At 33.9% G+C, this 144,179-nt stretch overlaps 5 protein-coding genes and 1 long non-coding RNA gene across 21 annotated transcripts; 1 reads left to right on the top strand and 5 right to left on the bottom strand.

The window, feature by feature from the left end:
- Positions 1 to 23,827: 23,827 nt before the first annotated feature.
- Positions 23,828 to 27,942, top strand: LOC111919791 (uncharacterized mitochondrial protein AtMg00810). Of its 4 annotated transcripts, XM_042897634.2 has the most exons (3): positions 23,828 to 24,337; positions 24,628 to 24,922; positions 25,120 to 25,410. In XM_042897634.2, exons 1-3 carry the CDS (start codon positions 23,921 to 23,923, stop codon positions 25,146 to 25,148), a joined length of 741 nt encoding a protein of 246 aa, XP_042753568.1. In that variant the 5' UTR covers positions 23,828 to 23,920; the 3' UTR covers positions 25,149 to 25,410. The 4 variants fall into 4 exon arrangements, with proteins under 4 accessions (XP_042753568.1, XP_042753567.1, XP_042753566.1 ...); XM_042897633.2 differs by having other exon boundaries at positions 24,628 to 27,942; XM_042897632.2 differs by having other exon boundaries at positions 23,828 to 24,568; positions 24,628 to 27,942.
- Positions 27,943 to 28,300: 358 nt separating this feature from the next.
- Positions 28,301 to 30,096, bottom strand: LOC111919742 (7-deoxyloganetic acid glucosyltransferase). 2 transcript variants are annotated; one of them, XM_023915327.3, is made up of 3 exons: positions 29,782 to 30,006; positions 29,512 to 29,671; positions 28,301 to 29,398 (listed from the first exon to the last, which is right to left on the bottom strand). In XM_023915327.3, exons 1-3 carry the CDS (start codon positions 29,857 to 29,859, stop codon positions 28,476 to 28,478), a joined length of 1,161 nt encoding a protein of 386 aa, XP_023771095.1. In that variant the 5' UTR covers positions 29,860 to 30,006; the 3' UTR covers positions 28,301 to 28,475. The 2 variants fall into 2 exon arrangements, with proteins under 2 accessions (XP_023771095.1, XP_023771094.1); XM_023915326.3 differs by having other exon boundaries at positions 29,512 to 30,096.
- A 25,358-nt stretch (positions 30,097 to 55,454) lies between these two features.
- LOC111919634 (uncharacterized) lies at positions 55,455 to 65,094 on the bottom strand. 11 transcript variants are annotated; one of them, XR_008225860.1, is made up of 18 exons: positions 64,899 to 65,094; positions 64,699 to 64,768; positions 64,524 to 64,573; positions 64,024 to 64,108; positions 63,842 to 63,943; positions 63,665 to 63,763; positions 63,520 to 63,567; positions 63,088 to 63,168; positions 62,956 to 63,025; positions 62,807 to 62,875; positions 61,318 to 61,395; positions 61,079 to 61,125; positions 60,067 to 60,112; positions 59,394 to 59,408; positions 59,125 to 59,218; positions 57,598 to 59,051; positions 55,745 to 56,979; positions 55,455 to 55,658 (listed from the first exon to the last, which is right to left on the bottom strand). It is a non-coding gene; the product is annotated as an uncharacterized LOC111919634 (long non-coding RNA). The 11 variants fall into 11 exon arrangements; XR_008225854.1 differs by lacking the exon at positions 59,394 to 59,408 and having other exon boundaries at positions 57,598 to 58,907; positions 58,999 to 59,051; XR_008225853.1 differs by lacking the exon at positions 59,394 to 59,408 and having other exon boundaries at positions 57,598 to 57,713; positions 58,999 to 59,051.
- Positions 65,095 to 80,527: 15,433 nt separating this feature from the next.
- On the bottom strand, positions 80,528 to 82,306 carry LOC111919741 (7-deoxyloganetic acid glucosyltransferase). 2 transcript variants are annotated; one of them, XM_023915325.3, is made up of 2 exons: positions 81,652 to 82,306; positions 80,528 to 81,567 (listed from the first exon to the last, which is right to left on the bottom strand). In XM_023915325.3, exons 1-2 carry the CDS (start codon positions 82,187 to 82,189, stop codon positions 80,633 to 80,635), a joined length of 1,473 nt encoding a protein of 490 aa, XP_023771093.1. In that variant the 5' UTR covers positions 82,190 to 82,306; the 3' UTR covers positions 80,528 to 80,632. The 2 variants fall into 2 exon arrangements, with proteins under 2 accessions (XP_023771093.1, XP_023771092.1); XM_023915324.3 differs by having other exon boundaries at positions 80,528 to 81,570; positions 81,652 to 82,302.
- A 9,007-nt stretch (positions 82,307 to 91,313) lies between these two features.
- LOC111919740 (7-deoxyloganetic acid glucosyltransferase) lies at positions 91,314 to 93,289 on the bottom strand. The gene is made up of 2 exons (XM_023915323.3): positions 92,670 to 93,289; positions 91,314 to 92,457 (listed from the first exon to the last, which is right to left on the bottom strand). The coding sequence occupies exons 1-2, from the start codon at positions 93,196 to 93,198 to the stop codon at positions 91,511 to 91,513; spliced, it is 1,476 nt and encodes a 491-aa protein (XP_023771091.1). The 5' UTR covers positions 93,199 to 93,289; the 3' UTR covers positions 91,314 to 91,510.
- Positions 93,290 to 103,038: 9,749 nt separating this feature from the next.
- LOC111919739 (7-deoxyloganetic acid glucosyltransferase) lies at positions 103,039 to 111,998 on the bottom strand. Its single transcript, XM_023915322.3, has 2 exons — positions 110,990 to 111,998; positions 103,039 to 104,086 (listed from the first exon to the last, which is right to left on the bottom strand). Exons 1-2 carry the CDS (start codon positions 111,525 to 111,527, stop codon positions 103,131 to 103,133), a joined length of 1,494 nt encoding a protein of 497 aa, XP_023771090.1. The 5' UTR covers positions 111,528 to 111,998; the 3' UTR covers positions 103,039 to 103,130.
- Positions 111,999 to 144,179: the final 32,181 nt, after the last annotated feature.

Genomic DNA, 144,179 nt, shown 5'->3' with positions numbered 1-144,179 from the left:
AACAAAAGGAATGATTCTAAAAAATAACAAGGGATAACCATTCCGAGGGTGATTAAGCTATTAAGAACATAACAAAATCATCACACACTCTTCCCCGTTAAGAGTCTAAAGCAACCTAATTATCTACACTGCGAGTCTTAACATTGTCCTCTGTATTCAGTTCTCTCACACCAAGATCTGATACCAACTTGTAACATTGTGATTTCTCACCAAAAAGTTTTTATATTTTTAAAACGTCATATAACGACATAATGCAACAGAAGTCTTATTATTTTTTTTTTGAAAATCACCAATGTTACTTTATTACGAACAAAAACCTTCATCAAAATTAGAGTTCATAAAACCAACCTAAAACAAATTCTCAAAAACCGAATGTAATTAAAACTCAGTGACATGTCCAAATAATATCATCACAAAAGAGTAATGCATAACTACCCAAAAGATAAATGTTCCCAATCTCACAAGGCCATCAAATCAAGCTACATATACCAATGCAATGCTAAAGGAACTAACAAAGAAACAAGTGTTAGCATATGCTAAGTGAGTCAATCATAAGTATAGTGTTATGGAACGTACATATACAAAATGGATCAAACGAAACATCATACAAACACACATTCAAACATTCACATAGCATGACATAAGATACATCATGTAAACATGTATTTAAACAATCACATGGCATGGAATCAGATAAATCATAAAAACATGCATTCAAACACTCACATAGCATGGCATCAAATACATCATAAAAACATCATAATAATGAACAAATATCATTCTTCTTTAAAGTCTTTACATTTATTTACACTTCATTATTCATCTTTGTAACTAGTTATTACTTTATTCATCGTTATAATATTATAGGATAATATTATTCCACATTTTCATCATTAATAATTACTCTCCTCTAATCACCTTTGTAATTATTATCATAATAATTCCGATTTATGGGTTTATATATTCATCAGTAACCCCAAGGTAACTATCACTTTCACTACTAACGTGACCTGCACAACCTAATGCACTAAGTGAGGCACGACTCTCACCCGTAACATTACCTTCGATTTGTTGCGTTCGATACTCCGACGTTACATATATACGTACACAGGTTGTCATTAAGGATTGGTACAAGCGGTGCCATTTCCATAATATTACACCTCCTAAATCCTACGTGATGTTTATGTCGACATTCCAACACTCGTCAACACCACTCCAGTGTTGGTAACCATGGATCCGTTGGATCTATATGCCCAAGAATCATTATGGAGTGATATTGCTAATAATATATGATCATATAGGGTCACACCTTTATCAAGTTGGCACATTTTGTATATTTATTATTAATATGGTTATTAATAAATAATATCAATTATTGTATTTTAATTAGGGAATAATTATTGATTTATGAAAATAATAGTTATAAGAGAGTATAACTGGTTATTATTTCATATGGTATGGAATAATAATCATGCACAATATTTTGGACTAGTTGATTCTTTTGTCTTTTACCTAAAGATAAAAGTTTATATTTTATAAACTTGAAGTTTATAAAAAAATAAAGAATCCTCCTCTTTTCAAGAGGTATGACCAAAAATATTATAATATGGGGTTTGCTTTTCAACCTCCATGCTTTGTCTCCCATGCTTCTAAAGGCTAGAGCTTTAGAGTATTTTAATAAAAAGGCCTTGCTTTGCATGGACTATATAAGAGATGCACGAGGCTTGCATCTTTGCTAAGTGAATCACTTCTTCTTACTTTCTTATTCTCTCTAAAACCGTGGGTTTTTCTTCTCTCTTCCCCCCTCTCTTTTGAAGTTACTTTGGTGGTTTAGAATCCCTTTTGTGTTGTATCCTTTAGTGCTTATTTGAGTTAAGCACTTAAAGGATTTAGTCACTCATGAATACAAGAAGGAACTAGCATTCCAAATGCCTTAATCTTGATAGTGGATACTTGTAAAGACATAATATTCTTTGATTTTTGCTATCTTCATCAACACCCCAAAACCAAGTGGGTTCAAAGGCTTCAAAGGTTATCTCTAAAACACCCCATGGTTGTTTTTTTTATTTCATTCTAACCTCTATAAAGGAATCCATGATGATTTGGTTTTGTTATGAACTAAAAATAAACTTGTTATTTTTAAAGTATTCCGTTGCCGGTTTTTGTGAAGAACAAACTTTTATTTCGTATCAAAACCCAATAGGACCATGCCCCGAGTGGTTGTCTAGAAAACCACCCGCCATCTCTTTGGCTTAATATTTTATCCTATAGTCATGCTCCACCCTATTTGGCCACTCTCCATCCAGATAGGGTACACACGTATGTTTAGGTTGCTACCTTTAACCCCGCTAAATATATTCCCTTTTTATTAATATATTAATAATTCCTCACTCAAGGAAATACATTTTAAACCTCACTAAGAAATCATGTTCATTACGATTATATTTAAAGTCATATTACTTACCAAGTTACTTATGTAAACATGCAAACTAGTAAATACAAGTAAAACATCTTACATCAACATACAAATTCACACACATACCATCAAATCGTTATTATGGTTTATCACATCACCACCATGATTTGTCTTAAACATAAGATACAAATATTTTCAATAAATTATAACATGCATACATAACATATAAACAACACAAAACTCTCTTTCAATCATGGACCTAACACACATCTCACATCAAAAATAGGGGTACATGCAACCTATAAAACCTAGGTTCATTCCAATCCCTCTAAGATACGGAATTTTCTAACAAAATAAATAAATTTAAACAAAATTAACTAACATTTGTCATAAAAAAGTAGGATGTTACAAGTTGGTAGAAGAGCATTGGTTAGAGGGATTCGGGCATACTCTCGAGTGTGTCTGAACTCAAACTGATGGTTTGGTAGATTTTCATAAAATAAATGTTTTATTAAAGGGTTTCCTAATAAAAGAAAAGGGTGGTGTGTGCAATCATTTGAGCTCAAGTAAGTGATCCCATAATACCCATACATGTTGGTTATATTATATTTTATGAGAATTGCAAGCTAGATTAGGGCTAGGGATCTGCTTAGGATTTTATGCTAGGAGAGATGCCTTTATATGCCTGATTGGTTGAGCTTTTGAGTTATATTCTAGTATGAATTTCAGATGATTGTATGAATTGGCCTGATATGTGAAGCCTTGTAGCATAAGAGGAATTGAATGATGTTTTAGATTCGAAATCTTTCTTGGTAGGAAGTGAGCTTGAGATGTCCTCTATTTGGATGTGGCTTGGAGTGTTATTGCATGAATGTTGCTTTCTTCGTGCTCTGTGGAACTCATGATGATGTGAGTTAACTATTAAATGAATATGTTAAGTCACATGTTGCATGCATTAAATAATCCCAGAGTGACGTATTTGACCCTACTGTGCAACTCTCATTTGAGTCTAACCATTGTATGGATATGTCTTTTACATGAAGGACTATCTAAGCTTTGTTGCATGTGATTGTATTCATGGAGTAGTTAAATGACATTATTGGCAAGGTGAGGTCGGGAACCTAGGATGTGCTGTAGTAGGTTGGTTGCACTGATTAGCGGGTATCTAGAGTATCAGTTTGAGAAGGTGACTTGGAGGAGTCAGGATGATTCTTGAGGAAAGTATGGATTGGTGTGTAAGGTAGTATTGGGTTTGTACTACTGAAAGCACAAGATCCATACTCAACTCGAAGAGAGTCATGGAGAATCTAGGACGCCGGTGAGATGAGGATTATTTATGTATGTTTTGATCATGTGTATGATTACTTTTCATAATGGTGACGAGAAAGCATGGAGAAGGTTCAGGCTCATGTATAGGTTTTGGTGATGAGCCAAATATTGGGGGAATATATGAGTCCTTCACGTCATCCGTTGATATAGTTGTATATCAGCTCCCTAGGGGTGGTGGGAGGACTACCAGGGTTCTGAGTTCACATTGGATTGAGGAGATAGAAGGTGCCTTCCGTACTAGTCCTTATACCATAGGTGCCAAGGTTCGGTTTGCCACGGATCTCTTGCATTATGCGGAAAGAAGTTGTTGGGAATTGATTAACAAATCTATTATGCTTGTTGATTTGGAGACTATGTCTTAGGAAGAGTTTGTGACTTGGTTTAGGGCGGAGGTTGCACCAGCTATGATAGTGCAGCCGTTGGCTAGGGAGTTTATGAGCGTGTCACAATGTAAGACCCTGAATGATGTGATTGATGGAGCCCGTGAGCGGGAGATTGATTTGGAGCACCTCTGGTTACGGAAGGCATAGTAGGTTTAGACAGCAGTGGGCCAGGCAAAGTGGCCCAGGACTCAAGATTCGCATTTGGGAGGCCTACAGGGTCGGTACCTTGTGCCAAGTATGGGAGGAACCATGTGGGAGGCTTTCAGGAGACAGGGAGGGGATGTTTCAGTTGTGGACATAAGGGTAATTTCAGCAGGGATTACCCTTGAGAATCAGTTATGATATGTTTTCACAGCAATCAAGTGGGCCATAAGAAGGCTGGCTGTCCGGGATTGATAAGGGGAGCAGTGAGGGAACCTACTCCAGCTACTATGAGGAGTATTGATGGAATAGAGGGCATGTTGTAGTTTCTTGTGGTGAGGAGTCGAGCATTACAGTCCCAGGGCGAGTAGATCCGAGTTCCAACAGTTGACATTGTACGTTTGTTTTGTAATCACTTCCTTCATGCTCTTATGAAATGTGTTTATGATTATATGTTGTGTGTGAGACGCTATGTGTGGTCTATCTAAGTCTCCACCGAGAAATTGAGTTTTGTTTAAGATGATCTTGAGAATCTTCATATGCCATTTTGCTTATCGTGGGTCGTGTTTAGAAGAGGCTTGAGTATTCCGCTTAGGAGATCAGCAGCCGGTCAGATCTATAGTGGTATCAACGAGAATTAAAGGAATCCGCAAGGTAGGCATGTCAGGTTTGAATGTAGGACTGTTCATGGTTTCAAGGTAGTAACGATTTGGTTCGGTCATGAGTGTAAGATCGATAGCTTTCAAGTTCACACCTTCAAAGCAAGGTCAGTTGCATGTTGCATGAGAATTGCTCAAAGATCAAGTAAGTGGATGAGCGGGTTTGGTACTTGTTCGATATTAATATGTTGTTCCTCATCAACCTATCAATCGACAAGGACTTGTTCGATATCTGGTTTTGGAGTGTGTTTGATTGCTAAGGTTGGCTAGTAATGCAATGCTAGTTCTTGCAAGCTTATATTGATGAAAAGTTTGAATTGTAAGGTTGGGAGATGGATTGGAAATCCATCAATTTTTTTTGGTGGATTAGAAGAGCACAATCGAATCCAAGTGGGGACAATCGTTGGTCTAAAGATTGCACAAGAGTGGATATTCAGGTTTCATAGCGTATCAGTAGTGACACATGGTGGGTATGTGGATGGATCCAGGTTGAGGGTTGTGTTAGAACCTCTATGCATGTTCTTGTCTGATGAAGGATTTAGGATTTGAAGCATAACCTGAATACCTGATTGGGTTATAGTCGGATGCGGGTTCAACTCATGATGAATATGGTTGGTATAGTAGTTAGCATTAAGACCATGGGTGGGTCCATGGCAGTGTGGAAGTGTTGTAAGACTATGGGGTAGATGTAGCATTCACCAGATTGATAGGCAATTGTGGAAGTGTTTTAAGTCTGTGACGGGATCGTAGCATTCACCAGTATGAGGCAGGCCATGGTTCGAGTGGTCAATTGGAATGAGGAAAGCTCAACACATGACTGGGTCGAGGCAGATAGTATTGATGGGGGACCACTCCTTGATTAGTATGAGTATTATTGGATTTGAGGCAATATGGGTGCCTTTCGATTGTATAGTGTGGGTGAGATCCAATGAGGTTAGCTTGAGAAAGGTATCGATTCGTGTTTAGTGTGAGATGACTATGGGATCATTGATTGGCACCTGTGTGATGGTTCTACTTGAGGAGCTCTTATTAGTTGGACTCTTAATCAGAGTCTATCGGATGGACCAGGTGTGATTCTGTCAGCCTCTGCGGTGGGTTGAGGATTTTATATTTCAATTCGGTAAAAGTTCGACCTAGAATCGGACGATTTTAGATAGACTGCAAGTGTAAATCTTTGGATTTCAGAATGGGAGTTATGTCCCCGGTTGATGAAAGGGGGTTGAGAATTGCGTAGGGAGTCCCCCTTGATCTTAATTGAAGGATTCAACAGTGATGAATGGTTGGTTATGTTATCTTTGGTTAAATTATGAGGGTTGTTTGAGCCATTATGGCAGGTGAGCAAGGACGCCTCTTTCTAGATAGACACTCGTTCAGGAGTTGCGTGGTGCGACTGTGTGAGGCTATCAGCCTCAACAAACATTAGGAATTTAGATATATCGGTTAGTTGGTAGGTAAGTATGAGACCAAGGAGGTCTCATTTGCATCAGAATTATAAATATAGGACGACAAGAAGAACTCGAGATGGTGTTAGCGTTGGGGAGTCATGTAGGGAGTCTCCTAGTTATCGAGTGAAGGGTTTTTGGCAGCAATGAATGGTATGGGTTTATGTTTCCTAAAGAAACAACGAGGTAATCCAGGGTTGGCAGGGTTTATGCTCAGTTTGGATTGCGAAGTGGAGTCAGATTGCTAGTGATTTAGAATGGTCTATCTGTCAGGGAGTCAGACAAGGTCTTTCGATTTTGGATTTCGGTAGAGTAGTGATGGTTATTCTTCAGTGCTTAACACTTGTGGGGTAAGGATCTATTCGTCGTCAGGATTTGAGAGCCCTACTAAGGTTTGGTTCGGTGATAATTTTAGAAGGTTGTTGTATGTATGAGTCGACTCCTCAATTTGTCTCGGGGTTGTGAGAGTATCGCCCAGTATGTCTAGCATTTATGGAAGGTAGTAAGGAGTGATTTTGAGGACGAAATCTAATTTAAGTGGGGGAGAGGTAAGACCTGTTTTCCAGGATGAATTGAATTAGGGTGTCAAGGAGTCAAAAGGTTGGATTTTGGAAGAAAAGAAGCCTCACGACGTGAAACATACAGGCTCATGACGTGATATGGGTTGCATGAAAACTTTTGTTCGGGACTGGTCTCATGACGTGAGACATAGAGGCTCACGACGTGAGAGCTGCTACAACCCAAGCTCATGATCGTTTAGGGGATCCTTTGTATTTATACACATCTAAACTCATTTTAGGGTTTCTTATCATCCCCAAACCCTCTTTCACCTCAGAAAAACCCTAGTCTTCATCAATGCTTGATCTTTAGTCATTTTGGAGCTTTTCTTGTCTTGGAAGAAGGAGAAAAGAAGAAGAAGGTGATCTTGTGTTAAGGCTTGTAAGGAATGATGATGATCATCATCATCATCTTACATTGTTTCTGGACCATTATAAGTATCAAAGATTCCTCCTTTATTGTTCTATGATGCTAGATCTTGGTTTTGTCCCACATTTCCTCTTGGTTGTGCAAGTTTGATGAATGGAAACCATAAAGTTGGCAACTTTATTTGTTATTAGGGTCTTAAGAGTGATATGGTGTTCAGATCTTGTGAATGGTTGAGTTTTGGAACCTTGCATGAAAGTTGGATGTCATTTCTTTAACTTTTGACCCAAAAAAGATCTAGACATGTATTGGAAATATATGTCTCAAAAGTATCGAATTTCCAGTGTATAATGGAGTTATAAGACCCTCTAGAAAGTTAGGGTTCAAGGTTTAATGGATTCAGGACTTAAAAGTTGGACTTTTGGCTTCAGACTGTTCTCACAACGTGAGGATCGGGTCTCATGACGTGAGGGTTGAATGACCCTATTTCTGGTTAACTTCTTGGAGCTCACGACGTGGGAGGAGGTTTCTCATGACGTGAGGTTAGCTAAAATGACTTTTTATGTTTGAGTTGTCTGAGTTGGGGCGGACTGAGTTGGAATTGGACCGAGTGAGATCTCACGACGTGACCAAGGACTGGTCACGACCTAAGGATGGATAGTTGACATTTTGGGCTTTTGGTTGGGCCTTTATGGAATTAGGCCTGTATTGGTGTTGGATTAGGTGTCTAAGCCCATAACTATAATTGGTATAAACTTGAATTGATAGTAGCCAGTTCTTTTGGGTTGCCCTCAAAGCTAGCAATTCGACATGATTATTTTGGAGAGAGAGAGAGAATGATTTATTATTTGATTGATAAATTGGAATATATAATTTGTTAATATATTATAAGAATAATATATTTATTAGAAATTATGATATTTGATAAATAATTAATCAAAAATTAATTGGAATTAATTGGATTAATCGATAGTGTAGGGGTTGTTTGACAATTTATTGATAGTTGGGGAAAATGCTTTAGAACCTCCTGTTGGATTAGGTGTCTAAGCCCATAACTATAATTAGTATGTACTTAACCCGAGAGTAGCATGGTCCATTTTGGGTTGCATTCACCAGAACAATATGACAGGATGGATATTTGAGAAAGAGGTTATTTAAGATTTATTAACATATTATAAGTATAATATATTAATTGAGGAATCAAATTATTTAATTAGTATTGATCAAGAATTAATTTAGTGATAAAAAAGAGACTAATTAAATTTACAGGTATATATATATATATATATATATATATATATATATATATATATATATATATATATATATATATAGGTTGGGCTAATAATCCATGATTGATTAGTGATGGGCTAAGCTTATGTAAGTTTCCATATAGTGTTAGTCCATTACAAGCCCAAGTGTAAGAATTAGGGTTTACATATAACCCTTGGAATTCTACACTATATATATATATATATATATATATATATATATATATATATATATATATATATATATATATATATATATATATATATATATATATATGTAACCCCTTGGACTAAAATTGGACACACTAGTGATCTTAGAGACACTATAGCCGATTTTGAGTGCCTAACCTCTCTCTCAAGTTCTCCAATTGTTGGTGGTGTTTTGTGAACCATTTGAGGCATCACACTTGAGGTGCTAAGTTCTTAGAGGCCAAACACAGCAAGCTACAACAAAAAGGTAATCTTCAAACTAGTTTTTATGATTCATATATCAAGTTGTATGCTAGTTTAGGCTTCATGCTTTGGAAAATTGTTTATTGCATGTATAACTAGAGAAAACTTAGATCCAAAGCATTAGGGTTGTATGTGCACCATAAGGATGTTATAGTGCTCAAAACCCATCACCTCCTTGAAATAGGTTGGACGAAAACTTCTAGGGAGGGCCTAGAATTTTTGTCCAAAGGCTCTTAGATGGAGGCTTATGGGCTGCTTGGTCACCAAGAAAAGGCATTAGGGTTTCCTCCCTTAAACCCTAACTTTGGCTCTAAGGTACCTCACCTATATAAGGAGCCTTGGCCTTCACAATTTTGGCACTTCTAAACCTAAGAGACTTCTGACCGAAATTCTCATCCTCCCTCTCCATAATCCTTAGTTGCTAATATTGGGTGTGAACCATTAGAGGCTCACTTGTGGTGCTAGCTACCAAAGTTTTGATGAAGAAGGATTCAAGATTTTTTTCAATAACAATTTAAAGGTTAGTTTTCTTGCCTTAGGAATTAGTTTATTCATAGGAAAGTTTTTGTATGCTAGTGTTCATAGTGTGTTGTTATGTGTGAAAGACATATCAAAATAGGATGCATGTGCCCTGATCAATGAATTGTTTTGATTGTTTTTCCGCTTAAGGCATTAGTTGTAACCTAGATTCCCCAACAATGGTATTAGAGCCTAGGGCTTTCTTTCATGTATTTGCATATTGGTGAATCGAAAAAGAAGTCTGGTTTTGGTTTAGTCGTAGATCACGACGTGAGCTCGGTCAGATCCGAAAGTCTGGGCCAAATCTGTCTAATCTGATTTCATGGATAATTATTTGCTATATTTACTTATCAAATCCGATTTTACTGAATATATAATGATAATATGAATACCTTAAAACTAGGAAATTTATATTTGACTTGATTAATTGTTTTCTAATTAATATGATTGATTTTTTAAATGGTTAAATAATTAATTTGGATATTAATGGAACTTTATAATTAATTTCAAATATTATTGGGATTATTTTAAATTTAAATTAAAAAGTTTAATTTTCGAAATTTAAAAATGTAAACTAGTATTTTTTTGAAAGTTTTAAAAATACACCATTATACTATATGTAACGTTAAAAGTCTAATATAAGTGTATGTATAAGACAAGTGAGTTGAACCGCTAGTACACCTCATTCAGAAAGCCAATCTATAAGGGGGTATAAGGAAACTGCTTTTAAATGGCGGTTGAATGAGTGTTCATACCCACCCACCACTTCCTTGATTGGTGGAGGGTCGTTAGCCGAACGGGTTTGATAGGACAAATAATTTCTCGTTAATAAATGTAATGAGTTAAAAAGTAGTTAAACATTCATTTTTTCTCAATCTTAGTTACTTTAGGCAAATGTGAATTTGTATACTAACCCATGAAATTGCACATTGCACTTTATAAGTCGTTAGTGGAGTGTGTGTGGTTAACCGACACACTAATAGGGACAAATAAAGAGTGGCAATGGGTGTCTCGAAAATTATCATTGATTAATGGAGCGCGTGTGGCTAACCGGCACATTAAAATGAGATGATAAAAGACATCGAGAGTACAAAGCTCATTTGCATGGTTATTCACATCTTATTTGTGATCCCCGGTATCTCAGTCACAAATGGAAGAACATAATTGAGATTAAACATGCCATTGAAAATTTCAATGAATCTCAAAAGATCTAGGAATTTAATTTAAAAACCAAATTTGTTTAAATTTTGTTTTTCAATGGTGAAATTGGTAAATCGTCATTTACCTACCTTTATATAATTTACAATTAGATTACGACATCCCTTTTCTAAGTTGTGAAATATTTAGTTGGATCCTAGCCTTGATATTTCATTTTGGGTGTTATATTGAGGATTATTCTTATCTAACTAAAACTATCTTTCTTTTTATAGATGTCTACTCCAACTGATGCTTATGGTTCCTCCTCCTCCAACAACAACAACTTCTCATTTTTGAACATTTATTTTAAGGTGCAATTGGATGGCACCAACTATAACGATTGGATGCACAACATTAAATGGCCTTTTGTTTTGAGGACAAGGAATATGTCCTCGAGATACCATTGGATGAGATCAACGAAGAGAAGGCCACTCCTTAAGAAATGGTCACCTACAAGAAACGATATAATGATTCCACACAAGTTGCATGCATCATGGTGGCCATAATGACTCCAAAATTGGGAAGGCACTATGAGGGTTACTGGTCGTACGAGATGAACAAGGACCTTATGGAGAAATACCATAAGCAGGCTCGTCAAGAAAAGTACGAGGTGGTAAAGTCCCCCATTGATAACATGATGAAGGAGGGAGAGCCTATTAGTAGCCACGTTCAGAGAATGCAACGATACATGGACAGGCTAATCAAGCTGAATGTGAATTTTGATCAAGAGTTGGAAATCAACATTATGTTGAACTCTTGTACTAGTTATTATGATCAGTTCATGTTGACCTATCATTTGAACAACAATGAAACCACTTTGTCTCAATTGCACAACCTCCTTCGAACAACTGAAGTAGGAATGAATTGAAAAAGTATTGCCTCCGCTCCTGCTAGTGCTCCTGTTCTGGCCATAGGGTAAGGGAAAAGGAAAAAGAGGAAAGGTCCTCCCAAACAAAACTAGAAAGGAAAGTCCTAAGCTGGGTCGTCAAGTATAAGACCCAAAGGAAAATCCAGTTATGATGCTCCCCTATCTCTGAATCCAAAGAAGCCACTTGCTTCTACTGCAATGACAAGGGGCATTGGAAATGAAGCTTCCTGAAATATTTGCAGGACATCAAGTATGGAATGGTGAAGCCAACCTCGGTAGGTATTTACACTATCTTATCTAATAACTCATCATATTCTTGTTCTTGGGTCGTTGATATAGGATGTGGATTTCACATTTGTTCTTATTTTCAGGGCCTAAAATAAGTGAGGATGTGGAGCATGGAAAGATGAAATTGATCATGGGGAATATGCGATCTTCACCTCTCAGCAAGATTGAAGTTTTTGGCTTAGTGATTAGAAGTGGGTTAAAATTAGATTTGATAAATTGTTGCTACTTGTTAGAAATGACACGAAGCATAATTTCCTTTCATGCATTGTTTAAACAATATTTTAGATATTCTTTTGATGATAAGAATGGTGCTATTTCTGCTTATAAAAATGGTGTTTTTTTATTTTGAAGCTTTACCTTGTGATGGTGTGTATGAAACTGTGATGATTGTAAAGAATTTAGGTAATAGTGTTTTTCAAATTGATTCGTCTAATGGTATAGACAAAGCATGCTTGTGGCATTTTTGTCTTGGGAACGTTAACAATAAACGCATCGCCCAACTCTAAAAGGATGGAGTGTTGGAATCATTTGACTTAAGGTCAGATGATACATGCAAGTCTTGTTTATTGGGAAAGATTACAAAATCACCTTTCCCTGGTTCTTGTGAAAGAGGTGAAGGATTGTTGGATCTCATACACACAGATGGGTGTGGACCCTTCAGATCCACCACAAGGGATGCAAATCGATTCTATGTGACTTTTACTAATGACTATAGCAGATATGGCTATATCTACTTAATCAAGCATAAGTAAAAAACCTTTGAAAAGTTCAAAGAGTTTAAATATGAAGTCGAGAATCAATTGGGCAAGAAGATAAAGATGCTTAGATCTGATAGAGGCTGTGCGTATCTTAGTATCGAGTTCCACGACTACCTCAAGGAATGTGGAATAGTTTCACAATTAACACCTCCTAGGACACCACAACTTAATGGTGTGGCTAAGAGGCATAATCGAACCTTGTTGGACATGGTTCGTTCCATGATGAGTTGAGCTTCTCTTCCAATCTCATTTTGGGGGTATGACTTAGAGACTGCCGTCCACATTCTTAATCTTGTCCCAACTAAGAAAGTTGCCAAAACACCTCACGAGATGTGGACATGGAAGGTTCCCTCATTAGCACATATCAAGGTTTGGAGTTGTGAAACTTTCTTTAGATGAGAGACTCATGACAATCTTGAACCTCGATGTGAGAGATGTATTTTCATTGACTATCCATAGATGTCCTTTGGATATTTGTTCTACAGACCTAGTGTGAACGTGGTCTTTTTAGCACGAAGGGGAGTCTTTCGAGAGAGAGAGCTCATATGCAAAGAGGACAGTAGGAGTACAATTGATCTTGAAGAGATTCAAGAATCAAACGATGAAGGAACCTCTGAAGACGCTAGGGCTCAACCTCAAGAAGAAATTCGAGTTGAACAATTTGACGAGTCATTACCTTTTAGGCGTTCTAGTAGAGTTAGAATGCTACCTGAGTTTTATGGTTTCCATATTACTACAGATGGTGATACGTTTATCACTGATAGTACATCGGTAAATTTGGATGAACCTTCTAACTACAAGAAAGCAATGACAGGCTCTGAGGCTGCCAAATGGAAAAAGACAATGGACAGCGAGATCAAGTCCATGTATGACAACCAAGTTCGGAATTTGGTAGATAATATACCAGGTCGTAAGATAGTTGTGTGCAAATGGATCTTCAAGAAGAAGACCGACATTGATGTAAAGGTACACACTTTCAAGGCTCGAATTATTGTGGAAGGCTTTACTCAAACCCCACAGGTTGACTATGATGAGACATTCTCACTGGTAGCTAAGATAAAATCTATTAGGGTAATGCTAGCCATAGCTGCATTTCATGACTATGAAATTTGGCAAATTGATGTCAAAACCGTTTTACTTAATGGGAAGTTGGCTGAGGATGTTTACATGAGTCATCCAGAGGGTTTTGGGGATGCAAAGTATCCAAATAGAATGTGTAAGCTTTAGAAATCAATCTATGGATTGAAACAAGCTTCTCGCATATGAAATCTTTGCTTTGACGAGAAGGTCAATGAGTTTGGCTTCTCTACAAGTGAAGATGCATCTTGTGTATATGGCAAACCTAGTGGGAGTATAATAACCTTCATGGTATTGTATTTTGATGACATACTTCTTATAGGAAACGACATTCCAACTTTGTAAGAGGTTAAGTCTTGGCCTGGAAAGTGTTTTTCTATGAAGGGTCTAGGAGAGGTTACTCATATTATGGGGGAAAGGAATTTGAGAGACATGAGTAAAAGGCTAATTGGACTTAGTCAAATTACATACTCGGAAAAGGTGCTAAATCATTTTAGTATGGAAAATTCCAAGAAAGGAGAACTGCCTATACAGAGTAATACCAAACTGAGTAAGACTCAGAGCCCGAGTACTGATGCAGAGATAGCAAAATTAAGTAGAGTTCAATATGCTTCTGCAGTTGGATCTATCATGTATGCTATGACATGTAATCGCCCTAATGTGGCTTTTGCTTTGAGCATGGTCAGTCGTTATCAGGGAAATCTAGGTAGAGCTCACTGGATAACAGTTAAGAATATTCTCAAGTATCTACGGAGAACTAAGGACTGGGTCCTTGTGCTTGGTGGCAGTGATACATTGAGAGTAACTGGTTATAGTAACAGCAAATTTCACAGATAAAGACAACTTCCATTCTCATTCAGGCTACGTGTTTACCCTAAATGGAGGAGCGGTAAACTGGAAAAGTTCCAAACAGGAGACGGTAGCTGATTCTACCTATGAATCAGAGTACATAGCCGCGAGCAAAGCATCAAAGGAGGCTATTTGGTTGAAAAAATTCATCGGAGACCTTGGAGTTGTTCCATCCATTAAAGAGCCAATGGATATTTTCTGTGATAATGAAGGGGCGGCTGCCTTAACAAAGGAACCAAGAGATCATGACAGATCAAGACATATCGATATAAAATATCATTTCATCAGAAATAGAGTAGAAGAAGGCCACCTAATCGTGAAGAGAGTATCATCAGAAGAGAATATTGCAAATCCTCTCACAAAGGGTCTGAGTAGGGTCAAGCATGATCAACATGCTAAGAGCATTGGTCTTAAAGATGATATTAGTTTTAGTAGTTAGATAGTTATTTTGAAACTTGTAACAAAATAAATGTAATTGACTTTTGGTGATTAAACAATGGAGATTTATTTATGAGTTAGAATAATACCTTCTGTCTATTGTTTATTTTATGTTTCATTTTGCATGTTTTACTTCCCGAATAATGGGATTATTGAAACATCCACAGTCGATCATACTTTTGGAAGTAAGTAGTGAATCAAGACTGTCATGAATTGAAATAGATTGTCTAAGGGGTTTTAGACATGGCAATGGTGTTGCTACAATATTCATAAGTACTTTGAAATGCAGATTTAAGTATTGGATTAACCTATGCTCAGAGAACTAATTCATGGAATTTATCACGAGTAATTCTGAGATGATAATATCTTATAATCTTTAAACGGAGATATATGAGTTGTACTTTACAAATTGGTTGTGCATTGATGATACGAAAACGCATCAGTTCCTTGATGTTATAAAACATATTGTTGTGCATGATTTGATGAGTAAAAGGTTCAAGCATATAAGTCAAAGTTCATTTGTTCCTTTTGCCTTAATGGGAAAAGAAATATCTTTGGGCCCCTCAGTGATTTGGTTTTGACTTATAGTGCCGGGCCCGACCAGGACTAAATTGATGCGTTCGATTAGTAGTTCTTTGTCATTATAAACAAGAAATCAGGAAACAAAGTATTAGACAATGCGATTGATTTTGTTCGATGTCTCATGTCTGAATGATATCTTGCAGAATGAAGGATTATATGATCACTTATCTTAGGACATGTTACTGACTGGGTCAGAGTTCGACAATGACTTTTGGTAGCTACAATTTGCTGATCAATTTGGAAGATTATATTGGCAGTTATAGTTATTAGACTTATCCAAGTGGGAGACTATTGGATTAGGTGTCTAAGTGCATAACTATAATTGGTATAAACTTGAATTGATAGTAGAACAGTCCTTTTGAGTTTCCCTAAAAGCTAGCAATTGGACATGATTATTTTGGAGATAGAGAAAATGATTTATTATTCGATTAATAAATTGGATTATATAATTTGTTAATATATTATGAGAATAATATATTAATTAGAAATTATGATATTTGATTAATAATTAATCAAAAATTAATTGGAATTAATTGGATTAATCGATACTGCATGGGCTGTTTGACAATTTATTGATAGTTGAGGAAAAGGCTCTAGAACCTCCTTGAAGGAGGTTGGACGAAAACTTCTAGGGAGGGCCTAGAATTTTCATCCAAAGGCTCTTGGATTGAGGCTTGTGGGTTTCTTGGTCACCAAGCAAAGGGATTAGGGTTTCCTCCCTTAAACCCTAGCTTTGGCTCTAAGATACCTCACCTATGCAAGGAGCCATTGCCTTCACAATTTCAGCACTTCTAACCCTAAGAGACTTCTAGATGAAATTCTCATCCTCCCTCTCCACAATCCTTAGTTGCTAGCCTTGGGTGTAACCATCAGAGGCACGATGCTTGTGGTGCTAGCTACCAAAATTTTGAAGGAGAAGGATTCAAGATTGTTTACAATAACAAACTAAAGGTTAGTTTTCTTTTCTTATGAATTAGTTTATTCATAGGAAAGTTTTTGTATGCTAGTGTTCATAGTATGTTGCTATTTATGAAAGACATATATCAAACTAGGTTGCATGTGCCCTAATCAATTGAATTGTTTTGATTGTTTTTCCGCTTAAGGAATTGTAGTTGTAATCTAGATTTCCCTAACAATTAGGCCTTGGGTGTCTGTTGCATTTGGGCCGGTTATTAGGCTTTTAGTGCCATTGAGTTTGGACCTTGGTCTTTGGGACAGTTGAGGGAAAGGTAAAATAGTCTTTTACCCTAGGAGTTGGGATTAGTGATCTAAGTCCTGATTATGGTTATGTTCTGATTATTGATCATGATTGTATTTGATTGGTTAGCATGGGGATTTTCTAGTCCAGTAGCTCGAGTATCTGTTGGATTGTCAACGGATTGAGGTGAGTTTGCTCACTATACTGTTGGACACTAGGATTGTATGTGCTTGTAGTCTTTGTGATTCTTGTTGTATGTATGTATGCCTATGTGCTTGTTTGTTATATGTATGTGGGGTTAATAGACCTAGAGGTGAAATAGACCCGGTACAGCCTTGTGCTGACATATGAGTTGAAATAGACTCGGGGGTGAAATAGACCTGGTACAGCCTTGTGTTGTCATATGAGTTGAAATAGACCCAGGGTGAAATAGATAGGTACGACCTTGGGCCAACACATGAGTTGAAATAGGCTCGGGGGTGAAATAGAACCGACACCGCCTTGAGCTGGCAGATATGTATGGTATGCGGTATTTTGGGGAATTCAATAAGCTCCGTACTTACGGTTTATGTTTAAAATGTTTTTCAGGTAATCCCGGTTCGTGAAGGAAGGACTCGATTTGATCGCAACGCATCCACCTATGTTTCCGCACTCTATGATTTTGGAAATTGTACACTGATAACTATTTTACACTGATATACTTTTGAACGATTGAAATGATTAAATGATGTTTATGGTTGAACTAAAAATGAAAATTTTACTTTATAATTTTTGGGATGTTACATTTGAACACATGTATAATGTATGGTAGAAAAAGATTATATTATTACACAAAGTATTCACATTTTTAGGATATGCAACTCACAAAATAAAATAAAATGTTAAAAATATTATGACAATTAATCAAATGCAATATAACAAACAAAAACACACATAAAATCCAAATTATGTATAAACAATAGAGTTACAAATAGAAATGTACTTGTTCATATATAGAGAATTGAAACACAAAAATATGTAGATTGATATTGCTTGATGTAGTGTCCTATGATATAAATTTTTTAGTAAATGTGTGTCGGGAGACAATAATAAATTAAAATGAATCTTAATTATAATAAAATTTTCTCATGCTATCATGATTTCCAAAAAAAAACAAGATAAAAAATAATTGTTGTTTTTGTGTACATGATCAATCTTTAATTTGATAATCGACATCTTTATATAGACTGTCAAATAGCAGTTATAATTGGCGACCATAAAACCTTTTTAAAATTGGAATTAACTGCCAATGCAATTAATTAGCAAATTAATAGATTTTAATCACTAATAAAAAATAATTTCAGATTATATATAAAAAAATTTAGTTAAAAAGATCTCAATTATGAACAATTTTGACCAACCTAATAACCATAATTCCCCAAAAGAAATTTCCAACAAGAAATAGTCGGTCGTTGGAAATAAAAAGAACGCCTGATTAGTTATTTAGGTGCTATTTGTTTTTTCTGAGGCAAAATGTCTGCAGTCTGCGCACCACATCTGTAGACATCTACAGCAGAAGAGGTGGACCAAACGTCTACAGTATGAAAAAAGAAGATTGTTTGTTTTTTTTAACATCTGTAGGCTACTAAAATAAACTAAAATCTAAATAAACTGATTTTTTTAAACTACAAAGTGATTTCTTAATATATTTATGACTTTGTTATAAATAGTTAACAAATCTAAATCAACTTTTATGTATTATTGTATAAAAACTCAAAATAAAAATGGTACAAATTAACGTATACATTTGATAAAAACCAACAATTTTGGTCGTAAAGTTATGCCTAAACATTATAATTAGGACTCAAATACTTTGATATATAAATGAATGGAAATAATCTTCGATTTTTTCAGTTAAATCAATTAAAAACGTGTCATAAATATTTTTTCTAAGAAATTGGCGATGCTTTATTAAATAATGTTTTATAAAATTTGGCACAAAAAATATAAGAATATATATATATATATATATATATATATATATATATATATATATATATATATATATTTCATATTTATATAAACAACATCAACGACCATTATTGTAATAAAATTTTATTTATAAATTTGTAAAAAATATCATGTTTGTGTCGTCGAAATTTTTTTAAAGTATTGTAACTTTTTTTTTTCAAATTGTTTATCACTAATAAAGTTGGAATAAATATAAATTCAAAAAAACAAAAAACAAAAAATAAAATAAAGTATATGTGTTTTTTTAGGCTAGAAGATGTCTGAAGATGTTAGAAGACTCTGGTCCACATTTGCGCCCAGAAGAGGGTGCACAGACATTTTTAGGTCTGCGGTCTTCAAAAAAACAAACAATCTGCGAAGGCAAATGTTTGCGCGTGGTCTGCGTTGCGCAGACAGAAGAGGCCAGGAAGATCTGTATACAAAAAAACAAACAACACCTTAGTCAACAATTCTACAAACTTTCAATGGGTTTGGGCTTTTTCTTGGAGTGAGATAAAGTGTTTAAGATGGATAATTTGCAATACATGATAACTATGTTATAGAACAAATTACCATAAAATCTATTAGATAACGTATGATTGTTTTTCATCTTACTACAAAGGGATAATGGCTTAAAGGGTAATATATTATTCGATTTATACACATTTGGTCGCTGAGTTTTTTTTTCCTCCACATTTACCTCTTCAACTTGTTAAACTGCACACATTTAATTCTTATGACCGGTTACTTCAGGTTAGCTGGGAAAAATGACTTAATAGGGTAATATATTTCTCATTTTGCACACATTTAGTCCTTAATATTTTTGTACATATTTAGTCCTTAATATTTTTTTGTTTCAAAATAACTAATTTTTGTTTTTGTACTCATTCAGTACTTATGGATGTTTTCTTTAGGTTTTTCTCACGACATCTTACGTGGGACAATCATTGATGGAGTATGTAGGGCTGTTGATGTTTATGTGTAATGTCTCATTTCACAACAAAAAGATTTCATTTTTAAATAAGGCAAAACTCCCTAATTATAAATCCATTATTAAGAAAAAAAGTTTATTCCAAAATACATTTATCGAAAATCAGAGTAATATAAGTAACACGGAATACTCAATATTGTTGACGAGTGTGTACAGTAATGCATTCTCCTTCCCACGACCAACAATAGAACATGAAAACATAGACAACTTGGTAAGCACAAAGTTTAGTGAGTTTCCCCCAAAATACCCGATACAACAACGTATTATCATGCATAACGGACCCACACTCATCAGATTGGAATACCTTGGCCCAATCAGTCATTGGACTGGAACGCCAACATGCAACAGGTCCAATCAGTCATCAGACTGGAATACCCAGCATTTGTTGGCATGCCGCCTTAACCCAACCTCTCTTCTTGAGTCTCTGTGCCTATAGCTTATAGCCGGCCCGCACCAGGTATCTTGGCCTACATCATATAACAAGACCACCTCAACCTATCCCACCACCATATGACTATCCCACATAAGATGTCATGAGAAAAACCTAAAAAAATCATTTATAAGTACTGAATGAATACAAAAACAAAAATGACTTATTTTGTAAAATATATATATATATATATATATATATATATATATATATATATATATATATATATATATATATATATTAAGGACTAAATGTGTACAAAAATATTAAGGAGTAATGTGTACAAAGTGAAAAATATATTACCATATTAAGTCATTTTTACTGGCTAACCTAGAGTAGCCGGTCATAAGGACTAAATGTTTACAGTTTAACAAGTTGAAAAGGTAAATGTGGACGGAAAAAAACTCAGTGACTAAATGTATACAAACCGAAAAATATATTATCCTTTTAAGTCATTATCCCTACTACAAAACCTATAATAACCTATTCTAATAAATGATTTTTTTTTTCACTTATTACACTCTCATTCAATTTGTTAAATGTCATTTTATGGTTATTTTTAATTAATTGTTATTCTATTTGTCATTTTATGATTTTTTCTATTTTATTAAATTTCACATAGTATTTAAATGCAATAATAAATGCATATTAATTTCCTTAATTAATGTTTCTTATAATTTCAAAATTACTAAATTAAAGCTTCATTAATTTATTTATCTAAATTATTTGTTTAAATTTAGAGAAAAAACACTTTAATTTTTATAATTCAATATTTTTCTCATTTTTCTTATAAATTCAAACTTTTCAAATGTTTAGAATTTTATATTTAGTTTTTTCTTTTAAACAAACCTAGGTAATACATGGGTCTCATACCTAATATCAATAATAATAAGATATTAAGACGTATGGGTAATATTTAAAAAATGAATAGTTCAAAACAATATTTATTTCTCATGAAAATTATTTGTTTTACTTCAAGGTTAAATGCAAGATATTTCTTGTTTCTTTCTAATTTAAATGCAATAAATTTATTTATTATTGAGTAAAACTTTTATTTAAAGGCTTAGAAGTTTCTTGTTTCTTATTAGGCTATTCGGAGTGGGTTCACACCCACGCGTGAGTTTCCTATGTGGCACACCAACCCATCGGTGAACACCGCTCCATGAACCGATGGTTTGGCTGTGAAGTGGGTTGTAGTGGTTGTGAAGACAAACATTTTCATTGGTTCTTTAATTTTCCCCTCACATTTTCTCTCATTCTCTCTCATCCTTTTTGCCTCTTCACTACCAACCCACCCGTGAACACCATTTTCATAACCTGGTGGGTTGGTTGTGGAATCCAGGGGCGGAACACGAATAATAAAACTGGGGGGCCAAAACCAAAACTTTGTTAAATGTTTTTCAAATGATCATAAATTGTAACTTTATTAGCCATAGTTATAATATACACTACATCTAGTAACATATAAAACAACAGCACCAGTAATTTACTTGTAAAATGCCTAACCACTAAAATAAAATCATGTAAGTATGACAAAATACATCAAGCAATAAGTTCATAGTAAAAATGAGGTTATAGTTGTACCTTGTATGCATCTCCTTCCGTTCATGTTTATATGTATATACATATACATTTTTTTGAACAAGTATATAGATATACATATACATACATATACACACAACTATACATGTGTATGATGTGTACATATATGGTTGTATAAAAATACTAAACTTACATAAGAAGAATTGTAGCTCAAATTATGGATAAGCCTATAAAATGTTATGATATTTTGTTATTCTCTTACTAGGTTTCTTATCGGATCCAAAACCCTCATTGAGCATTTTTAACAAACACTTAGCATGTAAAATTTCAAGACCACATTTTGTATTTAGACCCATAATATAAACCATAGACATAAAAGACGACTAGATCAATTCCAAATGAAAAAAGTAATGAAGAGCTTAAAAATAAAAATTTGAAACTTGACATGTTCATAAAAACTCATTTTCACAAAATAAACCTCATTGAGGACTTTTCACAAACACTTCATGTGCAACTCCATATGTTCAATTCCAGCAACAATAAATTGTGGTACAAAAGACTGAATGTACACTTTTCTAAAACAATAAACAGATCAAATCAACAAATTTAAAAAAAACAACTAATGCATAACCATAAATGTAAGAACCTAGCGTTTGCAAGGGAAAGTTAGAGAAAGGGAAAGAGATATAGAGAGTACAATATGGAGTCGGTGGTGGTCGAAGGGAAGAAGTGATCCTCTTTCATTCTTGTCTCCATTCCATTATTTGGATCTTTACAACTTGATTATTCAGTAAAAATGATTCCCCAAAAAATATAACTCGCCAACCTTTTTTTCGTTGGGTAGTTGCCTTAATCACAACCATTCCGAGATCCTTCCTCTACAACATCTATGGCAAATAACATAGATTTGGTGAAAAACACCGCGCGGGGGGGGGGGGGGGGGGGGGGGGGGCATGGCCTCCCCTGCCCCTTAAAGGACCCGCCACTAGCGGAATCGTGAAATACCTACGTGGCGCTGAGTTGACTGGTGATTTGATTGTGACCACTCTCCACAATCTTAGGCCGGATATGACCCATGTCTTACTAATATTATTTTTTTGCATACATGTCATATCTATCTTTTATACTACACCAATTTAAATAGGAAATCGTTAACGCGTTTCCATACCATTTTAATTTCCATCTCATACTTTTCATTTTCTTTTGGAGTGTTTTTTTTTTTGAATAATTATAAATATAAATTATACAATAGTAAAAAAACATATCATTTAAATTGAAAAAAGACATTACAAGACAAAAAGAAAATACATAATTATTTCTATAAATTTTTTTGTTAGAAACTTGTATAAAAATATAAAAAAGATAAGAGTTGTGTGCGGAAAATATTAATAGGGTTGAGCTATATTTGTAGGAAAAAAAATATTTTTTATTCCAGTGTAACCATTTGGAACGTCAAATGCATCTATCCTTTAATTTTATGTGTTGAGACATGTTGAGATGACCACAAGCCTTAACTTGACATGTACTCAGGATGGTGTTCTTTAAACCTTAACGACCTTTATATGTTGTGTCTACAAATCCTCCACGCAGTGGAGGACCCATACTGAGCTCCATTAAAGGGTTAAATAAAAGAAAATAACAATCGTATATATATCTTATATTTGTTATAACATACTTTGTACATCTACTTTTTGATATTATAACATTCTATTATGAAAAATATAAGATTAATGACATAAGTAATAACCAATTATCTATATCTAAAGTATTTCGAAAACACCATTATACTAAGAAAATGTTGTGAGAAATTACTAATTTTTATTTTTGCTTTAACATAACATGCCAATGTGGCATGATAACCATGTAAACGGGCTATTCTCGGTCATGCCAAAATGTTTTAAGAACAAAAAAAATAAAACTAGATTACCTTTTTACAATATTATTTATAATATAGTGATATTATTAGTGGATAATATTATTGTGTATTTATCTTATTTATTGTATTTACTTATCTCCTTAATTGTAGGGGTATTTGTTGTAAATCCATTATATATAATGGATTCTCTCCTCATTAATTGATGAGGTTGATTTTATTACTTGTTATATGGTATCAGCCATTCATCCGATTTCCCCCTTCTAAACCTATTCGTCTCTTTCTTCTTCTTGGGATCTCACCATGACAGAGTCCTCCTCTTCTTCTTCTCCTCAAGATAACCCTTTCTCCATGAATACTCTATTGCACCCGATGACAATCAAGCTTTCCTCCAGCAACTACCTTTTATGTCGGAATCATCTTCTTCTTCCCATCTTTACTTATCAGAAGCTATTAAGGCATCTCGATGGTTCTTTTCCCGCTCCATCGACAACCGTTACTGTTGAAGAAAAATCTCTTCCCAATCCAGACTATCAGGTATGGACTGAAGCTGATCAGCGAGCTATTATTCTCTTGCAATCTTCTCTGAAGAAGTTGCAGCCGAAGTTCTTGGTCTCACCACGGCTCGCAACATCTGGCTCGCTCTTGAAGCTTCTTATAGTAACGCATCTGTTAAGCGCGTTCATTCTCTGCGTGAATCCCTTCGACAACTCACAAAAGGTACATCTTTTGTTTTTGATTATTATCGTCGATTCAAGGCAATATGTGACCAACTCTCCTCAATTAGTCACCCGGTTGTTGAAATTGATAAGTTGCATTGGTTTCTTTATGGTTTGGGTCCTTCTTATGAAACCTTCTTCATTGCGATAAGGGCTACCAAACCTGCACCTTTGTCCCGTGATTTGGTTATACAAACAGAAAGTCACGAGTTGTTCTTACAGTCTCTTCACGGTACCCCTTCTCCTCCTGCTGCTTTTAAGGCTCAGAATACTCACATTAATTCTGCTCAGGGTAGGGGTCGTTCCTTCAATTATCGAGGATTAAACTCTCGTGGCAAGGGACGAGGTCAAGGTCGAAGACCACCTCATTGCCAATTGTGCAGATATAATGGTCATTATGCGTCTTCTTGTCCGCAACTTCATACCTATGCTACTCAAGCTCCCTCTTCGGATGAAAACTTAGCAAAGGCTTTCCATGCACAATGTCATGTTACTAAAAACACTCCTGATTGGCATGTTGATTCGGGAGCGACATATCACATGACTCCAACCTGTGACTCACTCAATCATTCGACATCATATTTAGGTAACAATAAAGTTGTTTTTGGAAATGGTAAGAAACTTCCAATCACGCATACGGGTTCATCGACTATTTTACATCGTATTCCCTTACGCAATATTCTTGTCATTCCAAATCTTACCAAGAAATTACTTTCTGTTAGCAAGTTCACCACTGATCATCCGGTTGATGTTCTATTTTCTCAACATTTTTTCAATATTCAGGATCGGAAAACCAAAAGAGTTCTCGCTAAAGGAAGCTGTGAAAATGGCCTTTATGTGCTCAAGGATGAACCCCACACTTTTGTTACCACCACCAGAGCTTCAAAAAGAGCCTCTTGTGAGTTAGGGCACGCTCGTATAGGCCATGTGTCCTTCGATGATATTTCTACAATGAATAAATTAGGATTTTTGTCTATTACTTCTTTGTTACCAAAACCTATTGTTTTGCACACCTTGTCAACTTGCTAAAGGACAACGATTATCTTTTAATCTTAATTATAAATGTTCATCTCATCCTTTAGACTTAATTCATTGTGATTTATGGGGTCCAGCTCCTATTTGCTCTAACGAGGGTTATAAATATTATGTTGCTTTTATAGACGATTACTCTAGGTTTACGTGGCTCTATCCACTTACAACTAAGACAGGTTTCTATTCGGTGTTACCTAAATTTATTAATTTTGTTCAAACACAATGCTCACGAAAGATAAAAGTTTTTCAAAGTGATGGTGGCACGGAATTTGTTAATCACATGGTTCGCAAATTTTTTGAAGACAATGGCACATTTCATCGTTTTTCTTGTCCATACACACCCCAGCAAAACGGTCGTGTGGAATGCAAGCATAGACATATTGTTGAAACCGGTCTAGCTATGTTATTTAACGCTCATGTGCCGACTAGCTACTGGGTGGATGCATTCACTTCGGCAACATTCATTATTAATCGTTTACCGACTCCGGTGTTACATAACAATTCTCCTTTTCAGTTGCTTTTCAATCAAGATCCGCAATATGAGAATTTTAGAACATTTGGTTGCCAAGTATTCCCTTATTTACGAGATTACTCTCAACACAAACTTGCACCAAGGAGCATCCCATGTATCTTTATTGGGTATAGTCCGCAACATAAAGGATATCGTTGTCTCTACCCTACCACCTCACAAGTTTTTATCACTCGTCATGCTCGCTTTAATGAAATGGTTTTTCCGTTTCACAGTTCTTCTTGTGACACGAACATAAGTTCTTTAGAGCTCACTACCTTTCTCCAAGATGCTTCACATTTTCCATTATCTTCTCCTATGTTAAAGAACCATACAAAAGACGATAGCAACAAACATACTGCTCCAACCATTTGTTCTTTATGCAAGCCACCTACTGTTACTATTAACCCACCACATACGCCTACCCCAACTACAAAACAGGAAATTCTAACCGTGCCTTCATCTAGTCCTATGCAAGATATTAGTACCACGCCCAAGTTCTACCAATGTTGTTGGCTCTAAATGGGTGTATTGTATCAAATATCATTCTGATGGCACCATTGAAAGATACAAGGCTCGACTAGTGGCCCAAGGATACACTCAAATTCCGGGTCTTGATTACTCTCATACGTTTAGTTTGGTTGTTAAAGCAGCTACTGTTCGAATTGTTCTCTCTCTTGCAGTCTTGAATAACTGGAAGTTGCATCAACTTGATGTAAAAACGCATTCTTAAATGGCAACTTAGATGAGACGGTCTTTATGGAACAACCTCCGGGATTTTCCGATTCTCAATTTCCCAACCATGTGTGTAAGTTATCTAAGGTGCTTTATGGCTTAAAACAAGCTCCACGAGCTTGGTTCCAACGCTTGAGCACTTTTCTTCTTTCATATGGCTTTAGTTGCAGTCGTGCAGACACTTCTCTCTTTGTGTTCACAAATGTCTCATGCATCATGTACTTACTCGTATATGTGGATGATCTTATTCTTACAGGAAATGATGAGACTGCTATTGCCAATTTTATTTCTCGTTTAAATCACGAGTTTTCCATCAAAGATCTTGGTTATTTCTTGGGCCTTGAAGTTACTTACCTAGACAACGGTCTTTTTCTCACTCAATCAAAGTATGCTAGCGACATTCTCACAAGGGCTGATCTTTATGATTCTAAACCCGCGAGCACGCCTCTACCTCCCCATGCATCCTTTAAAACAGATGGTACGCCTTTTAAGGATCCAACTCTCTATCGATCTTTAGTCGAGGCTCTTCAGTATTTGACAATCACACGACCAGATTTGTCTTACGCGGTCAATCAAGTTTCTCAATTTCTCCAAGCCCAAACGGTTGATCATTTTCAATCTGTTAAACGAATTCTTCGGTATGTTAAAGGCACCATCTCCTTTGGTCTCACTTACAGTCGGCCTCACAAAAATTCCATACTTGGCTACTCTGATGCTGATTGGACTCGTTGCTTAGACACACGTCGCTCTACATATGGCTACTCTATTTACCTAGGTGGGAATCTTGTGTCATGGAGTGCTAAAAAGCAACCCACTGTCTCACGGTCCAGTTGTGAATCTGAATATAAGGCAATGACCACTACTGCTACTGAAATAGTATGGATTACTCATCTCTTAAGAGAGTTGCATGCGCTTCCTCCAGATAGACCTACAATTCTTTGTGATAACAAGAGTGCTCTTTTTATGACACAAAATCCAGTCTCACATAAACATGCCAAGCACATTGATTTAGACTATCACTTTATCCGGGAATTGGTTAGCTCAGGCAAACTCTTCACAAAATTTGTTCCAACCAATCTTCAGGTGGCCGATATCTTCACTAAAAGTCTTTCACGTCTTCAGTTCGAGACTTTTCGTACCATGCTACGCCTAGGACCACCACCGTTTCAATTGAAGGGGGGTATTAGTGGATAATATTGTTGTGTATTTATCTTATTTATTGTATTTACTTATCTTCTTATTTGTAGGGGTATTTGTTGTAAATCCATTCTATATAATCGATTCTTTCCTCATTAATTATGAGGTTGATTTTATTACTTGTTATAGATATTCTTTTAAAACAATATAAATAACTGGTTAACAATTGTGTCATTAATCCTTTTTGGAGCCACATATATAGAGTTTATAATTTTCTTTCCAGGCGGCAATCCTCAACATTCCATGTGCAATAATTTTGTCTTTGGGAGCACATGTTGGAGTATCTTTAGGGTTTAGTTCCTACAGTGGGAGCTTCCAAAAAACACCGATGATCATGACGCTTAAAATATTCTCCACCATTCACATAAACTGCTATAGGATAAGATGTAAATCGAGCTAGTATATTGGAAAAATTTTAACAATTAGACCATTGTTAAATACTATTTAATTAACAATCAAGAACATGTATAAATTCATCTATTTCCTTCATCCTCCCGAGTAACAATATGGTTTTATTTAAAGAGAATAAATATCTGTAAAAGATTTTTTAATTTCTCTTTGAAGAAGAAACAAATATCTATTACGAATACAGTTTTTCTATTTCTTAATTTATATATCTAGGAACTTGAAGAAGGTGCAAATGTTCACATTAGCAGCTGACATATCATTAATTAGATTGAGGAGTCATCATTTTAATGTCTTCGATCAAACGATCTAAATTCCTATAAGAAGATCCACCGCTGCTAACAGACTCCTTCGCCAGTTTCGCCATACGACGGGCGGATTCTTCAAACTCTTCCTTCCTAACTTCCATTACTTCTTTAACAATCTTCTCAACTATCCTTCTATCACACGTGTCTTTCATATCCAACCCTAATTTCCACACAGCCTCCACGAATCTACTATTCGGCTGTTGATCTGCAAAAAACGGCCAACTCACCATCGGCACTCCTTCAACAATGCTCTCCAACGTCGAGTTCCATCCATTATGTGTCAAAAAAGCACCTACAGCTGAATGGGTTAAGACATCTTCTTGTGGAGCCCACCCAACTAGATACCCTCTTTCTTTAGTACCCTTTTCTAGCTCACTTGGTACATTGTTTTCATCATCAAGACTCGAAACAAGATCCTCTCGGATGACCCACAAAAATGGTTTCTCACTGTTAACTATACCATGCCAAAACTCGATAAGTTGGTCTCTTGTTAGTGTTGCTATGCTTCCAAAACTCACGTATAATACCGATTTGGGTGCATGTTGATCGAGCCAACCTATACATGTCCTATCTTCCTGGAGTAAGCTATTTGAAGATGTGGATTTTGATATGGATTGGGCTTTGAGGTGTGCGTGAAGTGGTCCGATGGTGTAAATATTTGGGCAGTGTTTTTGTATGTGAGAGAGAATAGGGCCTTCAAGATCTTCAAAAGTGTTGAGAATGAGTGCATGGGCATCTGGTGTCCGGCGTGTTATGCTGGTAACTTCTTGGAACGTGGTGTTGCTTAAGCCGGAACGACAAAAGCTTGGAAGATCACGCCGGCGAAGGAATCCTTCCATGCCTTTCACGTTGACTATTCGTTCGTCCAAGTTTGTACCTTTATTTAGTTACAAATTTCAGATATCAAAAAATATTCGAACCAAACTCGATAAAGTTTAATTACACATGTGTTTAAAACACTGGAGTAATTAATTACTAGTAATGACGTACCTTGAAAGGGAAGGTCGCCGGAGTTTATGAGATCCGGGATGCAAAAGTAAGCCCAGAACGCACAAGCGCTAATCGTCCGAAAGAACATGACTGGAACTCCGGTACCCGCCGCAGCATCCAGTGAAAAACCCAAGATTCCGTCAGCTATGAAACAAGTCACCTGAGAATCGAGAAGCAACATTCTGAGCAAGGGTGTAGTTACTTTAGGCAAAGAATCAATTAACATCAGATTGAGTTTTTCATCGGTGTCTATGGGGCCTTCATAGAGACCATGAATGACGTGGAAACGGAAACCCGGGTAGGAGCTGAGGCGGGAATGGACGGTGGTGAAGCGGTATAGGCGGTCATGGTCTTTGGCAGATATTAGAAAGGTGATGTGCAGACCCGCCCGCAGGAGCAGCTCCGTCAGCTTTAACATGGAGTTCACATGGCCTTGCGCCGGACATGGAAAGATAAGAACATGCGGTGGAGAAGGTGGTTTCGGATCCATAAATGATCTTTAATTCTGAAGATCAGAGATAAGAGGTGACCACTTTGAAATGTCTAGACAAACGATTGTTTCACCACCGCTTTCTCTAGAAATATAAATCTAGTAAAATTAACTGTTATTTTATTTAAAGTGCATGTCACCATAAAATAAATTTTATAAAATTCTGTTTTATCTCATAGATAATAGATTTACATTTTGTAGTGAAAAATATGTTTAAAAGCTTTTGGTTTACAAAGTTAACATTATTTGTTTTAGATATGAGTAATAATTTGGTTTCTTATTCTTTATATTTTCAACGGCATATAACGCACCAATGCCACTTTTATGTATGTTGCACACATAGAACAAATAACCAATAACCATCTATTGATACTTTGTAGTTTGTATTAGACAAGTGATTTAGATGCGTAGGTTTTACATGAAGCGTTTGGGCTTGAGCTTACATGAACCACGTTTTTGGTAAATCTATTTGATATATGGTGATTGTTTCTCTTGGACGAGAACAAGAAGACTAATTTTGATCTGTCTCGAAAGGAACGGAGGCCGAATCGGTCTATAAAAAGACTGGGCTGAAAAATGATCGGTTTGAAAAAAAACATATTATTTTGAACCTGTTTAAAAAAGGTCGGAAGCCAAATGTTATAGACATATTATTTTTGTGTTAATTAAATATTTTTTTACTCACATATTATCTAACCTGTTCCTTTTTTCTTGTATTGTATAATTTTAGTAAATATTAATATATCGTTTTTGTGTTAAGGACACGTGCATTTATTAACGAAAAAATTTATTAACAGAAAAATTCGAAACCAAAAAAAAAAAGAAACTCGAAACCGAAACAGAAATCCCAAAAGCAAACCGAAAAAAAAACTTACTTTCATTTATTTATATTAAAACATTATACTTTTAATAGTATTTCTTATTAAAAATCATTCCCACAGCTATACTCACACCCAAACCCATACCGACACTCACAATAATATTCATACCCATACCGATAGCCATACACATACATACACACATGTTTTTTTTTTTTTCTCTTTAAATATTCACCAAGCTCGTGACTAAACGACCTTAGACCTATCCCCAAAGCGACACATCTATTAATTGTTTTTATAAAGTGTAAATATATATTTTAGTTTTGTAAAGCTATATTTTTCTTTATATACTATATGCAAATTCAATAAAACATAAAGTTTAGCGGATACAAGTTTAATAAATGAAATTTTTAATTAAATAAAAGTTTAATCATTTTTAAAAATTATAATAAGTTATAAAAAATCTGTAACGTCTGGTTCCTGGTATGTATTTAACTTATAATTTATTCCATTTTATAGAGCAACTCAATGAGTTGGAAATCCTAAACTCGTCGAGTAGAGATCATAAGGGTCGCGTATTTTAAGTAACCTACTCGATGAGTTGGGAGGCCTCAACTCGACGAATAGGCAGGCAGACATGAAACCCTAATTTCTGGGGTTTGCACCTTATTTAAACTCCTTAACCCCAAGGTGTTGGTCTCATTTCAAGCCTCCAAGTCCGTAACCTTAGATCTTGAAAGCCTAATGCTATTGTGAGTGTTTGTGAGCCATTTTAAGTGTTTTAGTGTGTAGATTGAAGCCATTGGGAGAAGGAAAAGCTTGAGGACACAAGAAAGAGTTTATAGATCCAGAATCCTTGCCTCATCCACGACATTTTGCTAGTATAAAGTTTGAACCTTGCCTTGTAGTTGTTTAGATCTTCTTTTAGAGTTATTTTACTTGATTTTGGTCAAAATATCATGGTCCTTGGGAGTTGGATGTCCCAAATGGGTTAACCCTTCCGATCCAAGGTCTTGAGGGGCTTTCATGGCATAAAAGTGTCAACTTTATGGCCATGGAAGTCCCATGCAACCTTTAGACCATCATTTTGGCCTTTTGGAGCTTCTAATGCCAATACATGTAGATAAAGCTGGGACTTTACGTGATCTTTTTGTCCCTAGAGTCCAGATCTAAGACCTCATGGTCTATCTTGTAGTTTTGGTGGTGTTTGGATTAAGAATTTGGCATTTTGGGTTAGGGTTTGAGCTTAATCCCTTTAGGAAAGGTATTAATGGGTAAAGTTAGAAACGTTACCCTTCTAGAGGCATTTCCAGTTTAGATCTGGAGTATGGGGCGTAAATCTAATGAATAAGTGCTTAATGCATTAAGAAGGTCTAACAAACTGAAGAACTCAATGAGTTCATAGGGGAACTAGACGAGTTGGGTCGAAGTGTCCCGATTTTGTTAAAAAGGAAGAACTCGGCGAGTTGGAGGAAAACTCGACGAGTTGGATTGTGATTTCACGATTTTATGATTCAAGGGAACTTGGCGGGTTGAAGGGCAAACTCAACGAGTTGAGACAAATCGGAGCATTGACTTTGACTTTGACCATAGTTGAACCTAAAGGGTTATGAGTATGAAATGGTATGTAAGGGGTTGTTTTGGTTCAGGGAGTGAGTAGAGCTAATTCTGGGCAGAGACGCTTCAGCTATCATCCGACATTTGAGGTGAGTTTCCTCCTTGATTAAACGGGTTGAAGGCACCAATGCCGGCTCGTGTATATGATGTGCGCTGATTAGTAGCTAAGTGTGGGCAGAGCCCGTATCTTAGCATGACTAGAGTATAGATATGGAGTGGATTGGTAGATTTTGGTTATACTTGTTGTCTGTGTGATACTTGTATGTGTTTATTAGTTAGCCGAGTGTAGGCGGGGCCCGTATCTCACTATTAGCCGAGTGTGGGCGGGGCCCATAACTCCTAGTTAGCTGAGTGTGGACGCGCTCATATCTCCTAGTAGCTGAGTGTGGCCGGGGCCTGTATCTCCTAGTAGTTGAGTGTGAGTGGGGCCCGTATCTCACTAAGTGTGGGCGAGCCCGTATTTCATAGGGCGGGATCCCTTATCCGAGTGTGGGCAGGGCGCGTATCTCCTTAAGTGTGGGTGGGGCCCATATCTCCTAGTTGCATGTTATGTGTATGGTATGTGGTAGTTTGGGTGAAATTCACTAAGTTTCGTGCTTACGGTTTTCAGTTTTGGTTTCAGGTACATCCGGTAGCAAATGGAAGAGCTCGAGATGACTGCATTGCACACACCATGTTGTTTAGCCTGAGATGTTTACTCTGATATATTTGACATATGTTTTGATATGTATATATCGTTTATGATGTTTTGAGATACTTTGGCTTATGTTTTGATGAGATGATTTTAATAACTATGGTTTATTTATGATTTAAAAATAAAATTTTTGGGAGCATATTTTATGGGTGTTACAAAATCAATAAAAATATAGTTTGGTAATATCACATAACTTACTTTTCTCTCATTTGGCACTTGATCATACAAATAAACTCTACCCTTTCATTCATATGGAATTTCATCAACTAAATCATTTTTGAAAGTTATAAATGGCAAAAGTTTCTTTGATGCTCTTTACAAATATCTTATGAATGATAAAAATCAGTCAATTTTCCATAAAAGGTATGTTGTTGTATTATAGTATATGTTTCCTTGTTTGATCAAAAACATATTATCTATCCTAACAACATCCTTATCCATACTAACATTCCGCAATTTAGTGGAGGATCACAGATTTCCTCATTATTTAAACCCAAAGACCAAATTTGATATGTTCTTTCGTTTCCCTCTTCCCCATTCGCCATAAGGGACAAATTCTTCAACTTCACCCTTAAATCTTCAATCTTCATTGAATAATAGACTTCATCATTAACTTTCTCTTGCTTCTTAGCTCGCTTCTTCAACATACAATCTCTGGTAATGTGATTCTTCACTTTACAATAGTTGCAATCAAATCCCAAGTCTCCCACAAGCTTCTTCTTGGACACTAAATCATTTGAATTCTTATTCTTCTCATCATTATTGTGACATCCCCAAATTCGCGGTCATTTTAAAATTTTTATTTATACTTATTTAAAAATTAGATTATCCATTTCAAAAACTAATATTGCGGAACTTGTTCCCATAAAACATGATAAATATATTATCAAAGCATTTCCGAAGCAATGTATTTTGTTTATATTAAAACTTTAGGATGTCAATGACAATGCATAAACATAAGCATAAGCAGACCTTACATTCATTTACACTAATGATTTATATATCCTTTAATCTCTTAGTGTAATGTGTCTTCGTATTGATACTTGTGATACAAATAAACTGAGTGGGTCAGGTTGGGAAACCTGGTGAGTACATAGGGTTTTCAACCCACAATAATATAGTTATTATGTTTCATCATCAAACAATTAACCCAATTTATCCATCCCCATTATCTTATTTATTCTTAAGTATCTTCCCTAAGAATCATCTATTCCTCAATATTTATTCCTTAGGATTGTCCTAAGGAATAGAAACGAAGTCCAGGCTTTATATAACATGCACTAAGGCCATAGCTGACAATGTTCATCTATAGGGCACTAAATCCATAGATACCAACATTTATTTGTAAGACACTAAGTCCATAACTGCCAACGTTCATTAGTAATACACTAAATCCATAACTGCCAGGGTTTTTAGAGTACATTTGGTGAACATATCATTCACAACACCTACAGGTTGCGAGTCTGCTAGCGTTCCACTGGACTGTCTAGAATAGTCTGTGGTTGTCATCTATACTCTGTTAGATGGCTGGGCCATCTCTTGGGTCAATGGTTCTCATCATCTATATCATATCTCATAATTCATCTCATCTTTCATCTTTTATCTTGCATCTACCCATCTTTACCTATCATAATTATAGGTATAAAATATGTATACAATTTAAATCGAATAAAACATGTATATTTTGTTCATCCAACATAGATATCAAGAACACAGATAATATGCACATATAACACGTAATTTATATTAAATACTTCATATCTATGTGTAAGATGAAAGTAACTATCTACTCACTTGTTAAAGTGATGACTCCAAACTTGGGAATTGCTTCGCTTCTAAGAATTTTATTTCCTTCAACGAAACCTAGTATTATTATTACTAGATTTTACTCTAATATTTATTGCAACTAATTATTAGTCTAGATTTACGAGCGGTATTGTTTTATAAGTGTTAAACAATACTTTTCGACTACTATATACAGACAGGGGCCAGACATGAAACACCGGAGGGCAGGATGATTTTGGCATTTAAGCTGTTCTGGAATCCAACAACCCTATGCGGCCCTTCAAACCAGATTCCCCGTACCGCGAGCTGTTAAAAGGTATTATAATAACACTTTGTATATTTTATAATACTTATATATATTGTTTATATGTTCATAATAACGATAATGAACTTAAACATAAGTTATACTCATAGTAGGGTAAGCATCACTCACTTACAATAGAGTTTAGCGAAGAACCGACTCTGCTTAGGCAGAACTTCTGAGCTGAAATCTCTTCTTCTCGGGGCCTTCTCGTGCTCCGAGACTCGCTACTAACTCCTAAGAAGGGCTAGAGAAAAGCCTTGAGGCTTTGGGAGTGTTTGGGAGAAGAGAAGTGGAAAGGTGTGAAGAAATGGGATGATTTGCGCCTCTATTCATAGGCTGGAAATGGCACAACATGACGTGTTAGTGAGACATCCGCATCGTGTTGGGGTGCCAAGTGTCACCTTCTGGTGGAAAGGCGTGGGGAAGAAGCAGTGGTCAGTATTGTGCCACATGTCACTCTCAAATTACTCCAAAAACTAATTATCTTCTAAAATCCGTAACTTTCGGTTACGAGCTCCGTTTTTGACGTTCTTTATATCCACGCGTAGGCATCGACAGGATCTACAACTTTTGTTTAGACTCCATTGGCAAAATTTGACTTTATTTTTAAAGTTATATTTTAACAGACTTAGATTGTTAAAGTCCGTTAAAAATTCATAACTTTGTCATCAACGTTTGCTTTCGGCTGTCTTTATATCGTTGAGCTCCTATTAATGAGATCTTCAATTCTCATTTAGGTTGTGTTGGCCAAAAATCGATGGATCTAAAATTCGATTTATGGGCTATGCACTACTATGCTAAATCTTAGAAAAAATATAACTTCCTCATACGAAGCCAAATTTGGACGTTCTTTTTATATACATTGTCGGTTTAACATATATTACAACTTTCATTTAGATCCCTATGACTAAAAATTAATTTATCAAAAATTCACTTTTTACGTTATGCAGTGTCATGCTGGTTTAGCCTAAAACTTCGACAAGTCATAACTTTTTCGTAATAACTAGGATTTTTATCATTCTTTATATGTACGGAAACCTTGTATCATATACTATAACTTGGTTAAGATTATTTATTCTAAATAATCTTCTATCAAAAAGTCATTTTTGACGCTTGTTGTCTCTAAATTGACTAGCCCAAATCTGCAAGCGTTACAATTATCTCCCCCTTAGGATGATTACGTCCCGGAATCATCTACAAAACAAGGCTTGTATAATGACTCCGTAAGTTGTCTTTTCATCCTAGGTAATAACCATAACTCTTATGTCTTTTCTAACGGGTTTCTAACTCTTGGACTTCTTGACTGCCGACGGTGCTCAATCTTGCACCTCCTCTATATCTCATGTTGGACTTTCAAAATGACCTTCAAGTCACAATATCGATCCTTATTGGAGACTCCTGCTCCTCCGTAAATAGACTTTTCTTAGATTATTGTAACAGGCCAATGGGTCATGTTCTAATGACCTCTCATCGTTTGATGCAACGCTTAGACTCAAGTTTTTTTGAGTCAGATTCTCGAACTGAATATACCTTCCTTTATGTTCTAATGTGATATAATCACATTACACCATGTAGCATCTCTAGCTACAAGCTTCTTACTTTCACAATGATTGTGATACTTCTATTGATCGCTTCTATTATCTTTTACTTCAATCTTCTAGCTTAAGTCAGATGCTACACCGATCTTGGTTCTCTGAACCATGTAATATACTCATCTTATCCAGATTCGATTTGATATGACCACTAGGGTCGGAATAACGATCATCTTCTTAGTCATTAACGAAACGATGGTAACGACAAACATGAACAAAACATAATCAATTACTAGAGCCTTGGTAACCTTGTGACTTTCCCCAATCCAAGTACGAGTCATGTGCTTCCAGTAGTATAGGCCTCTACTACCTTTCACACCTACTCATACTCATCCGAAGTATTGTCTCACAGTCCCCAAGTTCTTATTTCCTAAAATCACAAAATGATTTAACACATACGAATGTGTCCAAATAATCATAAAATTTCCCTAGACTCTACTATGACTTCTTCCATATGTAACTTTAATCATCAATTCTGCTTCAACTTGGTTGGTGGTGGAAATGCCAAACGATGAGATAACTTCATGGATTATACCAAAATTTCTTTCTTTCTGCTAATTGAAAGTGTACTTCTCACGTACTAGACATATTATTTATTAGACATATTCTAAAGGCAAGATACCGCTCTTATGATATCTTCTGATATGTGTCATTCACTATATTAAGCCTTCTCATTTCCTCCATTTGCTCAGTATAACATGGTTCACATTATTGCTTGAACTTATGCCTTTGTGATGGGTTTGGGTGTAGGTGCAACGACCGATGCTTGACCCATCACATGCTTAGGCTCGGGTTGTCGAATTCCGTTTCCTAATACGCTTCGAGTTCTCACCATGTTGATAACAAAAATCAGACGTTTGGTGTGCATTGATGAGAATTAAGATAGGAAAGCTTTATTTACGATAGATGTATTATCACTCCGAAAAGTTACATGCCAGTTCTAATACCGTAATTAAACCTTTAGAAATCAAAACACATAAAATTTTCAGATTCGATCGGCAATAGACCATGGATCCGATCAAACAATAGCATTATAAAGTAGGGTTGAGCGCAGTGCGGTTTGGTGTGGTTATTGGTCAAAACCTCACCACTAACCACAAATGCAGTTAATCCATTTTTAAAACCACTTGGTGCAGTTATTTTTGCGATGCGGTTGGGCAGTTATTTTTGCAGCGCAGTTTTGTTTTTTTGTGTTTCGGTTATTAACCGCATGGACTTGGTGCAATTATTTTGTGTAATTTTTAACCACAGTTTAGAGTTCAAATAGTTTTAAGAGTTTAAACATACTACTTGTAATAAAAAAAAGGTATAAGACAACTAACTTAAATCACAAGCAACTAATATCTTAAAAACGTGAAATCACTAGTAATTAACAATAAATATCTTAAAATTGGTAATTAACCACTTGGGTTGTGGTGACTTGGTAAGGCATGTGGAAGATATGGTGGATAACCTATTGACCCATGTTCAAATCCTGGCACCACTAAGCCCTTGTGGCCATGGAGGTTCGCCTGCAGTGACTCCAGGGCATGAAGCAAAGCTTTATGTTTGCAGCGGGGGATTAATCGGTGCGCGAAAGCTGGCCCGGAAACCCTCGTTAGGGAAGTTCCCTTTCCAAAAAAAAATATCTTAAAATTGTGAAATTTCACCATTTTCCAATGTTAAACATAACAAAAAACCAATATTTTTGTATATTAGAATTTTATTCTTCTTTCATCCATGAAATTTGTCTTATTTTTAATATTTAATATATTAATAGTTAATAAAAAAGTATATAATATATGCGGTGCGGTGTGGTTTTTTTGCTGTTTTTGAAAACTAATAACCGAATTGTACCGCAAATTTACAGTTTTTCAAAAACCGAAAACCTCACCATCAGTTTTTAATGTGGTTGCGGTTTATGCGGTTAATTTTAGTTGCAGTATGGTTTTTCCTCAACCTATGACAAAACATATAACACATATTATAACATAAATCATTTAGCACATAAAATGAATTCAGGCATCTTCCCTAAATAAGTTAGTGCTCGTGTCTATTCAGGCATACTTCTTAAATATAGTAGACACTCATCTCACAATCATCGTTTAACATTCTAAGTTTAAGTCTAGAAATAAATCCTTATTCCTAGTTCTCTTAAACTAATGCTCTGATACCAACTGTGACATCCCCAAATTCACGGACATTTTAAATTTTATTTAGGCTTATTTAAAATTAAGAGTATACATTATAAAGAATAATATTATCAAAGCATTTCCGAATAAATGTATTTTGTTTATATTAAAACTTTAGGATGGCATTGACAATACAGAAACATAAACATAAACAGACCCTACATTCATTTACACAAATGATTTATATATCATTTAATCTCTAAGTGTAATGTGTCTTCATATCGATACATGTGATACAAATAAACTGAGTGGGTCAGGTTGGGAAACCTGGTGAGTACATAGGGTTTTCAACTCACAATAATATAGTTATTATGTTTCATCATCAAACAATTAACCCCATTTATCCATCCCCATTATCTTATTTATTCTTAAGTATCTTCCCTAAGAATCATCTATTCCTCAATATTTATTCCTTGGGATTGTCCTAAGGAATAGACACGAAGTCCAGGCGTTATATAACACGCATTAAGGCCATAGTTGCCGATGTTATTTGTTAGGCACTAAGTCCATAGCTGACAATGTTCATCTATAGGGCACTAAATCCATAGATACCAACATTTATTTGTAAGACACTAAGTCCATAACTGCCAACGTTCATTTGTAAGACACTAAATCCATAACTGCTAGGGTTTTTGGAGTACATTTGGTGAACATATCATTCACAACACCTACAGGTTGCGAGTCTGCTAGTGTTCCATTGGACTGTCTAGAATAGTCTAGGGTTGTCATCTATGCTCTGCTAGAGGGCTGGGCCATCGCTTGGGTCAAGGGTTCTCATCATCTTCACCTCTCATCATCTATATCATCTCTCATAATTCATCTCATCTTTCATCTTTCATCTTGCATCTACCCATCTTTACCTTTGTCATATGACGTCCGTTTTTGGTTGTCTTTATATTGTTGAGGTCCTATTAATGAGATCTTAAATTCTCATTTAGGTTGTGTCGGCTAAAAATTGATCAATCTAAAATTTGATTTACGGGCTGTGTACTACTATGTTAAATGTTAGAAAAATCATAACTTCTTCATACAAAGTCAGATTTTGACGTTCTTTTTATGTACGTTCTCGATTTAACATATACTACGAATTTCTTTTAGATATGCAAGGCTAAAAAGTAATTTATCAAAAAATTACTTTTCAAGTTACGTGGAGTCATGCTGGTTTAGCCGTAAAACTTCGACATGTCATAATTTCTTCGTTATAACTCGGATTTCAGCGTTCTTTATATGTACGGAACCCTTGTGACATATAATATAACTTGGTTAAGATTATGTATTCTAAATACTTTTCTATCAAAAAGTCACTTTTGATGCTTATTTTCTTTAAATTGACTATCTTGAATCTGTGGGTGTTACAATTATCACCACTTTTATTTTGGTTTCATGAGTTCATTTTTGAAGTAATTTTCTAATATGTATCTTTCTTTAAATTTCCTTTCATTGGCTTCTTGCAGAATTTCTTTGCATTGTTGTTGGAGTAGTAAGCCACAACTTCGTTGTTTGAATTTATGAATACACTTTCTTCGTCATTAACTTCTTAAACATCATAAACACATTCTTTGACAATTGTCTTTGACACAAGATCCAAAGAACCTCCAAAAGTAGATTTATCCTTTTTGTCATCTATCTCCATGACATAAAATTCACAAGCTTTAAAAATGTTATACAAAATAGACAATGAGTATGAATCAAGGTTCTCATGTGTTTTGATCAACAGACTTATGTTCCCCAGTTCCTTTCTTAAGGCTCGAATGAAATTGATTTTGAACTCCAATTCAGTTTGAACGACTTTGTATATTGAACACATGTAAATAAGACCGTTAAACCAATTGTCGTAAGGCTCTCTTGACTCATTGTCTTTTTGCTTGAACTCTGCTAACTCATATAGACACTAAGTTACAGAGCTTTTCTTAGTTTTTTCAGTTCATTAGAATTTTTCCTTCAATCTGTTCCATATTTCCTAAGTTGTGTTAGAACCAAAAATGTAATAGTAAACAATAGGAGGTAATATACCTCTTAACAGATCATGCATCTTTTGTCATTTATTTGTCTTTTGATTCTATCCACAGTTACACTTTCATTTTATGTTGCGCTTCCAACATCATCAGTTGTACTTGTACGATATAGACCTTTATCGGTTGATCACTATAAATATTTATCAATTCCATTCAGATAATCCTACATATGATCAGCTCATTGGTCATAGTATTTTGGAAGAAGCATCAATGTTTTTGTTGAAGATCCAAGCAGATTGGTGTAGTTCATCTTCGTATTCATATTCAGATTTGCCATTGTAATGATCTAAAATAAAGATTTGATTGAATCGAATTGAATTGATTAGATTGAAATATTAGTTGCAGAATCAAAAGATCCACTAGTAGAAAATAGACCTTTAATGACACGCGAACAATGACACGTAGGGATTTACGATACACATTTTCTTTGTGTCCTAAAAATGATGTCAGCTTTCCAAAATTTGAAGGATAGAGGACATGCATTTGTGAATGCCCTAAAATTAGTGCCAAAAAAAACACGGAAGACACCTATCATAGAAAGTGTGTCGTGAAAGGGTGTCGTTTTATAATTTTTTTTTAATGAAAACGTAGGCAGCATCATCTTTTAATACCTAAGGGAGTAGATGAAATCCCTAATACCTAAGGGGGTAAATGAAATCCCAAAAGTTTAAAAACCCAGCTTGTTCTCACCCTCCCTTGTTTCCACCGACGAAACCTTTTTCTCCCTTGTTTCCATGGACGCTTTGTGCTCCTTCTACCTTTCAACAAAATCGAACTATCGCCGCCCACCTCTGCAATCAACGATGCACCTAGGTCGTGATTGATTTTTTTTGCTGCTACAACGACCATTCCACCCCTACCATCAATACCGCTTCGCTACTCAGCCTCCATCAAATCTCTTGTTTTCCCTATTGTTTGTGTGACTTGTGCCGCCACCTAGGGCTGCCGAATTTTTTCATGGTCGTTTTCTTCCTCAATCGTTGAAGGCTTTGTAGTTTTTTTTGGGAGTGGTCGTTGTGATTTCCAATGGAGGAGACTCCATCGGCTGCTCATTTAGGTGATCTACCACCTACACGTTTGACCAGATTTGAAGTTGATCTTGTTGCTGGTTCTTTGTGTCCTGCTGGGATCGTCCTGAAATTGATCTTGCTGCTGGGATATGATTATTGATGCTAAAGCTGCCAATTCTCAGTTTAGGTTTCCGCCGCCATCCCCAAGTGTGTGGAAAATTAGCATGGCTGATGAATTGGAGATTGTTTTGTCTCATCTTTCCTTATTCTGTTTGCTTAATTTTTGTTTCTTTTGTTCCCTACTTTTAGCCAGAGAAAAATTTAGAGAAATGGGGAGAATGACACAACTGTAAACGTTTTAAGAACATGGGTTATTCTCGACAGGGTATTGGTAAGCTTAAGTGTATAATCACCTTTAAGTTTAACACATCAAAATCCAAATATCCATGCTCTCATGTTATGAAGGCGATTGATTGATAACAAAATTGAATAAATTTGATAACTTTTTTTAAACAGTAAAGTTTATCGGATATTCTCTTGTCTATACCTTTTTTTGCATGCAGAAAGAAGAATTTTCACATACAGCTTATGCCACTAATGCTTACGTGGCAATTGGGCCACTTGCTAAGCACGTTTTGCATGGTAAGTCACTTCATTTAATTAGCATTATAATCCAGTAATACTAGATTAAAATAAATTATTGATATTTTTTTCTGGAATGAATTGTATTGGTAATTATATTGTGGTGCTACACAGGGAAGAAGAGTATTATGCTTGAGGTTAGTAGTGGACAGATGAGTGGCATTGGAATCAATAATTCCTAAAAACACGGCAGAAACTTTAGATTGGAATCGGCTTGATTACATGGATGAAGTAATATTTTCTCATTCTATTTTGTCTACTTACCAAATCAGCATGTTATGTTCTCGGAAACCGGAAACAACAGAAAAGGTAACAGTTTTCGTCACTGTAACAGTTTTGGCACCTAAAGTTTTGGTCCTTGTACAGTTTTTGTCCCTAGAGTTTTGGCCCATTTATAGTTTTTGTCCCTCTCTATAAGTAGCTAGCGTGGTATTCCAATGAATTGTCTGATCTTGAATGTGAGAGGCATAGGCAAAGAATACAAGGTAGCATGGGTAAATGAACTCAAGGTGAAACATCGTTCTTCCTATTTGGGGGTCCAGGAAATTCGATTATCAGATGTGAATGGCATTGATGTTGAAGGTTACTGGGATCACAGTGAATTTGGCTTCGTTACCACACCTTCATCAGGAAGATCGGGAGGAATTCTAAGTATGTGGGACGCCTGTATGTATAATGTCGAAGAGGTAATCAAAACACGTCACTTTCTTATCACTATAGGAAGATGTACCGAAATCAATGGAGCTATGATCTTTGCAAATATATATGTTCCGCATAAACCACAAGAAGAAGAAGGAGGATTTAAAAATGATCAAAAGTGAAAAGGTTGGAACGTGGGTAATCTTTTGGGATTTTAATATAGTAAGAAGGAAAGAGGAAAGATACAATTCATACTTTAGTGCTTCTGAGACATTCTGGTTCAGTCGATTTATCGATCAGGCGGGCTTATATGATATAAGATTAGGCGGTCAAAGATACACCTATTTATGTCAGGTGGATGTAAAACTCAGCAAACTTGACCGCTTAATTTAGAGGATACGGCACACCTTATGCAAATTTGGCTACGAAACTAAGATTCTTGAGGGCAGAACTAAAAAAATGGATGTGTAAGGATTATCCGAAGGAGATGATAGAGCTCCAAAAAATTAAACACAAAGTTCAAGAATTGGACAGGGCGATAGAACATCAAACATTAAACAGTGAGGAGATAGATGTAAGGAGAATAAACTGTTAGAAGATGATTGAAATAGTGAAAATGGCAACTTTGGACTTAAAACAAAAAATAAGATTGAAGTGGATAGTAGATGGTGATGAGAACTCATGATTCTTTCATGGATACATCAACAGTAAAAATGCAAAAACCATATCAACGGATTGATAATCAACAGAGAATGGAACACAAATGCGAAGACAACTAAAATGAAGCGTTCAATTTTTTTAAAAAAGAAGTTCCAAGAGAGATGGCCAGCGAGACCTAAGTTCCACAGTCCTAACTTTCAGTGTCTAGACTCTTCCACCGGTATGAGCTTAGAGTATCCCTTTACAACATATGAAATAAAAGAGGCAGTATGGGCATGTGGGAATGAAAAGGCATCGGGGGTCGGATGGGTTCATGTTCAAATTAATTAAGAAATATTGGGACACAATACATGATGATGTTATATGTGTACAACACTTCGAGAAATATGGAAGACTGGAACGAGGATGTAACTCCTTGTTCATCACTTTGGTCCCAAAAATTAAAGACCCGCTTAAGCTTGAAGACTATCAACCTATTAGTCTCATTGGATGCTTATATAAAATAGTGGCAAAGATGCTCGCAATCGGGCTAAAAAGGTGATTGGTATGAACATTAACGAGGTACAATCCGCATACATGGAAGGGAGAAATATATTGGATGACCCCTTGATCATTAACAAGATACCCTCATGGGAAAAATCAATCAAAAAGAAAGTTCTACTTTTCAAAGTTGACTTTGATAAAGCCTTCGATTCAGTCAATTGGGAATATCTTGACTATTGGATTAGATGTCTAAGCCCAACTTATTATTGGTATGTATTCGACCCGACTTGGCATAGTCCATTTGGGTTGCATGGCATCGGAACAATTTGGATAGACTTTTGTGAGAAAAGGATATTAATGATTTGTTAATATATTATAAGTTTTAATATATTAATTTGAAATCATATTATTTAATTAGTATTGATCAAGAATTAATTTGGAATTAACTTTGTGATCAAAATGAGACTAATTAAATATATAGGGATTGATTGTGTAAATCAATCATTCTTATATATGTAGGCTTATGATTCATAGTTCTTCATGTTAGGCTAAACCCATGGAGTAACCCATGGATACTCCATGGAGGTTTTAACCCATGGAGCATGAAGAATATGGAAAGATATAAGTTACATGGTGTAACCCTAATAGCCACATTATATAAGGACCCCATGGCTCAAGAAATTGGCACTAGTGTGTGTACACATGAGGGCTAGCCGATTTGAGCATAGGAACCTTTTCTCTCAAGTTATTCCAAAATGTTGGTGATGTTGTGTGAACCATTTCAGGTGTCACATTTGAGGCAGTAGGCTCTTAAGCTCCATGGAATCATGCTACAACAAAGAGGTATGTAATTCTACTAGAATTTATGTACTTCATATTATGCTAGTTATAACAATACCTTGGAAGATTGATATTTGTATATATAATAGAGAAAACATAGATCCAAGGTATTTAGGGTTGCATGTACACCTTAGGAGTGTTAGAATGCTCAAAACTCTTCAGTGGTATCAGAGCCTAGGCTTGTTTTCATTTATACTTGATGCAAATGGCTGAAAAATCAAAGTTTGTATGCTGTCTACACAGCTGACTCGATGAGTCCATGCTAAATTCATCCAATTCGTCGAGTTGGTTCATGCACTCGACGAATTGGACCCCCAGACAGCATATCTTCAAGTTTTAAGGCTGGAATTGGTCTAGAATCATTACCTTAAACTGTTTTGGACTTATAAAACCTATTTTTGATGTGATAATGATTATGTTAGTGGGAGCATGGTGATTATGATAAGCGTTGCAAGTTAGCAATGTTAATTATAGAAAACAAAAGTTTCAATTGGAAAAAGTTATTTTGCTATAATTAAGGGAGAGGAAATTATACTTTATTTTGCTATATGAATTTTATGTTGGAATGGCTCAACATAAGGAAATTCTATATATGGGTACATTATTTGCGTTCTAAGATTCGATTATGATTACGGCATCCCTTTTCATAATCTGAATTATGAGAACATGGCAAATAGAAATAGGAATATTTTAGCAAAAGTCTGGTCTAGTATCATGTCTTATGTGAGACATCATGAATCGTGTCCCGTATGCTTCAGATATAGAATCGATTGCATGTGCTATAATATTCATTTGTTCTAAAATTTTTCAAAATGCCTAGAGCATTAAGCGGGAAAAAGTACTAGAACTAGATATGACTAATTTGATTAAGCAATTGTCGAGGACAATCTAAGGTTTACCAAAGATTAGCTGCTCAGGGACAGTTAGAAGTATAGTATTAATTTTGGAAGGACCATATTGACATATTCTGAAAGGAGACAACTCTTGTTCAGAAGTGAGATTCAAAATGGGAATATGGAAATGTCTCCATAGGTGGTAGTTATTAAATCTGTGTAAGATTAGAAAACTTAATGCAAAAAGGATGTTTAAAGCAATGTGCTTTGAATATGAAACTTTGTTTCCATTGAGTTGATCTCCATTGGAATACTCTGTAATGACTGTTGACAAGAATCTGTGACTTTGTGCATAATCATTACAAGAGGATCACTGCATATAAGTTTAAAATCTAACAGATTTTGGTAAATGGAAGAAATTTGGAATTCTTGCATTTACAGTAAGGATTTGGGATTGTGAAATGAGAATCATTAGAACTATGTTCAATCGATCTATTCCACAAAGTAAAGATCATATACAAACATAGTGTACATACTTGGTGTATGGCATGACTAGTGTTCAGGAAAAAAAACATAGTGTACATGCTTGGAGCATGGGACAACTATTGTTTTAACTCAAGTATAGAGTTGATAATTTGAAACGGTATGCAATAAATAATGTGTAATCAATATGGTGATAAATAAAAGTTGTTCTATTTATATTCATAAGTTCTGAGACCATATTGGATTTTATTATTCTTGTGTTTCACTTTGCATGTTTTGAATTCCCGAATAACTAGGTCGTTCTTCCTGAATGACTAAGTTATTCAAACCATCCACAATAGATATGTGACATCCCCATTTTCACGCCAGAAAAGACCGATTTTGTTTATGCTTTATAAAAATCAGAGTACTTCTTTTAATAAAAATGTTGCGGAATTTGTTCCCAGAAAAACATGATAAATACGTTATCAAAGTATTTTAGAAGAAATGTATTTTTATTCATTTAAAACATTTGGGATGTCATCGTCAATACAGAAACATAAGCATAAACAGAACTTACATCTCACCAGTGTATGCTATGGTACTTTATGGCTAATTTGGAAGGCCCGTTGTGAAATGTTGTTCAAAGGAATTCGCACATCTCCGACAAAAGTGGCAAATAATGTTCAATCTATTGTATATAATTGGGTGAAACATAGGTACTTAGGGTTAATACTAAATGATTATTTGTTGTTGAAACTTGAAATCAAGTTATAGTTGATATATAGTTTTATTGTAGATTGCTATTTGTTCATTTATTGTTGAAACTTGGAATCAAGATGTGACATCCCCAATTTCACGGCCAGAAAAGACCAATTTCTTTTATGCTTTATAATAAAAATCAGAGTACTCTTTTAAAGAAAAGTGTTGTGGAATTTTTTCCCAGAACAACATATGATAAAATTTATCAAAGCATTTCTTAAAAAAATGTATTTTCGTTATATTACAAAACTCGGGTTGTCATTGTCAATATAGATCAAATGCATAAACAAAACATCATAAGCCATAAGACAAAATTGGCCTTGAATACAATATAGGCCTTTACAACATTCTATATATTTTCTACTGGCCTATAAATCCATAATCTCTCGTCAGATCATCTAACTATGCTCTTTCCACTACCTGTAATACAAGAAACTGAGTGAGTCAGGCTTGGGAGCCTGGTGAGCATATAGAGTTTTCAACCCACAATAAATAAGTTTATTAATTTCATCAAACCAAACAAACCCTAAATACCCATTCTCGTTATTCTCACTTTACGTCCCTAAAGCGTCTAATAAGAGAGACCTAGCCTAAGGATCATCATCGGGGTGGACTCTACTGCTGAGGGGATTCCTTGGCCATAAATGTCTGTAAGGAAACCATGAGGGGGATGGAGTACACTAGTGAACACATCGTTGACAAACACCTACAGGTTGCGAGCCTGCTAGCGTTCCATTGGATTGTTTAGAAAAGTCTACGGTCGTCATCTATACTCCGCTAAATGACTAGAACATCGTCAACATCGAAGCCTCTCATCATTTTATTTCATCACACATCAACTATTTCATCTACCCATGTTTTACCCAATATATTTGTAGATATAAAATACATGTACAGTCTAGGTATGAAAAACAAAGTTTAAATCTGTCATCCAACATACATCTCAGGTAAACAGATAATATATATACACATAACACATAATTTATATAAAATACTTCATATCTATGTGTAAGATGAAAGTGACTACACACTCACTTAATAAGATGGTGATTCGGACAACACTTCGCTTCTTAAAATAATCTTCTTTGATGAAACCGGGAGGTTTGCTTAAAAACCGGGCTCTGCGGGGGCAGAGTTTCTAAACTGAAAAACTCTTTTTCTCGGAGCCTTCGGGCGCTCTGGGGATTTCTTTTAGTGCTTGGGAGGTTCCATGGGTTTCGGGGTGGTTTATGGTGGCTAGAGAGAGAGAGAGAGTGGAGAGAGAAAGGTGTAAAATGTGTGAGAAAAGTGGTTGGCTTCGGATTATATTTATAGCCGAGAGGCCTCGCAATACGCGGGGCGTAAGGGGCACGTGTTTGATCTTCGGTGGTGCATCATGGCTACTTCGGGACCGCAGAAGGAAAGAGACTGCGGGGCGTATGGGCCTCGTACGTAGGGCATACTTCGGTACGCAGGGCGTACCCTCGCACGCGGGGCGTTCTCTTCGGATAGCCTTCAAAAGTGTACATGTTACTTCAAAAACTCTTAACTTTCGCATACGAGTTCTGTTTTCGACGTTCTTTATATCCACGCGTAGGTAAGATCGTATTCTACTACTTTCGTTTAGACTCCGTCGGCTAATTTTGACTTTATTTTTAAAGTTATATTTTAACATGTTGGGACAGGAAAAGTCTGTTAAAATTTCATAACTTCTTTATACGATGTCTGTTTTTGTCTGTTTTTTTTCTGGTTGAACTACTATTGAAGATATCTTTGATTCTGGTTTAGGTTGTGTTGGCTAAAAATCGCTCGATCTATGATTCGAATTCCGGGCTGCACACAGCTATGCCAAATTTTAGAAAATTCATAACTTCCTCACATGCAATCAGATTTGGACGTTCTTTTTATGCACACTCTTGTTTTAACGTATACTACGACTTTCATTTAGATCGCTAAGGCTAAAAAACACTTTATCGTAAACTCACTTTTTACGTTACGCAATGTCGTGCCGGTTCTGTCGCGAAACTTCGACGGATCATAACTTCTTTGTTATAACTCGGATTTCAACGTTCTTTATATCTCTGAAATCATTGTCACGACCACTACAACTTTCTTCATGGATATCGGGCTTATCTAATGTTTTATTTTTTACGCTTATTTTTATTATATCTTTACAAACAAGTATATAATCACATAATTCACATAATATTCAAGTAATTCATCTTTATTTCTTTAAAATACGTTACAATGGTTGACCTAGACTATTACATCATCATATTAATGCTTAGCCTAGAAACATGGGCGTTACACAAGATTATAGTTGATATATCTTGATAATTGACAATTTGATTGTAGGTTGTTATTTGTTGATTTTGTTGAAACTTGAAATCAAGCTTATAGTTCATAAATTTTGTTTGTAGGTTGCTATTAAAAGTCTTTTCAAAAGACATTTAAATGTTGGAGACGACAATAATGAAGGAACTTCCAAAAAATAGGGCTAATGAAAGTAATCAAGTTCCACAAACTAATCAGCCTATGCCAATACCACAAGAAACACATTCTAATAAACCTACTCAAGTTCCAGAAACTAATCAACCAATGCCAAAACCAAAAGTGACACAATCTTTTGATTTGAATGATTTTCCTTCGGACTTGGGGGATAGGCCAATGATTACATCTTATAATCCTAATCAAAGGGATGAAGTAAGGAGGGCATATTTTATTAAAGGGTCTTGTCAACCAAAGGGGCAAGGTTTTGAATTTATATTATTTAGTAATAAGCCAAGAAGTTTTGTTGTGCAATGGATTATTGATTTTTCATGGTTAGAGTATAGCATAAAAAATAAAAAGGTATATTGTTTTTGTTGCTACTTGTTTGGAGATATGGTAGGGGAACAAGGTGGAAGAGATGTATTTATAACCGAAGGCTTTGACAATTGGAGTAAAAAAGGCTCATTCCGGAAACATATGAGTAATATTCAAAGTTATCACCATAAGGCCCAAGAAAAGTGTGATTTGCTATTAAGAAGAAACTAATCTATTGGTGAAGTCTTGCATAAGAAAACGGAACTTGAGAAAAGTAATTATGAAATTTGATTACGTGCTACAATCCGTGGTTGTCGATTTTTATTGACAAATGCATTACCATTTTGCGGGCATGATGAGAAGGAAAAGTCTAATAATAAAGGACTTTTCATTGAAGTCTTATATTTGATTAGAGAACATAATGAGAAGATTTTTAAAGTTGCTTTAGAAAATGCTCCAAAAAATGAAAAGTTGACTTCTCCCACGATTCAAAAAGATGTTGTCGGTTGCTTTTCAAAAGAGATAATCAAGTTTATTTGTGATGAAATTGGTAAAGATGTGTTTGCTATTTTTGTTGATGAGTCTAGTGATGTTTGCAAAAAAAAAAAAAGAACAAATGACTATAGTTTTGAGATATGTTGATAGACTTGGGATTGTAATGGAAAGATTTATTAGAGTTGTCCACGTGTTGGATACATCTTCTTTTACTCTTAAAGCCGCTATTGATACCGTATTTTCCAACAATAACTTGAGTATGACTTAGGTGAGAAATCATAAAATATTTATTCCTTTAAAATTTAATACGATATTAGTTTTATTTTTATTTCTTATAGTTTTTCTATTAATTTTTTAAAAATATATAGGTGAGGGGAAAGGTTATGATGGAGCAAGTAATATGAGTGATGCATTCAACGGTTTGAAATCTTTGATTTTAAATGAAAACAATTATGCACATTACATACATTGTTTTGCACACCAACATCAATTAGTGATTGTGGCGGTTGCAAAGAAACATGATGATGTTGATGAATTCTTTGAACAACTAGATTTGGTGGTTACTATCGTTTGTGGGTCTTGTAAGAGAAAAGATATGATACGAGAGATGCAAAAAGAAAGAGTGGCAACTGAAATTGGTATCGGTGAAACTGAACCAGGAAGAAGGATGAATTAAGAGATTTCTCTTGTTCGAGCTAGAGATACTAGATGGGGTTCACATTTTAGAACGATTGTAAGTTTTTTGAAGTTTTTTGCAGAAGTTGTTGCGACACTTAAATATGTCAAATAGGAGGGGTCTACTTTATCTAACCCTAATCAAGCAAAGCGTATTTTGTCATATTTCAAGACACTTGATTTCGTGTTTCTCTTACACTTGATGCTGTAAATTCTATGCCTCACAAATACCTTGTCAAAGCATCTTAAAAAAAGATCAAAATATTTTGGAAGCGGCTTCGTTAGTAAAAGGGAGAAAGAAATCATTGCTAGTTTTTAGAAAATATGGGTCTCCTTAAATTTGTAAGAAGGTATGTGTTTTTTGTGAAAAGCATAGTATTGGAATTGTGGACATGTCAGAATATTATGTTACCCCACGCAAGCATATGACCAATAATACTAATCAACATAATTTTGAAGTCGTGATAAAGAAAAGTTGTTAAAGCTAAGCGAGATATACAAAAAAGATTTTGGTGATTTAGAAAGGGCGCAACTTAATGGGCAACTTGATATCTATTATCACTCTTTGCTCCTTGATGAGAGATTTTCAACTTGAAGGGAATTGCAGACCTCTCTCGTTTGTTGGTGGAAACCGGGAAGCACCTTTCTTTTCCTTTGGTTTATAGATTATTAAAACTATCTTTGGTTTTGCCCGTCGCAACCGCAACCGTTGAACGGTGTTTTTCTGCAATTAAGTTCTTGAAGACCGATTTGCGTAATAGAATAGGTGACGATTTTATGAATTGTGCTTTGATTTGTAGTGTAGAAAAGAAAACACTAGAGAATCTTCAGATTGAAACTGTAATTACTCGTTTTTGTAAAATAAAAGAGAGAATAGGTGCACTTTAAAACATAAGTTTGTTATGGAAGTTGAACTTTATATCTAATGAAATTGCGGTTCTTATTTCTATTACAAAAAAAAAATCCGGGATACCCCTTACTTTGACCCTAACTTCGCCACTGAATGATGTGTTTGAGGCTTTTGATTCATATGTCCATCGTGATCTCGATTACTTGATTGTTTAGGTCATGTATTATGAACGTCATAACTTATTCATATAATCTCGGATTTTAACGATCTTTATATCCATGCGTTCATATTTTAGTCTATTACAACTTTAGTTTAGATTATTCCCATTAAAATGTAATATATATTTATTTACGATCTTTATATCCATACATTTTTTATGAATGCATGTATAGATTTTTTTAAATAAAATTTGAAGTAAAAATATATTACATTTTAACGGGAGTAATTTTAATGAAAGTTGTAGTAGACTCAAAAAACGGACATGTAGATATATAAATCCTTAAAATCTGATATCGTATGAAGAAGTTATGATGTTCAAAACACAATATCTAAGCCACACCACAAGAGCTACGCAACCAAACAGTCGAGATCGCAATGAACATAAGCATCAACAACCCCAAACATCTCAGGAACGATTGTTCCACATAAGACGCCGTGAGAAAAACCTAAAGAAATCATTCATAAGCACCAAATAAATACAAAAATAAAAATGACTTATTTTAAAACAAAAAAAAAATATATTAAGGACTAAATGTGTACAAAATAATAAGGACTAGATGTGTATAAAATGAGAAATATATCACCCTAGTAAGTCATTTTTCCCGGCTAACCTGGAGTAACCGGTTATAAGGACTAAATATGTACAATTTAACAAATTGAAGCGGTAAATATGGACGAAAAAAAAAACTCCGTGACTAAATATGTAAAAATCAAAAAATATATTACTCTTTTAAGCCATTATACCGTTTTTCATATAAGGCGTAAAAGATGTATATGTTAAGTAAGATGTAATATGAAGGTATTATGTAATTTATTTAAAATCGAGGGACTGTTGGTAACTAATAGAGAATAAAAATATTATTTATTAAAAAGAAAAAAAATGACAATAGGGACATGGTGACTTATGAGTGGTCAACGTAGGTGTCATTATTTATGTAATATATTTAAAATCCCCTTGATCACCCTTTGAAATATCAAATATGTCTTATTATCTTTACACTTCACTTTCAGAACACTTCGGGCTATTCAGACTATTTTGACTTCTTTTTCAATGGAATTTTTGACTAATTTTTATGGGCTTTTTGACTATATTCTAGAACTATTTTCAGGAAAATTATCCACTATTTTCCAAAATGAAAAAACAAAAAATCATAACATACGTAATTTTCTATTTTCCAAAATGAAAGCACAAAAAAACATAACTAATTAAATTTACATTGTCTATAAGTTTGTTTAGTTAATAAGTGAACTTAATACAAGCTTTATACAGTAAACTTAATACAAAAATTAATAAAATTAATACAAGCCACCGGAAAACAAAACATATTCGCCGGAAAATAGTCGCCGGAGTCGTTGTTCATCAGAATACAGTAAGTTATCTCTTTCCAACTTCACATCTTTATTTATATGTTGTTTGTCGGAGTCTGCCATCCGATGGCGGTGGCGGTAGTAAAATCACCGGTTGTTCGTCGGAGGCTGCTATTCGTTATTCGCCGGAGGCGAGTTGGTGGTGGCAGTGCTCCGACGGAAAAAATCCGCTTGTTGGAGGCAATACTCCGTCGAGAGAGAGAGAGAGAGAGAGAGAGAGAGAGAGAGAGAGAGAGAGAGAGAGAGAGAGAGAGAGGAACGTGCCACATTTGCGGCGGCGACATGGTGGCCGACAAGATCGAAAATCCGGCGAGACAACGAGTTAGTGGTGGCAGTGCTCCGACGGAAAAACCGGCTTGTTGGCTGCAGTGCTCCGTCCAGAGAGAGACAAGAACGTGACACATTTTGCGGCGGCAACATGGTGGCCGGTGAGATCCAAAATCCGGCAAGATGGATCATGGAAGATGGATATGTTAGGTTAGATGATGTAGAAACTGATTTGATGTGTTCATATATATATATATATATATATATATATATATATATATATATATATATATATATAGAGAGAGAGAGAGAGAGAGAGAGAGAGAGAGAGAGAGAGAGAGCAAATGGGTTGGTATTGGAGTAGGCTTTTGGGCTGAATTTGGACTAAGATTTTGGGTTACAATATTCACCAAAAAAAAAATTTAATGGGCTGAACAATCTATTAATTTCTAATAATTTGTTCTATTTAAAAAATAGATTATTAATAATATATTTTTTTAAATAAAATTTAGGTTATTGATCAACATTTTTTTAGTTGTTTTTTATTTTTGTAGGAAAAAATGGAGAATATTTCGGGATTTTCAACCGACTAGGTGTATCTCTAATCTTATTATTACTTATGTGTAATTAATTGATGTATTTTATTGATTTTTGAGTAAATTACACGAATGGTCCCTATGGTTTAGGGTAATTTGCACGTTTGGTCCCTAACTTATTTTTCTAACTCTATAGGTCCTTACTGTTTGTTTTTGTTACGCGTTTGGTCTCTGTCTTACCTAAAAGGACTATTTTACCCTTGATTTTTTTAATTTATTTAACTAAACACACCCCCAAACTCATCCCCTTCACCTTACCTTATCCACCCCACTATTTTTATCTATTTAAATAATAATCTTTTTAGGAAAACAGGGACCAGACGCGTAATAAAAACAAACAGTAGGGATCAAGCGCGTAACAAAAACAAACTGTAGGGACCTTCCGAGTTAAAAAAATAAGTTAGGGATTAAGCGTGCAAATTACCCCTAACCATAGGGACCATTCGTGTAATTTACTCTTAAAGAATATAATTAACAAAGACCACTCACACAAAATGCATGTGTGCATATTGATGTAATTAATTTGTGATTCACTAGTGATTAAATGTGAATCACATGTAATTCATATGTGATTCACTTGTGATTTACATTCGAATTACATGTGATTTATATGATTCATTAGTGATTTACATGTGAATCACAAGTGAATCGTATGTGAATTACATGTGATTCATATGTGAATCACTTGTGATTTACATGTGAATCACACGTAGTTCATATGTGAATTACATGTGATTTACTTATGAATCATGTGTGAATTACATGTGAATCACATGTAATTCTTATGTGATTTACATGTGAATCACATGTAATTCATAATTACATGTGATTTACTTATAAACGTCACACCATGATTCAAACAAATACAAAAATTCAAGAAAATTCGAACATGAACCATTATCAATTATGATTGATCTGATAGAAGAGTTGTTGGATGACACTTTGAATCATATCCACATGGAGATCCTTGTTCTTCCATTTTTATAGTTGAGTTCTCATGCGTATATCATTATATTGCACTGCTTTCCGTGAATGCAATCTATAAAACATGCTTCCTTCTATGCATCTCCAAAGGCCTGTTATGTAACATACATGAAAATAAAAAGAATCCCCTTAATGACTCCATCAATACACTCAAGAAAGACTATATATGTATATTCACCTTTGTGTCATTAGAAACTCCATCTCCAACAACACCAAAGCTATCAACATTCATAAGAACCCTGACACCACATTCATCACCTGACCATGATGGCAAGTCAAAACCATATTCTATTTTTAAACTTTTATCCTTAAGCATGTCCAAGGAGTCAGAAAAATTGCTTTCTGCATACTTACAAACCAACAATAGAGACAGAGAAAGAAAGAAATAATTACAAGAGTGCTCATGATTTTTTCTGTTGTTTGTTTAGATTAATCATGTTTTGAGTCACCCAATAAGCCTCAAAACAAGCTTTCAAAGTCCTATGAGAATTGGTGGTGGAAGAAATCCAAGTTCCTATTTGTGCAACCTACTTTGTTTTCCACCAAATATTTTGTACCTTGATGAGTGGGTTGTGAGTGGGATGATATTTTTATTGTTTGACATGCCACTTCTGTTAAGACGCTAATTTTTACCCTTATGGGTGTTCTTAGTGATGTCTTAATGTGTTAAGTGGTCAAAAAGCCTTTGAAATCCAAAGCTTGAAAATTCAGCAAAAATTACAAATGTCACTTTATTGGAAAAATTATAGAAAAATCACTAGGAATCGAATTAATGATCCGTAAACTCTCAAAGTTTCCATTTTGAATCTAGTTTATCCATTAATTTTTCCATAACCTGTTGTTTTCACCGGCTGGTCAAAATTTAGCTGCATTGGTAGACAATTTTGTAAAAATCATATAAAATTGTAGAAAAATCGTTTGGACCTTCAAAAGTACATTATGAAAAGATAAAAGTCTGAACTTCTGGAATATGAAATAAAAACGGAAGTTATATAGATTTCAAGTGTGCTAAAACAGCTTTAAACAGTGGCTGTTTTGGGTCCAAAACTGAGAATTTTAATTGTTAGTTGATTTAGGTGTTTTGGCTCATGATTTATAAGTTGTGAATACTGTTTTTTGATGTATAGAAACCAAATGAAGACGTGATATTTTAATTTATATGTATTATTTAAGTATATCAGATCAGATCATCTTTGGTTAGTGAAGAGAAACACCAATAATATCCTCGGCTTCTTGCTTTTGAATTCAATCATTGAACACTGAACCAGCATCAAAGGCTCGACTTTAGCTGTTACAGCCTTGTGAACTTCCGAAACAATTCATCAACTACAAGATCTTAGGCGGCATAAAGGAGGTACGTTGGAAACTACATAGTGAACCTAAGCAACTTCACCTGTAAGATTCATATATTACCTGCATATGTTTTGAAACCAGTAATGTCAGCAACATTGGTTTTGGAAAAGATATTGTGAGCCGGAAGATCATGTACAACAAGTAGGAAGGAAGGTAGAACGTGTGTATGATTTGAAACAATTGTTGCTTTTGGAAGTGAATAGCAAGTGAAAATTTGGTTAAATGTGCATATTTTGTGGAGCTTTGATGATGATGATGATGATAAAATGTGAATGAATAAAGGGTGAGGGGTTGTAGGTTTGAGAGATGGAAATGGTTACAAAAAGATGAAGGTGTACATAAAGACTATGTTTATTGAAGAAGAATAGTTGTAAGGCAAATCCATTGTGATAGAATACCTTTAAGCTTCCTTTATAACATAATTTAATTCTAAGTCTCTAGTGTTATTTACTATTACATTTGTACACTTTTCACATTATCCCATTGACTAATCACTTATATATGTCCAACTAATTAACACATATTTCTACTTTACTCATTTTAGATAAATATGACATGAGTTTATAAATTCAATCTTATATGTCCTGTGATACAATACATACTTTGAAACCAGTGATGTCAGCAACTTCACTTGTAACATACCACAGCTGGAAAAAAAATATAAGATTCATATATTACCTGCATATATTTTGGTGAAGCTTATCTTGGAGATCAATGAAGCTGTTATATCTTGCCTCACTGAAAGTTATGCCTCTCAAAACAGCACAAACAACATACGGACGTATCTCTGATGTCTGTAACATGAGAACAGTATAATTTATACAAATATAAAAACAAAGAGTTGTTGTGCTTTAAACATTCATAGCATAGATTGCCGACTGATATCAGCAAGAGTGTAATTTGATACTGAATCAAGATCAAGAAAAATGCGAAGGGACTGCACGAATAATACATCAGAAGACCAGCAGGTGAGGATTCGAAGGAGGCAGAATTAACGTGGAGGAGGCACGTATCAGCAAAGGTACTGTCAAACAGATCCATGATGACGATTCAATAAAGTAGCTCAAAAACAAAAAATTACGTTGAGCATTCATTGATTTTTCAACGATGCATCTCCGCTCATAAGTGATTCCCTCGGATGCCTCTTTTCCTGATTTGGAAGTAAACATCATTACTCATCGATTCTGCTTAAGCATATTCATTATCATCGGCCAATCTTCGTCGACTTTGGTCAAGAAAATGTCGTCGACGATCTGAAGATTATTGGATATGGATAGTCTAAGGCGAGATGGTCGAAGCGGGATGAGAAACGAGATGAAGGGAGAGTATACAGATGATCAACCAAATTATCTTCTCCCTAAAATGTCCTTTGATTCAATTTAATAAGCTACCCCCGTTCTATTTTTTTCCAATTATTTACAACAATGCCACAAATCATCGTGGTCATCTATTATTTTCATCCAGCGGCTCATGTTTGGTTCTCGGAAATATATGAGCTCTCAAATGATCCTTCCTTCCTCTCTCTCTCTCTCTCTCTCTCTCTCTATATATATATATATATATATATATATATATATATATATATATATATATATGTGTGTGTGTGTGTGTGTGTGTGTGTGTTACTTAGACCGATTTAGAATATATTGGTCTGATTCTGTCTCTCTTTGGTCCGAATTGATTCGATTTTGATCGAACTAAGTTGCGGTTTTATCGACAAAAGTTAACAAAATTAATGTAACCAGGTTACCCGCTCCTGGTTCAAAAAATTTAAGAACCACCTAGAGTGTATCTGGTTCTGGTTCTCGCCAAATGAGGCGGGTACCCGCCTATGCTCATCCCTACGCGGACTTGGTCAAACGGTCAACCACTACCCAAATAGTATCATAACCGGTCGAAGTTTTTGGTAACGTCATTATGAAATTCATGGCTATTTGTTCCCATTTCCATTATGGAATCAATGGTTACCCTCATAGAACAACAATGACCTGTCAAGTCCTTACGTTAAAAACAAAAACAAAATACTTAAATAAAAAAGCAACTTTTTAAATAATTTGAAATGTATGGTCATTTGCATACCACATCTTTCTCGATCAAACCCTTCCTTTCTCTAATTTTTGTAAACCTATACTCTACAACATGAAATTGCAATAAATATAATATATATGTAGGTGATGGAAGTTGGAGGGTAAAATGGTCATTTACCTGCCAATGGTTTTTGATAGTCATGTACTCTAACATACCACCTCTCTGTGTATGTTGAATCTTATGAATAAGATCCCATTAAAAATGCCCAAACCTAGAATTACATGTCATTAACAGATTTAGTTAAAATTAGCCAAAAGGGTAAATACATAAATTTTACCAAAATATAAAAAACTTGGTGACAAGGTTGTCACAAAAGAGTTGTAAAGTTGTTTTCCCAAGAAAAACTTGGTCAGAAGAGGGTCCTGAAAGTAATTCACAACAATCACCTCTTCTGATGATCTCTGAAACAAAAAATGAGTTGTTATAAACAACAATAACTTCTAAATGTGGAAACGAAAGAGATGAATTTTGTTTAGGGTCTATTTAATTTGATTGAACATAGAAATGAAAGAGAAGAAGAAGACGGGGGCAAAATGGTCATGTACAAATATTTAACATCTGTGTTGTTAAAGTTGTTATGCTCCTTAAACGTAAGCCAAATAATTTTTTTAAGAGAAGTGGTGAATTTTGTTGAGGGTAAAATATGCTCCTTAAACATGGAAATGGAAGAGATGAAAAAGACATTGGCAAAATGGTCTTTTTCATAAATTTAGCATATAGGCTGTTTGAAGTTGAGACGCAGAGACCAAACACATTATCAAACCAAGAAATGAGTACCATATTTTAAAAAAGATTTTGTTTTTAGGTAGGTATTTAGGGTTTAGTTTTGCTCCTTCAACATATATGATAATTCTGTTTTTAAGGAGAGATAGAACTTTGTTGAAATATCATCATGCTCCTTGAAAATGGAAATGAAAGAGATGATGATGAAAGGGACAAAATGGTCATTTTCATAAATTTAACATCTAGTTGACAACCGTGGTACCAAAAGTGTTACGAAACCATGAAATAAGGACCAAAATTGCAAAAAAGACTCCCATTAGGACCTAAACCACCAACCTGACAATAAGAACATGCTGTTTAACTGTAGCAAAAAACTCCTCCACTATACAAGTAAAGAGAATCTGTTAGTACTTATAATCTCCATTTTTGTAACCATATTCCATAAATTTCAGTGAGTAAAAAGAAAAGCATGCAAAGTCACTTAATTATGAATTTGACATTAATAACTTTTAAATTAAGTGAACTTTTCAACTTAAAAAACAAATAGATTCAACTCTTTGCTAAAAGAAAGCAATTTTTATCAGGTCAATCATAGATATAGACACAAATCCAGAAAATATAAGATGTCATTATCCAGGTAGCACTATATCTGTGCAGCACTTATTAAAAAAGAAAAAGAAAAAGAAAAAAAAAAGGTTATTTGCCTTATATCAGGAACAATACACAACCTGATTGATATAAGTTTTTTTTCCAAAATCAGTTGGATATGATAAATATCAAACCCATCAGTCAGGAAAAATTAAAACCCAAAATTTAGAAAAACATGGAAGAATCTGAGCAAAACCTTATATAGAATTGTTATTTTTCCAGAAAATTGTACTTTATGAAAAAATCCAAGTCATTCAGGTTTTACTTTATGAAAAAGATTGAAAAACAAATGTACTTTATGAAAAAAAAAAGTTTTATATTCTTGCAAATGTGTTTCTCTTTATGAACTTCACAATATATATTTGATACTTTTAAATCATAAGAAATTGATATTTTTAGAGTGAGAAGCTCTTTGTGGACAAAAACAATTTTTTTTTTTTTTTGGAATCTTTGGATCCATCATATTACTTGATAGGAAGGATCCTTGTCCTTTGAAGAAACAACCAAAAAGCCTGCACATTCATTATAATCAAATCCATGTAATTTAAATGGAAGAATGAGAAGCAATGGACTTTAAAAACTTTACAACATACACACATGTTGGTACAAAATTAGGTAGAGAAGCTAAATAATTAATTTTAAAATGATAAAATTATGAACTTCACAATATATATTTGATATAATTAGGTGAAAAACTTACACAGATGGGTATAGCTTGTTTCAATGCCTCAGCAATAACCTTGTCACCTACATGGGTAGAAAATAATGATGAAACAACTGATATTTATTTACTTACAAATCCGATGGATAGGACTTAATTTCAAGACTTATTCACTAATGTAGGAAAAGGAATAATTTCTAGTTTGGGTAAAAAAAAGGTTCAACTTTCGTAGACTTGAAAAAAAAAAAAAAAAACATTAGTGAATAAGAAATAGAAACCTTTGGTGTCCACTTGTAGCAACATCATCTGGTTTTGGTGGATGAAAAGAAATAGAAGGGAGATTGGTTGTCACTTCCCTAAAAAGCACCAATTCATATGGCACAAATACATACATCAGTATGAAAGATTAAAAACTCGAATAAAGAAAAAAACTCATGTTATTGGAGGTAAATGTTTAGGTCTGTTATTATGATAACAAGACAGAATTTGCAAAAAGTTGAGCAAAGCCAAACACACTACTACATTATGATTCAACAAAAGGATTTGAAGTTACAAGTTTTGAAAATGATACAACATCTTTTGGGTTTAGTTTCACTAGTGTGATTGGGGCTAAATGCAAGTCCAGGTTCTCAGAACATCCCACATATACAAAGAACAGGATACACTATTGGTTTGATTAGGGTTTAAGACAGGGGCAAAATAGTCATATTTCACTTGGACTTCACTGGCATTTTGCAACACCATCAGTACCAGGGACAAACCTTGCAACAAAACTATACCTCTTGTGCAACAAACGAAATATCTAGATGAAAACCATAACTTTTGAGATATATCACAAGGACAAAATTGTAATTTACTCTATAAATAATAATAATAGTGGCATGTTACCCACACAAAACTTTTTCTTCCGCTCCAATGCATAGAGATACTACTAGTGGTCACAATTATATATATATATATATATATATATATATATATATATATATATATATATATATATATATTATGCTTCAGATTAATCAGCAAAATATCTTTGCTATCACATGCTTTTCTTGTCAATATAACTCTAGTAAGCTGATTTATAGGCTAGAAATCTGAGATTCAGGGTGATAAGAAATGGAATAGCAGATTCCGACAGAGTTGGGATTCGAGATTCCATTTCATGACATATTTGGTTGACAATTGGGACAGAATTCAGCTCCGTTGGATTTTCTTGAAATTCCATTTTTAGCAGCCAAGAATTGGAATTGTGAATTCCATTCAATGCTGCATTTGGTTGAAAATCATTCAACTCTGTCAAATTGCTTTAAATTTCAAATTTGAAGGACTTCAACCATTCATGATGGCAGGTGGTTTCAATTTCATTACTATTTTTTTATTAAATGGCCAAAATACCCTAGATCACGGTTGAAATTTGGACCTAGTCTTTCCATTAAAAAAAAAACACCAGAAAGCTTGCGATTCATCTTTCATGATGAATAATGATATTGGAGAGAGATCACTCAAGCACTGTGAGAAAAAAAAAATTGTTTCTAACAAAAATTAGCAAAATATTGTGTATAATTAAAAAAAACCTCAAATAGTTAACAATCAAATTTAGTTTTTTTGCAATGTTCGTCCCTGCACTAACAGTGTTAAACAAAAGGTTTTAAAGAAATATGAGTGCTTAGTTTTAAGTAAAATGACTTTTTTACCCTTATCTCCTTCATCTTAAATCATAAAGATGTAATTTACTCTATAAATAATAATAATATATTGGCATGTTACCTGGCAATAAACAATATATTTGGATTATCATCACCCTCATAGAAAGGCAATGAGATGCCAAGTCCTTACCTTAAAAACAAAAATAAAATACTTAAATAAAAAACCACATTTTAAATAATTTGAAATGAAATGTATGGTTATTTTCATACCACATCTTTCTCGATCAAACCCTCCCTTTCTATGATTATTGTAAACCTTTTAGTCTGTTCCGGAGAAATTCTGAAATTGCAATAAATGTAATAAGTGGTTGATAGAAGTTAGAGGGCAAATTAGTCATTTACCTCCCAACTGTTTTTGACAACATACTGCCTCTTTGCGTATGTTGAATTGTATGAATAAGATCCTACTAAAATTGCCCAAACCTGGAATTACATGTCGATAGCAGATTTAGTTAAAATCAGCCAAAAGGGTAAATGTGTAAATTAGGTAAAATTTTCAAAGTACAATGTCTTAATAAAGAAAAAGTTGAAAGTACAATAATGTAATAGAAAGAAAATGAAAATATGATGCTATAAAACAATTACGTAAAATGCCCATGGATTTGATTCATGTTCAAATGCAAGTGTGTTTCTCTTGCTCTGTCTGTATCACATGCAATTATATATATATATATATATATATATATATATATATATATATATATATATATATATATATATATATATTCGATAACCTAATCATAATAAAGTTGATATTAATTAAGGAGTGAAAACCTCTTTGTGGACTGAAACAAATTCTTTTGGATCCATTGCACCATTACTCTAACAAAAATGGATAAATCATTCATATATTCAATAATAATTGGAAAACAAAATTATCTTCTATTAAAATACGATCCAGTAACAAAAATTGCAATACCTGATCCCATTTCTTGTACAGATCACCAGAAAGAATGAAATGAAATCCATACTTTCTTAACATAATTGGAACAAGCATCACAGCTACATGAAGAGGTTCCTGCAAAAAACTGAAGCTTTTTTAGAAAAATCCCATATATAATATTTTTATTCACAAAAGGGAATTATTGACTATTACCTCATAAGAGAAATGAAAGCAAACACCAACACCCTCTTTATCTTGACCACTTGTTTTAAACATTTCAATCTACCAAAGGCCACACCATGAGGCATTGATGTCCTAATAAAAGCACACCTTTTAAATAAATAAAAGAAATGACAAAAAGCTCAGCAACTGAAATGTCAAAAAAATCACAACACCTCTTGGAAGTATCCTCCTCATTTGATTAAGATTCAAGCATTTTAACCTTATGCCCCCAAAAATCAAACTTCAATCTCTAAAATCCTGCAGTAAGAAAATTACAAACTTGAGTCCAGATATTTTTGTAGCAATGATAATCAAAATCTGTTTCAAATATGGAAATTTTAAAGTTCATCCTAGTGTATATTAATTGGAAAGGAAACCTAACTTAATTAAACAGAAACAATTTTATATGCAACTTTTAGTTAGAACCAAACTACACTTCTATTTGTAAATGAGTTAAAAATGCAAAGAATAAATTATCTTTCCCTAATTGAATCTCTAATCGCTCAGTAAGTTGTTTATTATTAAAATTGGCTTGTGCTTATTTATACTTCTCTCTACGTAATTTAATCCAATAAAACAACTCTTTAACTTAATTAAGGCATTTCATCAAACACCTAACGGTGTCTACAACTAAACAATACTTTTTCAGGTTTCAAGACTACTTCAATTTTACCGTTGCTTGACCAATCATCTTCACTTGATGGGTGCTTTCTATTACGTGACCTGGTTCAAAAAACCAACAAAACAAAAAATAAATGGACGAGAAATAGAAAGAAAAAAGAAACCCAGAAATCAGAGGTGAAAAATACACAATTAAACTCACAACATAGAAATCAAAGGAGAAACACCTGAACTCTTTTTCTTGATCAATGATGATGGTGAACCAAACTGACATCGGAACCAAACGTCATACTACAACTACAAAGAATAAAGGTAGAACCCAATAGCCCGATGAACACAGTGATGAAGGGATTAGCCTAATTTTAAATAACTAACAAAAAACAAAAACGAAATCAATAAAATACACAAAAAAAATCAAGAACGTTACCTAACAAAGGAAGAGGGAAACGCAGAGGATTGTTGAACGCCGGAGAATGAAAAAAGAGGAAACGGTGGTGTCGATAGAAGAAAAAAGGGAGGAAGATGCTGCCTGCAAATAAAACCCTCTTCTTCAAAGAAACATGTATGGTGTTTGGAGAGAAGCGAGAGGGAGGAGTGGAGAAGGTTATTTTAAGCGCGAATACACCGACCCAACCCTTTCGACTTCCGGATTTCTAACGGTTCTTTTTATAAAACATTCCTAAATTACCATATTAACAAAATAACATTTCCATTTATCTTAACTTAACTTTTGTTTTTTACTTTTCTAAACCACATTTTTATCTTTTACTAAAAACTAGTCCTTACGTTTTTTATTCTACACTTTGACCCATCTTTTTTAATTTTTATTACAAATTTGTTCTAAACTTATTTGCTTTTACAACTTTCTTTTTACATATTTTCTAAAATTTAGCCTTTTTTTAAAAAAAAATTGTTATAACTTTACAAAATTTGATTTTTTACAAATATTCTTTTATTTGTGTTTTATATATGTTTTTTTAGATTTCTCTGATTTTATAAATTATATTTTTTAATTCATTTTCTATATTCTACAAAAATTATTTTTTACATATTTGTTTTTTTTAATTTGTTTTTAAAAATTATAATTTTTTTAGAAAATTATTTTTTACAAAGATTTATATCTTCCTTTTTATGCATGTATTTTGAAATTTTTACGTATTTAAATAACTATTATTTTTTAAAATTTATTTTCTATTTTTTACATATTCGTTTTCATGCGTCTATAGTTTTAAAAACTAGTCCTTAGTGGCGCAGTTTATTGTCCGTTTGCCATCTCATTTGTACGATGATAATTAAGTTAAAAATATATTGACATATTCGTTTTTAAAAACCAAAGAAAAATCTTCTTAAAGAGTGCACTTTTATGTTATAATTAAATGTAATCCTATCGTAGATTAAGTAATGCTTGTTGTACATACTATATTTTCCACAAGATATATTATGTCTCATCTAAATTCCATTGTTTTGCAATTTTGGAATGGTGAAAACAATTAAATATTTCAAAGGGAGACCCATTCTTAACTTAAGTAATATAACGTTTAAAAGGTCTATCGTTTTCATAATCTTTAAAATATCTATCAATATACAACTAAAGAAAAATAAAAATGTTGAAATATTAAAATATTGACAAATTCAATCACTATCTAGATTTCAACCATCATCCAAAAGAACGAAAAATTATGAATCTTTTAAAACTCAAAACCTTTATTGTGAACCTATCATGAACTATTTGTTTTCTTCTCCATTACAATCATTTCTTCTCCGGTCCCATTGTGTCATTGAGTTTATATTCGCGTCATCGAGCCATTACTCACATTGGCACTCTTCGTCTGGACCGACGTGTGTAGTTCCGTAATCATGGAATGTCAATTGCTCTCCATTCTTACGAATTGTTTCTCATACTCGCTATTTTTTTATTCTCATCGCACCTCTTTTTTTATGTCGAACTTGTAGATATTTTATCTTTATTTGTTAGAAAACATAGGTTGAAATCCACTTTAATGGTGTAACGAAACATAGAAAAAGGAAAGTTTATTAGACTATTGAGTATAACTAAGAGATGAGTGACTTACACAGATTTTGAGAGTTATTGATGGTTATTTTGTAACATCAAGCAACTAATCGTTAGATATTTCATTTATATATAATATTTACTAAAATTTAAATAAAATTTTGAATAGAAAAGAAAGTTGTCAATTAATTATATATGTCGTCATAATGACGATTCGTTGAATTCAACTAGGGATGACATCGGTCCAAACCCATACTTAATTGTATCGAGAATCGAAGAACCAAGAGCCAATTTAGTGGAAAATAGAGAATTGAAAACAGGACTGGATACCTCATTTTCGGTTCTGGTTCGGTTCTACTAGTAAGTGTGATCTTTAAGGATGTGCGGTTTCGGACCCGGCCTAACCCGGATTGAGAATTGAAGAGATTTAAAAGAGAGAACATCACACATATACAAAAAAAAAAAAAAAAAAAAAAAAAAAAAAAAAAAAAACAGGAAGAGGGGCGATGACATAAAATGGCCCACAAAAAAATCACAACACTACTTGGAAGTATCCTCATTTGATTAACATTCAAGGTTGCTGTAACGCCCGCAGATCCGGGCTAGTCAATTTAGAGGCAATAAGGGTCGAAAATGACTTTTCGACAAAAAGATCATTTAGAGTAAATAATCTTAACCAAGTTGTAGAATATGTCACAAGGTTTCCGTACATATAAAGAACGCCGAAATCCGAGTTATAACGAAGAAGTTATGACCCGTCGAAGTTTCGCGTCGGAACCGGCACGACACCGGGAAGCGTAAATAGTAAATTTATGATAGAGCGAGATTTAGCCTTAGCGCTCTAAACGAAAGTCGTAGAATATGTTAAACTAAGAACATCGATAAAAAGAACGCCCAAATCTGACTTCGTATGAAGAAGTTATGATTTTTCGAAGTTTCGGATTAGCGGTGTACAGCCCGAAATTCGAATTTTAGATCGATTGATTTTTAGCCGACACAACCTAAACGAGAATCAAAGATCTCGTTATTAGTAGCGTAACGATAAAAAGACAGACAAAAATGGACCAATCTTGTCTCGGCCTGTTAAAAAATATAACTTTAAAAATAAAATCAAAATTAGCCGACGGAGTCTAAACGAAAGTTGTAGAGTACGTCTCCACCTGCGCGTGGATATAAAGAACGTCAAAAACGGAGTTCGTATGAACGAGTTACAAATTATAATAGCATATTTACGTATTAAAATAAAATATAAATCATGTATACATACACATATATATACATATGTATATATCATTATAAAGGTATCGACGATACGGTCATTATAAGACTAATGTTGAGTTCTTTCGACATTAGTTTAGTACAAATATCATTAAATCCATTTAAAATAATATTATAGAGGGGTATTTAGTTGTTTATATAACTAAAAGGTCATTAAGTAATTATGGAGGGTAGTTTTTGAAAATTCAATTAGTATAAATAAGAGCCTTGGGCTCTCATATTTCTTGCACCATTCTCTTGATTCAAGAGTCTTTCTCTCCTTATCCCCTGAGCATTTCGGTCCCTCGTGATTCGACTTCTCTTTCTGTAGTTTAGTATAGTAAGGTGAGCGCTAAAGCGCTGCACGAATCTTTCTTAGAAAGATTCAGCGACGAAGTTCTGCCCCTGCAAAGTCCGACTCCTAGCTAAAACCCCCTTGTAAGTAAGTTATGCTTACCTTATTTTAATATAACTTATATTTAAAATTAGTATTGTTATTATGAACTTATAATAAATATTTGAGCTATTATTATAACTTATATAAGTGTCGTTATAATATTTTTTTTAACTACTTGCGGTACGGGGAATCTGGTTTAAAGGGCCGCATAGGGTTGTTGGATTTCAGAAGTGCTATATGCCAAAATGGTCCTGCCTTCCGGTGTTTTATGTCTGGCCCCTGTCTGTACATAGTGGTTGGAAAATATTGTTTAACGCTTATATAATAATAATAATAATACTAAGACTAATAGTTGGTCACGGTAAATATTAGACTAAAATTTAGCGATAATAATGCTAGGTTTCGTCGAAGGAAAATAGAATCGTTAGAAGCAAGCGCTGCCCGATTTTGAAATCATCACTTTAACAAGTGAGTGCATAGTTACTTTCAGCTTACACATAGATATGAAGTATTTTATATAAATTACGTGCTATGTGTGCATATTATCTGAATACTTGCTATCTATGCTGGATGAACGTTTTATACATGTTTTCAATGATTTAAACTGTATATGTATTTTATATCTACAAAATATGTTGGGTAAAACATGGGTAGATGTAATAGTTGCTGTGTGACAAGATAAAACGATGAGAGGCCTCGTTATAGATGTTATTGATGATCTAGTCATCTAGCGGAGTATAGATGACGACCACGGACTATTCTAGACAGTCTAGTGGAACACTAGCAGGCTTGCAACCTGTAGGTGTTTATTCGAACTGTGTGTTTATTTGAACTGTGTGCTCACCAGATATACTCCATCCCCCACATGGTTGCCTTAAAGACATTTGTTACTTAGGAATCGCCTTAGCAGTAGTGTCCGTCCCGATGATAATCCTTAGGATAGATCCCTTATGATTGATGCTTAGGGACGTAATGTGAGGATAACGGGAACGGGTAATCGGGTTTGTTTAATTTAATGAAGTTAATAAACTTATTTATTGTGGGTTGAAAACCCTATGTGCTCACCAGGCTCCCAAGCCTGACCCACTCAGTTTTATGTATTACAGGTAGTGGCGCTTGAGCATAGTTATGATGTTTGGACGAGGGATTACGGATATAGGCCTATAGATATGAAATAATGTAGTAAGGCTTATATTGTACTATTTATGCTTTTGATCTGTACGAACATGACATCCCAAGTCTTTTAATGAAATACATTTCTATGGAAATGCTTTTGATAAATCTTTATCATATTTTGTTTTGGGAGAAATTCCGCAACACTTTTATTTAAAATGTTACTCTGATTTTTAAACAAAGCATAAACAAACCGGTCTTTTCTAGCCGTGATTTTGGGGATGTCACAGTTGCCTTCCTTATGCTTACAAAAATCAAATTTCAATCTCTAAAATCATGTTAGGAAAATTAAAAACATAAGTCTAGATTTTATTTGTAGCAATGAAAATAAAAAATTGTTTACAATATGCAAATTATATAGTTTATGCTAATGTATATTAATTGGAAAGGAAACCTAACTTAATTAAACAAAAACAAACACCTTTATATGAAACTTTTTGTTAGAACCAAAATACGCTTCTATTTCTAATTGAGTTAAAAACAATAATGATAGGTTTTCTAGCATTCTATACACACTAGTTATGGCAACGAAAGCAATATGAAATCCTATGTTCACATACATCCTAAAGGATCTAGGTTTATTCTATTATAGCAACCTACTTATGAAAAATGACAATAGAATTACTAACCTCTTGGTGTTCTTAATCTTCTTGATGTTTTGGAAGACTCCTCAAGTAAGATCTGATCACAACCACCTTTGCTTTGGATGAAGAGGTAGTAGGAACCCCTTTCATTTCAGACCCAAGTCTCTAAGAGAGTACCAAACAATAAACTAGGATGAGGGTCAATTTCACAAACCCTAAGAGGGAAAGAAACCATCCACTAAGAAAGGAGAGGAAGAAGGATGGCGAAAAATCAAGCCAAAGTTCAAGGAGAAAGAAAATCCCAAGCACCCTTTTTATAACATGGATCCTTACATTAGTTTCATCCCCTATCCCATGTTGGATGGAGTGAATTTGTGTTTCATCTCCCATCCCATGTGGAATGGAGTGATTTCCGAATTTCCCCACCCCGGTCAGTTAACATTTAACTTATTAATATTCAACCATTTAATTAATTAAAATTATTTAATTAATTCCCAAAATAATTTCTAACTAAATTATTAAACTATAATAAATTAACGAACTTATTTTCTCCTATTTCTTTTTGTTCAATTGGGTCATAAGGGCAAACCAAAAAGATCCTGTTATTATTAGAAAATATTACAAGTAATTAATAACCTTGGACACTATTTCCAACAAATAAATTATCTTTCCCTAATTGAATCTCCAATAGCTCAATAAGTTGCTTAATATTTCAATCTGGCTTGTGATTATTTACTTCTCTTTACATAATTTAATCAGGAAATAACATTGTAGCCCTATAATGTTTCTAGAGTTGGTTTAATCTGTAACGTCTCATTTTCACAACAAAAAATTTTCATTTTATTAAGGTAAAACTTCCCAATTATAAATCCATTATTAAGAAAATTGTTTATTCTTAAATACATTTACAGAAAATCAGAGTAATATAGGAAACGCGAAATCCTCAATGCTGTTGATGAGTGTGTACAATCTCGCATTTGCCTTCCTACGAGCACTGATAAAACCAGAATCGAAGAACCTTGAAACACTATGATATGCTCCCTTTTGCACTGTTGGCTCCCGTGAATCCACTATCACTAAATCAAGATAGATTCTTAATCGATAGTTCAAAATCCTCAAGTTTGACCCAAAGTCAAACTTGGTAAAAAAGTCAAGGGTCAACGGAAGTCAACAAAAGTTAAAGTCCAAGGCTAGTTGAGTATGCTATGCGTACTTAACTTACACCCAACGTACGTGGTTCAGGCCTAGTATGTCCAACATACTCAACTTACACCCAACGTACACGAGTTGGATCCAACATTTCCGTTTTTGTCCAGAGCTCAGATCTAGACTCTAAACATCGATTTAAGTCATAAAGTTTCCATCTTTATGACATTCCATGGCTAGAAAATGTCCAAAAGCCAAAAACGCTAACTTATTAATTCATTAAGACATCATAAATCTTCCATGAAAGGGATAGGAGGACCAAGATCACATTCTTATGGTTCTTAATAGCTTCATAATGGATAAAGTTTCTAACTTTATTCATTAGAATGGTCCCAACAAACATGATCTAGTCTTTTAATCTCAAAGGGGCCAAAAGTGCATCTTTTTCAACTTAATCCATTAGTCATAGACAATATACCCAAGTAAACCTTGAAAAGTCATTAACAATGACCAAAATGTACCTATCCTTGTTAAGAGTTTCAACATTCGAAGGACCACAAAGGTCAATGTGAAGAAGTTCCAAAGGTTCAACGATCTTCGAATCAATGACAATAGGATGACCTTGTCGATGTTGTTTCCCTTGTTCGCAAGTTGTACACCAAGTATCATTATCAAATTTTAATATAGGCAAACCACGGACATGGTCATTTACCACCAATTTATTCAAATTCCTAAAGTTCAGATGAGAAAGTCCTCGATGTCATAGCCAACTAATATCAGATGAAGCTTTGGAAGGTAAGCATACAAAGGGAACACCAACAATTGGTTTGATGTCAAGGGTAAACATGTCGCCTTTTCGTTTGGATTTAATCAAAACTTCTTTTGTTTCCTTGTTCGAAATCAAGCTTCCTTCTTCATAAAAAAACCTGACTACAAGTGCCCACAACAAGTTGCGAAACACTTATCGAGTTGTGTTGAAGTCCTTCGACATATGCAACCCTATTTACTGTAAACTTTTCATTCGTGACTTTTCCATAACCATTGACTTGACACTTTTGGTTATTTCCAAACTTTACTACTCCAACATTCTGCACGCTTCGATAATCTCGCAAGTTTTCCTTCCTTCCAGTAATGTGATGAGAGCAACTACTATCAATGTACCATTTGTCATCATATTGCTCGTCACACAAAACCTGCAATCAGTGGAAAAATTTAGGTCCCCAAGGCTTTTTGGTTCCTTGGTGATTAGTTTAAAAAGCATTGTAAAACGATGAACCTAAAACCCAGTTACGAACTTTGGATTTTAAACTGTCATGTAGTTCCACTTTGTTAGTTAAAGGCACATAAATGAAATCATTCAATGGTGTAGGGTTAACACTAACTTTAGCATTTTTCTCTTCAGTTTGTTTCTTATTAACTTTCACCTTTGGAATAGCTCTCCATTTTCGAACCGATAGATTCGACTCCTTGGACGAAGAGCTTCCATTCGAAGACTCATTCAAATAGCTTTCATAAGCAACCTTTATTTCTTCATTTGAAAACTTTCCAGACTGATAAAATTTGCCTTTTCCTTCTAACCAATGACTGATGTTCTTGACATCGGACTTGCCTTTGACAAATGAAGCTTTACTTTGTTGCTTCAAAAAAGGGTTGGGAAAGTTAGGTTGTTTAGGTTTATATGATGAATTTTTCTTTCCGTTTACTTCCAATTTTTCAAAATTTTGTTTTGGAAACACTGGTTTTGAATGTGGTTGAAACCTATTTTGAAAGCGTTTTTGGTAACCAACAGATGAATGTTGAAAGACTTGTTGTCCATTCGAAAATCGTTGTTGACTTGGAAATTGAGGAAATTTTTTTTGTTCATCAGATGAAAAACCATTTCTTTGAGAATTATTATTTGAAAATCACTTATTTTGATGATTAGGAACATAATTCCTTGGTGGTTGAGATTTCACAAAATTCTCATTGTTTGACTTTTGAAAATTTGGTTTTGAGTTGGACTTCAAAACTAGTGGTTTACTTTTGAAAAATCTGTTTGTGGTTGACTTTTTTGACAAATCTTTTTGTGGTTGAGCGGGTGTTTTCTAAATAAAATACTTGTTTTGAGAAGATGTCTAAACTGGTTTAGACTCCTTCTTTTCAAACGATTTAGTTAACAAAACATTTTGTTTCTTTCGAGACTCAATGTTTTGCCAATACACCTTTTTTCTTGCTTTTGTTATTGAAATCCCGTTTTCTATTGAAATCTTTTCAATTTGTTCTTTGAAACTTTGAGCATTAAGATTGGGTTTTTGAGAAATAATTTCATTTGGTTGTTGCTCAACTTTTGATTTCTCAGATTTAACCACCTAATTTCTTTGTGGTTTTTGTCTTTGAAAAGTGTATGTGTTCTTTGTGAGATTATTTTCTGCAGTGCTTTGATTTGAGAAAAATCTTTCTTTCGAAGCTCTATTGTTATCCTCTTCAACAATTTTGTTGAATTGAGGTTTAACTTTATCACCATTTCCAGAGGTAACAAACACCTGATTTGGAAAGATAACATCATCTATGCATTTGAAAGTTAGATACACAACCGTATTTGATTCAAGATAATGAGAGCCTTTTTCCTTCATCATTTTGTCGAACTTCTCAAATTCACCATAAACTTGATCGACTACAACCCTAGGTATGGTTGTTTCTTTTGAAACATCATCATGACCATCATCACTGTCTGTTTGACTATCTTTGATAGTCACATGGTCAAGATCATGAACTTTCGAAGATGAGGGTTGTTCAGTGTCAACTTTAACAGAAGAGTCATTACATATTTCTTTACCCTTATCCATTGAAGTGACATTAATGACAGATAATTGGGAACAGTCAACAACTTCCTCGTCCTCAATTTCAAAAATATCATTAGAATCATCTTCGATGTCAGCGTAATTTTTTTGAGAGTTAGATGTCAGATTCTCAGTTCTTTTCAAAAAAAATATTTGTTCGTTTTTGGTCAAGGTCTCATTAACGATATCAATTAGATCATTAGCATCTAAACATTCATCAATTTTCACAACACCATCTGCATAAGACTCATTTTGGAGCTTATTCTGAGATTTTCTTTTCAGTCATAGGAAGTCGAATCTATTTTCTCAATTTCAAAAGCTAAAAAGGGAAAAAGCTTCCTATATTGTTCTTTGCTAATATCAAACGAATGATGTAAAGCAGTTAATTTTCCATATAATCGTGTAGCCGAATTACAATAAATGTTTCGTTGTTTGAGCAGAATACTATTATCAGTCCTAAGACAATCTCGATCACACATAATATTTGTTAATTGCAAATCAAGACTATCTATCTTAGACTTCTTCGACTCCAAACACTTATGAGTTTCTAGTAGTTGGGAATGGAACTTTTTTGGCATCTCTACTAGCAGAGATAAGCAAATCGTTAACATAAGTAATAGCTTCATCAAACTCAGATAAAATCTAATTATATACACTAGAGGGAATATTAAAGAATTTGAAAAGAGAACGTACCTACGAAGTCATGGGAGACTTGTGAGCAGTTGTCGAAACGAAGCACCTCCTAGTGACCTTCTCATCATCCTCTTCTCCATCTTATCTCGATGACCATATTTGATATGTCCCCTTCTCATCATCCATACCATTCGCACCTAGAGACATTTCCTTAGTCTTCGCTCTCACCTCCTCAAGCCTCTCCACGTAATAAGCTTCATCCTTGACTCCACTCTTCTTCACATCCCTCTTCTTGAGCATGTAGTTACTCACCATGTGATTCGCTCCATTGCAATAATGGCAGTCGAATCCAGAGTCTCCCTTGAGTTTTTTCTCAACCTTCGCATCCTCAGCCTTTACTTCCTTTTTCTCAGCTTTCTTATCATCTATTACATTCTTCCCAAAATAATATCCTTTCATCTCACTCCCTCTTTGCTTCGAATTAAAAGGCTTTTTGAAGAACTTCTTCACTCGATTATTCGAGTACAAAGCCACCGCTTTGTCATCAGAATTGACGATCAAACCTTCATCTTCCGAACTCTCTTTTTCAGCAGTTTCTTTCCCAGCTTCTCTTCAAGCAACCTTCAACATCGGTGCAAGATGAACACCCAAACTGTTCCTCGTTTCCTCAACGATCTCATTAACTTTTTAGAAGGTTTCAATAAGTGTCTGTAGACGCAAAGCAGGGTGTTTTAATTTTCAGTAATGGGGATCACATTAGTAGGAATATAGGCCAGTCTCCAAACTTCGTTTTCATGTGCCTTCAACACATTATAGACATCATTTAGAGAAAAGTAGTCAAAGCTTTGCTGAGTTTTTATCATCAAGATAACATTGCACCATTCCTTGCGATGTCTCATGATGAAAGTCAAGTTGAACTCCATTGTAGACATTGTAACTCCATATCTGTTGCATTTGTATATGAGTTCATTCAGATGATCGTAATAGAGATCAATGGATTCTCCTTATTTCTTCTTAAACTCGCCCAACTCTAATAGATACTGCTTAACTGAGCTTATCTTTGTTTTATTGCTTCTTTGATACTTATTATTCAGTGTGTCCCAAATCTCCTTTGAGGTATTGCAACTATGCACATCTTTGTATACCACTGGTGGAAGAGGTCCACGAAGTTCACACATACATCTCTTTTCATTTTTCTATTGTTTCTTTGTTTGTTGTGCAACATCTGGATTAGTAGCAGCAGTTCCTACATGTTGTAACACACTTGTAGAATAGGTTCCACCAGCAATGCAATTCCAAATATCTTCATCGATTATGTTCAAATAGTCCTCCATTCGATCAGGCCACTAATCATAAAACTCTGGAATCAACATAGAAATCTTTGTTGATGAACCGAGAAGATGAGATTATGAAGTCATGGTGTTCATTTTAAAATTCGTCATTGTTGTACAGAAGAATTTTGAGAAAAGCTTCAAAATATGAGATCTAATGGTAAAAACTTTCGAAAACCAACACCGAACACTCGATTTGACAAACAAAACGCAGAATCGAATCAAAACAGATGATATATAATGATTTTCAAAATCAAAAGAGCGGAAAATTTTGAATCTGGAACGAGACTCAAAAACTTTTGAAAACTTAAGAAAATCATATCAAAGTTGAATGAATCCTGCTCTGATACCAAATTTAGTGGGTTTTGAGCATTCTAGATCTAGCCTCCTAAGGATGAGATACCACGTAAAGCTACAATCTTTACGTCCATGCATGGCACTTAAGGCTTGAAATGCTAAAACAAGTTCCATTTAGGGTCTTAGCATAAAATATCTTCTATGGCTGGATAAAGCTGGGACCTTTGGACTCTAGGGACCTCACAAGGTCCAGATCTGAAGTCTCAATCTCTTGATAATCTCAACACACTCAAGGTCTCAAGGAAAGATGGAAAAAGCCCTAAAACTCCATAAAAATGAGATCTGATCAAAATAATGAGCAAGGTGGAGACTTTTTACCTTTAACAGAAGCTATAGATGAAATAACACCAGATCCAACAGTCCCTTCTCGTTCCTTGCTTTGATACTCTTATCTTCTCTTCCAATAGTGGACTAAAATGCCCAAATATTAGCTCTCTTTCTCTCTTAGCTCAATATGGACGATTAGGGTTTCACACAGGGGTGTAAGGTAGCTGTGTTGGGATTTGAGCATTCTAACACTCGTATGGTGTAAATGTAACCCTATAAACCTTGGATCTATGTTATCTCTATTATGCATGCAAATATTATATATTCCAAGGTTTCATCCTAGCTAGTATAATATGATGTATATTTACTACAAGAATCTACTAGAATGACATACCTTTTGATGAAGCTTGAAGTCTTGAACCTTTAAGAGGTTGGTGTCTCAAGTGTTGCACCTCAAATAGAGTCACAATACACAAAGAACCCTTGAAATAACTTGAGAATAAGGATACTTAGGTTCACACTTATGAAATCGGTTTGCCCTCTTTGTGTACACACACGAGTGCCATTTCATGAACCATATACCTCTTTATATAGTGTAGAGGATTAGGGGTACATTCATGTAAACCCAAATACCCATGACCTTCATTTCTATAGGATCCATGGGTTAAACACTCCATGGACGATCCATGAAAGCTTAGTCCAACCTAAATGAATTTGGCCCACCACACATATATAAAAGAGTCCATATTTAATTAGTTCCTTTATTTATCACTAAATTAATTAATTCTTGATCAATACAAATTAAATAATATAATTTCATATTAATATATTAGAACTTATAATATATTAATATAAATCACTAGTATCCTTTTTCTCATTTAGTCTATCCAATTGTTTCGATGCCATGCAACCCAAATGGACTATGCCAAGTCGGGTCGAATACATACTAATAATAATTATGGACTTAGACATCTAATCTAACAATCTCCCACTTGGATAATTCTAAAACTATTATTGCATATGACTCCAAGATCCCAACTAGCAATCGTAGCACTTAAAGCTGCTGTCGAACTCTGATCTAGTCAATGACTTGTCCATTAGATAAAGGATCATATATTCCTGCATTTTAGATATCATATGGACTGAGACATGGATTATAATCATTCTCTCTGTCCATTTGTTGTTTCCTGATTTCCGATTTAAGACGACCGACTAGTTGAACAAATCAAATCAGTCTAGGCTTGGCCAAGCACTTAGGGGTGTCATCACTAAATCATCGAGGGGCCTACAAATATCGCTTTTATCCCTTCAAGGGTAAAAGGAATTGATAAAATTCGACTTATATGCTTGTTCTACTACTTGTTGAATCATACACAAAGACATGTTTTATAACATCGAGTTACCAATACGTTTTCGTGCAATCAATGTATTACTAGCTCATATTCAACAAATCATATCTCTTGTTTTGAAGAATATAAAATATTATCGTCTCATGTTCACTCGTGATAAAATCTATGAAGTGAGTCAAATGAGTGTGGGTTTAATCAAATAGAGATTTGGCATTAATGAAAGCATGCATAGATGTTTTCCACAAGGTAATCATTTACTTTTATGTGGCATATATTCAACGATATAACAAAGCATTGCAGACAACGAATTAAACCACGAAAAGACTTGGAATTTTTTTCATCTAAAGTGGAAGAAATTAGTCAAATCTCCAACACTAAATGCATACAGGCAAAATTATACAGACCTTCAAACATTATTGTTTAAACATGAAGGTATTATTCATATAATTTTTGATTTCTTAATTTGTTTAACAATTATTATTAATTTATTCAAACTAATTTGTTTTTTCTTCACCTTTTAGATGTTTTTTATTATCTATATACTGTTTGGTTGGGGAAGTATGCTGAAAGATTTGTATCGCTGTGGACTAACAAACATGTCAATTTTGGAAATTCAATAACAAATAGAGTCAAGAGCTAATACAGCAAGCTGAAAAAACACATGGAATCTGCGAAATTTGATTTGCACAGATTCATACATGTTATTGAAAAAGTTGTATGATGACAAGAAATCGTTATCAAAGAAACTTTCACACGTTGCTTAATCAGTTATATGCCAAGGTTTAAGGATCGTATATTCGAAGTACTACAAAAACGTGTTTCAGTGCATGCCATGGATAAAATCTTAGAAGAGCTTCATCTGTCAAAAGGATTTCTACCAACTCCTGAGAATTGTGGATGTCAATTACAGACATATTTCAGATTACCATGTGCTCACGAACTTGTGATGTATGTCAGTATAGTATGTTTAATCTATTGGATTAAATTGACATTTTTATACTCATAACCACTTTATGATATTTTGTCTGTTTGACTATAGGTTCGGCTATTCCATTAGATTTGATTGATGCTTTTTGGAGAAAGCTTGATTTAAAGCCTTCTATATCTATGGAATATAGTGATCTTAATGTTGATCATCGTATGCAATGGTTTAAAGAAATATACAACAATCAACCAGATCATATCAAATACAATTATTTAACGAGGATGGAGGAGATAACAGATCCATCAACAAATTTGATCAATGAATATTCAGTTAAGAAAAATAATCGTGGACGCCCAAAAGTAAAGCCTGTCCAACATCAAAGTCAAGTTTCTTACGGATACAGTTGTTCAGACTTAAACCAAGAGCCACCACAATATAGTTCATAATTCATGAAGTTGAACGATGATGCGACCAGACATAGTTCATTCTTCATGGTTCGTATGATGAACCAATAGGTCAGTGTTCATACAACATAGACTTAAACGAGGAACCAATAAGGCAATGTTCATACCAGACAGACTTGAATGAGGATTTGATAGGCCAATGTTCATACAAGATTGAATTGAACGAGGAACCAACATTGCGACATAATTCATTATTGGAGGAAATTTCATCTATATTTCATCCATACATCACACATATACAAAATGTATTGGGTGATGGAATTTGTGGTTTTCGATCAGTAGTCGTTTGTCTTGGATACGGTGAAGATCATTGGATTTACATTCGTCAACAATTGTTAGACGACTTATTGAGTTCATATGACGACTACGTAAGAGTTTTCGTTAGATGTGATGAAGTAGTTACTTCATTTTCTTCCATTATGAAGACTAAGTCATCACCAACAAAACATTAGATGCTTATACTGTCTCATCTTGATAGCCAATAGGTTTGGTGTGATCGTTTAATTTTGGACCACTAAAGGCCCCGTAACTCTTTTTCCTCTCTGAAGAGGTCCCAAAGAGTTTCAAAATCACCAGGTCCTTACATTTTCACTTGTGTACACCAATCATTATGTAATGATAAATTGGAACACGAGTACCCAATGCCTCCCATTGCGGCATTGTGGATCCGACACAAAGCCCCGTCAGCAGCCGATTGATAAACTATGTATAAATCGTGGCTAGAATTTTATAAGCATCTGAAACCTCCTGAATGATCTTTTATGACTATATATGATTAGTTGTTGCTTATTTTTGTCTCAAATTTTTGCTATATAATATTTAAAATTTAAAAGAAAAAAAGATTGACAATGATTTGTTCAGAATATATTTTTATTGTAGTACTATTTATATTATTATCTTATTAAAAATTTTATATCATTGTTGTCTTATTTATCTTATAAAAAAGTAAGTTTGAAAAATAATAATAATAATAAAGTTGGTAATATTAATATAATGATTAAATAATAAAGTTAACAATAATAATGTAATTTGTGTGATGTTTAAATCATTTTTCAAAACATATTTCCAAAATAAATCGTACCAATAAATTGTCTAATTTTAAAAAAAAAAAAAAAATAGTTGTATTAACATATATAAACAGAGTACGTTAAAGACTAAAACATGTTACCATAAAAAAAATATAACATAGATAAAAAAAAAAGTCATATTTGTTACTATTTCTTTATAAACTATTATTTAAATAATAATAAGATTAATAGAAATTATTAATTGTAAATAATAAATAATAATTGAAAAATAAAGTTAATAAAATAATTATATTGTAATAAGATAATAAACAAAAATTAGCCAAATGATGAGATAATAAAAGTTAGCGAAAATCATTAGGTAACATAAAGTGGATGAAAGGGTATAATAAATAACCCTACATGTTGGTTCACACACACAATTCATATGGTCGAGCTCATGAGTCTTATATCATCGATCAAACGGGCCAAACTTATGGATGACGACCCCCTATCGCTTATCGATTCTTTTGCAAGATTTGCCCAAGAACTCGTGACTTGTGCAAATATATCGCGTTTTCCGTCCATGATATCCCTCACTGCCTTTTCAACAATCAAACGATCACAAGTATCTTTCATGTCAATTCCGAGCTTCCATACCTCTCCCACAAATCGACTATTTGGCTGTTGGTCTACATAGAACGGCCAACAGATCATCGGAACACCCTGAACTATACTCTCCATAGTGGAGTTCCACCCACTATGTGTCAAAAACCCACCAACAGCACAATGTGCGAGGACATCTTCTTGTGGTGCCCAATCTACAATGCACCCCATTTCTTTCGTAACCTCCAGTAGCTGACTTTCAACTTGAGACTCGTCGTACCCACCTGTTATTGACCCTGGACGTCTCACCCATAAAAAGGGTTTCCGACTATTAACCAAACCATGCCATATTTCGAGCATTTGGTCAACACTCATGGTTGAAAGACTCCCGATACTGATGTAAACAACAGTTTTTGGTGGGTGTTTGTCGAGCCATGAGAGGCAAGTTCTATCTTCCTTCCAAACACTGTTTGATAAAGTGGTTTCTGAGGATTCCGATGGCGTGAGTTGAGCTTTATGGAGAGCGTGTAATGGGCCTATGGTGTATATATTTGGACAAAGCTTTCGTATGTATGGGAGTACAAGAGAATCCAAGTCATCGAATGTATTGAGTATGAGACCTTGAGCTCGAGGAAGGGTTTGAGCTTCTTTTAATGTTCGTTGAATTTCAGGGTCCGATATGTCATTAATACGACAAAAAGCAGCAAGATCCCGTTTTCGGAGAATATGTTCCATTCCGGGGACATCTTTAACCAGTTCATCTAAATCGTTCTCTACTGAAAAACAAGAAAATGAATAAAAACGTTATTCTACATTTATATTACGTCTTTACTTTCAGTTCAAAAAAAGTACGATACCTTTAACCGGAACATGGCCAGCTTCAATAAGAGCAGCAAGATTGAAATGAGAAGTCCACAAGCAGCATGGACTAAGGGTTGCAAAGAAAAACAGAGGAATCGACGTCTCTACCGCTACTTCCACAGCAAAACTATACACCTCATCGGGTATCATCATCGTCACTGGATGCTCCGATCTCCTACTCAGGCTACCGGAAATCATCATCTCCCGGAAAAGTGGTTTGGTCACAGCATCTATAGCTGCCATAACTTCTTCAAATCGGTCTCCGGTGACAGGGTTTTCATCCTCGAGTCCATCAGGGATTGTCTCAAATTTGAAGTTTGGGTAGCGGTTGAATCGGGATAAGACATGGCTGTGGCGGAGGAGTGGGCGGTGAATGTGATCGGTGTTGAGGAAGGTGACATGGATGCCGGAAAGACAAAGGAGTTCGGCTAACTTGAGAGCGCAGTTAACCGGGCCTTGGAATGGTATGGGAAAGATTAGTACATGAGGTTGAAGAACATTTCTAGTGGGGATTTCGTGATGATTTTGGTCCATTTTCGAATTGATCTGGATCTTTTTTATCTGATAATGATAAGGTAGTGATTAATCAGTATGAAACAAGTTGTATAAATTGAATGTGAGTCAACAAGATAATGTATTTTAAACATTGGAAACGTCGAAAAGTTGTCAAGATCCATGCGAGGAAATCGATTTCTGCTCACCACGAGACTGGAAAAGCCACGCGAAGGGCGGACTGGGTGGTCCCAACGCAGACTAACTATAAATTGTATTTTAAATTTACATATTGTTAGACCTGGCAAAACATGACCCGACACGAAATTAACGGGTTAGGGTCAGAGATTTCGACACGTTTATGTAAACGGGATGACACGATAATTAAACGGGTAGGGTTAGGGTCAAGACTTTCAATTCGAAGATGACTCGAATATGACCCGTTTAATTATATATTAATTATTATAAGTTTCATTTTTTTTTATAAATATATTATATGTTATAGACTTGTAGTGGACCAAACTCAATAATTACAAGTAATATTAAAATTTTCAAATTTACTTAATTTTAGTCATCCTCACGGCCTATCCATTTTGCTCCACAACTTTAACTTTTTTCATTTTTCCTTCTAAACTTACTATAAATTTTGTCATTCTATCTCATAACTCTAGTGTTTCACTTTTTCCTTCTTGCCTCCACAACTCCTACTTTCCAACCTTTAAAATATTTCAACCCGACATGATACAACATATTTATAAGGTCTAAACCTTAACCCAAAACCCGACACGAAAATAAACGGGTTGACACGGCACGACATGATAATTAAACGAGTCGGATTAGGATCAAGCCCTGTCAACCTGTTTAATGTCTTGACACGACACGACACGTTTGCCAGGTCTACATATTGCCATTTGCATGAGCACGACAAAATATGTTTGCGACAAATATATTTTTTAATATATATATATATATATATATATATATATATATATATATATATATATATATTCATTTTAATATATTCGTTATACTTATCTATACCTATAAAAAAATTGATTTTTAAAACAAGAAAAAAACTAATATTAAAAATAAAATTAAAAAGATAGTAAAAAAAGATATTTAAAGTAAAAAGATAATAAGAAAATAGAAGTAAAATGAAAAAAAACACTATTTTGACACTACTACACAATGGACTTTCACCCACAGAAATTACCCACGGACCAAATCTGTGGGTAATTACCCACACATTTGCCACCGATTTTCCACGACTTAAAAAACCATAATTTACAAACTACTTCTCACAAATTACACACAGATTATCCACAGAAAAAAATCTGTGGAAAATCCGTGAGAACAATATTGCCATCACCCACGTCTTACCCACGGATTTTGGAAAATGGGAAACATTTCTGGTCTGTGGGTAAAACATGGGTGATTTTCCACATATTACCCACAGAAAAAGACTTTTTTTTTTTTTTTTTTCATTTTCATCCCTTAAACGTTGTTTTTTAGTTCCATATTTCTATCGTTTTACTAAATCAATGATTTCTTTGTTTCATTAGTTTATTATACTCATCCATATACATATGTATGTAAATAATAAGTTGAAAAAACAAATGATATATTGGTTTATAAAGTATGTATGCATATATGTGTATAATAAGTTGATAAAACAAAGAAATACATTGATTTATTAAACATTATAAATGATAAAACAAACACAATAACGTTAAATGGTCAAAAATGGAAAAATTATTTATTGTTGTGGGAAATATGTGGGTAATTATCCACAGATTACCCACATACAATAATCGTTTTTTTATTTTTCGACCCTCAAGCATTGTATTTTCGTTCTATATTAGATTTGTAAATAGTTTTTTCAATAACCCCATTTTAGTAAAAAACTCCTAGATTAGTTATACCGAATTTTTATGATTATTTTCTATAATAAACCTAATGGTTTTTCAAATCTTTTTATGGCTTAGTGTTTCCATCTTAAAGTTTTATATATACGTTACAGAAATAATAGCACAAAAATATTAGTGGTGTTAGATATATTACGCTTTGATTTCACATGTAGTCATATATATAAATATTCATTTTTGTATATTCGTTATACTCGTCTATTCTTAAAAAAAGACTGATTTATAAAACTAGTAAAAAATTGATATTAAAAATAAAATTAAAAAATAGTAAAAAAAGATATTTAAAGTAAAAAGATAATAAGAAAATAAAAGTAAAATGAAGAACAACATTATTTTGGTAAATATTTTTAGAACTATACTTGGTAAATAGTTTTTTCAATAACTCCATTTTAGTTAAAAACTCCCGGTATGAGTGGTTTTGCTAACTCCAATACCAGAGGTTTCAAACACACATCGATTTTCAAGCGTATATCGATTTTGTTCACCACCATCTTCTATCGATTTGTGTTCACCGCTCCAGCGGCCATCCCTATTCTATTATATTGTATAATAGAAATCCTAATCGTTATTATGTATCAATTTTGAGATTAACCACCACTGATTTTGAGTCGGTTCTTCTGTGTTTGCTCTGGGTTTCATCTACGACTCCTTGATTTTGTGTGGGGATTGATCGACTCAACCTTAGAATCATCGGCTTACTGTCTTTCCTTAAATCGTGCACCGCATTCCCTCAAAACCATCTGACTACTGACTTGAAGAATCGATAGAGGAGGAAGCAATGAAGCAGGAGGTGGCGAAAACCGACGGTGGAAACTGGTTCTTGGTTACAGCCTTCTTCCGATTTACAGACGAATCGGAAGTGGGATCGACGGAGGTTTGTTGATGTATAAGAAAAAAAAAGCGATTTTGGTAGCATTGGAGGTGAAATCCCTATCCTCCTAACGAAGCTTTCGAGCCCTGGGTAAGTGCCCTGTCTTACCTTATGTATATATTGATGTAATTATCTTTTTTTACTCAAATCTATGTTATTGATGCTCAATTCCCTCCTACTCAACAAATCAGATAATTGACCAGGTAACACATTATGTACCTTTTGCCTCCTCATGTATGTTGTTTTCTGGTTATTTTGGCTAATACAAATCTTGATTTCTAAATTCTCCCTTTGCGATGTAACATATTGTGACAACCCTAAATTTATTCCGTTACTATAATCTCATTTCCGTTAATAAAATTTATTTTTATTAAAATTTTCTGTTAACTTTTGGATTAAGTTAATTAAAATGAGACTTTTATTTTGACTTCATAAGCATCGGAACACATTAGAAACAAGTTAAAACACCCTCGATATTCATTTGGAAAAGTTTTATTACAACTAAGTCAGATTACGACAATTTAATCGGGTAAAATTTTAAATCCCGTTTAACGTCGGTATTGGGTGGATTCCCACTTGGCCACAAACTCAAACCTTATATAAAGGATGAGTGACTTCATTTAAGCTTTTTCCCACCTCCTCATAACTTTCTCTCTCTACTCGCTCTCTAAAACTCGAGTTTTGATCCAAAAACGCCCCTTCAAGCTCCAAAAATCGTAAGTAATCTATCCTAGCTTGTTGTTTAACTTGTTAAGCATGCAAATCTGTGTTTAAATCATCCAAAACACTCAAGAACTTGTGTTTACGGTTTGGGAACATCTCCCAAAACCGTAAACTCCCTTAAAGGGGTTTTGAAGCCCCAAAACCCTTCCAAATCCTTTCTAGTGTTTAGCAAAGACTTAAGGACTTGCATGTACGAGCTTAGAACACCAAAATCATGTCATTTGGGTAGTAAACATGAGTTTACGGCCCAAGAACATTCTTGGACCGTAAACACACCTTCATAGGCCATAAACACCTTTTAAGGTGTTAAATTGCCCCTTAAACACCTCCAAAAGTTTCCATGAGTGCCTAGAACCTTGTATTCCTTCATGTGATGCACCAAACCATGCACAAATGAGTCACACTTGAGTTTACGGTTTGGGAAGGTCTCCCAAAACCGTAAACACCTCCCAAGGGTGTTTAAGTGCGCTTAACACCTTGTATGGCTTAGATTTGGGTTTAGAACTTTGTATGCTTAACCTACAACCACCAAAACACATGAATCATGGACAAAAATGAGTTTTACGGCCTTAAACTCATGTGTTTACGGTAGTAAACTCCCCAAGGGTCCTTCAAGAACCGTAAACCCCTTTTCCAAGGTCAATTCAAGTCCCGATCACTTCCTAAGCCTTTGATTCAACCTTAGTAGCCTTCCTTGTGCATTGTAAGACCTTTAAACATCCAAGAACACACCACCCATGAGTTTACGGCCATAAACTCATGGGGATATGGTTTTGCACCGTAAACTCCCCTAAGGGTTTACACTTGAAGAGTAAACTCCTTATCTAGACCCTACACACCCTTAAATGCAACCCGGATCATTCCTAACTCTTGAGATAAAGTGTTTTCACGCCTCGGAGTGTATTTTCTTACTTAATTAGTAGTTAAAAGTCTAATTAGATACAATTATGTATCTCCTGATGTTACATAGGAACCTCGCGCGTGTTCAAGCCTTAAACTGATACTTAGCATCCTACCCGACACATTTCTCGTCTGGTGAGTTCATACCCCTACAATTTTTCCGAGTTATTTTTTATGTTTTTTAGGGGGGAATACAAGCAAATCATAAAGATTTTCGTAACTTAAAAACTGATGTATTTATACGATTTTCTGATAAACTGTTAGATATCTTTATCCCTTTTGTAATATGCGGAGCATAAGGGATGTTTTTTTTTAATATAATTACATAGTTTTCAATACAGTGTGGGTAACTTATCAAACCAATCAAATTATTATGGGAATAATTTAGGATCTTCATTACTTGTTTTACGGATTCAGATTTCATGCAAAGTCAATATATAAACTATGTCCGATTTAGTTTATCCATGTTTAATCTAGAGTATCATGTTAAATAACTACTTTGAATTTAATTGTTTATACTCTACTTTGTTCCAAATGATTTCAAAACTCGAGAACGGTCTATTATCCCGTGAATCAGTTAATACTAGCTTGTGAGACTGTCTTCGTTATACCCTTCGGGGTACCAGTAAATCCTTTCCGGAAGTATAACCAGAGTCTCCTGGAGGGAGGACGTGAAATTTGTGGATAGATCTATTCGGGACTGACAATCCCACACCTTAACTGCTAGCTACAGTTAGGCGGGCACGCCTGAGGTGACAAATTTTGGAATCGAACGACGCCTGAAGAACGTCAAGGAGGTCACGGGTCAAATTAGTATGGTTATATGACTCACAATACGTATTAAACTAATTAGTTTTATTCACGGATTTCTTTCTTTCTTCTATAGTCTTATTTATGTAATAAGACTACCTACTTTCGTATTGGAGGGTATTCCAGAGTTCTTAATCTATAGTTTTATGTATTAAAACTACCTACTTTTGTACTCTTGGTTTTCGTAACTTACTGGTGATTAGTCAGGGTTTTTCTTATCTTATGGTAATCGACTTACATGTTAGAAAATATGGGATTTTCTGGGAAAACATGCATATGTATTTCATAACTCAATAACAATGGTTTCCAATATTATAGCATTCTTTATCAAAGGAAATGAAGTATTTATCACAAGATCAAATAACCGGTTTTCCTTACAAAACATGCTTATGAACTCACCAGCTTTATGCTGATATTTTAAAACTGCTTGTATTCTTAGGTTCTCGTTAGACAGGTATCCCGCATTCTTTTGGAGAAGATGGAGCGTATAGAAGTCTCATCTTTACTTTTGATATATATATATATATATATATATATATATATATATATATATATATATATATATAACATGTATTACTTTGCTTTCAAACAAATGTAAATATTCCTATGTAATGTAATTGTTGTGTTTACTATGCTTACTATGTACATTGGTTGTGATACTTTACATGACGTCCTCCTCCCCGGAACGTTTCCGCCATCGGTTTCGGGGTGTGACAGATTGGTATCAGAGCCCTTGTTTATAGTGAACTAAGTATATCGAACCTTACATGGTATATAACTATAAACACTAAGGGGCCGAAACGCTTTGAACTAAAAGTATACTTTAAAAATATAAGTATTTTTACTCCAAGTATACAATAATACCTAAACACCGGAAACCGTAATCCCGAGTAAAACAAAACATAAGTAATTGGGTGTTGTGCATTGCGGTTAAACCTAGGCAGTTATGTAGTTGTGTCTAGGGTCAATATAGCCTAATCAACTATATTCATTCGAGACACGGCCAACATTTGTCCTTTTGTTTTTCTTATGCTTTTAAATGTCATCAACTTAAACAAACAACTAAAAATTTGATCATTGAAAGAGATTTAGTTTTTATGAACTTGATCATTGAAAGAGATTGTAATTTTTTTAAGCCTTAATATGCATCCTTATGGATATAAGCATAAAAAGAATTGAATTAACTTAATCTCTTAATGTCACTGGTAGGTACTTGACCGGAGAAGAAAAGAAAGAAAAAAGTTAAGGGTGTCAAGAACAGAACATGCATAATTGTTAGAAGTTTTGTTATTCTGGTATGACATGCCCATATGTTGAACCACAATGTTGCTTACATTCCTACACATGGCCACCTAAGAACAGACCATCAAGTGTAAGTTTTTATAAATAACCTATTTTTTCTATGTAATTTTTAGCTTTAAACGAAACACATCTTTTTTTCTTTGTTATGTTAGGTAATCTTTTCCAAATTTATATTTCAATTTCGTTTAAAGGAGTTAAGAAAAATATAAAAAGATGATCAAGTGTAATAAAGGGAATTTTTTTTGGTGAAAATTAAAAATATGATTGAAGAATTATAGAGATTGGATACTCTAGTGTAAAAATAAGATTAAAGGTCAAAATTGTCTTTTTTTAGAATATGTCGATTTTAGCAGGTTTGTTCTCATTACCTGAAAGAATCCTGACTATGGCTGCCACAAGAATAGAAAGGATTGCTCTGATCTTCTCAAGGATTGGTGCAATAATATTATAAAAGGGTATTTCAGTCCTTTTATGGATATTGAGGTATTAAAGATTTGGTGTAACAAAAAGCTAATCCTATTTCTGTCAAATGTGATATTGACTGCAAGTTAGTGTGGATTAGTTTCTTTGAAATGAAGAAAAGCAGAGGTGGATTGAGCTGGTGCAAAAACAAGGTTGAAGGGAAACATGGACTTTTTTGGTTTATTGTCAATTGTGATATGATTAAAAAAGAGTGTAAGAACTTTTGTAATTTTGACATGCAGTGGAGAGAAGGAATCAGTTTGATGTTTTGAATTTTTGGACTATTAATATGGAAAAAGGGAAATATGGTATTTTTTGGATAATGTCATGTCAAATGTGACATGTGATTTTGTTTTGGATTTTCATTTGGTGTTTTGGTGATTGGATTTCCTCTTGATCGCTTGTTGTTTCTAAATGGGTCTTTTAGTATTCAATCAGATGGAGACATGAGGAATGGCAAAGAAGGTTGGAAACATGTTTGTCAGTATAGGATGAGTTTTAACGGGGTTTGATGTTTGATATTTTGAATTCCAATATTTGAATTAGGAAGATGCTCATAAGATAAGGCAACTTTCTCAATCAGTACACATGACTATCTTTCCTAATATAACTAATAAAAAGGAATTATAACAATTAGATCAGAAGTGTGAGAATATGAATCGTGTTTATATGGCTATTAGGAAGTTATGTCTAGGATATAATTGTGTATTTGTTTGTTTAATTTGTTAAAGTAAAGTTGGTTGATGTTCTTTTTCATGAATTGTGTAATATTTAGATTGGTAGTTTCAAGCATTGTTCTTTTGTACCTAGATTTAGTGTGATGGATCTTATGAAGAATCCTAATGATCATGCACATTGGCGGGATACCAAGTCCACCAAGCATATTAGACCTTTTGTTTGCAAATAAAACGTAATATAATGGTAAAAGAGGTATCGATCATCGGGGAAATTGTTGTATTCAATCACCAATGCAATACAGTAGAGCTAGTGTAATAAAACAAACTAACTACAATTAAACTAGGGGGTTGTGATTGCTTGAAAACTAAAAGACTTGAATAACTAAAATGCTTGTAAATAAGCAAGATGGTGAGATGGTCAAATATTGGAGATAATTGGTCAACCAAGGCAATTCAACACAATGAACATTTGTGTGTTTATCATTAGGATTAAATATGAAGCTTATCATTTATCCCAAATTGGTTATAGCAATCATGAAGCATGATATGCGAAGATTCCTTATAGGTAGTATGGAGGTTGGAGAAGCCCAAAACACACCTTCTTAATCAAAATCAAGGATTCAATCGAAGCAAATGAACCTAAGAAAGTTGATTAGCCTTAAGAATGAAGGAATCCCTAATTCCTAGAGGATGTAAATGCTTACATATCTATAAAAGAGTCATGATCCATAAGCTAGAGATGATTTCTATCATCGTAAAGCTCTTGTTCTAAGTAAATTCAATGATTTAATGCTAAACCAAAGAAATAAACCAACAATTGCTCATTTAAGTACCAAGCTCAATATCAAAGTATTAAACAAGCATAAAAAATATGGACTAGAATCATAAACATAAGATAAATGGAAATCAAGCATGAATCCTTCAAACCCCACAAATATCCAAGGGTTTTAGCCAAAGTTAACCAAAATAAAGAAACTAGTCACTCATGGCAACAAGATAACAATCACAAAGGTATTTTTGCATCAAGAAACTAACAATTACTTAGAAAGATGAGAAAAATGTGTATCAAGCTCTCAAAAATCGCCTCCAAGGTGCTCCAATGGTGGAAAATCAAAGTATGGCTGCCAAACCTAACCCCCCAAGGTAAATGGTGAGCAAAATGACCAAAATGTCCAAAAGTATGCAGTTACGCGGGTACCCTCGCAGATTCGCACGACTGAGTCTCCACCCTCGCAAATGATGCTGGAATGCTATTGACTCTTTTTCTACACTACACCACCCCATTACTGAAGATTCCCTTGGTCCCCTCCACACTTCGCATGATTCAAATTTGACAATTCATCTTCAAGCTTCAAATGTGGATAGTCCAAGCCCAAAATAAGAATCAAAGACCCATCTTTATAAGCCCGATGAAAGGGTAAGGTTATTAAACATGAAACTATATTGACCACTCAATATATATTGAGTGGTGAATAAAAAATAAGCCAATAAGCTGATTACTCCAATGGTAATAAATCATTACTCTAAAGAAATACACTATAAAAAAAAGCTCCTATCCGAGATGCTCTCGATTACATTATTATTTATTTAATATTTATATTTATCCTAATGACGTTAATAATAGGCTTATCTAATCAAACAAACAACCCATAAACAACTCCTTATAACATTCATCGACTTGTATATATAGTGGTTACTTTGTGGTCGAGCTCATTGCTTTTATATCATCGATCAAACGACTCAAACTCATGGACGAGGAACCCATCTCAGCTATCGACTCTTTAGCCAGATTTGCCCAACCATCCGCACACTGGATGAACATGTCTCGTCTCGTTCCCATGACATCCTTCACTGCCTTTTCAACGATCAACCGATCACAAGTATCTTTCATGTCTATCCCAAGCTTCCATACCTCTCCCACAAATCGACTATTCACTTGTTGGTCCACAAAGTAAGGCCAACAAATCATGGGAACACCCTCGACTATACTCTCGATAGTCGAGTTCCACCCACTATGCGTCAAAAACCCACCAACAGCAGGGTGGGCGAGGACATCTTCTTGTGGTGCCCAATCTACGATACACCCGATTTCTTTTGTTCGCTCAAGTAGTTCAATCGGGATCTGAGATTCATCATACTCACCAGTGATTGACCCTGGGCGTCTCACCCATAGAAAGGGTTTCTCACTGTTTACCACACCATGCCATATTTCGAGCAGTTGGTTTACTGTCATGGTGGCTAGACTCCCGATGCTGACGTAAAGAACGGTTTTTGGAGGGTGTTTATCGAGCCACGACAAGCAAGTTCTATCTTCCTTCCAGACACTGTTTGAAAGGGTGGCTTCTGAGGACACCAATGTCGTATTGGCCATGAGGCGAGCTTTGTGGAGAGAGTGAAGTGGGCCTATCGGGTAAATATTTGGACAAAGTTTTTTCATGTGTGTGAGTATGAGAGCATCCAAATCTTCGAACGTGTTGATTATGAATCCCTGAGCTTGAGGAGCTGTTCGAGCTTCTTTCAAGATGAGTTGAATTACAGGGTCTGAGAGGTCGTTGGTACGACAAAAGCTAGCAAGATCCCGTCGCCGCATAATATGTTCTGTTCCTGGCACACTTTTTATAAGCTCGTCTAGATCATCCCCTGAAGAATAAGAGAATAGATTGCTGATCAATATCACTTTTAGCTTTACACTTATAGTATTTATGTAATTGAAAAGGCTGATCAAAGCCTCAAAAGATTAATCTTTTTATGTCATAATGGTCAAAATACGACTCCAATGTAATTTACTTTTAAATACTACATAATAAGAGTATGTGTTTATCACGCAACCTAATATACATGAGAATACACACCTTTGAATGGAACATCCCCAGCTTGAATAAGGGTAGGAAGATTCAAGTAAGAAGTCCAGAGGCAGCATGGACTTACGGTGTCGAAGACAACCACAGGAGTCGACGTTTCTAAAGCAATATCCACCGCAAAACTAAAGCAAGCATCTGGTATCATCACTGTCACCGGCCGCTCTGATTTCGAACTCAGGCTACCGGAAACCATCATCTCCCGGAAAAGTGGTCTGCTTACAGTATCTACAGCTTCCATCACCTCCATGAACCGGTCACCGGAGACAGGTTTTTCATGCTCAACTCCATCAGGGATTGTCTCAAATCGGAAGTTTGGGTAGCTGTTGAATCGGGATACCACCTGGGTGTGGCGGAGGAGAGGGCGGTGGATGTGCTCGGTGTTGAGGAAGGTGACATGGATGCTGGAAAGACATAGGAGTTCGGCTAACTTTAGAGCACAGTTAACTGGTCCTTGAAATGGTAGCGGAAAGATTAATACATGAGGGATTTTTGCGTTGTTTACTTGATGGTTGAGGTCCATTTTTCTTTCGAGTTGGATTGTTCAATAATTATTTCGTTAAGTTGGGTGGAAGCAGCTCACGATGTATGGTGTGTAAGTTGAGTCCGAGATCAGCAATTTAGATAACGTTTTAAAGAGATGGGGCTCAGTAGGTGGTCATTATCGGGTCGAATTATTCAGAGGTTGCTATCGAGCGTGGAAAATATGGGCTCACTAGTCACTACGGGTTAAAAATAGCCGAATGAGGAACCGGTCATATTCTCCACTCCCACAGCCACAGCCTAGTGAGACCTTTGATAGATAAATAAAATAAATAAATAAATAAAAACAAAATATTTAAAAAAAAAATATCACTAATTCTTTATTAATCTTTTCTCTTGATTTTAATGGTTGTCCTCATCTAAGTATAAGGACTCTTTGAAAAAAGAAAACAAATTAGTTAGAAAGGAAAATAAAAATGATTGATTTTAGGTAATTAATAATCAACACCGTTTTAAAAAAACTAATAGCAACCAAAAGGTTCACGGAGAAAATGAAAAATAAAAAATGTTTTCAATCTATTGAGTATTGAGAATATTAGGTATTATATGAGCTAATTAAAAAAACTAAATATAAATGTCTAAATATTTAAAAACTTTAGATTTATAAAAAAAAATAAGAAAAATAATGAATTAAAATTGATTTTTTTTATCTTTTAAATTTAAATAAATAAATAAATGTTTTCAATCTAATGAGTATTAAGAATATTAGGTATTGTATTAGTTAAATTAAAAAACCTAAATATAAATGTTTAAATATTTAAGAACTTTTGAATTATAAAAAAAATAAGAAAAATAATAAATTATTAAAATCGATATTTTTATCTTTTAAATTTAAATAAATAAACGAAATAAACTAACGAGCTTTAATCTGGAAATTTTGAAATAACAAGGTAAGTCAATTAATGAAATTGATTTTTATTTATTACTACATTTATTGTAATTATTACAGTAAAATATTATATAAAATTTATTAAAATAGAAAAAAACCATAAAATGACATTTGGAAAAATAATTAATTTATAATAACCACAAAATGACATTTGGCCAATTGAATGAGAGTGTGATATGTGACAAAAAAAACTTTCATTTATTATAGTGGATATATATATATATATATATATATATATATATATATATATATAGAGAGAGAGAGAGAGAGAGAGAGAGTGAGAGAGAGAGAGAGAGTAGGTTCAAATGTTTCTAGAAACTATTGTGTGCATGTATACACCAATGAAAATTGAGGAAGTTAATAAAACATTTAAGGGTATTATAGTAATCTTTACATATTTAATTATGGTAGATAATTAGTATGTTTATTATTCCTTTAAATATAGGATGTCAAAGTCAAAACCTGTTGAAAAAAACCCTACAACTCTCGTCTTTCTTTATAACAGCCGATGTTTTCTCTCTTTCTCTGGAATTCATCTTCACGCTCCAAAAATCACCACCGACATCAAAATTGAACCACCATAAGCACCAATAAACCTAGCGACACCATCACACGCTATCCCCGATTGATACAACAACATTGTTGCCGCTAATTATCTACTACTAATCGGTCCTCTATTTTTTGTATTTTCTCTGGTGGAACCGATTTAGCATCGCCATTTACATTCGATGGTGAAGTCCAACTGTTGAATCGATTGTTTGAAGGTTGGTCTCTGCCACCAACGTAAGTTTATTTGATTTCCGATTCTTCTATTTCTTGATTGCTTGCAATTCTTCCTCTGAATGCTACTGAGTTACTATAACGCTCGTGTTTCTGGGCTATGCATTAATGACGATATAATAGTCTAGGTCAACATTTGGAACTCGTTTTGAAGAAATAAGAATGAATTATGTGCTTTAAACTTAAATATTATGATTAAGGATAAAAATAAGCGTCGAAAATAAATATTAGATAAACCGATATTTATGAAGGAAGTTTTAGTGGTCGTGACAAGGATTCTAGATATATAAACAATACCAAAATCCGAGTTATAACAAAGAAGTTATGACATGTCGAAGTTTCGCGACAGAACCGACACGACACTGCGCGACGTAAATAGTGAATTTAGGATATAGCGATATTTGGCCTTAGCGATCTAAACGAAAGTCGTAGAATATGTTAAACCGAGAGCGTACATAAAAAAAGGTCTAAATCTGACTTCGTATGAGGAAGTTATGATTTTTTATAAGTTTCGACTTAGCAGTATGCAACCCAAAGTTCGAATATGAGATCGAGTGATTTCTAGCCAAAAAAATCTAAATGAGAATCGAAGATCTCGTCGATAGTAGTCCAACAGTAAAAAGATAGACGAAAACGGACGTCAGATGAAGGAGTTATGAATTTCTAATGGAGTTTTCCTGTCCTGTCCTACTAAAAATAATATAATAAAAATTAAGTCAAAATTAGCCGACGGAGTCTAAACGAGAGTTGTAGAGCATAATCACATCTACGCGTTGATATAAAGAACGTCAGAAACGGAGCTTGTATGCGAGAGATATGAAATTCTGAAGTTCAAGGCACGAACTTCCACCACTCTCAGAGTTCACGACGTGAAAAGAGTGTTCACGACGTGAACAGATGATTGACGTCTTCCAGAGCCTGACAAACCCAAGCTGCGATGACGCATCTGATGACGAACTAAAGTCACGACGTGAATCCAACAAATTGGCCCTATGAATAGAAACCGAAGAGCAGCCGGCCATGGTTGCAAATTCACCATTCTCTCACTCTCTATACCCTCTCTAAGCCTACTTTTAGCCCCCCAAAGTCCCGGTATCATCCCAGTACCCGAAATAAGTTTCGAAGCCCCAAAGATCCCGAGAAAAAGAGTTTTTGAGCCGAAACTCTGCCCACGAGAGACCCGGTTTCTGAGAAAACATCCTGGTTTCATCGAAAAATATTATTTTAAGAGACGAAGTGATGTCCAATCGTCATCTTATCAAGTGCGTGTATAGTCACTTTCATCTAACACATAAATATGAAATATCTTCTATAAAATACGTGCTATGTGTTTGTATATTATTTGTTTATTTGAGATGAATGTTTATTGAATGATTTATACCTGTTTAGAATGATTTAAACAATATATGTATTTGTATCTACAAATATGTTGAGTAAAACATGAGTAGATGAAATAGTTGATGTGAGATGAAATAAAATAAAGATAAGTTTTGATGATAATGATGTTCCAGTTAACTAGTGGAATATATATGACGACCATAAACTTTTCTAGACAATCCAAAGGAATGTTAACAGGCTAGTAACATGTAGGTTAATTTTTTTGAACTATGTGTTCATTAAAGTAATTTTGAACTGAGTGTTCAGTAGATGTTTTGAACTAAGTGCTCGTAATCCAAAGGAAAGTTACCAGGCTTCCAAGCCTGACCGACTCAGTTTTTCTTTGTATTACAGGTAGTGGCACAAGTGCATAAGTTGGATGACTTATCAAGATATTTTGGGTATAGACCAGTAGTTGTAAATAACTGTTGTAAGGTCTATTTAGTACTGTTTATGCTTTTGGTCTGTATCGGAACATGACATCCCGAGATTTTGTTATTTAATGAAAATACATTTTCTTTAAGAAATGTTTTTATAAATTATTGTCATATTTTGTTTTGGGAACAAATTCCACAACTCTTTTAATCAAAAGATTACTTTGATTTTATAAAACAAAGAATAAACAAATCGGTCTTTTCTGACCGTGAAATTGAGGATGTCACAGTTACGATTCTTCACATCAATTTTGCATTTGATTTATTCATTGATTTTTGATTCTTCGATTTCTATATATCATTCCTGTTGATTTCCGATTTCACTAGGATACCCAGTTTACTCTCATTCTTCTTTAATTTTAAATATCCATCATTCAGGTTGATTTTGTAATTTATAATCTGACTTAAATAATGATAGATTGTTCTTGATTTTCCATTTGTTCTTGATACTTGATTGTTCTAAATTTGGCTTGCTTAATGATAATGTCTAATAAGTATTTGTTGAAATGTCTGAAAGAGAATCTAAAGAATTTAACCTTGTGGTATGCATTCTGTCAGAATTACTACCAACACATGTTTTATGTAATTATTTAAAAAGATAATTAATTTGTCTGTGTATTATTCTGATTCAATTTGTGATTTTGAATTCCAATTTCTATTGTACATTTGGAATCTAAAATTATAGTAGCAGTAAATACGATACTTTTGAATGTAATCTATGTATTTTGCCAGAATAAAATCTATGTATTCTGCCAAAATATATTCTATGTATTCTGTCATATTATATTTATTCTACCAGAATATATAAAGTGATAGTTAATTATAAGTAACATGTTTTTAACAATTATTAGTTTTTGTTGTATTTGTGACAGGAATGGCTGGAAGAATGCGTTGAAGACCTAATAGGAAAAAATTGAAGAATGAATAAAATTTGATCATACTCACAATTTAAGAATGTTGTTAATTTTTTAAGAATTTTATTCATTTTTGTTGATATTTTTTTAGAATATATATAATTATATTAAAACTAGTAGGTGATTCGGGCTTTGCCCAAAACCTTTTTCTTTAAAATAAAAATCGGACCAAAAGTGTCAAGTTCAACAAAAACTGGGGGTCATTCATGTAAATTAAGCCATTTCCTTAAAAAAAATCTTTAAGATATATAAAAAAACAAAAATGGACCAAAATGTCAAATTCAACAAAACCAAACGACCATTTATGTAAAATAAGTCAATTCTCTCACTGAAAACACTACAAAAATCTTTAATATGTATAAAAAAACAAAAATAGACCAAAAAAGCTAGATTCAACAAAACCTAAGGACCCTTTATGTAAAATAAAAGAAATGAGAATGGTTTAAAGCAAAAGCGGAGCGAGAGAATTGAGCAAAAAAAAAGTCAAAAACAAAAGCTTATGGAAAAAATGGCAACATTTAAAACATTTGAGGCAAAAGAGTCAAAAAAAAAAAAAAAAAAAAAAAAAAAAAAACCTATAAATTTACTGTTCATAACCGTGTTATGCTTTAAATATGTATATAAATTTATAAGACTTTAAATATGTATATAAATTTATAAGACTTTTAGTCTATAAGAATATGTATGAATTTGTATTTAAGTTCGGATGTATAAAAATATATTATAATGTTGTTATTTTTCAACCTCGAATTTAAGAATTTTGTTATTATTCAATAATATTCTAATAGAATAAAATTCTTAAAGAACATCATTCGAACAAAAAACATATTCTGACAGAATAAAATCAGTTATGTTTACAAATTACGTTAGAATTAAAATTGAATCAATTAAAAAAATTCAGATTTTTAAAATTTGGAGAATTATTTATCCCTAAAAATCCGAAAATTTTCTTTTATAAATGTAATTAATTGTCCAAAATACCATTTTTTTGCTAAAATTTATGTGATTATATGGTACATGTTATCCCATTGTAATATCATACACTCTCAAATCATATTCATTGATTAATTTCATCCGTTGGTCCAGATCTTTGTTGCCGCTACCGTCTTGTCGCTATTGCTCAAAAAGTCGTCGGTAATGCTACGTGTCACCGCTAATGCCCTATGTTGCCGTGTCACACCCCAAAACCAGAATGACGGAAATGTTCTGGGGTGGAGGACATCATGTATAACATCCCAACCAATGTATAATAACAATTATTGCAACGCAACCATTACATTGAATACTTAAATAAGAATGTGTACATCAAATTGGAAATTTTTTGAAACTTGTTTGGATTTCATCATACAGAATATATATAGAATATAAACATTAAACTCTTATTGCTCCAACTCCTCAAAAACCCAGCATGTACCTGTCTACTAATTTCCTGAGAATACAAGCAGTTTAAAAATATCAGTATAAAGCTAGTGAGTTCATAAGCAGTAGTTTGTAATGAAACTTGTTGGTGAGCCAGCAAAAATGTTTGTATAGTTTTAAGAAAATCCGATATTTTCTTTAGTGAAAATGTAGTTTTATCAGTTCTGTAGTAAACCATGAATATATGTATGTTTCCAAGAAAATCCGATATTTTCTTTAGTGAAAATCTAGCGTTATCGATTTCGTATAAAATCATGAATGTTCGTTACTAAAAACTGTAGTGATATGCGGAAATACTACCTCATGTGACTAGCCTAAGCCAATCATGATGTATGAGTATTTTGCATGTGAAGTCGTTGCATAATTGGTTCTGTTTGAAAACCCTGGCTTTGGCCAGTATACGTAATGTATTTTAGTTCTATTTAGTATAAAACCGTTGAAGAGTGTCAGATTGTAAACTAAAGGTGATTTATACATAATGTGAGTCATATAACCATACTTGATATGACTAGAGACCTTTCCAACGTTCTTTTGGCGTCGAGTTAAATGACATTTGTCACCCTGGGCATACCTGCCCAACTGTAGCTAGCAGTTCGGGTGTGAGATTGTCAGTCACGAATAGATCTATTCACAAATCTCACGCTCTCCCTCTAGGAGACTCTGGTTGTACTATGATAGGATTTATCCCTGTACACCTATGGGTATAGTAGTGAAGTAGCGCCTCACAATATCGTACAATCTAGTTTACATGTAGTGTAGTAGCGTCCTACCATAGTGAAAATCCGAATATATACCGTTCGTAGAGATAATTACAGTTATGAAAAACGTGATAGAGTAGTGGTGCAAACTGTAAACTATTCCTGTTATTAGTGCATACGTTTAGTAGTGGAAGTTTCTATACTTGTTATGTTTAGAAAATCCCAAACTATACCGATTATAGTTTACATGAGTAACGTAGTGAATAGCGAATCCGTAAAACTTTGAAATTTCAGTGAAAAACGACCCTTATGCTCAACATAGTACAAAAGGGTTAAAGTATGAGAATTTCATGAGTTTTGAAAACATTTATGTTTAGCTTGTATCCCCCCCCCCCTCCCCAAGTGAAAACATTAAAAATACGGAAAAATGTAGGGCTATGAACTCACCTCGGGTGATTTGAATGAAGGATCGAAACGAAATGTTGGATGTTCAATTGAAGCCTTGAACACGCTTTGATCCTAATTAACATGTAATGACACATAAAAGAGTCAAATGGTGGTATTTCACCACTGGATGTGATGAAGAGCCATTCTAAGAACTTGGGACTACATGCACTAAGTGTTAGGACCTCAAAGGATTGCATGAGTGAGGTGTATGGCCACTTTAAAGGTGTTTTCAAGGTCCATACTTGCATTCCATGAAGTGTCCTAGGCCCAAACTTGGTTGTAGTACAAGTTTAGGGTCTTAGAAATGGGTTTGTGGTCCTATGGTGTGTGTGCATGGTCGCACAAATGAGTGTGCTGCCGCACACACGAGTGTGCTGCCACACACAGGGGTGTGCTGCCGCACACACGAGTGTGTGGTCGCACTCCTTCAACGAGATGAAGAACATGACGAGACTTTCATGATTCAAGTCCTAGATCAAGAGATTCTTCAAGTATAACAAGCTAAGGGATTGATTACTCACGTTTTCGAAGCTTTGGAAGGTTCAAAGTTGGAGAAACTTGAGAGGATATGATGTTGTGTGCTGCCAAGGTGTTAAAAGAATGAAAGGAAGGGGGCTACCCTTTATATAGAGGTAAAGGTGTTGCCCAAAAGTGAGTGTGCTGCCAAGGGAGTGGGTGTGCGGCCGCACACCCGTGTGTACGGCCGTACACTCCTCCAAGAGGTGTGTATGGCCCAATTTTTCACTATTCAACACTCGACTCATTCCTAAACTCAACCTTGGTTATATATACAAGCTTAAAACACTTAAATGACCCCTTGAATAGCACTAGAAATCGACGAAACAAGTTAAATATTAATTGAATTGATTAATTGTACAATATTGAAATTCCGGGTTGTCACACGCCGCTAATAGCGTCACCACTATTGCTTTTTTTTTTTTAAAGCAACCATTCTCGGCTATCCAAAAACCGATACGTAATAACGTTAAATGCAGAAAAACCGGTACGCTAAATGCAGAAAAACGATTACATAACATCCAAGTTTTATAATACCATACATACACCAAAATAAATAACAAAATTCTTATAAATTTATGTCATACTACAATCTCTAATAAAAGATAAAACTAATACAACGTGTCATCATCCCCGTCACCGTTGTTCCATCCTATAAGTTCTACAATTGATTCTGGATCGTTGGACATTGATAGAAGATTCTCCAACTATATAGTAAATAACAACATATAAACTTGTAAGTTAACCTATTAACTTAAACCAAACTAAAAATTACCAAATGATAAGAAAACTAACAATTACCAATTTATCTATATATCAACAAACTATCAAATTAACAAACCAACTAACTAACATTAACCTTATAAGTTAAACCAACAATCAAACTAACAAACCAACAAACTAATAATTACCAATATATCTACAAATACACATTACATGGGAACTATTAAAGAAATTTACTTTAAATAACATTTCAATAATAGCGTCCTACTTGTTTTTTGTTTCTTTTTTCCATATTGACATTGTAGTTTACACATTATATACAAATACACTCCAAATTGCATACAAATACACACACATACATACATTATACACATATATACATACTTTTTATACACATAAAACAACCATCAACGCACTCCAAATTCCACATAAATACACACATACATACATCATACACATATATACATACTTTCTATACACATTAAACAAACATGAACACAATCCAAATTGCATACAAATACATACGTACATACATACATACATTATATACATATACATGTATTTTTCATACACGCACATATATGAAATACACACACACACACACACACACACACACACACATATATATATATATATATATATATATAATACACACACAAATGCACACATACAAAACAAATTAAAAAAAATGCACCTGTGGTTCCCAAAAACTTTTCCCTCTTTCAACTGGGGGTGGTAGTCTTCGGTGCTGCAACAGTGGTGGTGGTAGTTGATGTCGGGGACATCAACAACCGACGGTAGTGGTGGTGCCGGAGAGGAAAAGAGCTTTTTGAAAACAAAAATACAGTTAATCATAAATTCTTATGGAAATCGACATTGAAATAGAAAGAAAAGAAGAGATGAAGAAGGAAACACGAACCCGGGAGAAGGAAATCGACAGCAGCAACAGTGTCGGTGGTCGGAGAGGGGAAGTTTTCGGTGGCCAGCGGTATCACTTCTACTATATGTTGTTAAATGAGAGAGAATCGTTGGAGGAATGGAGAATCGTCGGAGCAAATGATCGAGAAAATGAAACAAAATGAGAGTAGATCGAAGCAGAAAGAGGAAGCAAGGGGTGTAATCTGTGTCGACCCTTAGCGGTGACACCCAATAGCGGCGACAAAAGAATCAATACCAGCAACATCCAATCTTTAGCGGCGACATACATAGAGGGAAAAGAAGGCACATTTTTTTCGACTTTAGTGGCGACACCCAATAGCAGTGACAAAAGAATCGGCGACATCTAATCTTTAGCGGCGACATACATAGAGGGAAAAGAAGGCGCGTTTTTTTCGACCTTTAGCGGCAACAATTTTAGGTCTTTAGCGACGACATATTGTTGCCGGTATTGGTTTTGTGCGTTCCATGAGTTTCTAAGCCATTGGATTAATACAAAAATGATCGAACGGTTGGCGTTCACCGGAACGTGAAAATGCGGATTCGAATAGGTAGGCATTACCGACGACACCAATAGCGGCGACATGACCTTTAGCGGCAACTTTTCGATTTGTCGCCGATAAAGGTGTTGTCGCCGCTATTAGTGTCGCCGGTAATAGCTGTATTTATTGTAGTGATATATAATCATTGAAAGTCAATTTTACATTATTATTTCATTTTGATAGCTAAAGATGTCAAATAAAGACTAATATCAATATCATATGATCCAACGATACACATCAACCTGATAACTTTGTGGCCGAACTCATTACCCTTATATCATTGATCAAACGATCAAAATTCATAGACGACGACCCCATCTCAGTTACCGATTCTTTCGCCAAAATTTTCCAACCATCAGCACACGGTCTAAACATGTTTCCTCCTGTTTCCATGACATCCTTCACTGCCTTTTCAATAATTAATCGATCACAAGTATCTTTGATGTCTATTCCAAGCTTCCATACTTGTCCCACAAATCGACTATTCACTTGTTGGTCGGAAAAGTAAGGCCAACAAATCATGGGAACCCCCTCGGCTATACTCTCAATAGTCGAGTTCCACCCACTATGTGTTAAAAATGCACCAATAGCACGGTGACCGAGGACATGTTCTTGTGGCGACCAATCTACGATACACCCAATTTCTTTTGTATGCTCTAGCAATTCAGTCGGGATCTGAGAGTCTTCATACCCACCTGTGATTGACCCTGGGCGTCTCACCCATAAAAAAGGTTTCCCACTGTTTACCACACCATGCCATATTTCTAGCAGTTGATTTACTGTAATGGTGGCTAGACTTCCAATGCTGACGTAAAGAACGGTTTTTGGAGCGTGTTTATCGAGCCACGATACGCAAGTTCTATCTTCCTTCCAGACACTGTTCGAAAAAGTTGTTTTGGGGGACATCAATGTCGTCTTCTCCCTAAGGCGGGCTTTGTGGAGAGAGTGCAATGGGCCTATGGGATAAATATTTGGACAAAGTTTTCGCATGTGTGGTAGTATGAGAGAATCCAACTCTTCGAAAGTGTTGAGTATGAAACCTTGAGCTTGAGGAACAGTTCGTGCTTCATTCAAGAGGAGATCAATAATGGGTTCAGACAAGTCATCGCTACGACAAAAGCTTGCAAGATCTCGTCTCCGTATGATATGTTCAGTTCCTGGCACACTTTTTATAAGCTCATCTAAATTACCTCCTGAAGAGAAATAAAATACATTGTCAAACACCATTTTAGTCTTATACTTAATTATCACATTTAGAAGCCACTAATAACATCAATACATCGTATTTATGTTACAGTTGTGTAGTTTAATTTTATATAAATTATTTTTTAATTTATAAAGATTTAATGAATACTCTTATAATTATTAGCTTGTAACAAATTTGAATCACGAATTATATTATTAAACCATTGTAAGAAAACAAATTATATAATTAATTCGAACTATCATGCATATTATTAAACATCACTGAAAAATATTTTAACACATTTGAATTAATCCTTCAGCTAAGACATAATAATGCAGTAAAGCTCTTTCCAATTCACATCATATATGATTCTTTACATTTTTTAGTTGTAACCTACTAAGTGTATCATACTAGCTATTATAAAAATCCTTAGTAAAGTCAGTTTTGAAGCAACTTCTATAATGATAGCATAGATAATTCTGAAAAAACTTTCATAAATATTGAATATGTATAGAAATGCTAGACTTATACTCATAATCATCTTACCGTACATATTTAATAATTTAAAACTACTTGAAATTAAGTTTCAAAAGCTTTTTGAAAACTTATTCCAAGTCTGAAGCTACTTGACATCTTCAATATAGTTTCATAGTTATGTCTCAACATAGTTAGAGATCCGCCGAAGTTATAAGTAAAAGTGACAAAACGTACTCATCCAAATCTAGCTTATGTGTCGAATGGTCGATGTACACGTATCAATACATTATTTGACTAATTGGTGCTTCAAATTAATTTTATTAACTTTTTAACTTTTTTATTAAATGGTGCCATTTTCCAAGTAAATATGATTCACATGTATCATAGGATTCCAAATCGAATAAAGCCAAAAGTCCATCTAAATAGAGTCCAAGATTTATATTTGATATTTGTATTGCCTTACCAAAAATGAAAGAGTTGAATTATAAAATCTTGTTTAGATAATCTGATGTCATCATTCATGTTTAGATATATGCTATGAATTAGTGAAACAATTTTTAGTCGAGTTAGAAAATTCTGAACACACTAAGAGCTTCTCAAGCATATTGTGTTTATGAGATCCTATGGCAATAGATGTAACATTTTCATGCACTCCCAATAAGGGCTCTATTCAACCTTTTAACGACTCTGCTAATATGGAATTATGTGTATATTTATCTCCTTTTCAACAATAGTTTTAAAGTTTTTGAAGATAATAAATGTTTTAAATTTTATAGGTTTTATTTAAACCCACATTTTTCAAAAGAAATAATTGATTAAACTTAGAACATACTTGTTTTTAGAAGTTGGCTTGATAATTCTCCATGCACCTTAATGTACTAGCTAAAGTTGCTTTGAAGCCCCACATAAACTTTTTTTGGTACATGTTCTTTATGGTGTTTTTTGTTCAAATAAGTAGTCCATCTTTTTGTAAAAGATCATTCTCATCCTTTGTTGTTTAGGTGGCCAAAGAGACAACGATACACGTGAGATTCTTTTTCCGGTACTTCTTCATATTGTATATAATGACAAATAGAACATCATGTTCTTACGTATATTTATGTGTATATTCAACCCTAATCTAGAGTGAAAATGTTAAGAGTTCCATCAAATAGCAAGATGGATAACTCCTCTTCCCTTGAATTTTTCCTAAACATAAAAAATTGTTCTTAAGTTTAGAAATGTATTAGACATAAGAGACTACATAGGTGATTGTATTTATCACATCCTTATTCTTCTTTTGGCTACCATATCAATCTCCATATCATTATCTATGACCATTTTTTTTTACTGAACTCTTCATTTAAAATTTAAAATCCATTCCTTTTTCTTAATTATATGATTGTTGTAGAATGTCTAGGAACCAAACTTCTCCTTGTTGCATTTTATGAGACTCTTCATAATACATTAATAAAAGTTCATCTTAATCTTCCTTGAATTCAACATAGTTAGCCCAAACATGACATTCATATTGGAAGTGCTCGAACTTTTATGTATTTTTAATACGTTATGATTGCTTTGTTGAGAGGTTTTATTCTTGTACCTTTATCATGTCATCCTCTAACTTAGCCTCGAACACCAGCTCATATGTCTAACTTGTTTTCTTAAGAAACTTTCAACACATGTTCATCATCTTGGTTTCGTTACATCATTTGCTCTTGAACAATATCACTTTTATTCACCTCATCAACCTTGAGGATACTCAATGTAACATCTGTTTCAAGTATTATTCTTTTGGCATTTGATTATTCTTAAATCTTAGATTTGGTATTTTGGTTGAACGTAACACATTGGTGGAGATCCATCGTGACAGGGTCATGTCATTTAAGTTAGGGCGTGTTCAGGTGATGATGAGGACATTATGGCGGGTGGACACTAAACCCTAAATCTCGGTCCTTACACCCTATTTAAAGGCATTAACTCCTAGGGTTTTGGGAATACATTAGCCTCAATCCCTAAGAAACCCTCCCATGCAAGCCCTGGCATCCATACTTGTGTTTTGATGTTTTTCTCTGGTTTATGTGAAGTTTGGTAAAGAAGGAGTTCTCTTTTGGTTAAAAGAAGTGAAGAGCCAGCCTAGATCAAACATTTGCTTCATATCTCTTGACATTTGGAGATCTGAAGTCTTAACCTTGATCTCTAGTTCATTAGATATTGTTTTGAGTCATTTTATGGTGGTTCCGAGTCCTTCTTCTTTTTGTTCTTTGAGTTTGGAAAAATATGGAGCATTTGAGTGAGTATTAGAACTTCTAGTCGCGACTATTTTTCCTTTAGCGACCGCAGTGCAACCAAGGGGTCTGGTCGGGCTCAATGGTCGATGTTGGTTAACCGTTGACTTTTTTACCAGTTTGAATTTTAGTCAAACTTAGGAGTTTGATTAATAGACTGAGGTTGGACCTCTGTTTGGTTTGGGTAGCAAGTGTAGCTGAATTTGTGTGACTGTAAGGATTGTATTTTCAGATCTTGATTCAGGTGAGTGTTCTCACCATACTGTAGGACACTAGGTGTCAATATATGTTTGTTGTCTTTGTGACTCTTGTTGATTTGAGGATACACTTGATGAGTTGGGCCTATTTATAAGATTGATGGGTTAAGCATGTTGTTATGTCTGTTGGGTTGGACCCTTTGGGTTGGGCATACCTATATGCTTCTTGGGTTAGGCCCGTTATTATATGGTATGTGGTATTTTAGGGAACACCTAAGCTTTATGCTTACGGTGGTACGTTTAAATGTTTCAGGTATTTCTGGTTGCAAAAGCAAGAAGACGACTTGATTGTACCGTATCCATTGTAGATTTTCCGCATTGATGGTTTTTATATTATTTACTCTAATATTTGATTTTGGAATTTCAAACTAATAACTCGGTTACTTTTGTGGAATGATGATAGGTTGGTTTTATTATAATTAAAAGTAAAAATTTTACTCTATATTTTGGGACGTTACACTTAAGTTCTTTGAATCTTCTGTCGAACAAATAACATAAAAAAGTTTAGACAAATTTTAAAAATTGGTTCCTGTAGTTTCTAAAAAGTAACATTTTAAGGACAACTATAAAAAACGTCAAACTATTGGTCCTTGTGGTTTAAATTTTGTATGTAGTTGGTTTTGTTGCATGTAAAATGGCATGTATGCCCTTTGTAATTTTTTAGTAGTTTATTATAATTTATGTTAATTAAAAATAGAAAATAATAGACATAATATGAAGCCCAACCCTAACCCCCAAACCCCACCTACACCCCTTTCTCCACAGTTAAGTACAACGAGAACAACCCCATCACCGACATCATCTTCCTCCTCCTCATCCCCGTAACCTAGAACTAGTATATTCAAAGAAGTCCAAAGTGGTTAATCTTTTTCTGAAATGATAACTAATTCTTTCTTCAAAATATCTCCCATAAAACTACCCAAAACTATACTGATTCCTGTATGTCTTGCTAAATATTGTAATTTGCTTCATTGACTCACTAAGAGACTATCCTTGCTCTCTTATTCTTTCATTGCCATTATCTTAGAATCATTCATGCATGAAATTATGCTTTTTTAAACTTTATGGTCACTTGATACCTCTTTTTCATTAATTCTCATATTTTTTTTCAACATCCCTTTATCAATTTATCATTTCTATTCTATTAGTTTCCTAGAATAGGTTGTTCTTAACATTAATCTCTTTGATATTAACATGCTCGACAAACTTCCAATGTGTATCATTAGCGTGTGTCATCCCAAATGTTAATGTGTGGATTCCTTCGTCTATCAAGTTCCACATCTCCTTGTTTCATAAAAATTTCTCAACTGCAACAGAACAATAATCATAACAACCATTGAACTTTAGTAATAACATACACAAAACTTTTCTGATGATGAAGTTAGCATTCTGATCTTGTTACATGAGATTCATGCCTTTTGGAAAATCTCTTTCTTTGTTAGCACACTCTGACTCTCAATCACACCCTTTAAATAGTTTTGGTTTCAAATGTGAAAATCAAAATTTTAAAGAGTGGCTTAAGGGATATTATTAAAACCACTAAACCGAGGGCAATTTTTAGATTTTACATCACAAAAATAAAATAGCCCCTAAATAAACTTAGGTCATTGTAAAGAACAACTTCTCCTATGGGCATCCACAATGTAGTGAACACAACATAATTTAATGAATTACCACATCATCTAACTACTTTTTATACAACTATAATTTTTCCTACAATCAATGTTGTAAAACTCGGCCAATTCGACCGAGTACTCGACTCATACTCTGAAATTGATCATTGTCTAAGTTGGTTTATAAAATCTTAGGCAAGATACTCGGATCCGGTCAAACTCAAAGCAACTTTATCAAACTTTGGATTCTATGTTTTACTCTATCTTTTTACTTTATCTAATATTCTAACTATATAGCTAATCTAGAAAATAGCACATAAACATATCATATACATTTTCTTACTTTCACTTTGAAGTTTTTCAAGATTAAAATATTTATTATTTGAATTAGTTTAACATTTGAACATATATACTTTTATTGCTATTTGTCTATTTTGTGATGAACTTAATAACCTAGTGATATTTTTCATATAAAACATTTCCTGAAAATGAGAATAGGTTTACAATTTACTCTAGCCAAGTACTCCTTTAGGAAGCATTGTAGCATGCATTTTTTGTTGATGAAAAACCGATGTATACATTATTACCAACGGTGAACACCACTCCTGTTTCTTAATATGCCGAATGCATGTTTGTGTCGTTGTGTTTGCCGTTTAAAAGGAAGAAGATATAAATTAGGCTCGGTTTTATTTGAAATTAATATCTATTGGGTTGAAAGTAAAGAACATGCAATATATGTGGATTTTTTTTAACGACAGTTTTGTACTCCTTAGCCCATCATCGAACTTGGGGCACTACTCTAACGAGTAACAGGAAATGCCCTCTACCAACCAGGCTAGCCCACTTGGCCGTTGTTGCCCTATTCATTGATATAGTAGCACCTAATAAGTTTTTCAACATTTTTTTACAATACATTAAACTTACAAAACTTTTTTTTTCACATTGAAGAGTTTATTGGTCATTGACTCCACATTTATTTAATGTAAACTAGTTTTTTTTACTTTATTAAAAACCTTCCATTAAATTCGCAGAATAATATGGATGCTCTAAAACTAGTAACTAACTATTAAGCCAAACATAAATAAAAGCATTTTGTTCCTAATTAACATGGAACATTAAACTAGCAGAATAATATGGATCTAAAAACTAGTAATTAACTATTAAACCAAACATAAATAGAAGCGATGAAATTACAAAAATAGTCATTTTTCCTAATGTCTTTGCAAAAAAAAGCCAAAAAAACTCAAAATTACAAAATAGTCACTAACATCGCGGATGGATTAGGGTCATCTACTATTTTGCATTCTCATCTGCGAACGTATAAATAGTTAAAACAGTGTCGTGTATAAGCGAGTTGTACGTTTGCAGCGGACAAACTTGGGACCATCTGTGATTTTAGCTTTTTTCAAGGTATAAATACCTTAATTTTTTTAAAGCACTCGTGTTTTCTTGACTTTTAATTGGGAAAAGTCTCGAAAAAAGGAGTTATGATATAGAGATGTGATAATAATATGATTTGTGTTAAAAAAACTAATTCCTGATGCATCTTGTAGTTGTACCTTTGTATTTGTGAGGTTATACATTCGGTTTTTATATTTTATATTTGTAGCCAACTGATTTTTGATGCAAATATTATGTAAATATGTTAGACAATATGATATAAATATGATTTGTGTTATAAAACTGATTTATGATGCATCTTCATATTGTACCTTTGTATTATACCTCAATAATTTTTTTTTCACTTGGAAAAGTCCGTCCAAGAGATTTTCTCCAACAAAAATCAAGAAAAATGAGTGTTCCAAAAAAATTAAGGTATTTATACTTTAAAAAACTAAAATCGTAGATAGTCTCCCATGTTCATAGTTAGACAGGTTCATCTGTGAACTTATAACTCCCCATTACACGAGTCTACTTTGACAACTTATACGTTCACGGAAAAAAATGCGAAATCACAAATGATTCTAATCCATCTGCGATGTCACTGACTATTTTTGTAATTTTGGTGTGTTTGTCATTTTCTAGAAAAAAAAAAAAAAGATTTGAAAAAATAACTATTTTTGTAATTTTCTCAATAAAAGCACTTTGTTCCTAATTATCAAGTTCGATGTGGAATAAGAATATATAAATAATATTAAAATTGAAGTAACCTTATGCGACAAAAAAGCTCAAAAGAATTGTCTTCTTGTGCCATACTTGTCAAAATACGACACTCATTCAATATACTTAAAAATAAATAAATACTAAGAGTACCTGGTTATGACGCAACCGAGTAATTAATTAAGAGAATACACACCTTGGAAGGGAACGTCCCCAGCTTCAATAAGTGTAGGAAGATTGAAGCAAGAAGTCCACAAGAAGCATGGACTTACCGTCTCGAAGAAAACCACAGGAATCGACGTCTCGAGAGCTACATCCAAACCAAAACTCAAGAAAGCATCAAGTATCATCACCGTCACCGGCCGCACCGATCTCGAACTCAGGCTACCGGAAACCATCATCTCCCGGAAAAGGGGTCTACTCACAGTATCTATACCTTCCATCACCTCCATGAACCGGTCAGCGGAGACAGGTTTTTCGTGCTCAACTCCATCAGGGATTGTCTCAAATCGGAAGTTTGGGTAGCGGTTGAATCGTGATACGACGTGGGTATGGAGGAGGAGAGGGCGGTGGATGTGCTCGGTGTTGAGGAAGGTGACATGGATGCCGGAAAGACATAGGAGTTCGGCTAACTTTAGAGCACAGTTAACTGGTCCTTGAAATGGTAGCGAAAAGATTAATACATGAGGTTGGAGGGGGCTTTTAGTGTCGGTTACTTGATGGTTGTTCTCCATTTCTTTTCGAGTTGGAGTTGTTTGATGATCGTTTCGCGAAGAAGTTGGGTGATGGACTATGAAACTGTGGAAACAGCATACGATATATGGAGTATAACTGTATAAGTTGACCCTGAGATCAACTGTATAAACGTTTTAAAAAGATGGAGTATAACTGTATAAACGTTTTAAAAAGATGGGGAGTAAGTCATTCGTGTCGATTTATTCAGAGCTTGTTATCCAGCTGCAACATATATACGAGTTGAAATAGCCAATGAAGAACTTGTCATATTCTCCTAAAATATCAAGGGAATCCTTTGATCGATAAATTATAATAATAAATATTAATAAAATATTTCGAGAATCGGATCGAGTTATTTGATGATTCATGATTGTTTTCGTGAAGTTGGGATGATCGACTATGAAACTGAAGAAACTGCGCGCATACGAGATACCGCGTATAAAAATATAAATTGACCCTGAGATCATGAAGATACACCCTGTTTTTAGTTTTTTTAAAGAATAAAATGAAAGGAATTAAAGAGATAATAGTGTTCTTCAGGAAAGGAAATAAAAGGATTAGAAGGATAAATTTAACATTTTCGGCCTCAAAAACATCCATCCATTTTTGGGCTAATTATGAGCGAAAAAAAGTGCTATTTAAAAAGGGAAAATTATATATATATATATATATATATATATATATATATATATATATATATATATATATATATATATATATATATATATATATATATATATATATATATATATATATATATATATATATATATAAAGGTTGAGTTCATTTGAAACCACCTATATTTTGTGAGACATGAGGACCAATTCTTAGCCCTCGATTAAAATTAATATGTGGTTCAGATTTAATCAAAAAAAAAAAAAAACAAACAAACAAAAAACTGGCGGTGGCAGTTTGTGTAAATAACACAAACTTTGTAATTAACTAGAAAACACAGAGGGGTAGAAACGTAACATGGCACATTCACAAACGCATTCATATGATTTTCATTTCCCAAAACCCTTTCATCGATCGAAAACCCTTCCATCACAATTTTGTTTCGGATTAACCCTAAATCGATTGAAAAGTCGAGCTCTTTATTCTAAATCTAGCTCGAATTCATCCTCTAATTCATACTCGAAAACAAATCCTAACTGATTCACGTAGCCAAAAACGATCAGAAAACCCTCGATCAATCCCGATTATCAACAAATTCTTATTCCGTCAAATTCATAACTTCAACCTTCTTATTCAATCTCGATTATCAACCATTCATTCACAAAACAGGTATTAATTCAAGCTATTCAAATTTCGGATTGTGTAATTGAACCGATGAATAATTCAGGTAGCACAGATTCTAAGTTGAATAACCCTAGTATATCAAATCAAAACCATAGATCATATCCTCGATGTTAACTATTCTCGCAATTGAAGCCAAAGTGAAGCAAAGAGAGTTAATTTCTTTTTCTTGTTTAAAAAAACCGAAGATCAAATCTAGAAGATCGCTAAGGAATCAAAATCATATATACAGGTTCTTTCTTTCCTTAATCTATCATCCTTTAAATTCACATAAACCCTATACTTCTAAATAAAAGGAATCGACGACCATTCAAAATCATAAACTTTAATTATGTTATTCAAATTGTTTCATTATAGTTTTAAGAATCGACTTTAGAACTCATACCCATCAAAGGCTTTGATTTTATCTTTCAACAATGTCTTGTTCAAGAGAATCATATCCAATTCTTCTTCTCAATATAAAAGATGAATCACCAATATCATTATATAAAGTAGATATAGTGATTAAAATAGTATGTACTGAAGTCTAGTCTAACGAACCAAAGAGAAGTAACTGATTCAAAAAGAAAGGACATAAAACTATTTTCCAACAAAAACTCAATTATTAGCTTTCAAAACAATATTCTACTAGTTCTGATTTCGTATAGTACAATATCGGATCATTCTGTTTTGTTTTGTATATGAGCTTCTAGTATACTTTTATAGTAATTCTGAGTTTTGTATGCTAGAGTTAGTATTCTATCCATTCTAATGTTGATGATAAATTGCTAAAAATCAAAATTGTTGATGAGTTTTTCATTGATTCTTGCTGATATTTATTTTATAATAGCAAAATTGATGAATAATTGCGTAAAATCGATCATGTACGATAATCCATTGATAATATAGAATTGATGATGAATTGTTGAAAATAAATATTGAAATCTTGAAATTCCTTATCCGTGTATGTAATAAAGAAAATGATCATGAATTGTTACACATTGATATTGTTTAGTAAAATATTTTAGTCATTTTGATTTTGTATAATATATTATTCTATTCATTTTGATTTGTGTAGTAAAAATTTCTACTTTTTTGGTTATGTGTATTAGCTTCTAGTATAATATTCTAGTCCTTCTGATTTTGTATATTAGAGTTAGTATGGTAGTCATTCTCATTTTTATGATGAATTGATGAAATCAATTGATTATGAGTTGTTGATAACCCTTATGTAATAGCAAAATTTATGATAAATAGCTGAAAATCGATCATTGTTTTTAATCCTTAAGTAATAGCAAAATTATTTGATGATGAATTACTGAAAATCGATGTTCTGATATGAGATTACAAAATACCTTGAAACTAGTTATCTCTTTAATTAGGTTAATTATTCTAAATATTCTAAGGATATATATTTGTTTTAAGTTAAATATTCCAAATATTCTAAGAAATTGTCAAATCCTTTGTTTTGTTATCATTTAACAATCGTAGGTTGAATGTAAGTATCTAATTAAATTTGATAAACCTCATATGGAGAGCTTATTTTTAACTGATAATATAAAGATGTAATCTAACACTTATTATCACATTACAAGGTTCAAGGTACATATTGCTTATATTGGTTAGAAAATGAAACTATGTTGCTATAATGAGTAAGAAGTAAAGTACATTGTTTATAGTAGTAGAAAGATTAAAGTATGTTGCTATTTTTTCCGTAATTCTAGATATTCTGATATGGCATGCTTTTGGTTCATAATTAATATTGTACTATTCTGATATGATATATCGTATGGCACTTCATAACTTATTATTCAACTGAATATTATGATTTCATTTAATAAGTTATACTTAATTCTAGTATCTTATTGTTTTTCAGGAACATGATGAAACGTTTAAAAAGGTATTCAAGAAAGTTTTTGTAGAAAAAGAGAATATGGAAGAAATTGTTTCTAATTGTATATTGATGTTTCCAAATAAAAATAGAACATGGAATTGGCAAAGAAGTTCAATGACTTATTTTCGGGTACTATTTTTTGAAGTACCAATAAGCCAGAAATCCAATAAGCGCGGGTTGGAGTTGAAGAAACCCAAAAACAAGGGACGAGGGAAAGGGTTGAAACCGAAGATAGTGAAATGGAGGACAATGATCAAAATGCTTATGATCAACATATATGGATACATTTGTGAAATTAAATGGGAAACTCACTTTAGAGCATAATTTTTTTTTGTCAAATTCTAATTAGATGTCGAAAGGATAAATACATAATGTAATTAGATGTACACAACATTGTTCAACATATTCTAGTATGAAAATATAAAAATATATATATAGAACATTGTGCAAACTATTCTTTGACAATATTGTTCATTGTTAAAGATTTCCTTCTATCATGACCTTGCACGCCACATATTTTGTATGATCTTGATTTTTGTTGACCTTGAATGGCAGTCTTCTCCAAGATAATTTGTATCTTCTGGTTCCACAACCTTTATTCCTCATTATATGTGAATTTTCTTCATTGTGATGAATAACTACTAGATAATAACACCATGTAATGAAATATAAGTGATGGTATCTAATAATTATAATCAGAATAATATGCATGTATAGATATCATTATATACTATTATGAATTTACAATTTATAGTGTTACAAGAATATATAGAATAAAATACAAGAAATCAAAATAAACTATATGTAAAATATTCTAATAGAGTAATGTTCTAGATAAATACGTTATCATATTAGAATTATATTTTTTTAGTCTTGATATATAACAATGTTTGTTATAATGAATATAAAATAATAGAATAATATTCTAATTTACAAATATTGTTAGATTGATAGTTAATAGTTACATCTAATACTATATTATGTAAAAAGTTAGAAATTTTGGAATAAAAAATTGCAATCGAATGGAATTTCATATTAGTAATTACATTCTATTTAGAATATTTGACTAAGTAAATTGAAACAAGCCTTAATTCAAAACACCATAATCATATTATATGAACCTTTCAAACCTTATTAAGATAAGCCCTATCTTAGGTACTTGAAAGAACTACTCTTCTAAAATAACTCTTATTTAACCATTAACATGAACCCTAACTTAATGAAATTAACATATACTTATGATAATCCAATAAATCTAATAAGAATAATATACATTCTTATGAAACTAATCATAAAATACCCAATTTTTAACATATACTAGTTTTAAAAGAACAATAATTGATTTAAGAGCATCTAACCTTTTCTTTAGTATAACCCCTTTTCTATAGGGTAACAAGAGCATATTAAAACAAAATTATGCTAAAAGACATATCCGACAATATGTATTTGAAGAAAAAGACATTTTAATAAAACTAAGGTAAATTTAATAAGAGTGATCAATATGGAATTATGTTACAGTGATTCCAACTCATATTGAAGTATATTCATATTCTTAAAGAGGACTTTATTCGTGGGAATGAGGGGTGATATATAAGACTTTTTATTAATTCAGGACTTTTATCAAGCAGGTGGAATGCATGTTTAGTTGAAGAAAATTAGCTCAAGAACAATAATCAATTTGTACATACCTAGTTAATTTGATAGAAATAGTGCAAAATGACTCAAAGATTCGTTATTTCCACTTGATTCTCTTCAAGTATTATGTGCTTAATTGTGGAGAATAATGTATTCAAATTCTCTTGAATGAACATTGCAACAAAAAGATGATGAAATAAATCAAAGATTGTAATCGATGTCTAGAGAAAAAATTCAAACCTGATGCTACTGAAAACGATCTCAATTGACAATCAATTATTGATCACGATTAAAAATGTTGAACATAATTTGAAGTAGCGATGAATTGCTGAAATCTTCCTCAAATACTAACTAAAGGAACATGAAGTTACTGAACTGGATCTCAAGTGATCATTGATTCTGAAATCTTAATGCACCATTGCTAAAATCTTCAATTAAAACATCAAAATTTATGATCAATTGGTTGAAATCTTCATCTTGATTGCTTCCAAACTCATCACCAGATGAAACCAAAATTCTGTTAAATCGAATTGCACAAATCTTAAACAAATTGTTACGAATTAGTGATTGATTGTTGAAATCGATATATGTTTTATAACATTGAAACATAATAGATCTCAATCTTACAATAATATGAAAAACGTAATTCACAATCTAAGGCTTCCATGAAACAAGACGTCATATATAGATTGTCATCAAAACTAAGGGATCAAAAGTAGAATAGTGACTAAAATACCCCTCATAATTTAGTTAAGCGCCTTAATCAACACTAATCAGCACTAATCATGTTTTATTGTTGAACCATTAGATCAATTACAATCAAAGGCTGAAAATTGGTCCCCTTGTCTCACAAATTAATAATGGTTTCAAATGAACTCTACCTATATATATATATATATATATATATATATATATATATATATATATATATATATATATATATATATATATATATATGTTTAGGATCAAATGTGAACTTCAAATATTGTATGAATGTATAACTAATTATAGCCTATTGGATTAAAAGAAATAAATGGTTGAGATATGAAGGTACATATTATTAACACGTGGTAACATTTATTATAAAATTGCATTTAATTAATTGTAATAATGGTTAAAAAATATATATGGACGGTGAATTTTTTTTAGGATATCAATTTAAATTTAAATTTTTATTTTTATTTATGTAGTGTAATCGTTTTTTACACCGTACTCAAAAAACATGAAACATATTTCATTCTTTAAGAATTATGTTTTCTTTTTTTCACCACCTATAATATTTGATTTTTTCCCATTTTTTTAGAATTAGGTATTTTTTCACCACTTATAATATTTGATTTTTTTTCTTGATCATGAGAACAATTGCTTATTTTTTGTCATTATTATGCTTATGAATTACACTCTTTTAACAATTCCTAGGGTTGATACAATGTTAAGAATCAATTTTTTTTTAAAAGTAAAACTTTTTATATATCATGAAAATCGTTAAGAATCGATTTATTAATTAAAACTCCATGCTTACTAATAAGAATCATTATGAATGACATTTTTGTAAGAAATTCTTGCAGAATAAGAGATTAATTAGATGTTATAATTCACATTATTGAAGAATAGTTTAACATTCTTGAAGAATAAGACATTAATTCCTAGTGCATAACCAACATTCTTGAAATAGTAAAATAAATATTCATGAAGAATATATATATATATATATATATATATATATATATATATATATATATATATATATATATATATATATATATATATAGCACATTCTTTTTGTCAAAAGGCTAAAAAAACAAAAACCCTACATTCTACTCGTATGTGTGACATCCCTATTTTCACGGCTAGAAAAGACCGATTTTATTTATGCTTTATAAAAATCAGAGTACCTCTTTTTAATAAAAATGTGTGGAATTTGTTCCCAGTGAAACATGATAAATGCGTTATCAGGGCACTTCCAAAGAAAAGTATTTTTATTCTCTTTAAAACATTTGGGATGTCATTGTCAATATAGAAACATAAGCATAAACAGAACTTATATTCATTATCACTAGTGATTTATATCTCCTTAATCTCTCAGTGTAATGTGACTTCATATCAACACATGTGATATAAATAAACTAAGTGAGTCAGGTTGGGAAACCTGGTGAATACATATGGTTTTCAACCCACAATAATATAATTATTATGTTTAATCATCAAACAGTTAACCCAATTACCTGTCACACCCCAAACCAGAACGGCGGAAACGTTCGGGGGCGGAGGACTTCATGTAAGTATCACAACACATGCAATATAGTAATCCAAGTACAAACAACCATTGCATTAATAAGTATAATCTTTACATAAGTGTTTAAACATTACATATTCAAACACCAAAGTAGGTACAGTAGAAGACAAGAGTCGCGGTACGGTACTAGATAGTCTTCTCAAGAGCTTCGGGAGTGTACCTGTCTACTGGATTTCTGAGAGTACAAGTTATTTGAAAAGAGTAGATCAGCATTTAAGCTGGTGAGTTCATAAGTATTTTAGTTCTGTTAAGTATACTCTAGGATCTTTGGAAAAGTTCATTGGTTCCTCCAGAAGATCCTATATTTCTTGAGGTGATAAACTGATAACCTTAATAGTTTCCCTATGTAATTACTTAGTTTATACTAATTATGTATAACCTAATATCGAACTGACAGTTAAATGGGTGTATCTTCCCTAAGTCCACAACCAAACAAGGAACAAAAAGTAAGGCGGAAGTCACACATTTCAATTTCAATCGGATATTACTTATATATAGCTCTGATGTAATAACTAAGGAATTACAGAATTAACCACTAAAGGTCTTTTATGTTATATTAGTTTACAGAGATTGATTGACTAAGTTCCATTTGATAAATGGTTTAATTCCATAACCCGTTTCATTTATAAAAGTGGTTTAATCGCATAACCGTTCTATTTGTAAAAGTGGTTAAATCCCATAAACCGTTTCCTTTGTGTAAGTGGTTAAATCCCATAAATCGTTTCCTTTGTATAAGTGGTTAAATCCTATAACCCGTTTCTTTTGAAAGAGTGGTTTAATTCCATAAACCGTTTCATTTGTAAAAGTATTCATAGTTATATATGTTCTATGGTAAAAACCTTAGTATTAATCCTGGAAAATATTATATTATCCATAATACTGCCTTGTGGTTTTAAATGTTCAAAAACAGAAGTACAAGTATATTTACCATACTTGATTTCATGATACGTAGCTTTTACTGTAAGTAAAAACTACAAAAGGTATATTTGGTCGGGATGTAATTATCTTTTCTTACTGTTTTAAGAGAAGTATATTACTTAGTAATTCACTCGTTGTTTTATCCATGTGAGTTCTATTAACCATACTAATATGACTGATATGCCTGCAGCGACGTTTTTCAGGTGTCGGAATGGAATGATATTTGACACCCTAGGCCTGCCGGCCAAACTATAGCGAACAGTAGAGGTGCGGGATTGTCAGACTTATATAGATCTATACACAAATTCACGCTCTCCCTACAAGAGATTCTGGTTAACAGGTCAGGACTTAAAGTCGTACTTAAATAAGTACACCGTGAAGGGCCTCACAAATTTATTGTTTCAACGAGATTTACGATGTATTATTACCCCGTGATTGCTAACCCTGGTACTCTGTATCGTACCTTTGTTAATGCAAACCCGGTATGATGTATTATTACCCCGTGATTGCTAACTCTGGTACTATGTATTGTAACTTTGTTAATGCAAACCCGGTATGATGTATTATTACCCCGTGATTGCTAACCCTGGTACTCTGTATTGTACCTTTGTTAATGCAAACCCGGTATGATGTATGTTTACTTCTTTAATATGTTATTCGTATATTAAAGGCATTATACATATCCTGGTATAGTTAAATAAGTTTTGGTACTTTCCTTGGAATGTAAATCATACTCGTATATTTAGTTTTGAATCATAAATTATACCTATTATGATTTATATGCTCTATCTGGTTAACATGATTTCTCATGGATGAACACCTTTGCTCAGCCTGATACATAGGTAATGATACCAAAACGAGTGACCTTTTTATACTAATATATGTATAATATATATAATTAAGAAGGAAACGACCTTCGGACAAATAACACAACCTTAACTCCACATCCAAACAAGGAAACGAAAATAAGATAATTCATTAGTCCTAAGTCCTTCAAATCTTATTTATATATTTATACATATATAAACATGATTTTTGGCATTTATAATTTGAAATAGTTTATAAAACATTTTTCAAAGAATTTAACGGAGTTTACATGACTTTAAAGATTTAACATGGCTTTAAGTCATTTTGGATGTATTTGGTAATTCTTGAAAGCATACGGAAACTATTTGCGTGATTATTATCACATACACTTATTAACACAATTTAATATTGTGTTAAACTTGTATTCCCCCCTAAAAAGCATTTAGAATGCATTAAAAATGTAAATTATAGGAGTATGGACTCACCTTGATAGGTGGTAATTCGGGCAGCGTTTCGTTTCCCGGAAAATAGTTTGTTTGACGAAAAACCGGCTTAAATCGGGCAGAGTTTCGACAGGAGAGAGGATGAATTCTCGAGAATTCCGAGGCTCCGGGGCTTGTTTCGGGCTTTAGACACGATACCGGGGCCTTGGGGGGTCGTGAGAAAGTTTACGGGGTGGAAATATGAAAAAGGGGAAATTTTGGGGTGAAAAACTCTTCAAATGCGAGAAGGCTCGCACCCTTTATATAGGGGTGCGAGGGTGCGGTCTGAAGTGGGACAGGTGGCAAGGGCGAGGAGTCAGCAGCACACGCGTCGGAAGGAGCGAAGGCCATGAGTGCGAATTCCGGATGCGAGACAGCGAGGCAAGGTGCGTGTTGGATTGCTACTGGCCCGAACTTCGGTCCAATCAGAAGCTGCCATGAGGATCAGAGGGGTGTCTCCTGCGAGGGTTGTGGGTTGCCTATTGGACCTCGGTCTCAGTCCAATCAGATGGTGACCCGGAGAACTTCGGTCCAACCAGAGGTTGACACGTGGAGGCCTCGCATGCGAGGTGACGTGTCCGAGGAGTGACCCAGCGAAATTTCCCGGTTTTCTGTATTTTCTTGATTTTTGTGCCAAAAACTTCTAAAATTCATAACTTTTGCATACGAACTCCGTTTTTGACGTTCTTTATATGCACGCGTAGGTAAAATTATACTCTACGACTTTTGTTTAGACTTCGTCGGCTAATTTTGACTTTATTTTTAATATTGTTATTTTTAACAGACCGGGACAGGAAAATCCGTTAAAAATTCATAACTTCTTCATCCGACGTCCGTTTTCATCTGTCTTTTTACCGTTATGCTACTTTTGACGAGACCTTCGATTCTCGTTTAAGTTGCATCGGCTAAATATCATTTTTAGCTGTCTTCTGCTAAACCGATACTTCGAAAAATCATAACTTCCTCATACGAAGTCAGATTTTGGCGTTTTTTTATGGACGTTCTCAGTTTAACATATTCTACAACTTTTATTTAGATTGTTAAGGCTAAAAACCCTTTTATCGAAAATTCGCTTTTTACACCGAATAGTGTTTTGCCGGTTTTACCGTGGATTTTCGATTGGTCATAACTTCTTCGTTATAACTCGGATTTCAATGTTCTTTATGTTTTTGGAAACCTTGTTACAAACTCTACCACTTGGTTCATCCCAAGTTAGAGGGAATTTCGTCCCGAAATTAAGTCTAAAGTGATACTCATGGACTAGGTCTAATCTTCCCTTTCCCAAGTGAATTTAGGTCCCCGGTTTGTAATCCAGCGAAACTTCACTAACGGGATAAGACTGTGCGTGGTTCTTTAGATTTCCTTATCCATGGTTTTTATTGGTTCTTCTATAGAGTATAGAGTTTTATATAACTTGATTTCATCAAGTGAAATAACAAGTGTTTTATCGGATAGACACCTCTTAAGATTAGATATGCAAAAGATGGGATGAATGTTATTAAGAATTGGTGGTAGTCTAAGTTTAAAGGTACAAGACCGATTCTAGTAATAACCTCAAATGGTTTTATGTACTTTGAGTTTTGTATTTCACGCTTTATAAAGCGCATCTTGTCTTTCCTGAGCTTTTCATTTATCGAAGTCATAGCTTCTCTGGTTAACTCTGGAAACTTTATGGCGCTTCCCGATTCGTATTTTGTTTTTGGTAGTTTCTCGAATGAATTCCAGATCAGCAAGGGTGATGTGTTGAAATTGGATCTCTCGCTAGTTGTGTATTACCTAATTTAGTCTAGTACAGATGGGATCTGTACTTGTGACAACATAAGGTTTTGAATGGAGCAACTTGAATGCTAGTGTGATAATGGTCTCGATTAATTGGTAAATGGGTATCCCATTCTTTACCATAGCTGATCCCATCGAATCATGACTACTCTAGTTCCGAGAGATTTTTGAGTAACGGCCTGAACTAGGAGATGATTCTATAATCTCAGTGGAGATAACAGATATTTGCATATCGTGCACTCACACGTTCTAGTTATCTTCTCTACTAGCCACATTTTCAGGTCTCACGGCTTCCAGTTGAGCCTCCTTACTTTGTGTGGAGAGATTTGAATGGGTTATCATAGTCAATGATTGGAACTATGACCTAGATACTCTTTTCGACTTAGGGTGTTAGCTACAATATTGGCTTTGTCGAGATGATAACGAATTTCAAATTCGTAGTCATTTTGTAGCTCGACCCACTGTCATGGTCTCATGTTGAATTCTACCTGGTAGAATACATGATGCTGGCTTTTGCTCCGAAGTTCATGATCAGACTCATACTTGGATCATCCATCATCACCTCGTGTATACAAGTCGTATATAATTTAGATTTCACAAAATGTTCAGATGGGTGACTCTGCCCCAGGTCCACAACCAAACAAGGAACAGGAGATAGGGCGGAAGCATACATCCTTAATCTTGTTAAGTCTAACTTATATACCACCCTCGTGTATACACTTAGCAACGTTAGATTAAGTTAATGAGTTCTTAGTCTCTATTCTTGAACTTGACCTGCGGTACAATGATTTTCCTATGAGATCTATTGAGGTATTTCAGTAGTTACAGACTTCTAAGACTACTTCTGTGCTTTTTGTTTGAAGTTTCCTGTCTACTAAGTAGGCTAGAATGGCATGGTACTCTTCTCATGGGTACTTCTGAAGTTTTGAAACGAGAGGAAACCTAAGGGTTTTGTGTTATGGATTGAAAGAATTTCATCTTACGGCTGATTAAGGAAAAGTTCTCTTATACAGCATAAGAATTTTCACATGGTAAGGGCCAGGCCAAACCATGTCGAATGAGGATGTCAGAATTTTCTTGATGAAATAGATATTAAGTCGTTCTGGGACGAATGATTACTAGAATGATATCCTATGTACCTAAGTTTTCCGCGCTTCTAGTTTTATTATGTTATTATCACTACGAACCCCTTCTTGATTCGAAGTTGGCGGGTACTACCAATACAAGGGTTCTGATAATTTGAAATTATGAACTTTCATGAAACGATCCTTACTAGGTCTCTCTATAATTGCTTGGTTCATACAAGTCATGTATAATTAAGAATGGTAAGACCTTAGACTGAGCAACCCTGCCCTAAATCCACAACCAAATAAGGAACAGGAAATGAGGCAGGATTACTCACTCTAACTCTACAAATCTTAATTATAAATAACCCTTATGTATACACTAAGTCATCATAGCTTACCTGTTAGGGTTTCAAATTTTTATATAAGTGTTATGATTTAGTTTGAACGGAAGAGTAATCATAATTATAAATAGTTATCGGGGTTTGGAAGCGTACCAAAATATAGCAGGGTTCTTTGATGCTTTCCCATGTATTGGGATCAAAATCCTCCTGCTCCCCCGTCGTTCTTCTCTGTTGGAAAGTCCCTCTTGTAATGTCCTGTTTCACCATAAAGGAGACATATAGGAATGGTTCCAACATCAGTAGTTGAAGTGATGAACTCGACCGAAGTTCGACAGATGTGGGCGGTATGCCCGTTTATGTTGCATCTATTGCAATGCAGGTCTCGGCAAACTCCATGATGATGGTAGTTGCACTTGCTGCCATGTAGGAGGTTTCCTAAGTACGGATGGGTTGGTGCTAGAATAACAGGGCTGATGGGGGTATTGACTGCCCCAGTTCGTTGCCCTCTGTTAGGTTCTTGAGTTGAACAACTCCCTTTCAAGTTCTCGAACTTTCGTTTAAGGATATTAGGCTTAAGGTTCGAGGTGTCCTTACAAGTAGGTGCTTGTGGTTGTACTTGGCCATCACCACGATCGGGGTTACCGATAGCATTACTACTAACATTTGCATTGTTAGCATTAAGGTGTGCCATGATAGATGTTACAGCTGCTGTGACCGCAGCTTGAAACGTAGCTGCATCTATCTGAAGGATTGGTGTTTTGCTGGTGAGTTGGTTACACTTCTTTGGAGGCATGATTCTGTTATATGATAAGAAAATGAGTTCGTGAGCGATTATCGTGTCTCTAGATGTATTCTAACTATTTGTATCTATGTATTAATCTTTCGTTTTGTTATATTGTTCTTAATGATTCAACCTGCATCCCTATGACGCAGTCCTGATAAGGAATATAATTAAGTTTCTAGAATGGTTAGGAACCGAGTATCATCCGAACTAAGTTACCTTCTTTTGGTGGATATCGTTTCCTAATTTTCGAAAATATTCGAAAACAATTCATAACAGTGTCTACATAAAATAGACTTATGAATTTGGTAAGTAATCACTATCAATTAAGATTTCGTGATCTGATTTATTGTTATTAGCCGTGACAGGAAAAGAGGATAAGCTCCAAACCTAATGTGAGTAATGGAATCACTAACTCACTAGGTTGAACCGATTTACTAGTTATTACTTAGATGAAATGGTGCTCAAACTCTTCACATGAATCATGCGTGGTTTTCCTTTGTTCTCCATTTTATTCTCTCCTGGTATTGATTTAGTCTCTCCTGGTATCTATACGGTGTTTTTCTCCTCTGTAGGTATATTGAATTCCCGGGCTGTCTTACTTCCGATTCTGACCCTGGTCCCCATTGCTTCGTAATGAAGCTTTTGAATCTCGGAAGTTCATGTGAATCTCTCATTGGTGTCCTTAATAGGGTAAGGGCACTAAATGATTTCTATAGTTTCTTTACTTCTCATCTGTTTCTCTCTCAGAATTCTCCTAATGAAATTTTGTTGGATCCTCCTTGACTCTTCTATTGATTTCTAGAGTATTTATCTAAGGGGTTTATACGAGAATGGGAATGTCTAAAGAATCTATGAGAAAGTTTAAATTTTTACAAAGGTGATCCTTCCTGGTCCTCCTATAATCACATGGTGTGTACCAATTATATATAATCCAGATCAAATAGACCTTCGAATAAGTAATCCTACTCTAAAACCACATCCAAACATGGAAAAAAAGTAGAGTGAAAATCACCTATTCTAAGTCTATAAAATCTCGGCTATATATAACCTTAACGTATCCACTTAGTACTTATAGACTTATCATAAAAGATTTCCCAAAAGTTTATTTAAAATACTTCCATGGTATTTGATTCTTGGACTTCCAGATATTAGAAGTTGATAAGTTTTCAGTTTTCAGTTTTCTTGTTATAGCATCCTAAAAAACTCCTATAGTATTTTAACCTTTGTGTTTGGTTCTACAATTCATCTGGTACCTAGGTAAGTTTTAGACTTGTTGCAACAATACAATTACTCCCAAACACATGTTGGTCATATCTCAAATGAATATAGTTGATTAGGCTATATTGATCACAGATATGATTACATAACTGTCTAGGTTTAACTGTAATGTTCAACATCCAAATACATTTGTTTTGTTCCTCTTGTGATACTCATTCTAGTATATATATTTTGCATGTACTTATACTTTTATAAAATATTTTTATATTTTTAAAGTATAACTCTTGGTCAGAGTTTTTTATCCCAATGGGTTTATAGTTGTAAATCTTTTATGACTGATATATACTGAGTTCATAATAAACAATGCTCTGATACCAATCTATCACACCCCCAAACCAGAACGGCAGAAACGTTTGGGGGCGGAGGACTTCATGTAAGTATCACAACACATGCAATATAGTAATCCCAGTACAAACAACCATTCCATTAATAAGTATAAGTTTTACATAAGTGTTTAAACATTACATATTCAAACACCAAAGTAGGTACATTAGAAGACAAGAGTCGCGGTACGGTACTAGGTAGTCTTCTCAAGAGCTTCGGGAGTGTACATGTCTACTGGATTCCTGAGAATACAATTTATTTGAAAAGAGTAGATCAGCATTTAAGCTGGTGAGTTCATAAGTATTTTAGTTCTGTTAAGTATACTCTAGGTTCTTTGGAAAAGTTCACTAGTTCCTCCAGAAGATCCTATATTTCTTGAGGTGATAAACTGATAACCTTAATAGTTTCCCTCTGTAATTACTTAGTTTATACTAATTATGTATAACCTAATATCGAACTGACAGTTAAATTGGTGTATCTACCCTAAGCCCACAACCAAACAAGGAACAGAAAGTAAGGCGGAAGTCACACATTTCAATTTCAATCGGATATTACTTATATATAGCTCTGATGTAATAACTAAGGACTTACAGAATTAACCACTAAAGGTCTTTTATGTTATACTAGTTTACAGAGATTGATTGACTAAGTTCCATTTGATAAGTGGTTTAATTCCATAACCCGTTTCATTTGTAAAAGTTGTTTAATCCTATAACCGTTCCATTTGTAAAAGTGGTTTAATCCCATAAACCGTTTCCTTTGTGTAAGTGGTTAAATCCCATAAACCGTTTCCTTTGTATAAGTGGTTAAATCCCATAACCCGTTTCTTTTGAAAGAGTGGTTTAATTCCATAAACCGTTTCATTTGTAAAAGTATTTTTAGTTATATATGTTCTATGGTAAAAACCTTAGTATTAATCCTGGAAAATATTATATTATCCATAATCCTGCCTTGTGGTTTTAAATGTTCAAAAACAGAAGTACAAGTATATTTACCATACTTGATTTCATGATACGTAGCTTTTACTGTAAGTAAAAACTACAAAAGGTATATTTGGTCGGGATGTAATTATCTTTTCTTACTGTTTTAAGAGAAGTATATTACTTATTAATTCACTCGTTGTTTTATCCATGTGAGTTCTATTAACCATACTAATATGACTGATATGCCTGCAGCGACGTTTTTCAGGCGTCGGAATGGAATGATATTTGACACCCTAGGCCTGCCGGCCAAACTATAGCGAACAGTAGAGGTGCGGGATTGTCAGACTTATATAGATCTATACACAAATTCACGCTCTCCCTACAAGAGATTCTGGTTAACAGGTCAGGACTGAAAGTCATACTTAAATAAGTACACCGTGAAGGGCCTCACAAATTTATTGTTTCAACGAGATTTACGATGTATTATTACCCCGTGATTGCTAACCCTGGTACTCTGTATCGTACCTTTGTTAATGCAAACCCGGTATGATGTATTATTACCCCGTGATTGCTAACTCTGGTACTCTGTATTGTAACTTTGTTAATGCAAACCCGATATGATGTATTATTACCCCGTGATTGCTAACCCTGGTACTCTGTATTGTACCTTTGTTAATGCAAACCCGGTATGATGTATGTTTACTTCTTTAATATGTTATTCGTATATTAAAGGCATTATACATATCCTGGTATAGTTAAATAAGTTTTGGTACTTTCCTTGGAATGTGAATCATACTCGTATATTTAGTTTTGAATCATAAATTATACCTATTATAATTTATATGCTCTATCTGGTTAACATGATTTCTCATGGATGAACACCTTTGCTCAGCCTGATACATAGGTAATGATACCAAAACGAGTGACCTTTTTATACTAATATATGTATAATATATATAATTAAGAAGGAAACGACCTTTGGACAAATAACACAACTTTAACTCCACATCCAAACAAGGAAACGAAAATAAGATAATTCATTAGTCCTAAGTCCTTCAAATCTTATTTATATATTTATACATATATAAACATGATTTTTGGCATTTATAATTTGAAATAGTTTATAAAAAAATTTTCAAAGAATTTAACGGAGTTTACATGACTTTAAAGATTTAACATGGCTTTAAGTCATTTTGGATGTATTTGGAAATTCTTGAAAGCATACGGAAACTATTTGCGTGATTATTATCACATACAATTATTAACACAATTTAGTATTGTGTTAAACTTGTATTCCCTCCTAAAAAGCATTTAGAAACCATTAAAAATGTAAATTATAGGGGTATGAACTCACCTTGATAGGTGGTAATTCGGGCAGCATTTCGTTTTCCGGAAAATAGTTTGTTTGACGAAAAACTGGCTTAAATCGTGCAGAGTTTCGACAGGAGAGAGGATGAATTCTCGAGAATTCCGAGGCTCTGGGGCTTGTTTCAGGCTTTAGATACGATACCGGGGCCTTGGGGGGTCGTGAGAAAGTTTATGGGGTGGAAATGTAAAAAAGGGGAAATTTTGGGGTGAAAAACTCTTCAAATGCGAGAAGGTTCGTACCCTTTATATAGGGGTGCGAGGGTGCGGTCCGAAGTGGGACAGGTGGCGAGGGCGAGGAGTCAGCAGCACACGCGTCGGAAGGAGCGAAGGCCACGAGTGCGAAGTCCGGATGCGAGACAGCGAGGCAAGGCGCGTGTTGGATCGCTACTGGGCCGAACTTCGGTCCAATCAGAAGCTGCCACGAGGATCAGAGGGGTGTCTCCTGCGAGGGTTGTCGGCTGCCTATTGGACCTCGGTCTCCGTCCAATCAGATGGTGACACGGCAAACTTCGGTCCAACCAGAGGATGACACGTGGAGGCCTCGCATGCGAGGTGACGTGTCCGAGGAGTGACCCAGCGAAATTTCCCGGTTTTCAATATTTTCTTGATTTTTGTGCCAAAAACTTCTAAAATTCATAACTTTTGCATACGAACTCCGTTTTTGACGTTCTTTATATGCACGCGTAGGTAAAATTATACTCTACGAATTTCATTTAGACTTCGTCGGCGTATTTTGACTTTATTTTTAATATTATTATTTTTAACAGACTGGGACAGGAAAATCCGTTAAAAATTCATAACTTCTTCATCTGACGTCCGTTTTCGTCTGTCTTTTTACCGTTGTGCTACTTTTGATGAGACCTTCGATTCTCGTTTAAGTTGCGTGGGCTAAATATCGATTGATTTATATTTCGAATTTTTAGCTGTCTTCTGCTAAACCGATACTTCGAAAAATCATAACTTCCTCATAAGAAGTCAGATTTTGGCGTTCTTTTTATGGACGTTGTCAGTTTAACATATTCTACAACTTTTATTTAGATTGTTAAGGCTAAAAACCCATTTATCGAAAATTCGCTTTTTACACTGAATAGTGTTTTGCCGGTTTTACCGCGGATTTTCGATTGGTCATAACTTCTTCGTTATAACTCGGATTTCAATGTTCTTTATGTTTTTGGAAACCTTGTTACAAACTCTACCACTTGGTTCATCCTAATTATGATTATAGATCAATAAATTTTTGACCAAAATTTGACTGGTGTCACATTACCCATCCCTGTTATCTTCTTTACTCTTAAGGATCTGCCCTAAGAATCAGCTATTTCTCATTCATTCATTCCTAAGGATCATCCTAAGGAATAGGTACGACATCCATCGTTGTCAATGACACAGCTGTCAAGCACAGCTGCTAGTTCTATCACTTAGGCGCAGCTACCAGAATTATGACATTCTATGTGAGGCGCAGCTGCCAGTATTGTCCTTCGAGCACAGCTGCTAGGGTTATCTCGTTTATTGACAGTATCGTTTTCGAGAGTCCACTCGCAATACATGTCAATGGGTTTTTAGAGTACACCGGTGAACACATCGTTCACAACACCTACAAGTTGCGAGTCTGCTAGTGTTCCACTGGACTGTCTAGAATAGTTCATGGTTGTCATCCATACTCTGCTAGATGGTGGGGCCAGCGTTTGGGAACAAGGCTTCTCATATCGTCCACCTCTCACCCTTAGCTCATGGTCTATATCACCTATCAACTCATCATCCAACTCATATTTCATCTACCCATATTTTACCTAACATATTACGTATATATAAATACATATACAGTTTAAATCATATAAAACTTGTATAAAATCGTTCATCCAGTATAGATAGCAAGTATATAGATAATATGCACACATAACATGTAGTTTATATAAAATACTTCATATCTATGTATAAGATGAAAGGGACCATGCACTCACTTGAAAAGGTGGTGATTCCGAACTCAGACAGCGCTTTACTTCTTAAAAATAATTTCCTTCGACGAAACCTAGTATTATTATCACTAGAGTTTAGTCTATTATTCATTGACACTAATTAATAGTCTAGCTATTATTACTATTATATAAGTGTTAAACAATACTTATATAACCCGTAATAATAGCCCAATTACTTATTATAAGTTTCTAATAACGTTACTATAATTAAATAAAAGCTATATTAAAAATAGCATAGACATAGCTCACTTACAGCGGGTTTTATAGAAAACTAGGATTTGCTTGGAGCAGCGTTCTCGAGCCGAAAATCTCTTTTTCTCGTAGCCGTCGAGCACTCCGGGGCTTCCACCTCGTGCTAGGGAGGTTCCCTAGGCTTTTCGGGGGGTTTCGGGGCTAGAGAGAGATTCTAGAGAGAGAGTAAAGAGAAGAAAGAATGGAAAAGGTGTGAAGAAAATGAGGGTGGGAGAGTTTCTATTTATAGGGTGAAAAATGGCTGAAATTGGTGCCACATGTCACCATCTAGTGGCAAGACTTGGAGAGAAAGCAATGGCCAAGATTGTGCCACATCACCCATTTTCGCACAACACACTTCCAACTTCTAAAATACGTAACTTTCACATAAGACCTCCATTTTTGATGTTCTTTATATCCACGCGTAGGTAAGAATAACATCTACAACTTTCATTTTGACTCCATTAGCTAATTCTCGACCAATCTTAAATTTAACAGTACGAGGAGATTATACTGTTAAATGTCTGTGTAAAATTCATAACTTCTACATACGAACTCTGTTTTCGTCTATCATTTTACCGTCGAGTTCCTATTAATGAGATCTCCAATTTTCATTTAGGTCCAGTAGGCCAAAAACCGCTCGATCTAAAATTTGTGTTTCGGGCTGTGCACTGCTAAGCCAAATCTTAGAAAATTCATAACGTCCTTATACAAAGTCAGATTTGGGCGTTCTTTTTTTTTTTTTTTTTTTTTTTTTTGTATGTTCTCGGTTTAACATATACTACAACTTTTGTTTAGATTTCTAAGGCTAAAAAGTCCTCCATCGTAAATTCACTATTTACGTCTCCCAGTGCCGTGCCGGTTTTGCCGTAATACTTCGACGTACCATAACTTATTCGTTATAACTCGAATTTCAACGTTCTTTATATGTACGAAACCATTGATACATATTCTACAACTTAGTTAAGATTATTTATTCTAAATAATACTTTGTCAAAAAGTCATTTTCGACCCCTATTATCTTTAAATTGACTAGCCCGGATCTGCTAGTGTTACATTATGTTCATTGCTTTTTCATTATCTCCATTAATCTTTGACCAACCAACACTATCTGCAATATTCTTGAACCACCTTTCCTCTTTTTTCCAGCCTTTCATTCTTAAAGAATACATTGGTTTCAGTATTCCATTTAGGCCTGTCGAAAAAACCCGAAAACCGTTCTACCCACCCGACCCGTTCCGAATTCGGGTAGAATGGGTCGGGTAGAACGGGTAACGGGTATGAATATTCGGGTAATAGGTTAACCCGATAATAATATAGGTCGGGTTTTAGGTATGAATATTTATTTTCAGGTATACCCGAATTCGTTTTTTAAATAATACCAAATATACAATGCAGTCACGTACGCACACTTCAAATAAAACAAAACCCTTCGTTTTCTTCTTATGATCGACAGTCGACGCAAACTTGCAAAGAGAATGCGACGCTGAAGCTGAAGTCCTGAACCGTCATCACAATTCTCAGTTTCTCGCTATCGCACGGAATGGAATCAAAAAAGTACATAACATATTATAATGATTTGTATTGTTATTATATATATACTTGTTAATTATATGAAGTATTTTCCTACCCGATTCTTTATTAAACAAACCAACATGTAAAAGTAAAAAAATAAAGAAAAAAAATTATCAATAAGTGGCATTTAATAAATTTTCAGGTATACCCGATAATTACCCGACCCGACCTCAAACCCGAATACTCGAAACCCGAAAACCCGAATTACAATATAGGTCGGGTATCGGGTATTATTTTCTTAAGGAAATACCCGTTCTACCCGACCCGTTCTACCTGAAACCCGAAAATTTTACCCGTTCGACACCCTAATTTCATTCTTGAAGAATACCCTACATCACAGGCAACATCTTCTTTTCCTGTTTTTATCATGTACAGAAATAAAAAAAAAAAAGTGAGATATAAATATCTAAAGATGCAATTACATAATACTTAAATGTCAATAAAAATAATGCTCATAGGCCTACCAAAGCAAAATAGTCAAAAAGAAAAGAGAGGAAAAAATATCTTTTTGTGTTCGTGAGTGGAAGAACACAAGAATATGTGTTCTATCAAAATTAGTTAACAAATAACATTTTTTTTCTATTTTTCTGATGATAAATGTTAATGGACAATTGTTATTACTAACAATAAAAACTAGTTAACCCCTAACATTTCCTTTTTCCCAATACAAGCTTCCGCAAATAAAAAAAGAAAAACTGGAATAATGTAGAGTTAAATATTCAATTGCTAGCTACATATGGGAATTGTGAACCAAACAAATGTCGAAGTCAACAGTGGACAAAAACAAGTTCATAGTAGCAATTCTTATCATTAAAACCATTTGGAGTATAAAAGCTGTCATCTAACTCATTATATGATTTTTTTTCTTATATCCAAATTTCCAAATCACTTGATATTCTTACTTATGTAACTTATATAACTGAATTCTTCTTTTCATGACATTTTGGGTATTTGAATCAAAGCATTTTTTTAGTTGGCAGCTTGACATCAGGTGGGAGGTTTTAACTACGACTAAACAAATATATTCCTAAGACTAGCTAGCCAAAAAAAGAACCAATCGATATTAAGTCCTCTACTTTTATTTGTAAGCATTTGAAATGATATTGTAAATGATGAGAGTAATAACTTTTAAAAGACATCCATGCGGCGCTTCTTTTCCTATAACATTTGATCATCTTTCTATAATACTAATTTAATTTTTTTTTAATTTTATCAATTATACATCAAAAAGACAATTTTTCCAATGAGCGGTAAACAAAGCATATAAAAAAATGATTGAATCATGATTTTTAATATGTATGCAAAAGATTGAAATAGAAATGCAAGTAATTCAACATCTGATGAACCAACATTATGATGCATAAACTTGATTTTGCATATCTAGAACAGTTCTTTGTGGTCGAGTGTCCTAAAATCCAGAGGAATGAATCAAAATTCAGAATTTTCGAGAGTTAAATCGTAGATTAAAGGTCGAACCATATTTGGTGCAGAGTGCCCTAAATTGCAAAAATCGAAATGAAAGAAAACCAGAGATAGAGAGAGGTCGTACCTATCTTCGTTGGTTGTAGGTATCGACGATGAAGGCGGCAAATGGTGGTTGAAAGGGCAACAGGTGGTGGTGGCATTTGTTGGTCGAAAGCAATCTTATGTCCTTTTGGGTGCTTGATTTTTCAAACAGAGAGATGCTTGGAGACTCGAAGTTTGATGTCGATGGGGTAGAACAAAGATGGTGAATGAAACTGATATCCTATTTGAATGGTATTGATATATCTATATTATACGGTTATTAATTGCAAATTTTTACCATAATTATTTAAAATTAAAATTTCTATTACCATTATTAGATGATTGGTCTAGATTTAGTTATACATTCACACAATATTTGATGATTATATATGATCCTAACTCTCTCTCTCTCTCTCTCTATATATATATATATATATATATATATATATATATATATATATATATATATATATATATATATATTCAAATGCGGATCCACATACATTATATATATATATATATATATATATATATATATATATATATATATATATTCAAATGCGGATCCACATATATTATGTGGATATAGGGATCATTCTAGACCAAATAATTCATTAATTAAATTAGGTATTATTCCTAATCAAATCTCATGTTTTTAGGCTAATTATAGATATAATTTTAAATTGTATTCATTATCCTTTAATCCATATATAATCTATGTACGTCTGACTTCATGTACATCATTCTCGCTTGTTTTTTTTTTCTTTGAAATTGGAATGGAGCATCCGAACAATAATCAAGATCAGGTACACATGAATTGCAGTTTTTGTTTATATAATTAACAAATTCGATACAATAGGTGTTAGTATCATTTTTTTTGCAACAACAATCAAACAACGATTTCAAGGTTCAAATGGATCCTCCTCCGAAGAATTCAAGTAGGATTGAAGAGTTCAATCGAAAAAGAAGATGTTGGATTTGTTTTCAATTGGTGAATCATGACATGTGAAATTGCCCATTTGCCAGAAAATCAACCTAGAAATTTAGTTGTTTTGGATTTTATGTTTCAATAAAAATAAGTTTCCACTTATATGTACGGGTTTATTCCATCAAAGAAGCTTTAGGTATTTTCATTATGTAATTCAAATAAATCCATACATCATTTGATGTATGGGCAGATTTTATTATATTAATTAGTGTTTTTTTAGTTTATATAATGAACAATATCGATTTTCTTGGATGTTACACAAGTATTTTTGAACCATTCAACAATGTAAATTTAAATGTTCAATAATCTTGTAAATGTCATAATGCAATGTGAAGCTGAATGAAGATATAATTTGTGATTCTAACAGAACGTATATATTGAATAAAATGGGTTTACAACGATAATTGTATTCTGAAAGAAAAGGAAAACAAATTTATAGTCTTACCATTTGTATATTGCTGTTTTAGAATTTTTATAATGTAAATCGTTTATAGAATTCATATACGTATTTTATAAAATGCAAAGGATGACGCAATTCAGCCAAAATTCTGGGCTTATAAGGATAACAGAACTCATAAGGTTAATATTATTCTGAAAGAAAAGTGAAACAAAATTATATTATTGGCATTAGCATAATGTTGTTTATAAAGTTGTATCATGTAAATTGTTTATAACAGTCATTTATTTAGTTGCTAAAATGCAAATGTTGTACCAATTATGTTAGAATTCCGGGTGATTACCATAAGTTTTTTACATGAGTAAATAATTTTTGATTTCAAATCACCATTCAATTTTAGATAATATATTAATTTTTTAGAATATAATGTAAAGGTACCAAAATTATAAATAATTAACAAAATATTCTCATAAAACAAGATATTATCAATTAATGAATGATATCTTTAAAAAAATTAAAATCATAAAATCATTATTAACTTAATAACCGTTGATATCACGTGTTATCAGTTACACCAATTTGGGTTGTTTGTTATTTGAAATTCCTATTGATCAAGTCGCTTTTATTCATTTTTCTATTCTTTCTTAACTTTGCAAGAAAACATATGTGTGTATGTTATTATATTCATTCTAATGGAGAAGCAAGTACTTTCAGTTGATGAACAAGTAATTCCTATCAATTATGAAGAACAACAAGAAGAGTTTGACTTTTCTTAGTACGATACACGTGACAAAGTAAATTTGAAGATTGTATACTAGTAACATCAATGAATGTGAGTTTTTTGTTATTTATGAAGTTTCACATTTTTCATAATGGGTTCTGTAATAAACATTTAAAGGTTAATTATGAAATTGTTTCTTGTAAGGCGGTTATTCATATGCAAACCTTGGTTCTGACACACTTCACAACGATGGATTGTCAATTAGTGAAAGTAGTAAATCTAATAAAGGTGATTATTTTAATTATTTAATGTACCCAATACCAATAGAATTTAACTCTATATATTTTACTTAAAGTGCTTTTGTTAGAAGAATTTGAAGATGTAGAAATCGAGAATTACTCATTTGATGACGATGATATACAACATAATATCGATTAACTACGTGGTAACATCGGTTAATATACACATTATATATAACTTTTGTATTCTTATAGAATATGAATTTTTAATATTATTAAAGAATACAAAACAGTATATAGTTTTTAACCTAATAAATTGACTGTATACATATTTATGTTTTTACTTTCAGAACAATCAGTTGTTGATCATGATTACGTTTCACCTGGTAGCTCACTGTATTGGACCCCCGAAGTATCTGATCATATTAAGCCAAAGATCAAATCAATACATGACTCATATGCTAATAATGTTAGAATGTATAGAAACTATGCATTAGAAGCTGTATTTGATGTGAGACTTGGGACTCTTATAACATCAATGTTGGGTGTTATTACACAAAGACATTTATTTTGCAACCGTGAAGGCAAGCCCAACACTAGTAAATTTGATACTTTAAACATTCAACACAATAAGTTTAAAAGAAGAAAAGATTCATTTAGGGTGGAATGCAAAGCAAAGATTGTTTTAAACATAATACCTGGCACTGAAAAATATGTGGTTCATGATTTTACCGAGAAACATTGTCCCGCTTTGTTTAGTAAGGAAACTATTCACTTATCACGTGCAAAGAGAAAACTTGATTACGCACAGGAAAGTTTTATTCACAACATGTCCAAGCAAAACATTGGTGTGACAAAAGCACATAGATTTTATACTGGCATAACTGGTTGTCATTCTGATCGAAGATTGATTTCTGACTTCAAAAATAGTACGAGAAATCTTAATTGTTTCATAGGTGGGAGGGATTCTAAATTTCTTGTTAACAAGATGAACGAAAGGAAAAAAATATGTCCCGAACTTTAAGTTTGAGTATAGAGTTGTCGACAAGAAGCTAACTACACTTTTTTGGGCGGACGAGACAACTAAGTTTAACTATATTGCTTTTGGGGATTTTGTATCACTTGATGCGATGTTCAACACAAATAGGCATGTCGTTTTTTCTTAATTTATCTTTACTAAAACATGTAATTCATTTTCATTTATATAAAACATATTTTCTATACAGGTATAACAAGGTTTTTGTTCCACTCACTAGTATAGATAACCATAAAAAATGTGTAACATTTGGTGTTGGTCTGTTGAGTAAAGAAGTCTATGATTCTTATTCTTTGCTGGTTAAGGCGTTCTTGAAGACATTTACAAAACCACCTACATTGATACTATCAGATCAGGATCCAACATTGTCCAAAGCTATTAAAGAACTTATTCCAACGACACAACACATAATTTGCATGTGGCATATAACTAAGAAGTTACCAAAAAGGTACAATTTAATTCTCATACACGTATCATAATTATATAGTCATACCAATTACATCAGAATCATACCAGTTCATAAAGAATTGGCATTTTTCCATCACAATAAAATTTGATTACACACTATATCCTACATATCATTACCTTTCAAACAAATTCTTATTGATACTAACACATCCATGTATTTTAACTAGATATCAATTGAAATTTCGACCAATCCAGAGTTCCGTAATCGTTTCCACGGTTTAATATGAAATTCTAAAATTGAACCACAAGCATTTGAGGTTGGCTGGGAATGTTTTTTTGAGGGATTTCAATATTACAAATAACAAGTGGTTGAATGCTATGTACGGGTTGCGTAGATTATGGATCCCAACATTTTTCAAGGACATACCAATGTCTGGTCTTATGCGAACTACATCATTGTCCGAAAGCCAAAATTGGTCATTTCAAAACAATACCCTTTCTGGTTTGTATCTTGTCATATTTATGATGTCTTTTGCGACTAATTTGGAACGAAAAATACATAATCAAATTTTCAATGATTTTAAGACTTCCAACACTTTTCCTAAAATAATCAAACATCTTCCGTACGAAGTTCATACATCCAAAGTGTACAGCTGTACCATTTTTTACCAAGTTCAGGAAGAGATTTTAAAATTTGAGGAAACCTGTTTCCCAAAGTGTGTTTCATCTAAAGATGGTGTTGAGACAATTACTATATAGGAGAAAAAAACATTATCACTAGGCAAACTCAAAAGGAAACAGTTGATGAAACAGTGCAAGAATATCATTACGATAGAGTTCTCAAGGATACTGAATTCAAGGTACGTATACTTTATTAATTTAAAATATTTCATTACATTGAAGTGAAATTTAATGACATCATTTCATTTTTCATATTGCATTTTTTACAGGTTACACATTCAACAGTAGAAGATACTGTCGTTTGTAGTTGCATGAATTTCGAACATGTTGGCCTTTTGTGTAGACACATTTTTTGTGTTTTTAAGTATTACAGTCGTGTTGAAATTCCATCACAGTACATATTGAAACGTTGGAGAAGGGACATTATTCCAACATAATTACTTAAGAGGCGATACTCGGACTCCGGATATGACTTACATTCCGACAAGTATGCCATTTAAATTTTTTCAACTGTTGATAATTGTGTATCAAGCTTGAGTCATGATCCAGAAAAGTTACAAGCATATCTCGATGATCAACATAAGTTTAAAAAAAGTATATAGACGATTGCCCATCAAATGAACTTCCCACCAGAGACACTTACTATAAGAACCTTCTAAAAGTCAGTATTCCTGATGTGGTGGACATTGAGAATCCATCAGATATTCGGAACAAAGGTTCTGGAAGTAGAGGGAAAAGATTGAAATCTAAAAAAGAGATGTTGCAAGTTCAAGGATTGAAACCCAAGAGATTATGTGCATCATGTCAACAAATGGTTAATTACGACAAACGAAATTGTCCTCTAAAGAATAAAGAAAACTAGTTTGCAATGTCTTTATTTTATTTTTAGTTCTTGTTTTATTGCTTAATAGACTATTGTTTAAATTTTCTTTTCCATTTACATAACAATAATAATTTCATATTTCAAATGTTTTTATTTCATTTTACATTCCTTTACAATTATGTATACTTTTTCGTTTGAATACCAATTTAACATCATTCTAATAGAATACAAATTACACTTAATATTATATATATGCTAATATAATGTTTGTACCAAAGTCTAATGTCTACTATAAACTACCAAACTCTGATGCCTATATTAAATACCAAATTTAACATCATTCGATTTTGCATCATTATAATAGAATACAAATTACACTTTATATTAAATACCAATTTAACATCATTCGATTTTACATCATTCTAATACAATACACCTACTATACTATTCGGTCTACCAAAGTCTGATGCCTCCAATAAACTACTAAAGTCTGATGCCTACTATAAAGAGAGTTACAAACAACTTACACTTTACATTCTAATATCGACTTTACATCATTCTAATAGAATACACCAACTATACTTTTCATTCTACCAAATTCACTACGTTCTTTACATATTATAATAGAATATGTACATTCACCACATCCTATCTACCAGAACATTATCAACCATCCATTCTACATTTGTTCTAAGCACTAGTTATTTGGATATTCTACCAAAAATATAACATACAAACATAAAAGATTAATAAAATTCTAAAGACTTGAATAGTGTAATTGTTACCCACATATTATCTTTAAAAACTACCATCCATATTCCTCCAGGAAACACACGTTTTTTAATTTGAAATAAATACTACTTAATAACAAACCCTTCAAAACTTGAACCAATAAACAAAAAAAATCAACACACTTCATTTCAGTTCTTAATACCAAAAAATAACAAAGCTAATGAAATCGAACTGCAAAGTTAACGTCGACGTCTTCCTCTTGTTTTCTTCCTTTCAGCTGTTGATTCTTGCAGAAGTAACTCTCTTTCAAGTACATCAAGCTTTGAGAATTCAGCACAATCCCTCTCTAGCGTTTTTTTATACACATTGAATTCGGCTTTCATCATTTGAGCCAAATACTTGGTCCTTCAATTCATAACTGCAATTGTATATATGCATTTCCTTTTCCTGTAAAACCAAAATCCCATCGCCCTTCTCCTTCTCCCATATAACTTTCCATGTGTCTCATAAGATATACTCCGCAATCTGGTCCCGATTTCGCTATGTGCCAACGAATGTTCATCACATATGGTTGGGCTGCACTTAAAGCTTTTACTATTGAATGATGTTGTACTGATAAGTAGTTGCACAAAAGTTTCAGCTGTCGTATAATAAAATAAACATTTAAGATCAATTAATAAAATAGAAATATATTCAGTGATAGAATGATTATAAATGGTTATATTATTCTACTATTACCAAAACCATAGGTGTTGTTCCATATACACTATTAATGCTTCCTTTTTGGTTCACATAATCGATTATCAAGCACTTTCTTGTCCTCAGATCAAAGCACACCACGTAATACATAGCCACATCCACTACTAGGATGAAAACGTGTTAAAAACACAAAAAACTAAATATTAAATTCTTAAGAATGTGTAAAAAAAATTTAATTCCAATAGAACTAATCAGCCCAACATCTTTCAAACTTGGTAACACTTTAAACTTATGAATGTAAACTCTCAGCAATCCATCAGACAATATGCATGTTTCGACTCCTAAACCTGATTTGTGCAACATTTCACTTGTCTGTAATAATAAGAAAAACACAAATTTCAGTATTACACTTACTTCTTTACATTGAAATCTACAAAATTTTATGTACATTCCATACCAGAAATTTTGTGTCCAAGAACAATCTACCTATCGATCCTTTTTCCCTGTACTCCTCCATCTTATTATGGAATGCTGCCCAACAATCTATTATTCTAGAATGGATATACACATCTCTCTTAAAATAGTACATGAATCCTTGGTGCAAAACTTCATCAACTCTGATATCCCAAATCAGGTCCCTACATAAATAAATATATTAATAATATTAATAACATCATATAGTATATTACAATTACTGAGTATATAATAGATTTTACACTAACCCATTATTTCTTTTAGATGCAAATACTGAAGTGCAGATTTCAATTTCCTCCTTCATTTTATCACCAACTCTAATCACCCGTTCGATAAAAGGGAAATGGAATAAAATTGTAGATTTCTTGTCCCTTTTCCCCCTTTACCATTATCATCTTCATTGGCAACATTGTTCAGCTCCTCATTTGGATTTCTTCCTTCATTCGAATTAAATCCTACCACAACAGTTGGATTCTTTTCTTCGGCTACCTGTTTACTACATGAAAACATCATCTCTGTTTTACTCGCCATATCTATCATTTCATCCATCACACCTGGTAACTTATAAAAATGAGTCATTGTAAGATCATCTTGTGCTAATTCATTTTCCATACTTGGTTCCACATAACTATATCCTTCGTCTATATCCTTGCTCTTACATACCAATCCTCTAATAGGTGATAAATATCCATGATATTCAACAAATTCTTTTCCATGATATGGAATCTCATTTTCATGATCATTCTCCTTAACATAATCGTTCTCATTAAATAACTCATTCTTCTTAATTGACCACTCTTTTAGTACTTTATTGTCAGGAAATTTTTCTAAACCAAGTTTTAATGCAACTTCCATGTTACTCTTCTCTGATAGCAATTTACCATAATTGGGCTCCAATACAGCAGCAAATGCCTGCAATATGACTATATTATTGTACATATTCGAAATAAAGAAAGTAGGTAATAACAATTCTTTTAGAACAAATTACTTTCTAATTACACATCCTGGTCTATAATCACTGATCAATACAAATTAACACTAACAAAAATAGTTTTAACATCTGACATAAAAAAAGAACAAAATGTAAATTCAAGACAATATTAACTCTACCTCAACGTCCCGATAAAGTCCACAGTCTTCCTCATCTTCTTCACCCCCATTCTCTCATCATCTGAGTTACTATCTCTAAATTGCCTCCCGAACCCTCCCAACTTAATTTTCATTTCTTGTATTTTTATTATCTTATCACCCCTTTACATGTTCAATAAATGGTATCCTTTTATCCAACTTTATATTTTCATACCTCATGTTATAAACATATGATAGCTGAAATAAAATGGATACCTAAACAAATCGTTAAAAAAACCTTAGATAAATGATTTATATTCAAGTTATCACATTTAAATCTAAAATAATGAATCCCTTACCAATAACAAAGTAATAGGGCTCGAGTGGTAGCATGTTTTGGCATCCCTTCTCCACATATCCTTTCTAGTTCGTAGGCTGTCCAACATGTACTTACACCAATCAATATTCGAAAAGTCCTTTACTAGAACTAACTTCTCAACCAATTTGATATTATTGGTACCACCAACCATTGACTCTATGAAGGTGTTAATGAACAGAATAAGAAAGTTCAACCAGAATATCATATTGTCTTCTTCTGTACTTCTAATATGTCTCATATATGCTTCCCCATGAAACTTCTTGTCTACATATTGTGCTTTCCATTCTTCCAGAATCTCATTACCGGTTTCACAGTAAGGCATTCTACTTAAATCATCCCCTTCCATTGGTAAACCCATCATCTTATGCACCAGCTTTTTTGTTATTTCAGTCACTCCATTCTCCATCACAAGTCTATTGGTTTCTGGATTGTATACATCTAGAAGATAATAGTTTAGCAACCTTGGTACAACATCCATATGTAAATTCAACTATGAACCAAATCCCATATCATAAACTACTTTTTTTTTGTGTTGTTGACAACACTTTAACGGCTGCATTAATCCTACTTGGTGTCATTCTTGTAAGAAGCCTTCTTAAACCCGGTGGATAGTCTCTTTCAATTTTTCTTATCTTTTCATTCACCCTGCTTACCTTCTTATTATTTTCATTTTTTTCATCCCTTCTACCACAACTTGTTCATGTTTTCCTTTACATTCTCTTTTTCCGTCTCGTTCTACCCTTTTTCCTTCTAACAGAACAGGCACCTTCTCAAGTTTTGTCTTTGACCTAAGTACCCTTTCTTCTATTAAAACATTTAAGGGTCGAGGTCTTTTCTTCTCTGGGGTTGTTCTTGATGAGTGCTGACGTTTCTTCTTTTTCACACTTGTACCTTAAATTACTATTGTTTCTACAATCACTACACGACAAACAACATTTTCACATCATTACGTTAACATGATAAAATAATATTCACTTTCCATTCGACTAATATTCTTAATGAACATATCATACTTGGAAAACAAAGCATTGTAACGATGTTGGAAACTAATTAACCCAAAAAAATTCTACAGCATTAACCTTTATTCCATTAGTAGTTCACCAAAACACATGAATACAAACATAACCAAACATTTCATTAACAAAAAATATGAAATTCTCAAGGAACTTAAGAACCAAAAAATTCCATATACACAAGCTTTCTGAAGGAAATGGTCCATGCAACACCAAACCAAAATAAAGAGGAAAGTTTTGAGCTTTATACCTCTAGATGAAGCTCCTCCCTCTGAAGAACTCAGATCCAAACTTGCACTTCAGGCCCTAGCCTCCACAAGCTCCTCTCCTTCTTCTTCACACACACACAAAGGCACTTTTAGCTCAAAACACTCACACACAAGCTCAAGGACGAAGGAAATGCTCTCTTAGGGTTTCACTCTCTGATATGGTGGATGAGGATAAAGCCTTAGCATTCCTTATATAGTGCACAAGCCAAATATTAGGGTTTTCATCTGGGCCCTCTACGCCCAGCGTACGTAGGCGAGTCCGCGT

This window comes from Lactuca sativa, chromosome 8 (genome assembly GCF_002870075.4).
Source record: "Lactuca sativa cultivar Salinas chromosome 8, Lsat_Salinas_v11, whole genome shotgun sequence".
Classification (NCBI taxonomy): domain Eukaryota; kingdom Viridiplantae; phylum Streptophyta; class Magnoliopsida; order Asterales; family Asteraceae; genus Lactuca; species Lactuca sativa.
This window is presented reverse-complemented; position numbering and strand designations above follow the sequence as displayed.

Excerpts from the sequence above, each read along its gene's own strand:
- LOC111919791 (XM_042897633.2), top strand. The coding sequence starts at position 26,636 with ATGGAACAACCTCCGGGATTTTCCGATTCTCAATTTCCCAACCATGTG.
- LOC111919742 (XM_023915326.3), bottom strand. The coding sequence starts at position 30,001 with ATGGATCCGAAACCACCTTCTCCACCGCATGTTCTTATCTTTCCATGT. Across the intron at positions 29,399-29,511 it reads CGGCGACCTTCCCTTTCAAG|GTACAAACTTGGACGAACGA; the intron begins GTACGTCATTAC and ends AACTAAATAAAG.
- LOC111919741 (XM_023915324.3), bottom strand. The coding sequence starts at position 82,189 with ATGGACCAAAATCATCACGAAATCCCCACTAGAAATGTTCTTCAACCT. Across the intron at positions 81,571-81,651 it reads TGGCCATGTTCCGGTTAAAG|TAGAGAACGATTTAGATGAA; the intron begins GTATCGTACTTT and ends CTTGTTTTTCAG.
- LOC111919740 (XM_023915323.3), bottom strand. The coding sequence starts at position 93,198 with ATGGACCTCAACCATCAAGTAAACAACGCAAAAATCCCTCATGTATTA. Across the intron at positions 92,458-92,669 it reads TGGGGATGTTCCATTCAAAG|GGGATGATCTAGACGAGCTT; the intron begins GTGTGTATTCTC and ends CTTATTCTTCAG.
- LOC111919739 (XM_023915322.3), bottom strand. The coding sequence starts at position 111,527 with ATGGAGAACAACCATCAAGTAACCGACACTAAAAGCCCCCTCCAACCT. Across the intron at positions 104,087-110,989 it reads TGGGGACGTTCCCTTCCAAG|GAGGTAATTTAGATGAGCTT; the intron begins GTGTGTATTCTC and ends ATTTCTCTTCAG.